At 45.4% G+C, this 134951-nt stretch overlaps 1 protein-coding gene across 2 annotated transcripts; it reads left to right on the forward strand.

Annotated features, from left to right (window-relative positions):
* Window positions 1-47375: 47375 nt before the first annotated feature.
* Window positions 47376-119074, forward strand: GABRA5 (gamma-aminobutyric acid type A receptor subunit alpha5). Of its 2 annotated transcripts, none has more exons than XM_055141725.1 (10): window positions 47376-47518; window positions 49319-49478; window positions 69411-69553; window positions 71155-71219; window positions 71295-71515; window positions 92261-92343; window positions 107878-108021; window positions 111141-111293; window positions 114754-114965; window positions 117624-119074. In XM_055141725.1, the coding sequence occupies exons 2-10, from the start codon at window positions 49393-49395 to the stop codon at window positions 117915-117917; spliced, it is 1401 nt and encodes a 466-aa protein (XP_054997700.1). In that variant the 5' UTR covers window positions 47376-47518; window positions 49319-49392; the 3' UTR covers window positions 117918-119074. The 2 variants fall into 2 exon arrangements, with proteins under 2 accessions (XP_054997700.1, XP_004617620.2); XM_004617563.2 differs by lacking the exon at window positions 47376-47518 and adding an exon at window positions 47978-48132.
* Window positions 119075-134951: the final 15877 nt, after the last annotated feature.

Below are 134951 nucleotides of genomic sequence, written 5' to 3' on the forward strand. Positions count from 1 at the left end.
AATTCTGGGCCCTGAGTCTCACTGCCTCTTTTTAAAATGAATTTATTATTTTTTTAATTATTGAATCATTATTATTCATTATTGAATTCATTATTCAATCATTATTGAATCATGAGTTTTTATTGAATCATAGTTACGAAGTTTTCATGATTGAGTTTCAGTCATACAATGATGAAATACCCACCCTTCCACCAATGCACATTTTCTGACACCAATGTTGCCAGTATCTCTCCCACCATCCCCTGCCTCTATGGCAGACAATTTCCTTCTTACTTTCTTCTTTTGGGCCTAATGGTTTGCAATACAGATACTGAGAGGTTATCATGTTTGGTTCTTTGTCTACTTTCAGCACACATCTCCCATCTCAAGTGATCTCCAACCATCATTGATTTAGTGGTCTCTTCTCCATCCTAATTGCCTTTTCCCCAGTACATAAGGCAGACAGATCCTCCTGACCCTTGTCTCTACTGTCCTTGGGTATTAGTCTGATATTATGTTATTTTATATTCCACAAATGAGTGCAGTCATTCTATGTCTGTCCCTCTATTTCTGATTCATTTTGCATGGTACTCTCCATGTCCATCCACTTATAAACAAATTTCATGACTTCATCGTTCCTAACAGCTGCATAGTATTCCATTGTGTAGCTGTATCAAAGTTTTTTAAACTGGTCATCTAGTTATCAGTCACTTTGGTTGTTAGATTCTGGCTATTGTGAACAGTGTAACCACCTCTTTCTTCATGTTGCTCAGGCTCAGACTCAAGGAGAGAGCAGAACTGAGAGTTCTCCCCACATCCATGTCAGCATTGGTTGTTCTTGCTCTTTTACTCTTTTCTTTTTTAGAGTTTACTTTTTAATCTAGAAAAGACACAACAAAAGTAGAATAATGCACTGACCAATAGCTCATCCATGTTGAATTCTTTCCATTCGAGTTTAAAATAGAGAAATAGAATAAGGAGACACAAGTTTTATAGAGGACATAATTATTGATGGGTACAAGTTCTGGTCACCAAATTCAATACTGAAAATGGGGTTTCCAGTACTAATTTTCTAACCTCACCCCTTAGTGTACAAAAGTTAGTTCAATTCTGGCACTATTGCCCTGGAGACAGAATCAGACCCCACAAACATCTCCGCCTTCATCCCCATCCCATCCTCCTTGACTTGGTTCTTCACGACTGTGCCAGAAGAGCTGCTCTTCTGGCAGTCTCCTGAATCACATTTTCCTCTTTTACAGCCAGTGGAAGCCTGTCATACACTTATTTTCTATAGTGTGCAGTTCCCTCAGTATGTCAGACTGCAATTTCGTGTAAAAAAAATACAGAAAGGAAGAAAAAAATCATCTGTATGCATAGACAAACTTTACATTTAGATTACATTTTGTCTGTGATGCTAATTGAGTTGCATGGTTAGTGATGAGAGAAGTTGTACCTGGAAGTTAGTCTGTAAGCAAATATTTAAAGCCAAACAATACTTGATCAGATGATTCGTTGCCATTAAATATGTTTCTTCTAAAGATTTTCCCTAAATTGTGCTGTTGGAACCCTTTTCTTTCCAAGAGAACAGACGTGCTCAAGACACGTGACTTACATATACAACATTGTTAAACAAATTCCCTCTGCAGGTAAAACAATCTAAATGCTGATGATTAGTAAAAACACCTAATGGGAAAGAAGTGAGCATTTTTAGTTGCTAAATTGAAGGTAGTGCGAACTCACCTTGTTTCATAAATGGTATAAAATTGTTTGTGTTTTTGGCAGCATTCCTGAAAGAAAAAAAAAGAAAAAGACTCAAATTTGTTGCTAAATTCTAAAATCCCTTTAGGCTGCATGCTCATATTTTGTGTGATACCTTTGCAAGTCATTTAGGAAATTCAAATCAATACCTACAAAAATGTGCACACACTTGAAAGTGATTCATATCAGATTAGATAAACTTGGAGTCTACTTCCTGCTCTTACAGTAACTGGTTCTTGGATCATTGCTCTGAATTTCCCAGAATTAAATAGGAAATAAATTTGTTTAAATCGCTTTATAGAACACAAAACTGTCGCTGTCACTGTCATCCCGTTGCTCATCGATTTGCTCGAGCAGGCACCAGTAACGTCTCCATCGTGAGACTTGTTGTTACTGTTTTTGGCATACCGAATATGCTATGGGTAGTTTGCCATCTCTGCCGTGTGGGCTAGATACTCTCGGTAGCTTGCCAGGCTCTCCAAGAGTGGTGGAAGAATCGAACCTGGGTCAGCATGCAAGGCAAACGCCCTACCCGCTGTGCTATTGCTCCAGCCCATAGAACATAGAACACAAAACATAAAAGGAAAATATATCCCAAAGAAATGGTGTTAAGGACTATAAAATTTTCTATAGTCTACTTGAAAAATCCAATCACATTGAAAAATTGAGAATGTATATTGTAATCCCTGGAGCAATCACTAAAAATACCAAATAAAGAGTTATTTTCAAGATTAAAATGGAAGGCCCTTGGAGGGTATGGGCTCCAGCTTCCCTCCCCACCCTGAGCAGAGCTCCTGGTGGCCGAAGACCACCGGAACCTAGCTACAGTTATGCTCAAGGCCCTTCTCCACATGTTCGAACAAGCCTCACGCATGAAGGTACCAGCAGAGGAACCCAGGTGTGTGTAATCCCATCAACGGCCAACATCCAGAGAGAGACTTAAAAGCAAGCTCTCAGAAGCGCTCTTTAGCCTACTTCTCCCTCTGGGAGAAACTGGCAATCTTCTGAGAGTTTCCTGCCCACATGGGACAGCCTTGCAAGCTTCCCATGGTGTATTCATATGCTAAATCCAGTAACAAGCTGGATCTCATTCCCCTGACCCTGAAGAGCCCCCAGTGCAACATCTTTAGGAGGGCCAAGTCGAGATAGACTTCTAAGATCTCAGGGAAAGGATGAAATGAGATGTTACTGAGCCCGCCCGAGAAATCAGTGAATAACAGGATTTCGGGATTTCGGGTGAAAATGGAAGCAAAAAAATAAGTCACCAAACTTCATAAGATAAAAATAGAATAAAAGTTGAGAGAACTAAAATAATAAAAGTGGTGGAACTATTTTCAAGCATATCAACAGTCATGTTAAGTATAAACTGTCCAAAAATGCCAATAAAAGATATCAGAATATTGACCTGATTAATAAAGCAAGAACTATAAGTAGGTTAAGAAGAAAGACATTAAAAGTGAAAGGATAGGGAAAGATATATCAAGCAAACATCCATCAATAGGAAGTTAGAATGGCTATATTAATATCAGACAAAATAGATTTCTGAATAAAGAAATTTTCAGTGGCAGAAAGGGATTTACCTTTAATGATCAAATTAATCAAGGAAAAGAAATATATACCAAGGAAAAGAGACTCAAAATACCTGAAGAAAAACTGATAAAAATTAAATGAAAAATTGTCAAATCCACAATTAGAGTTGGGGATTTCAACACTCTTCTTCCAGAATTAGAACTAATTAAAAGTCAAGAGGATATATGAGAACTCAAAGGGCACTCAGCCAACTGAACCTGACATTTATAGAACTCACCACTCAACAATGGCAGACTGCATATTCTTTTCACATCCCCAGTCACTGAAAATTTAACAAATTAAAATGTGCTTTATGAGCATAGTAGAATATAGAAATCAATAGTAGTAAAGTGAAATCAAAAGTAAAAAAAAGTAAAAAACTCAAAAGTAGTAAAAAATCGAAAGTAGTAAAAAGAAAATCTTCCAACATTTGGCCATAAAAAAACAATAGATATCTAAAAAATCTATGGATAATAAAGAAATTCTCTATGAAAATTAGAAAATAGTTTGAACTGAACTTAAAAAAACATAGACTGTATAAAATCATTCTAAAACCAATAAATAAATGTAGTGCTATCAGAGAGTTCAATCATTTTTCTTTATCTGTAGAGTACACAACTGGAAAGAAAGATCAAGAAAACTGGGACTTGCATCATGTGTCAAACACTACATCACATGCCTGGCATGTTTAAGAACCAGGGTCCTTCCCACCTGGCTCCCTGCCCCACCAACAATGTGGCCTTAGTCACGTCCAGTGATTACTATCCCAGAGCATGACAGAGTGTGAGACCCTTCCCCAAGAATAAAATTAATTTTTTTAAATAAAGAAAACCATACCATTTACAATATATATTTTAACTGTGGCATCTGGTATGTGTAAACACATATATATATATGTATATATATATACACACATACTAAAATCTGCTAAATATTGGTGAAAGAAATGGAAAATACATTAATAGAGATGTGTACCATATTTACAGAGTACAAGGTTTCATAGCATTAAGATGTTAATCAGACCAAAATTGATAATGGTATCATAAATGGTAGTTTATGAACTAAATGTATATAGGAAACCTACATATTAGCAGGAAATATTAGCAAATCACATATACAACAGATGACTTCTATAGCTAAGGTAGTAGCACTGTAGCACTGTCCTCCCGTTGTTCATTGATTTGCTTGAGCGGGCACCAGTAATGTCTCCATTGTGAGACTTGTTGCTGTTTAGTAACCTCCATAAAATAAAATAAGTCCAAATAGTTGAAAGGCAATGAGAAATGTCACTCATAAAGAAACAGTAGTACATACACTAGGAATTGACTTTGAGCCTCTGCTCCTTTAAGTCCCCCAAGCACTCCAGGGGATGGTCCTGGTGGCCCCAAACACTGAACCATATGTCTTGGTTAGTCAAATAGTAAAGGGAGTGGCCCCCTAGGGTCCCTGAGCAATGCCAATGTTCCCCCGTCCACATATACAAAATGAGCATTGGGAAAATACAGCATTTCCTTAATGAATATATATGCACTAGTAATGTAGCCTTTTAATTTAATGCATATAACCATAGTTAAACTGAAGGAGAAATGAAATAGCCATTAAACACAACCTGTGCAGATTTCATAAATGAATAAAAATGAGAAATAAACTAGGATATTTAAGTCACATAGTTAACTAGCTTAAGTTTGAAAGTATTGAAATGTTTAGTATACAGGAAATAAGGATCCTGTCCAATATGCATGTTTTTAAAAATTTATTTCACAAAAGTAGAGTTTCAACAAATTTCTCAAAAAAATAGTACCATACCTATTTTCAATATAATATATTCTTGCAATTTTTCGTCATACCACCCTTGATTTTTTAAAAAATTAAGTATTATAATACAGTTTTGAAACAATCTTCCTATTGTATAGCAGATTCCTGAGTCTGAGTGTTTTTTTTTTATAAACTTACTAGTAATATCTCTATACTAAGGGGTCCTGGCCATGGAGATGTTTACTATTTATTCAGTTGGCTATGTTTTTTGCATTTGGTCAGGAAAACTTTACATATTCAGGTAGAATACTGTTACTTTGTAATCTCTGCATAAAGGCCAGCACAGCAAAGTTCAATAATAAAGTATTGTGCTTTTGAAATTTGACAGACCCTTAAATGTTTTTTGTAATGGTATTTGATGTATTACTGCTTTCTAATAGGGTATAATATATTTTTTTGCTTTTTTGGGTCATGCCTGGCGATGCACAGGGGTTATTCCTGGCTTTGCACTCAGGAATTACCCCTGGCGTTGCTCAGGGGACCATATGGGATGCTGGGATTCGAACCTGGGTTGGCCGCGTGCAAGGCAAACGCCCTACCCGCTGTGCTCCAGCCCCGGGTATAACATTTTTGATAACTAATATTTCATGTATTTTGAAATACAGAAAAAAGTCATGTATATTTTTTGTTTTTTACCAAGTATGAATGAAATATATTCTTGAAAAATAAAAAACTTAAAAATTAATATCAAATTGTTTGCAAAGCATTATAATTATTTGATAGATGGGGTGAAGGATGGTAGAAGACTCAGGATCTAGCATTAATAGAGTATGGATGGACAAAGTGCTTCCTAAAGAACTTAAAATCTCTATTAAGAGTTAATGCAAGGTAGGAGCACTTCATAAAATAGGGCATGTCATAGTCTAAATCATTTGCTTTAAAATTTTTATATTTCATATAGGACTGAAGCGATAACACAGCAGGTAGGGTGTTTGCTTTGCATGCGGCCTACCGGGTTTTGATTCCTCTGTCCCTCTCGGAGAGCCCAGCAAGCTACCAAGAGTATCACTCCCACAAAACAGAGCTTAACAAAGTACCCATGGCATATTTAATATGCCAAAAACAATAACAACAAGTTTCACAATGGAGATGTTACTGGTGCCTGCTCGAGCAAATCGATGAACAATGGGAAGACAGTGCTACAGAGTTTTGCAAATAAATGATCCAAAGGTTAACCTTTTTTAATTATAAAGTTTTTAAAATTGGGTGACAATTAATACACTCAATGCAAGTATTTGATTTAACCAAGAACTTCAAAGAAATTTAATATTAAGAAATTTATCAGTTTAAACCACTAAATTGGTAAGCAATAAAAAATTATATCTTTATCTCAACAGACTCAAAGAAAGCTTTCTGGAAGTTCCACACATCTATTTTTGACATTAAAACAGAATTATTAGAAAACTAAACATAGAAGGAATATTTCTTATTCTAGTACCTGCTTAATTTTAAAAAGCTAAAGTATGTCCAAACATCTGCCTTCTTTTACAGAATATCATGAAAATAGCATCCTGAATTTTTTCATGTCAATTTGTCTCTGTTTTATTATTTATTTTATCTTTTCATCACGAAATCCCATTAATCATACCATATCTTTTTCTTTTTTCTTTTTTTTGCTTTTTGGGTCACACCCAGCGATGCCCAGGGGTTACTCCTGGCTCTGCACTCAGGAATTACTCCTGGCGGTGCTTGGGGGACCATATGGGATGCCGGGGATCGAACCCGGGTCGGCCACGTGCAAGGCAAACGCCCTACCCGCTGTGCTGCTATCACTCCGGCCCCCATATCTTTTTCATACCATCTTGAAGTCTGCCTGTTGTCCATCGTCTTTCTGAATAGAATAGGCAGAACACTAGACGAAAGACAGTTATGCGAGCAAGCCAGGTTCCAAAAAGGATTCAGCTCGACCATATCCACACAGTGACCAAGCTGTGTCTAACATTCAGACATTAACATTTAAAGAAGGCCTTTAATTCTGTTGAGGCTGAAGCAGTCATCGAAGCCCTAGCCAAAAAGGGCATTCAAACTCAGTACATGAAGATCCTCAGAGAGCTGTATTATGGATTCGCCAGCAGGATCTCACCATTCTACAAGGAAGTGATCATTGACATAAAGAGAGGGTTTCAGCAGGGTGATACCATTTCACTAAAACTCTTCAGGGCCACCCTCGAGAACATCATGCGACGACTGGAATGGGAAGGAATGGGAGTAAAGATAGACGGTCAGCAACTATCAACTGCGCTTTGCTGATGACATCATTCTAATAACACCAAACATTAGCCAAGTGGCACAAATGCTGGCAAACTTTGACCGCGAGTGTGGAAAAGTAGGACTGCAGCTGAATCTCAGCAAAATGATGTTCAGGAAAAATGAACTAGTCCCTGATGTTCCATTTGCTCTCAATGGAACGAACATCTTCGAATGCAACGGCTATGTGTACCTGGGTCGAGAACTCAACATGAGGAACAACTTGGTGCCAGAACTACACAGGGGGAAGAGAGCAGCGTGGGACGCCTTCAAGAGTGTCCAAGAAGTGGTTAGGAGGATGAAGAAACTGGCTCCGGACACATCTTTTTAACTCCACCATTCTTCCTGCACTAACATAAACCTCAGAGACCTGGGCCCTACGCAAACAGGATGAGAACGCTATTTGAGTATCCCAAAGAGGAATCGGAAGAGCTATGCTTAAAGTATCAGTTTCACTCAAGTCAGAGAAGGAATCCTGAGTTCCGACCTCCTTCGATGATCAAGAATTAGGGACACTGTCTCATTTGTCAAGGCATTGAAAATCAGATGGGCCGGACACGTAATGTGATTTAGAGACGACCGCTGGACTAGAGCTGTTACCAACTGGATTCCACAGGATGTCAAAAGACTGCGTGGCCACCCACCTATGAGATGGTCAGACTTCTTCGTCAAAACCCTGGACGAACAGTTTGAGGCTCTTTGTGTTCCTGGAATGAGCAGATGCCATTGGGCTACACTAGCACATGACAGGGACGAATGGAGATGTTACTGGAACCCACTCAAGCAAATTGAAGATCAATCAGACAAAAAATGACAAGTGACAAGATTTTGTTTCTGTTGTATTATTTATTTTATCTTTTTCATACCATTTAGACAATACTCTAAGGAAAGAACAAAAGTTGTGAAGTGACAGGATTGAAAGGAAAAAAGATAAAATTTTGTTATTTATTGAGCAACATCACAGGGTTTGGGGATTGTTTTGTGGGACTTGTGGTGGGCTCCTCCTGGCAGTGCTCAAGGCTGAATCTTTGCTCTATGCTCAGGAATCACTCCTGGCAGTGCTGGAGACTTTACACCATGCCAGGGACCAAACCAAGGTTGACTTCAAGCCTTAACATCTTACTTCTGTATAGTTTTCTTGAGTTTTAAACTCAGAGTCTGTTAGATAGGTTTATTACACATCATTTTAGTGGACTACATTTAATCTTCTCCCTCCCACACCTTGATATTAAGTAATTTTGGTGCCTTCCACTTCTATATGAAATTACTTTTCATTTTGTAAGAATCCCATTAATATTTCTTGCAAGACTGGGTTGATGATCATAAATTTCTTTATATTTTGCTTACCTGTAAAACTGTGCTTATTTCTACCCAAAAAAATCTGTGAGAATATTTTTCTTGGCTGAAAATATGTTTTCTCAGCAATTAAAAAAGATATGTTCACTCTATATGTCATTGAAGTGCTCTTTATAATTTTGCAGTGCTTTTTATAAACAATCACATTATTTCTAAGATTTGGAAACAATGCAAATGTCCAACAACAGATGAATGGATAAAGAAATTGTGTCTACATCCAAAAGAACAAAAGCAACCGCTGTTGGAGAGGATGTGGGGAGAAAGGGACCCTTCTACACTGCTGGTGGGAATGCCGGCTAGTTCAGCCCTTTTGGAAAACAGTATGGACGACTCTCAGAAAACTAGAGGTTGAGCTCCCATTTGACCCAGCAATACCACTGCTGGGAATATATCCCAGAGAGGCAAAAAAGTACAATCGAAACAACATCTGCACATGTATGTTCATCGCAGCACTGTTTACAATAGCCAGAATCTGGAAAAAACCCGAATGCCCCAAAACGGATGACTGGTTGAGGAAACTTTGGTACATCTATACAATGGAATACTATGCAGCTGTTAGAAAAAAGGAAGTCAAGAATTTTGTAGTTAAGTGGATGGGCATGAAAAGTTTCATGCTGAGTGAAATGAGTCAGAAAGAGAGAGACAGACATAGAAAGACTGCACTCATCTATGGTCTATAGAATATCAGAGTGGGAGACTAATACCCAAGAACCGTAGAAATAAGTACCAGGAGGTTGACCCCATGGCTTCGCGGCTGGCCTCACGTTCCGGGGAAAGGGCAACTCAGAGAAGCGATCACCAACTACATTGTAGTTGAAGGCCATGTGGGGGAAAGGAGTTGCGGGCTGAATGAGGGCTAGAGACTGAACACAGCGGCCACTCAACACCTTTATTGCAAACCACAACAGCTAATTAGAGAGAGAGAACAGAAGGGAATGCCCTGCCACAGTGGCAGGGTGCGGTGGGGGGGAGATGGGAGTGGGGAGGGTGGGAGGGACGCCGGGTTTACGGGTGGTGGAGAATGGGCACTGGTGAAGGGATGGGTTCCCGAACTTTGTATGAGGGAAGTATAAGCACAAAAGTGTATAAATCTGTAACTGTACCCTCACGGTGATTCTCTAATTAAAAATAAATAAATTATAAAAAAAAAAAATTAGATATTGAACTCCCACTTGACCCAGCAATACCACTGCTGGGAATATATCCCAGAGAGCCAAAAAAGTATAATCGAAATGGCATCTGCACATGTATGTTCATCGCAGCACTGTTTACAATAGCCAGAATCTAGAAAAAACCCGAATGTCCCAGAACGGATGACTGGTTGAGGAAACTTTGGTACATCTATACAATGGAATACTATGCAGCTGTTAGAAAAAAGGAGGTCATTAATTTTGTATTTAAGTGGATCGGCATGAAAAGTTTCATGCTGAGTGAAATGAGTCAGAAAGAGAGAGACAGACATAGAAAGATTGCACTCATCTATGGTATATAGAATAACAGAGTGGGAGACTAACACCCAAGAATTATAGAAATAAATACCAGGAGGTTGACTCCATGGCTTGGAGGCTGGCCTCATATTCTGGGGAAAGGGCAACTCAGAGAAGGGATCACCAACTATAATGTAGTCAAAGGCCATGCGGGGGAAGGGAATTGCGGGCTGAATGAGGGCTAGAGACTGAGCACAGTGGCCACTCAACACCTTTATTGCGGGCCGTAGCAGCTAAATAGAGAGAGAGAACAGAAGGGAATGCCCTGCCAAAGTGGCAGGGTGGGGTGTGGGGGAGATGGGATTGGGAAGGGTGTGAGGGACGCTGGGTTTACGGGTGGTGGAGAATGGGCACTGGTGAAGGGATGGGTTCCCAAACTTTGTATGAGGGAAGTATAAGCACAAAAGTGTAACTGTAAATCTGTAACTGTACCCTCACGGTGATTCACTAATTAAAAATAAATAAATTTAAAAAAAAATGAAAAAAAAAAAAAAAAAAAAGAAATTGTGTCTATACACACAATGGAATACTACTCAGTTATAAAAAATATGGAATCTATTGTTACAACTTGGAGGAGGTAGAGAGGGGTAATGTTAGCCAAAATAATTCATAGGGAAAAGGACAATGCTTGATGATGTCACTTATATGTGGTATATAAAGAAAGAAAGCTAATCAGGGCCAGAGAAATACTATCACTTGTCTTGCTGTGGCTCACCTGAGTTCAATCCCTAGAATTCCATATGGTCCTCTAAGCCTGCTAGAAGTGATCCTTGAGTACAAAGCCAGGATTCATCCTTGAGCACCACTGGGTATGGCCAAATAATAATAATAAAAATTATAAAGAAATGGAGTAAACAATGTACAATGTAAGCAATACCCTTCAATTCTGAAAACAGAAATGAAGTTACCAATTGGGACAGGGAGACAGTTGGGGACAGGAAAAGAAAGATTAAAAGTGATGTAAGGTCAGAGGTGCACGGTCTTCAGCACTTTATGGTGGTGGTTCAGAAGTAACTCTAAACCCCAAACCATAGACTATTGTAACACTGTTGTACCCAGGTTACCTCACAATTAATAAAATATTTTTTTACAAAAAGAATGTTTCCTCAGAACTTTGAATATCAGTTGCCACTTCCCCCCCACACACACACCTTCTGTTCTTCCATGGAAAAGTCTGTAAACAGACTAAAAGAGATTTTGTTTGTATTATTTGTTTTTTTGCCCCAGACTCTTGTTGTATGTTGTTACACATGAATTAAAACATTTCTTAGGCTGTGTCTAGTTGGATTTTTAATAAGTTTTTTAAATCTGTCATATTTGGATATTATTGTTTCTATCCCAAATTAGTGATGCTATTATTTCTTCAGAGAATGTCTGTACTGCTTTCTCTTCTGGAACTACTCACATATGCTCCTCTTAATATTGTTCCTCTTTACATCAGTTCATAGAACTTAGACTCTATTCCATCTGAAAGATCTTGATTTTTTTCTATTTTCAATTATTTAACGTGTATTTAGGTACTGTATTTTCCAACTATTGCTCATCTTATTTGTTAAGCCCCTTAACTCTAATCTTTAACTCTGACACTGACTTTTTAAAAATTTGTTAATTGAATCACAGTTACAAAGTTGCTCATGATTGGGTTTCAGTCCATATAACGTTCCAACACTCATCTCTTCACCAGTGCACATTTCCTACCACCAATGTCCCCAGTTTCTCTCCTGACCACCCCCAGAGTACGCTCACATGCATTCTCATTCTCTCTCTCTCTCTCTCTCTCACACACACACACACACACTCTCTCTCTCTCTCTCTCTCTCTCTCTCTCTCTCTCTCTCTCTCTCATTATTTCTGCTGGAAACAAGTTAGTGCTTCTGTGTCATTGTTCCACATGTTGCTTGTCCATTGTTTTTCTAGTATATCTCAACTGGAAGAACTAGTTTGAAAGTCTCTCTCTGAAGTCCTCTGCACCACTACAGTTGGATTCCCCCAGGTCCGTGCTTTGCTGAGCTATTACTCACAGATTCCTATTTCATCATTTCATTTATTTTTATTTTATTAAATTGTGGCGGCGGGGGTGGGGTGAAGGGTGGGGGGCGGCATGTTGGGGCCACAAGTGACCGGCTCAGAGGTCACTCCTGGCTCTCACTCATGAATCACCCCTGGTGGTGCTCGAGGAACCATATGGGGTGCTGGGATGGAAGCCCAATCAGGGTCAGCTGTGTGCACCCGCCTCTGTACTATGGCTCCAGCCACCTCCTCATTTTATTGAATGTGACTCCTTAGTTACTGTGTGAGGAGTTAAGTACCGAATTCCGAGTTTGGGGTGTGGATCTTCTCTCTGCTTTGTGGCCTGGAGGACGAAATCCGAGGGTATCTCCCCAGAATAGCTGGCAACTATCCTGACGTTGGTAGACTGAGCTAGAAGATTGGAGGCCTAGCACCCACGCAGGCTCGAAGCCAAGACGGAGAGTGCAGAGCACACGAGTCCCTGTCGGGGCCGAGGAGGGTGGGGTTCGCAAGCACCCCCTCTCCTCTTGGCTGGTCTTGCCTTTCCACACAGCTCAGATTTCCAACGAACTCCCCAGGGGTCTAACTCTGACCTGTAGGCGTCACTGCCCAGTTCTTGCGGGAGGATGCAAGACAACAGGAGACCTAGGACTTCGTGGATTGGACATAGAAGGTCTCCAGGCTCCAGGACATCAGGGAAGCGCAGCGAGGTGCTTCTCATCAAGGCTCTGAAAGGCGCATTTTTTCCATTACTAGCTACCATCCATCTCGTGGTCCGATGCTCTGAGGGTACAAGAAACACTTCAGGTGAACTCAGTCGCAGTGGAGTCAGCTCCGCCCTTCCCCCCCACCATGTAGTAGACACGTACTGCCCCTGACCTTGCCGATAAGAAGGCCACGGGTGGTCATGCTCATGCCATTCTTCCACTTGTCTGTTTCGGGTCACACCTGGGGGTGCTGTCCGTGGTATAAGGGACCACGTGGTGCTAGACATGGAATTTGGGCTTCTTGAACACAAAACCAGAGTTCTGGCATTGAACCTGGCTCCCTTGACCAACTCTTTCAGCTCTAAGGAGCTCTACAATTTGGCCCCAAAGTCCATTCACTCCCATCTGGGAGATGGGGTGCAGAATCAGTGGTCAGTTCCCACCCTGGATCAGAGTGATCACTTTTTTTAAATTTTTTTTTTAATTGAATCACCATGTGGAAAGTTACAAAGCTTTCAGGCTTATGTCTCAGTTACACAATGCTCAAACATCCATCCCTTCACCAGTGCACATATTCCACCACCAAGAACCACAGTAAATCTCCCCCCTCACCCCCCACCTCCCCAGCCCCCCCCCACTCTTGCAGATGCCCACCAGCGCAATCTGGGTCATCTGTGTCTGCCCCAGTAGCCTGCTCCCCGCTCTCCTGCAGGTAAGTCTCTGAGGCGGGTGGATCCCAGAGTCCCAGTGCCCCCCCCCATGATCTTAGCAGAATTTCCTGTCCTCTCCCATGTCCCGTTTCCAGTCTTCCTGGACCTCCTCTCACCTTTCTCACCCCTGCACTTAGATGTGGAGTGGCAGAGAGTATAGCATTACCCGTCTGGATGGAATCTCCTCTTGTAGACTGTTAGATTATTTGGACCCCAGCAAGCAGTGCTCAGGGCTTACTGTTGGCTCTGCCCTCAAGGATCAGTCTTGGCATACTTGGGGAACCATCTGGGGTGTTGGGGGTCAAGCCTCGGTTGACCATGTGTAAAACAAGCTGTACTACCACTCTGGCCCCTTTCTCAAGATTTTATTTTTTCCATACCTGACAGTACTCAGGGGCTACTCCTGGCTCTGCACTCAGGAATGACTCCTGGTGGTGCTTAGGGGACCATGTGGATTGCCAGGGTTCCAACCTGGGTCAGTCTCAGGGAAGGCAAACACCCTCCCTGCTTGCGGGAGATGCTGTACTAGAGATACTGTACTAAAGATACTGTACTATCTCTCCAGCCCACCCTCGAGATATTTTTGAGAAAATTATTTATCCAAACATTGATGAAAGATTATCTTTTGGTAACTAAGGGTTTTGTTTTTGTTTTTTAATGATATCAGACATTGACAACGTTATTGACAAAGCTTAATTAATCAGACATTGATAAAGTTCCTGTAGTAGGATAAGTGGTGCTGCTCACAAATGAATGGGATAGAGCTGCTATCTTCATGACAAAGGCATGCTTCCTGGGTGCATGGAGTGTGAACAATGAGAACCAGTGGTCAAAGGAGATTTTGGGAGGGGCGGGGGAACTGAGTCACTCTGTGAAGAAAAACACTCTTACATTTCTAGCAATAGTCACATAGATTTTTTTTAACCCTTCATGTGAAAGAAAGAAAACAGTTTATTTCTCGGTTAGTTGCTTTTTTCTGCATGGAAATTTACTCATCCTAGAAAAAAAATGGTTTAGCATTACAGGGTGTTTTCTACTGTTCCTTTACAATTATTTGTCTTTTTAGGCTCATATTGATATTCATTTTTTAAGTTTCTAAAATTTGTTATTTGGGTATATTCTCTCTCAGTTATTGTCAGTTTTAGTAATAATTTATAGATTTTGTTTATCTGTTTAATGAGCTCTCCTTAGGTTTCTTCAAATTTCTTTATACTTTTCCTATTATTTACTTCTGCTCTAAGCTTTATTGTTCTCTTTTATATGCTGACTTTAGTTTCATATTCTAGTTTCTTTTTTTTTTTTTGCTTTTTGGGTCACACCCGGCGATGCACAGGGGTTACTCCTGGCTCTGCACTCAGGAATTATCCCTGTCGGTGCTCAGGGGACCATATGGGGTGCTGGGAATAGTACCTGGGTAGGCCACATGCAAGGCAAATGCCCTACCCGCTGTGCTATTGCTCCAGCCCCTATTCTAGTTTCTTAAGAGCAAAGTTACAGTGGTATATTTAATATCGATCTTTTTAGTTTTATGTTTTTATTACCACTTTGTTTTTTTAGGGCCTGTACTCTGTGGTGCTCAGGAATTACTCCTGGCTCTGTGCTCAGCGATCATTCTTGGCAGTGCTCAGGAAACAGTATGCAGTGCCACAGATTAAACCAGGATCAGTAACGTGCAAAGCAAATGCCTTAACCCCTGGGCTGTGGCACTGCCCCTTCTTGATTTTAAAAAAGCATATGTAGGGGCTGGAGCGATAGCACAGCGGGTAGGGCGTTTGCCTTGCACGCGGCTGACCCGGGTTCTAATCCCAGCGTCCCATATGGTCCCCTGAGCACCGCCAGGGGTAATTCCTAAGTGAAGAGCCAGGAGTAACCCCTGTGCATCGCCGGGTGTGACCCAAAAACCAAAAAAAATAAAAATAAAAAATAAAAATAAAAAAGCATATGTAGGGGCCGGAGCGATAGCACAGCGGGTAGGGCATTTGCCTTGCACGCGGCTGACCCGGGTTCTATCCCCAGCATCCCATATGGTCCCCCAAGCACTGCCAGGAGCAATTCCTGAGTGCAAAGCCAGGAGTAACATCACTGGGTGTGACCCAAAAAGCAATAAATAAATAAATAAATAAATAAATAAATAAGCATATGTACTGAGTTCTGCATGCATGCCACCACAGTGGATGAACGTTTTTCACCACCTCCCCACCAACACAATTGTTCCCATTGTTTTTTATATGTGCCATTCTCAGTGGTGTGAGATGGTAATCTCATTGTCGCCTTGATTTGGATTTCTCTGATAAGTGATGGTGAGCATTTTTCATATGCCTGTTGCCCCTCTGTTGGTCTTTCTTGTTCATTTCCTCTCCCCATTTAGGGGTTTGGGGGCATTTGTATATTTTGTTGCTGATCTTTGTGAGTACTTTATATATCTTAGATATCAACCTTTTATCTGATTGTTGACCACGAATATTTTCTCCCATTCAGTTAACTACCTTTTAGTTTTTGCCCATGTGTCTTTCCGTGCAGACACTTTGTACCTCATGGTGTTTTAATAAAGTAAAATTTGGAGAAAAAAATTTAATAATACAAAAACAAAGGGCTGGAGCGATAGCACAGCGGTTGGGTGTTCACCTTGCACGCGGCCGACCTGTGTTCAATTCCTCCGCCCCTCTCGGAGAGCCCTGCAAGCTACCTAGAGTATGGAGTCTGCACGGCAGACCCTGGCAAGCTACCCGTTCGTATTTGATATGCCAAAAAATAGTAACAATAAGTCTCTCAATGAGAGACATTACTGGTGCCTGCTCGAGCAAATCGATGAGCAACGGGATGACAGTGACAGTGACAAAAACAAAAGCATATGTACCTCTAAATTTACCTCTAAGGACTGGGTTAGCCACATTTTCTAATTTTAACATGTGTTGTTGTTTATAGCCTTTAAAATATTTTAAGGACTGGAGCAACAGCATAAGTAGGGGCTTTTTTTTTTTTTGCATGCTGCCAACCAGGGTTTGATCCCTGACATCACATATGGTTCCCTGAGCCTACCAGGAGTGATTTCTGAGCGCTGTCAGGTATAGCCTAAACAAAAAGCAAATACATGTTTTCAACTTTTTTCTTATAATTTCAAGTGTGACCCATTGGTTATTTTAAAATGTGTTATCTAGTTGTTTCCATGAATTTCCTCTATTACTTGATTTAGATTTGTAATACTATTTTTTCAATTTTAAACGCTTCTAAATTTGTTGTCTTGATTTTTAGCTTAATAGGCTCATCATATAGAATGTTTCATGTGCAAAACTACTCAACACAGTATTGGCAAGTTGAATCCAACAGTCTACATCAGAAAATAATTCATGTGACCAAGTGAGATTCATACCAAAAAACAAAGCTGGTGTAGAATTTTTGTGGGTTTTTTGTCATACCCAGTGATACTCAAGGGTTACTCCTGGTTCTGCACTCAAAAATCACTCCTGGTGGTACTCAGGGGACCATATGGGATGCCAGGGATCAAACCCAGTCCACAGTGTGTAAGACAAGTGCCTTATCCAATTTACTATCACTCCAGCCTTTGGTATAGCATTTTTAAACCAATTTATATAGCCCATTGCATCTATAGGCTAAACCAGAAAAATCTTATCACTATATTAGTAGATGAATAAAAATCCTTTAAGAAAACCCAATGGCCAGTCATGAGTTTTAAAAACTCACAATAGGAACCTAGGAAAATATCAACTTAATAACTATCCATTGAGAAGCTACATCTAAGCTCGAACTCAATGATGAGAAATTAGTAGTTTTCTCTTAATATCGGAAGTAGGTGGGGATGTCACCTCACACTACTTCTTTACCGCATCATGCTAGATGCTTTAACTAGTGCCAAAAGACAAGAAAAGGAAACTAACGGCATAGAGATATGATGAAATAAATAAAACAATATTTGTTCACTTACAAGAATATTATCTCTTTGGAAAATCCAATAATCAACAAAATCAGCTCTGGAATTTTATACATACTACTAGCAAAGTTGAATACAGATTAATTCAGAAAATTTTGATCCCTTTTATATAAACCAGCAAAGAGCATGTGGAACTTGACATTAAACATATATTACTATTTATAGTAATGCTTTCCAAATAAGATATTTCAGTACAATATTATAAAGTATGTTAATATTCTACATGAAGAAAACTATCTTTCTAAAAAGGAAATGAAAGAACTAAGTAAATGGGGAAGAGGTTGATGTTCACAGCTAAGAAGACTGAATTTTCTCCAGCTGTCAGTACTTTTTAACATGATCGCTAGATTGAACATAATCACAATTCACATAGCAGCAAGTTATGTTTAGAAACTGATTCTAAAGTTTATATGGAGTAACAGAAAACCCAGAATAGCTAATGTGATGTTGAAGGAGAAGAATAAAGTCAGAAAACTTGCATTATTGGCTTGAAAGCTCACCCGAAAGCTACAGCAATCAAGACAGTAGACTCCCGAGGAGACGCCAGACAACTAGATCACGGAGAAAGAACAGATCCCAGAAATAGATCTCCATCGGTTTAGTTGACTTTAATAAAGGAGCAGAGACAGTGTAATGGAGAATAATTGCTATTTTTAAATGGTGCCAAACAACTATGCATCCATATGACTATATAAACCTAAACACAGGCTTTACATAATTAAAAAAATTAGCTGTAAATGAATCAGTGACCTAAATGTGGCACAGAAAACTATAATGTTCCTGGACAAGAACTGAGTGCTGAAAGGAGGTAAGGGCATATACAAGATAACCTTTTAGTACCTGTATTGCAAACTATAATTCACAAAGAGAGAGAGAGAGAGAGAGAGAGAGAGAGAGAGAGGAGTGAGAGAGCGTGCCTGCCTGCCATAAAGGCTGGGATTGAGGGGGTGGTGGTGGGAGGAAAATTGGGGACATTGGTGGTGGGAAATGTACACTGGTGAAGGGATGGGTGTTGGAACATTATATGACTGAAACCAAATCATGAACAACTTTGTAATGTGTGTATCTCACAGTGATTCAATAAATAAGTAATTTAAAATTTATTATTGTTATTATTTTTACTTGGGTAGTGGAGGTCACGTAATGTGATTTGGAGATAACTGCTGGACTAGAGCTATTACCAACTGCATTCCATTGGATGTCAAAAGACCACGTGGCCACCCACCTACAAGATGGTTGGATTTCTTTGTCAAAACCCTGAACAAACGGTTTGAGGCTCCTCGTGTTCCTGGAGCAAGCAGATACCACTGGGATACACTAGCACGCGACAGGGACAAATGGAGATGTTACTGGTGCTTGCATGAGCAAATTGAAGATCAAGGGGATGACAACTGATACAAGTGACTATTTTTACTTGAAAGACACTCTCAGAGAGTTGAAGATGAGTCCTGGAATACAAGTGGGAAGTCCAGTGGTGATCCCACTAGAGTGGCCCCTCAGCATCTTCAGGTATGATCCCTCCCCAAAATCAAAGCAAATAGCATTGTGTGTCTCTCTCCTGCTGCTTCACTCTCCCCATCCTCCTCCCCTTCTCCTCTTTCTGTCAAAAGAATTTGTGTGACCTGGTACTGGACAAAGAGTTCTTGGTACTGGTTACAGAGTAATCATCCACATCATGGAAAGCTGAACATTGAAAACTGGACTGTATCGAGAAGAAATGTTTTATGTCCCAAGCATCCTGGCAAACAATGCCTTAAAAGCCTCCCTGTGTCTGCTTGAGCCTCAAGAAATCTTGTGCATGTTGAAATATACGTTCAAATATTGGACTCTGTGCTTAGGAAATCATCTAAGCTAGTTATTATCATGAAAAAGCTCAGTTGCCAATTGATCTGTAAGTAATTATCTATAGACAATATCTATAATTATAAATAGTATCACAAGTAAACATAGAAGATCTAAGTGTGAAGATTGCTACATAAAGTATCATGACTGCCTGAAAAGTGAAGATTAAGTGGGCATTATAGCTATTCGAATAAATTTTAATGAAATAAGAATGCTTATGATATTTATAGTAAACTGTTTTCATGAAAAACCTGGCATGTCTGTGTTTTATGATTAGATCAAATTTTAACAATAAGCATCTCCAAGAGTAATAATGTGTTAATCATTAAGTTCTTTGTGATCTCCCAGTGCATCTACTATCTCCTATCAAGAAAGAGAATATAAATTAATATAAACTAAAAAAAAGTCAAATTGAACTTAGTGCAGGAAACTGGCTTCCAGAAATAAAAAAAACACCTGCATTTTGACAAAATGTGAATGCATACTAATAACGTGATGGTGAGAATAGGTCACATAACAATGGCATCCAAACAAATGAGTATAATCAAAATCAAGCATGTTAGCTGTGGTGAGGCTATTTATTTTTCTCAGATCTGGAGAATCCTTTTAGGTATCAGACAATCCATGATGATTAGGGAAGGGAAGGTCCCTCCTTAGCTGGGAGCAGATTGCTGTTCAATAATGCATTCTGGGTGCATTGTCCAGTCTCACCTTTTCTTCTTTGGCTCTGAAACTTTCTTAATCTTCGCAATGATGATAAACCTTCTTTTTCCTTTTTTTTCTTTTCTTTTGCTTTCCTCTTTTTCAAGAACATTTTAGGAGTAAATGACTAGCAAATTGAATTTCTCTGCATAACAAAGCCTTTCTAATGCAATCAGGTCCACCATAAGTGGAAGCTGCCAAAGAAAATGCTGAGGAATTCTTGCCACAGTACAAAAACTACAGATTCAATCTTAGTTTTGAAACTTTGTGGTAAAATCAAGCTAGAGCTAATTGCCATGTAAATGTCTATTTCTCTTTTTTTTTAAGCTTTTGGGTCACACCCAGCCAAAACCAGCTTGGGTTAATCCCAGCTCTACACCCAGGAGTCACTCCTGGCAGTGGTTGGGAGGCCCTATAGAATGCCAAGGATCGAACCTGGGTCTGCTGCATGCAAGGCAAATGCACTACCACTGTCTCCATTTCCATCCCGTGTTCTAGCTGATCCTGTGTGCCCCAACTACCCTTTTCCAATGGAAGTCATTGTTTTGTTCCCTGTAAAGTTAATTTGCGTGCATCACAGAATTTGTCTGTGTGAGCATCCCAGTCACAGAAAATTTTGGGATGCACCCGGAAGCTACATTATTTCATTCAAATGGATGTACTCCTCTACATCACAGCCTGCCAAGGACTGACAATGCAACCACTAATCTCCAACACAAAAGAGAAATGTTGACATCTTTGCCTTCTAGGAATGAGACAAATTTACCCATTTCCTTGATTTGTTTTAACAAAGACCTGTATGCCATAAACTTTGGGGATATTGAATATATTGAAATGTATTGAAATATTTGGAAATATTAAAAATATTAATGGGATCCTCTTACTTGAGTGAAACGTGGTACTCTAAGAATAGCTGTTTCAGTTCCTCTTTGGGAGACCCGAATGGTGTTCTTATCCTGTTTGTTTTGTTTTTTTAATTTTATTGAATCACTGTGAGATAGATTACAAGCTTTCATGTTTGGGTTGCAATCACACAATGATCAAACACCCATCCCTCCACCAGTGCACATATCCCCACCACCAATATCTCCGGTAAAACCCCCCTTTCCCACCCTCCTCCTGCCTCCATGGCAGACAATATTCCCCACACTCTCTCTCTATTTTTGGACATTAAGACTTGCCTGTTTTTGTAGGGCCCAGAGAAGGAATCCGGAGTTCTGACCTCCATCGACGATTGAGGATCAGGGACACTGCCTCATTTGTCAAGACATGGAAAATCAGATGGGCTGGACACGTAATGTAATTTGGAGACGACTGCTGGACTAGAGCCATTACCGACTGGATTCCATATCAGAAGAATGCCTGGCCTCCCATCTACGAGATGGTCAGACTTCTTTGTCAAGACCCTGAACAAACGGTTTGATGCTCTTTGTATTCCTGGAGCGAGCAGATTTCATTGGGCTACACTAGCACGCAACAGGGACAAATGGAGACATTACTGGCGCCAACTCGAGGAAATTGATGAACAATGGGATGACAAGTGATACAAGTGATTAAAGGGATCCAAAGTAGAAAAGAAATGAAATCTGTTTACTGTTAATATGGTTACACAAACACACACACAATACACACACACACACACACACTCCTAAAGATTCCACTCAAATGGTAGCACCCGTAAATGACTTCAATAAGACACAAGAATACGAAGTTAATATACAAATCATATACACTGATAGTCATCTGTCAGAGCATGAACTAAAGGAACAATTCCATTTACAATAGCAAGCACCCAAACTAAAGAAACACCTGATAGATTTGGGAATCCTATCAGGCACAGACAGTGGGACAGAGACAAATAAAGTGAAGGAAATAGGATACGTTTCTTGGAGTATGTTCCTGGGCGAGCTCCAAGAACTCCAGGGATAAGGCGGAGGTAGAGTCATGCCCTGGGAGAGACTGAGGGGGTTTTTAAGTTGTCTTGGGCAGAAAAAGGGGTGAAGGGAACAAAAAACAGTGGAACCGGTGTGCTTGGTCTGGGCTGTTATCTGTAGGGGATACATGTGAGAAAGCATGGAATGCGGCCTGGGGACTTCCTGTTGCCAGGTGGGACATAAGTCCTGTATTCTTCACTGGGGACAGGGTGACCTGATTCTGGGAATGTTGCTGACTCATCAACCAGTCACAATTTGGTCCTGGTCACCATTTTGTCAGAGCGAATCTCACAATACCTAGAAATGGAGCTAAATTGAAGATAAGGTCAAGATAGGCTAGATTGCATCAGGCAAAGATAGTCACCAGCCCCAGGTCTATCTCAGAAAATTTCCTGATGACAGAGATGGGGAAGCCTTCAGCATCTGCACACATACTTTACTTGCTCCTGTCCCTCCATTGCACACCTCCAAAAAAGCTGCTAGAAAGCAGAGTGGGACTGGAGAGATAGCATAGAGGCGAGGGTGCTTGCCTTGCATGGTCCCAACCTGGATTTGATCCCCAGCATCCCATATGGTCTCCTCAGCACTGCCAGGAGTGATTCCTGAGTGCAGAGCCAGGAGTAAGCCCTGAGCATAACTGGCTGTGCTCCCCTTAAGATAAAATAAAATAAAATGATGGAGTCTGAAATTTTTAAAGAAAGCAGATGGCATTAGAATGGTAGAGGTTCTTGATTGGGAAACACACAGACTCATTTTGTCAGCGCTACACCCAGAGTCCATGAGAGGACACTTTACATCATAATTCAATAATATTTCCATCTTCCCAAATGTACTCCATTTGGAAGAACACCATGTGATTTGTACAGAACGAAGAACAACTAATTTTTTAACTAGCTTGTTCACAAATAACAAGTCCTTTGACTTCTAGGGGATTTTTCTAGTGGGATCCACATCCAGCAGTTCTCAGGGTGAGGGTGGCAGGGTCTTCAGTGTGGGGGATCAAACTCAGGACCTCTGACACATTATCAATGTACTCCACCACCTGACCTCTCCCCTGCTTCCATTTTGCTTTTTTTCTAACATGCGTAGAAGAAAGGCAAGTCATTCTTTACCCCTTTACCATTAGGCAAGACAAATATTAGAACTTGGTTTGTTTATGTGATAAATTTATGCCTTCTAAAGTGAAATTATTTATTTGGTATTTTCTTTTTTCTATAAAAGTGATGCCTATGCCTTCTTGCTCTTAATCACAGGGGGAAAATATATGTTTATATACAGAGTTCTAGTATCAGATCTGCAAGTGATGAAAATTCCTACAGTTTCATAAAAAATAAAAATAAAAAAGCTATTTCACAGCAAACATTTCCATTTAAACTATAATCCTTTATTAGATTCAAATCTGGACACATCTAAAATCAGGGACTGATGGCTGAAAACTTATAAACTCTGAGAACCAGAACAGTCCGTGAAGTTTGAACTCTCTAGGAGAAGCACAGCATAGCAAAGACGGGGGGACAGATCAGTCAGGGAATTAGCAGTGTCCACTGATCTGCCCAATCAGAAAGCTGAGTGAGAGGAAATATTCCAAGCAGAGTGCATATATTCTTTGGATCGTGTCAACACAAACTGCCATTGTTCTGTTTTTCAGGGTGTGTGACATTTAGAGTCATACATGGGGTACTCAGAGCTTCCTCCTGGCTCTGTGCTCAAGAATCATTCCTGGTGGGACTTGGGGATCTAACCCCATTAGCCCTGAGCACAGCAAATGCCATGCTCTCCCTGGCCCCTGCCACATTTAACACAACTGGATTTGGACCCAGAAGGTGCAAACTGTCCCCTCTAGTGGTGGATGTAATGCAGAATAAATTGGTTAGAGGGTTCAGGGGTTAGATGACCAGAAGGGTTAAGTGAAATGCATGGACGCTCTGATTGCAAGGAGTCTCGAGATTGTGGGCACTTACGCGACTGGGAGAATCAGAGCTGATGACAGGGAACAGGCATAGAAATGGGGGTGGGGAGAGTAACCCTTGGAAATGTTGGAGGTAGCTTGCAGTCCTCCAAATTGTATTATCTTTATTTGTCCATTATAACTCTTTATTCCCCAAGAGAGTGACTCTGAAAGTCATTTAATATCCCCTTAATGCAGGTATTTCTGTCGGTGAATTCCTTGTACAAGCCTCTTTTTTGGTCCAAAGACATCACTGTTCTCGGAAATGGAAGTGTGTACATCAAACTCCCCCTGGAGGAAATGAATTAGTCCCTGGAAGCTTAATCAAGTACTAAGAGAAAAGTGAAATTGCGATGGTGGATTCCTGCAGGCCTCACTTTCGGCCCCTTAGTTCTCAGCCCACCCAGGACTCAGCTCCCTTCCAGACTGCAGAAATGTACTGCCTTGATCATGTGGGGGCTCTATGTATCCTTCAGATTATCTGGCCACTGACCAGTCAGAGGATGCTCAAATCATTTGCTGCTGGAATTGATATCTTTGCAATGTTCTGGAAATGAAGATTCTTGTAGCTGAGAATTGCCTGTATCCCATAATGGTTGCTATGAATCTTACTTCCAACATTAAGGAAGCATTGTTTGGGGGAAAAACATCCAGAAACAAAGACTTGCATCCACTTTTTATCACAAGAATTCTGTCCTCTCTCATGCCTGCTTGGTAAGTCTCAGCTCACTAATAGGCTGTGATTGAAAACTTGGAGATTTACGACTCTTCAAAATACTGATGTGGTTTTTACACACAGCCTCCTAGAAATGACTGATGAGGAATCTGGAGGAGGAATGGCAGACTATTGGAAATCCGTGCTAAGAGCTGAGGCCAGTTTACTTCTGGGAGGAGACATAGGATCTAGCTAGTCTTTGGTTGATGAAAAGTTTGCTTTTTATTTTTTTAATGTGGGAGTTTTTTAATTCAATAATAAAATAGTCATTTAATAATAAATGACTATTTATTCAGTCATTGATTAAGCTGATTGAAGTAGGCATGAACTCCACATTACTTTAAAACATTTTTTAAATGGAAAACCCATGACATAGACCACTACAAAGCTCTTCATGGTTTGGTTTAAGCCATACAGTGATCCAGCACCCATGCCTCCACCAGTGACATTTCCCACCACCAATGTCCTCTGTTTCCCTCCCACCATCCCCCAACACCCCACCCCCCCACCCCAGCCTCCCTTTATGGGAGGCACTTACCTTTTTGTTCTCTCGCTCCTTTTTCTTTTGTGCATTATGGTTTTTAATACAGGTGTTAAGAGGTCATGGTGTTTGTTCAGGGCATCCAGTATTTTTATCAGACAGTAAGGCTAGAGTAGCTTTTCAATTGGGTGGCCATTTTCGGGTGTGGATGTGACTGCTAAGGCTTCTGGAAGTACAGGGAGATAAGGGGAGATAGCCCATCCTGGACCCCTTAATGAGAAGTTTTCCATATAACCCCTGACCACTCTGATAAGTTGTACACATGACCAGTCAGAAGTCCTGTGAAGTTCTCTATGGTTTTATCTCATTGGTTTTATGCCTCTGGTGCACGCAATTGTTCATTTACACTTATACTTTCTCTGTCCCTTCATTGATCTCGAGAGTCCATATTCTTATACAAGCTCTTGTTGATATCTATACTTCAGGAGGAAGATTTTTACCTCAGGCATCACCTTGACCACTGTGACCACCAGGCTTAATGACTATGTTCTCTGGTGGTTTTCAATTCCAACCAATGTGTATTTGAAAGCCACAAATGAGGCTTTTATGCCTTAAAAGAGATAACATACATTGATCAATATAGGTCTGTATTACTCATGTTTTAAGAGTCATACTTCTTTTTTAAATTTTTTTATTTATTATTTTTTATTAGTGAATCACTGTGAGATACAGTTACAAACTTATGAACTTTTGTATATGCATTTTAGTCACAGTGATTGTTTACCCATCTCTCCACCAGTGCCCATTCTCCTCCAACAATGATCCCAATATCCCTCACAACCCCCACCCCATCCCCCACCACCCCACCCTGCCTCTGCGGCAGGGCATTCTCTTTTGTTCTCGCTCCTTTTGGGTGTTGTAGTTTGCAATAGAGGTACTGAGTGGCCTTCATGTTCAGTCCATAGTCTACTTTCAGCTCGCATCTCTCAACCCAAATGGGTCCTCCCAACATCCTCTACTCGGTGTTTCCTTCTCTATCTGAGCTGCCTTTTCCCCCAGCATGTGAGGCCAGTTTCCAAGCTGTGGGGCAGACCTCCTGGTCCTTATCTCTACTACTCTTCGGTGTTAGTCTCCCACTGTGTTATATTATATTCCACAGATGAGTGCAATCTTTCTATGTCTGTCTCTCTCATTCTGACTCATTTCACTTAACATGATACTTTCCATGTTGATTCACTTATATGCAAATTTCATGACTTCATCTTTTCTGACAGCTGCATAGTATTCCATTGTGTAGATGTACCAAAGTTTTTTTAACTTTGTTTTTGTTTTTGGGCACTCCGGTTTTTTCCAGATTTTAACTATTGTAAACAGTGTTGCAATGAACATACAAATGCAGATGTCATTTCTACTATACCTTTTTGCCTCTCCAGGATATGTTCCCAGGAGTGGTATTGCTGGGTCAAATGGGAGCTCAATTTCTAATTTTTTGAGAATCGTCCATACTGTTTTCCAAAAAGGCTGAACCAGTTGGCATTCCCACCAGCAGTGGAGAATCCCTTTGTCCCCACATCTGAGTCAACAATGGTTGCTTTTGTTCTTTTGGAAGTGGGCCAGTCTCTGTGGTGTGAAATGATATTTTGATGTTGTTTTAATCTGCATCTCCCTAATGATTTCTGCATCTCCCTGATGATTAGTGATGTAGAACATTTTCTCTTGTGTCTTTTAGCCATTTATATTTCTTCTTTGGGAAAATTTCTGTTCATTTCCACCCCCGATTTTCTGATGGGGTTGGATGTTTTCTTGTTGTAGAGTTCAACCATTTCCTTGTATATCCTTGATATCAACCTCTTATCAGATGGGTATTGGGTGAATATCCTGTTCCATTCTGTAGACTGTCTTTGTATTTTGGTCACTGTTTCTTTTAAGGTGCAGAAGCTTCTCAGTTTAAGATAGTCCCATTTGTTTATTTAAGAGGCATAGATATTGAGTAAATATTCTTTTTTTTTTTTTTTTTTTGCTTTTTGGGTCACACCCAGCGATGCTCAGGGGTTACTGAGGTTACTGGCTCTGCACTCAGGAATTACTCCTGGCAGTTCTCAGGGGACCATATGGGATGCTGGGAATTGAACCCGGATCAGCCACATGTAAGGCAAATGCCCTACCCACTGTGCTATTGCTCCAGCTCCAGTATTGGGTAAATATTTTTTCCCATTCTGTGGGCTTTATTCATGAGCAGAGGGTAGAAGGCAGACGGAATAGAGAAGGGATCACTAAGAAAATGATGTCTGGAGAAACTAGTTTGGATGGAAGATGCATGCCAAAAGTAGATAATGGACCAAACATGATAACCTCTCAGTGTATGCATTGCAAGCCATAATGCCTAACAGTAGAGAGAGAGTATGGGGAACATTGTGTGCCATAGAGGCAGGGGGAGGGTAGGAAAGGGGAGTATATCCCTTTGGTGGTATTAGTGGTGGGGAATGTGCACTGGTGGAGGGATGGGTATTTGGTCATTGTGTGATTGTAACCCAAACATGAAAGCTTGTAACTATCTCATGGTGATTCAATAAAATTCAAAAATTTAAAAATAAATAAATAAATAAAAAGAGGCATACTTCTGGGGAACAGAATCAGGTGGACACTTGTTCTGATCAAAATTCTCCTGAGTCTTGGGGGCTGGAGCGATAGCACTGCGGGTAGAGCGTTTGCCTTGTACGCAGACGACCCGGGTTCGATTCCCAGCATCCCATATGGTCCCCTGAGCAACACCAGGGGTAATTCCTGAGTGCAGAGCCAGGAGTAACCCCCGTGCATTGCTGGGTGTGACCCAAAAATCAAAAAAAAATATTCTCCTGAGTCTTTTAGTTTTGCCTGGAGCAATAGCACAGCGGTTGGGCTTTCGCCTTTCACGTAGCCGACCCGTGTTCGATTCCTCCGCCCCTCTTGGAGAGCCCGGCAAGCTACTGAGAGTATGGAGCCCGCACGGCAGAGCCTGGCAAGCTACCCATGCGTATTGGATATGCCAAAACCAGTAACAATAAGTCTCTCAGTGAGAGACATTGCTGGTGCCCGCTCGAACAAATAGATGAGCAACAGGATGGCAGTGACTATTATCAGTATTGATGGATAAGTTGGTTATGGAGCAATAGCATAGCAGGTAGGGCATTTGCCTTGCACACGGCCTACCCGGTTTCAATTCCTCCATTCCTCTCGGAGACCCTGGCATGCTACTGAGAGTATCTCCCTCGTAATATGCAAGCTACCCATGGCATATTCGATATGCCAAAAACAGTAACAACAAATCTCACAATGGAGACATTACTGGTGCCCGCTCAAGCAAATTGATGATCAACGAGATGACAGTGACAGTGATGGATAAGTTAGGGGTTTGGAAATTTACAAATTTTCCTACTAACCTTATTTGGCAGATTTGATTATTTAAATATTTATTGCCCAAGAGAAAGTAGTACAAACTATTCAGGAGCTATGAGACACCTTCCCTCCCCCCCGTCACAATTTTGCTAGAAAGCATTTAGAGTTATAGCTACCCTCTATTAACTGAGAGCATGACCTCCAATTGAGACACAAAGTTTTAGCTCCTGGGTAATTTGTCAATAGACTTGGCATCCCCATCTGTGAATAAGCTCAAATAAACCATTCACTTCTGTACAAAATAGAAACATCATTTTTTCTTCTTCCTTTATCTTACTTAAATGAGCATGTGCTTAGGCCAGCAATCTGAAAATTGAATCTGTGTGTCATGGTAGTGTGTGTTTGATCTCAGGATGAATTATACACTAAACATGTCTAGGGAGCCCCATGAGAAGAACTCAGTGACCCACAAAGCTCACAGAGGGTTTAACTAAAGGCAATTCTTGGCCTGTTGAATGTAGAATACTGACTTTGGGGGATCAGACAACCCTGGCCCACAACAGAATAATGAAATATCAAAATGGCCAGGAGTTGAAATTCAGAAATACGATTCATGCACCAGAGAGATAGCATAGGATGCCAGGTATCTCCTGCATACTGCCCACTGTCATTCCTGAGCACAGGGTCAAGAATAGCCCCTGTAATTGGTGATGAAATTTTGAATGCCCGTAACAAATCATCATGAACAACTTTGTAAACCAGTGTTTATATAAAATGCAAGGGGAAAAGTTATGTATGTACGCCTTACCTATTTCATACTCCAAAATATATTTACACAGAATTGCTTTAAGTATTATTAATGACAGGTGGGACATGATTATTACCAGAACAAGATCCAAGTACAAAATAAAATTTAGGGTAATATACTTTAGATGGGCTGGAGCTATCGATAGCACAGTGGGTAGTGCGTTTGCCTTGCACAACCAGGGTTCAATTCCTCCACCCCTCTAGGAAATCCCGGCAAGCTATTGAGAGTATCTCACCCGCAGGGCAGAGCCTGGCAAGCTACCCATGGTGTATTCAATATGCAAAAATAGTAACAAGTCTCACAATTGATACATTACTGGTGCCCGCTCGAGCAAATAGATGAGCAATAGGATGACAGTGATACTCTAGATTACAGAGTTGAAAACATAAATTAGAATAGACATTTTCAAATATTGTATTAAATGATTTTAACTTCTTATTTACATAGGTCAAAAACAACTAGTAAAAGGGGACTGGAGCGATAGCACAGCAGACAGGGCATTTGCCTTGCACGCGGCCGACCCGGGTTCTAATCCCAGCGTCCCATATGGTCCCCTGAGCACCGCCAGGGGTAATTCCTGAGTGAAGAGCCAGGAGTAACCCCTATGCATCACCGGGTGTGACCCAAAAACCAAAAAAAAAACAACAACTAGTAATCACTAGTTGGTTTTTACTGATTTATTTTTCTGATCATTCTACTTGCCAGTTCTTAAAGTTTTGTTGGACTAAGCAATGTAAAATAAATGTGTTATATACAAAATGGGACAAGTTAGGATTGAGAAGAAATCTAGAGATATTGGTGGAGGGAAGGTCACACTGGTGGGTGAGAATACTAAATCCTTGAGGCAACTGTATAATAAACAACTTTGTAAATTACAATGTTTCTGATAAAAAATTTAAAAAATTAAATCATAGATAATGGCATTTAAAAAAGAGAAAAGAATAGCCCTTAAACACTGATGGGTGTGGCCCCAAACCTATCCCCCATTCAAAATAAATATGATTCACCAATTTGAACAGGAAGACAAAGTTTTTAGTGATGCGAATGACCCCTCAGTAATCCAGACTCCCTGGTCTGTGACTGTGAATGGCACCCGAGCATATAGGCTTTGCTCTTTGCCAATGCCTTTGATGGTTCAGCCATCAGTGTGGGAACAAATGTCCTGCCTTCCATTCATACAGAGGAGCGAGTGGAAATACAGAGAAATCACCTAAAGTGTCAGTGTCTCTGAGGTTCGTGACGGCACAAACTTGCACTAAAATCTAGGCTTGTTTTTGCAAATCAAGTGCTATCTCTGTGGTCTCATTTTATTTTATTTTGGTGGATTGGGGGGCCATGCCTGGTGGTCATTAGGGACTCCTTCCAGCTTGGTAGTGGACAACTTGATCCTGGCAGTGCTTATTAAAGTCATTCAGCCATCTCTCTGCACCCTTAAAGACTAATTTAGGCAAATAACATTTCACGGTGGTTATACTGTCTTAGTAAATTATGAGATATCTGTCTTCACTGTAATACCTTTTGCTTTAAACGTTATTAATATCAAAGTAAATATCCTGACTTTATTGGCTTTGTTTTGAGGTCACACCCAGCACTTCCTAGGGATTATTCCTGGCTCTGCACTCAGGAATCACTCCTGGTGGTGCTCTGGTGACCAGGGGATGCTGGGGATTGAACCCGGGTTGGCCGCATGCATGACAAATGCCTGACCTGCTGTACTATCTCTCTGGCTTTTCCTGGCTTTCTTCTGATTAGTGTTTATGTGATCTATCTTTTTATATCCTTATTTCCAAACATTCTATAGATCCTTGAATTTAATGTATATTTCTTGTCAAAGCTTGTGGCTGCTAAAACTGTTTAAGCTCTTTGAGTTTTACCCTCACGTACCAAATCCTAAAATAAATTAGCCCCTTTGCTGCTTCCCACACACATATTGATAAATTGTGACTTGAGTTTCATGTTTCCCAAAACAGTGAACTAAAATATAATCCTCATCCACAGCTCTTGCTTCCAGTTTGTTGTAGGGTAGCTATTTGATACAAAAGGTCATCAGATTTGCATTTAGAATGTGGTAATAACTCCATGTGTACTAGGATTTCTACACATTGGTACAAGTGTATGTTTCTAATTCAGAACTAAAAGATGCCTATCCACCAGCTTTATACAGTCTTGATAACTGAGAGAAAGTTTTGCCAAGGCAAATATTGGCACAGGGTTTTATTTTTTAATTATTATTTGTTTTTCTTGGCTTACTCCTGGCTCAACTTTTAGGGATCACCCTAGGTGTGTGCAGGGATCATATGGGGTGCCAGGGATCTAACCTGGGTAGGCAGCATGTAAGGTGAATGCCCTTCACACTGTACCATCGCTCTAGCCCCCTCAATGCAGGTTTTAAAATGTCAATCCTTTGTGAGTTTTTCATCCACATAAGTATATCAGTAAAAATATTTCTGGGAGAAAATGACAACAGGAAGATGGAAAAGAATTGCTTTTTATTCCCAGGATGATGGCTATATTCTTGGCATGGCATCAGAGTAAATCAAGAACCTATTCTAATATGCTAGTGTGCTAATTAGATGGAAAGACAAGTTACTAGGGACAAGTGTTAGAGGAAACAGTGAAAGCCAGACGTGAAAGACTTGAAGCATGACCTCAAGAAAGACAGGATTTTAACCTGCAATTTCTCCAGTCAAATTTCTACAAACTTAGTAGAGCACCAGAAAAAGCATAGATTTTCAGCAGAAAAGAGGCCTCAGGAAAATTCTATTTGCTGAGACTTCTGGAGAAAAGTAATAGTAACTTATCATGAAATATAGGGTCCTAGATCCATATTAGGGCTTGGAAAGCAACTTTAAACTACCCATTTTGGCTGGCTAAAGTGCTTGCCTTGCTCATGACCAACCCGGGTTTGAAATCTGCCATCACAAATGATCCCTTGAGCTTTGCAGGAGTGATTTCTGAGAGAAGAGCCAGGATAAGTGCTGAGCACAACCAGATGTGGCCTCCAGACCTAAGAACAACAAAAACTTTATATCTGGTCAGATAAAGACAACAAAATTAGATTAACATAAGATCCAGTAAGCACGGAAAGTCACTGGAGAAAATAAATCTCATTACAGCCAGTGGGAATTATATAGATTAACAATTACCCAATGAAATGGAAATAATATAAAATGAAAGTGTATATATGATTTGGAAAACTTAGTCTCCTAAGGACTTTAAATATTTAAGTGATAATATATCTCTCTATAAAAATACCATAGAAGCATTACCATGCTTTCTAAAAAGGTAGGAAAATATATACATGTACATCTATGAGATGATAAAATAAAAAGTAGTCAGCAAGGAACAAGAGATGATTAAATGATAAAACAGTTTCAACAAATACAATTATTAGAAAATGCAACTTGTAGAAAAGTTGTAAAAATACAACTTTTAGAAAATAAATATCTTCATTAATATTTAATTATTGCATGGCTTAAATATATGAGACAGCCAGATAGAAAGTTATCAAAGTAACAAATAAAAATGAAAGTAGTAGAGAAAAGCAAGTGCTTGGAGACATGAAAGATGAAAAGCATTGGATAGCAGAGTGAGATATCTTAAGAACAATCCATTAAAATTCCAGAATGAAAACATAAGGACAACAAAGAGAGTGCTTTCTTTCGTGACCTTTGAAAGATTAAAAGAATCTTATGGAAGATACAAAAGATAAAAAACAAAAAATACATTCCAAATTGATTGAGAAAATAAATATACACCTAGACACATCGAATAGACTTGAACAGAGAGAGGGGGAGAGGGAGAGAGAGAAAGAGAGAGAGAGAGAAACTGAAGCAGACAGAAGGATGAAGAGTGAAAGGGCACAATACACAGAGAAGAGGTCTAAAAATAAGTGGAACCTGTATTTCTTTAAAAGAGAAAGTAAAGTTCTCAAATTGCAGCCATGCAAGATGTAAGTGCATAAAAAAATATCTTCAATGAGCGGATAGAGTATGAGTGCAAATATAAAATAATGTCCCTAGAAAAGGTAGCTTTCAACAATGAGAAACAGAAACTGTTAAAAGTATAACAAACCTTCCCTTGCTTCCACAAAACAAAACCAAAAAAGCCCAACAAAACAAAGCAAATGAAAAGTACCTCCAAGGAGTCATCAGATGCAGGCTAGTTGAAATTAAAGGGGGAGAATTTTAAAAAATAGCAAAGAGGAAAAAGGATGCCAGATTAAAGAAAAACATGTGAGGCAAAAAAAAAATGAAAAAGAAATGTATAGTTCAAATAAACCTAAATAAATACCTTCTATTAAAAAACATATTGGGGCTGGAGCGATGGCACAGCGGGTAGGGCGTTTGACTTGCACGCCGCCGACCCGGGTTCGATTCCGAGCATCCCATATGGTCCCCTGAGCACCGCCAAGAGTAATTCCAGAGTGCAAAGCTAGGTGTAACCCCTGTGCATCGCCAGGTGTGACCCAAAAAGAAAAAAAAACATATTTAGGGGCTGGAGGGTGTTTGCCTTGCACGCAGCCGACCCGGGTTCAATTCCCAGCATTCCATATGGACCCTCGAGCACCACTAGGAGTAATTCCTGAGTGCATGAGCCAGGAGTAACCCTTGTGCATTGCCGGGTGTTACCAAAAACAAACAAACAAAATTATATTGATTGTAGCATCCAACCCATGCTTTTGTTTAAGATAAAGAATAGGAATGGCATGTAAAACTGTTAAATATGCCGTTTCATATGTTAAAAAAAACACTTAAGTTAGCATAACTAGAAACTGTCCCTTAACTTTACACTTAAAAAATGAATAGCAAATCAGACAGTTGAGGAAATTCTTCAAATCGTTAAAGGGGAAAGAAATAATGATTAGAAAAAAAGATTGGAAAAAGATGAACAAAGCATCACAGCACAGACCAAATAAAACATAAAATGAAGGAAGGAGAAAATCCTTAATTATGCATCATTGCTATAAATAGTTGGAAGCAAAATCAGTGAACTTGAAGGGCCAGAGAGTAAATACTTTAATCTTTGTTGGACATGTTACTCACATCACTGTCATATTAATACAGTTTTGCAGTCGTAGTGAGAATGTATTCATGACTGTTCTCTGTGAAATCTTTGTTTATACAGTAGTAGGATTATACTTGGCCCATGAACAACGCTCTTCTGACTCACTAAACTTACAATTAAAAGGACATATATTAAGATAAAAAATGGCACAGTTCTCTTTTACCACATCTCAACACCCTAGCTCATATAATAAAAGAAAAAAATATAGATACAGATTCGGAAAAAAATAAAATGGTTTTTCTCTACAGATGACTAAATGGTGAGGAAAGAAAAATACTGATGCCAAAATAATAATAAATTAAAAAGAACTTTCTGGAACTTATAAGTATGAAGGGTGTAAGGATATTTTCTTATATTCAAGAAGTGAACAATTGAAATTTTCAATAAATAATTGCAATGTTAAAACACTACATTTGGGGGCTGAAGTGATAGCACAGCGGGTAGGGCATTTGCCTTGCACGCGGCCAACCCAGGTTCAAATCCCAGCATCCCATATGGTCCCCTGAGCACCATAAGGACTAATTCCTGAGTGCAGAGCCAGGAGTAACCCCTGTGCATTGCCGGGTGTGACCCAAGAAAGAAAAAAAAAAAACAACCACTACATTTAGTCTTCTGGCAACCAATGTGTATGCCTTGGATTAGGAGGGTCAGTCCAAAATGAGATGGAGACTTGATTTTACTTACTGCAGGTCTAGTTGATTTTATTTGGATATCTAAATATATGTTTAGATGTGTGGTACAGGTTACTATACAAACATTAACACTCTCATCCCGTTGTTCATTGATTTTCTCGAGTGGGCATCAGTAACGTCTCCATTGTGAGACTTGTTGTTACTGGTTTTGGCGTATTGAATACACCACGGGTAGCTTACCAGGCTCTGCCGTGTGCTGGTGAGATACTCTCAGTAGCTTTCTGAGCTCTATGAGAGGGATGGAGGAATTAAACCTGACTCGGCCGCATGCAAGGCAAACACCCTACCCGCTGTGCTATTGCTCCAGTCCATACAAACATTATAATACAGATATTGTCTTGACCTATCAGATAAGAAGTTCTAGAAACAAAGCAATGAACACAGCCAAGGTTCATATTTGGATTTCAAATAACAATCTCCTGTGAAGTGAAGTAGAACTATCGTTTAACAATGGGAGAGGAAAAAATGAGCCCACAATATCTCCAGATCATAAAGATGTGATATGCTGAACAGAAACACACACACACACACACACACACACACACACACACACCCTGATTGTCTAATCTGTCAGAGTATACAGAACTCCCAATGCTCAAAAGTGTAACAATTTTGAGAAAATAATGTAGCATTTGGATTGTAATCCAAAGTAGAAAATAAATATCCTGAGTACAGAGTGATTTTTTTAATATTGAATAAAAAATCTTCTCTGCAGAAGAATTTCAAGTAATATAGCTACTTTGTCTTCAAAGACATGAAACTTGTATGTGAGTTTCATGTAATGACTTCTTTCCAATGAGTACAATTGGTGTGGGGAGTGGGGGGGTAGTAACTACAGTCTATAAAACAATAAAGAATGTGATTTTCAAAGAGCAGAAACGAATGAAATAGTAAATAAAATACACAAAATAAAAATTTGAAAAAATTAATTAATTTTGTACCAAAGTAATTTTTGTTAAGGGTAAAAGGGTGGGTAGTTTGAACAGTAACAGATGCCTCTGTTGTATAAAGGAGATAAGGGTCTTACTACAAAGAAGGAAGTACTATAAAATTCTATGTCAAATAAATTTGAAAAATTAAATGAAATGAAGGCAGTATAATGATTTATGTAAGTTGATTGATAAAATAGAGAACTTGGTAAATACTATATATAAATCATGAAGTTGGATAACCCATCACTTCCCAGTGTCACAGGGAAAAAGAAAAATAAGATAGAATACAAATAAAACCTACACAGACCCTGACAATGCTACTTACAAATGCCACCAAACTTAACAGAAACTTTACCAAGGAAGAGATACGAATGGCCAAAAGACACATGAAAAAGTGCTCTGCATCACTAATCATCAGAGAGATGCAGATCAAAACAACTTTGAGATACCACCTCACACCACAGAGGCTAGCACACATCCAAAAGAACAAAAGCAACCGCTGTTGGAGAGGATGTGGGGAGAAAGGGACCCTTCTACACTGCTGGTGGGAATGCCGGCTAGTTCAGCCCTTTTGGAAAACAGTATGGACAATTCTCAAAAAACTTGAGGTTGAGCTCCCATTTGACCCAGCAATACCGCTGCTGGGAATATATCCCAGAAAAGCCAAAAAGTATAGTCGAAGTGACATCTGCACTTATATGTTCATCGCAGCACTGTTTACAATAGCCAGAATCTGGAAAAAACCCGAGTGCCCTAGAACAGATGACTGGTTGAAGAAACTCTGGTACATATATACAATGGAATACTATGCAGCTGTTAGAAAAAATGAGGTCATGACGTTTGCATATAAGTGGATCTACATGGAAAGTATCATGCTAAGTGAAATGAGTCAGAAAGAGAGAGACAGACATAGAAAGATTGCACTCATCTGTGGAATATAGAATAATAGACTATAAGACGAACACCCAAGAATAGTAGAAATAAGTACCAGGAGGTTGTCACCATGGCTTGGAGGCTGTTCTCTCATCCTGGGCAACTCAGAGAAGGGAACAGCAAGTAAAATGTGGTTGTTGGTCATGTGGGGGAAAGATGATGCGGGCCAAATATAGACTAGAGACTGAACGCAATGGCCACTCAACACCTTTATTGCAAACCACAACACCTAATCAGAGAGAAAGAACAAAAGGGAATACCCTGCCATAGTGGCAGTGTGGGGTGGGGGGAGACGGGACTGGGAAGGGGGGGTGGGATGTTGGGTTTACTGGTGGTGGAGAATGGGCACTGGTGAAGGGATGGGTTATCAAACTTTGTAAGGGAGAAACATGAGCACAAAAATGTATAAATCTGTAACTGTACCCTCACGTTGACTCACTAATTAAAAATAAACTATAATAAAAAAAAAAAAAAAAAAAAAAAAAAAAAAACAAATGCCACCAAACTTTGAAAAAATAGAAGTTTTGAATCATGTCCAATTCTTACAGGAACACACACACACACACACACACACACACACACACACACACACGGGAAGTATTTGAAACCATTTCATGAGCTAGGAATATTTTGACACCAAAATCAGGTGCAAATTATGTCTTATGTGTATTTTATCACAAATAAAATTTTTTAATTAAATTAAAAAAACAGGCAGCAAGTGAAGAAAAATCGCAGATTACATTTACCCATAAGCACAGATGATTAAATCCTAGTCAAGATTTAGGTAGTGAATCCACCAGCATACAAAGAATGCAATCATCATAATTGAATTGACTATATGTAAAACTGTGATAAATTAAAAATGAACTACAATTAAAAGGGGAGAATAACTAGAATCAGCTCAATAGTTGCTGAAGAAAAAAATAATCGCATCTTAGAACTTAATTTTTGAGGTTGAGGGAATAAATAAAAGCAACCTGACGTACAAGCTATATGAACAGATGCCCCACACCTAACGAACTAGGAGTAGAAAGGAGCTGGGTCCAAAGGCCCAATCCAACTGGCAATTTAAGAAACACAAAATAAGACATAAGACAATACCATTTGGTGCTCCTGGTTTGGGCAAGATTCAATTCTCTGACCAAATCAAGTACAAGGAAGAATATTGCAATAATAATTTTAACATTGTTGGTAGCAATAGAAATGTTTGCAATTCGTCTAGAAAACAATTGTGCATTTGAGCATGTAAACAAAGCACAATTCAAGCCACCTACTTCTATTACATGAGCTAAATCAATAGTCTCAAAGCATAGTCCATAGGCCCTGTAGTCCAGATACTTTTAAGGGGTCTAAAACTTGAAAATGACTTTCACGGCTATTCTAAAGCTTTGCCTGCTCTTTCCACTGTTGTCTTTTGTGTTACTAGAATTAGTTTGGTGCCTGAGCACAAATCTACCTGCGATACCCAAGAGTGATTATTGTCTTTAGGGGGTCCGTCACCTTCCTCCTAGCATTAAATATTTTTAAAGCCTATTTCAGGGGCCAGAGCAATAGTACAGTGGGGAGGGCATTTGCTTGCATGCGGTAAACTGGGTTCAATACTCAACTTTCCATATGGTACCCCAAACATTACCAGGAGTAATTACTGACTGCAGAGCCAGGAGTAACCCCTGAGCATCACCAGGTGTGACCCGCTCCCCACCAAAAGAAAAAAAGTAAAGGCTATTTCATTCATGCTTGCCCTTGATAAGGCATGAATATTCATTTAAAACACTAACTCCCCATATATGACTTTTGATATTCAATACTAAAAGTATGTGTCACGTATATTTGGTGCTCTGCTGGCTGGGAATAGCAGACCATTGCATCACAAAAACAGGGTTCCTTTAAGAGGCCAAGAATGGCTTAAGTGGTAGAGTGTAAGCCTTGCTAGTGTGGGGACTGTGATTCAGTGCAGTCACTGCAGAAAATAGCGCTGGGGCTCCCTGAGCACCTCCTGTAGTGATCGTCTATTTCTGCTGGCCCCAAGCACTGCTGGCTGTACCCTCCCAACAAAAACCAACAGCAAAATTTCCATCGGGTGCTGCTGCGATTATTGGATTTACAAACAAAACCAGTAGCTCATTTGACAGAATACCAACCTAATTGAGAAAACCAAGTGGCCAACAATGTGTTTATTGAGAATTGCATATTAGGAGACATTTTCTTGAAAATGGGGACCTGTATCTGTAAGGAAAACAAATGGGAGTGTTTGTCCTGGGTAAAATTCAAGCTTGAAGCCAAAACTTGGAAATTTTGGGAGCTACATCTGTGAAGCCAGCAGTCTCTCTAATGAGATATGGATACAAATAGAGGAATAATTATGGGATTGTTGGTTTTTGCTTTTGCTTTTGTCTATAGCATAAGAAACTGTAGTAATAAGAAAGATATGTAGGGAGAAGTAATTTTTCAAATAAATGGTGTTATATAATCATGCAAGGTTAAAAATCTGTTCAAAACTGCAAGACAGAGAAAGAGAGATAGTATAGCCAGTAGGGTGTTTGCCTTGCATGCAGCCAACCCAGTTCAATCCTCAGCACCCCACATGGCTCCTAAAGTCCCTCCAGGAGTGATCCATGAGCACTGTTGGGTGTGACCCAAAGAAACAAAGCAAAAATTTTTATAAAACACGTGAAGAGAAAAGCTCTCTGGGAAGGTGAATACACAGACAATTACAAAACTTGATTGCAGAAATTTTGGTTTGTGACAACACCTTTTTGTTTTATGTGTTATTTAAAAGACAAATGCATAGTAAAAGTCTAATAAAATATTATTTGTGATGATAACTGAGAAGTGAGAAGTAAACTGGATTGAAACACAGCATTTGTATGCTCTTAAAACCAAACTAGTATAAATTTAAATTAACGTTACAAATTTAGGATGCCAAGTGTAATCACCATGGTAACTACAAAGAAAAATAGCTACTAAATACACACAAAAAGAAATGGAAAGAGAATTAAAATATCATAATAAAAAACTAATCAAATGTAAAAGATGGTCATGCAGCCCTATATGGACAGAAAATTTTAACTTGGGATTAACTATGAAAAAAATGTGTCTGTTTTTAAATTATTTTAATGGAAATAGATTAAACTCTCCAATCAAAAGACAGAACTGGTAAAAAGGGGTGAAGATCTCAATATACTTAATCTATATAAGTATATATAATCTCAATATACTTAATCTACCTAAGACTCTGTTTCAACTTAAAGATGTAATAGGGGTTGAAAGCAGAAAGATGAATAAAAACATTTTATTTAAGTGGTTTCACAAAAGAAGGTGGCTAGAATGTATGAAGAAATATCAACTTTAAAATTTAAAAAGTGCATACAAGGGACAAAGAAGGACATTCTAGTAATAAAAAGTTAGATTCAACAGGATGACAGAGCAATCATAAACATTTGTGGGCCAAAATTCAGATCCTAAAATAACAAACAGCACCCTAGAAAGAAATGGATTCACAAAAAATAACCAGAGATTTCAAAACCCCCATTTTCCTCCAGAATCATATTAAAGCACCATGAACTACAAAGTTATTAATAGTCGGGGTTTTGACATACAATGTTCCATCACCAATCCTGCTACCAGTGTCTACTTTCCTCCACTAGAGTTCCCAGGTTCCCTCTACTATCCACCAGCCCCATTCCAGCCCCAGTCTGCCCTCTAGACAGTCACCTTCTGAATCTGGTGATTAAAGTCAGGGTTCAGTGATTTAGTGTTGTTGACTCCATGGTTTGGCTGCTTAAGTCTATCTTTCCTTAACACCATGGATGTGTCTGAGTCCCCTTAGTCCCTGCCCCGTTGCTTCTCGTCTGTCTCTTCTCCCCTCCCCTTCATTCTGTTTTTTTCCTTTTCCTCCCTACACTCTGGGGCCAAGGGGTGATCTGGGCACCCCCTTTAAACCATTGAATTTCGTCATCCGGCTACTCCAAATATCACAGATAAGAGATATCCTCCTGTTTTTATCCTTATGGCTTACTTCATTCAACATGATATCTTCTAGTTCCGTCCATAATTCCTTACAGCCGCATAGTATTCCATTGTGTACATGTACCACATCTTCATGATCTATTGATCTGTTGTTGGATATCTAGGTTGATTCCAAATCTTAGCTATTGTGCTGAGAGCTGCAATGAATAGTGGTATGCATTGTCCTTTTTAATGAATGTTCAGAACCCCATTTTAAATAACACAGAAAGCAATTAGGCATCAGGGATATTCTCCATGATAGACTATATGTTAGGCTATATAGATGATAGAAAGATATATATGTATATATACATGTATACACACACACACTTAACAAGTCTCTCCTAGCTACCACTGTATGAAATTAGAAATCAACAACAGAAGCACAATTACTAATGGGAAGGGTCCAATTTGCGAAAATTAAACATCACACTTTTACATAATTGAGGCTCTAAAAAATAAATCACAAAAGGTACTAGAAAATATTTAGAGATGAATGAAAATGAAAATAAAATACCCCCATAGTTGTATATCAGTGCAGGCAATTTTTAAAGAAAGCATGGGAGGGAGCTTCCTTTTAAAAATAGAATCTCAATTCAACAACTTAGCTTTAGGGCTTACTGAACTAGGAAAAGAAGAAAAATGTTAACCCAAAGGGAACAGAGGGAAATATATAACAAAGATTAAAGCAGAGGTAAGCGTAGAATAATAAAGTAGGAGAGAAAAATCAATCAATACAACTAAAAGTTGGTTCTTTGAAAAGATCAACAAAACTGAAAAAACTTCTGCTAGAAGGATTAAATGAAAGCTGAGATGACTCAAATTACTAAAATCAGTGGGGAAAAGAGCATATCACCAACAGTTCTAGAGAAATTTCCATTTCTCTGGGATTATGAAAGAGTATTATGAACTATTTCATACCAATATATTGAATAACTTAAATGAAGGGCACAGGTTCCTAAAGATATAAAAGATTGCATCAAAAGAGAGAAAATCTGAGAGGAGATAAAATCAGTAGTCAAAAAGTAAAACTAAAAGCTCAGGATCAAATGGTAACTACAATGCAATGGAACAAACACAAAAATCAATACCAGTCCTTTTCAAAATCTTCTCCAAAATTGGGGATATGTAACACTTCCTAACTTGTTCAGTGAGGCTAGCTTCATCCTCATAAGAAAGCCAAATAAAGTCCCTAGAAGAAAATAAACTACAAACCAATATACCTTATCAATAACGATGAAAACATTCTAAATAAGTAGTAGCAAACCAAATCTGAATGCATATTAAAATAATTATACACCTGGACCAAATGGTACCTTTCCTAGAATACCAGAATGGTTGAACAAAAGAAATCAATGTAGTAATCAAATTGCCAGAGTGAGGACAAACAAAATTCACATTATTACTTCAATTGATATAGAAAAGCATTTGACAAAATTAAACCACTTTCCATGGTTAAAAGCACCAAGGAAACCAGGAATAGAAATATGCTATTTCAACATAACAATGGTCCCATATGAAAGCCAAGTTATTTTCATACCCAGAGAGCGAAAGACTAAAATATTTTCTCCTCTGCAATTAGAATCAAGATGGCAGTGCTCAATTTTTCACTTCTATACAACAAGTATTGGAGATACCTTGTAATATTATACCTACAAATATTAGAGAAAAAATAAAGCATCAGAATAAAAGGAAGAAGTAATTATATCTGTTCAACACAACTTGCTCTGATATTAAAAAATGTTACAAAAATCCGATAAAAATATAATATAAAAAAATTCAACAAAGTTAAAGAAGACCCAAATGGGGAAATAGGGGTTATAGAGACAGCTCAGCAGGTAAGGCACTTGTTTTACATGTGGTTCAATCCCTGGCACCCCAGATGGTTTCTTGAGACACCAGGACTAATCCCCTAGTGCAGAGCCAGGAATTAGCCCTGAGCACAATCAGGTGTGCCCTTCCTTCCCACCAAAAAACAAGACACAAGTAGGGATATCATTTAATGATTGAAGGACATTATTGTTAATATGTTAATTCTACCCAAAGGGATTTGCCGATGAAATTTAATCTTTGTTAAAAATCCAAATGATGTCATATTACTAAAATAGAAAATCCTTTTCTCTAAGTCATGAATCTCAAGGAATGCTAATTAGTTCAAATTATCCTGAAAAGGATAACAAAATTGGAGATTTCCTGCTTTCTAAATTGTAAATGTATCACAAAGTTACAATAGTCAAAACAGTAGGGATCTACTAGAAATGCAGAAATAAACCTTTGTATACATGGTCAAAATGACTTATGAAATTGCTCAAAACAAATCAGTGAGGAAAAGAATGGCCTTTTCAGCAAGTGGTGCTGAGAATTATAGACATATATACGCAAAAGAATAAGATTAAACTTTACCTAAAACCATATACAAAAGTGCATTCCATTTGAACAAAATCAAACTTGAAAGAACTAGCCCTCAAAAATTATCAGAGGAAAAAACTGGTGAAATCTTCCTAACTTTGAATCAGGCAATATCCTAAGGATATATATCTTAGGATATCACAAGGGTGTCTTGTGATATCCTAAGATATAACAACAAAAAAGCAGAACACTAAAGAAAACTTAGACAAACCTGACTTCATATTTAAAATGTTGAGCATCAAAGGAAGCACTCAACAGAATAGGAAAACAACAGTTAGAAGAGAAAAATTTTCAAGTCAGATGTCTGAGCAGTGTATCTCTAGAATATTTAGAAAATTCCTATAACTATAACCCAACACGTAGATTCAAACAGTCCATTTCAAAAATGGGCAATGCTACAGCTGTGGAGGGTTAAGAAAATGAGACAGAAATAAGAGAAGAGTATGGGGAGGGGGGAGGAGAGGGAGGAGTGAGAGAGGGTGGTAGGTGGTTGGGGGTGAGGCCTCTTGGACTGATAACCCCACTGTCCTTCACATTCTATATTTATTGCTTTAAGCCAACAATCATTAGAAGAACAAGGGCAGAATTCCATGGTCTAACAGGACTAGGCTTTTGCATATCAAAGGGTCTCTTTGTATCTCAAGAAACAACGTCTCTAAAGTAGGTTCATCTCAAGGGATGTTTCTTAAGGCTGAGAACACAGGACTCTTGGCAGGCTTCCACATCCCTGTCTGTTTCCCAGATATTAGATTCCTGTTATCTACTTGTTCTGTTTTCTTCCTGTTCTCTCTTTTACTTTTTCTTCCTCCAACATCCCTGCATGCTGCTGGTCCCCATTCAAATCCCCACCATCCCATATAGTTCCCCAAGCACTGCCAGGGCTCTCCAGAACAGTCACAAATAGCCCCACACCACAACCAGGTGTGAACCATACTGCCACCCCCAAATACTGCATAAATAAAATGTAAAGATACTGAAGTATGGTGCTTTCCCTCCAAGTTCAACAACATTACCCTAGCATCAGAGATTCTACGCCTCAGTAGTTATTGAAAGAATCAAATGTCTAGAGACTTGCACAGATATGTGTACCCCAAGGATCATCGGGGCATTCTCCAAAGTGAAGCCCTCTGAATACCGATGGATGCATAAATGTATAAGAAAATTGTGCATTTACATAGTAGGATGTGATACTTTCTTTAAAAGGATAAATTAAAGCACTACAAACATGCACGGACCTTGAAAGTTTTATTCTAAATAAAGGAAAATGAGCCCGATTCAAAGGAGAATGATATGATTCCATTTCTAGGGAATGAAATTCCTCGCGATAGAAGTTGGAGCCTCGCTGGAGGCCAGGGTGATGTACAGAGGGTAGGGCATTTGCCCTGCTTGCTGTAGACCCAGGCTCGGTCCTAGCTTTCCATATGGTTCCCTGAGCACCGCCATGAGTAGAAGAGCATGAGTGGTGCTCTTCATGCTGCCTTTTCTCATACTTCAGTTCTTTGTTCACATCCCAAATCAACTGGCATCATCTCCAAGAAACTTCCATCCACTCCTCCACTTCCACTCTTGGATTCAGCCTGTCCTGTTTCTCTCTCATCTGAGTCTCTTCCATTTCTGTTTGGGTCAAGCACTCAGAAGGAGGGTTCAGATACCAATCAGTCAGTGAATTTACATTCCCTGCATGGAATAGATGAAGCAGTTCCTTCATTCCCTCCAGGGGCTGGTACTGTAATATGTCAATGCATTCTCAGTCTATTTGCCTCTTACCCATTCTTCTTTTCCATTTAAAACTACCAGGCTAAACTATCTGGAATCACAGTCTTCTTTCTCCTGACCAACAGAACTGAATACAGGAGTTGGTTCAGCCTCAGGCTGACACTAACTCCTCATCTCCCATGTCCTGTCCCAGGCCTGCCCTCTGCAGGGATGTTCATGTTGCCTGTTACAGAAGTGCCAGTTGTTCACAGATGTGAGCCACTACTCAGCTGCCAGAGTGCCTAGAGGTTTCTGTTTGGCACGTACTGCGTTCAGCATCTTAACAAGCTCAGTTTTCTCCCAGTAATGCTGCCTTTGATGTTTTTGAGGGCTTACCCCACCCACCTCCTCCAAACACAACCTCTTTTCTCTTCCTCTGTTGCGAGTGAGCTAGAAAGGAGGGTGTTTACAATGAACCCCTCCCAGCTGGCCGGCTTCCCTAAACCCAGCTATTTTAGACTTCCAGGCTAGTAATGAGATTCTGATCCCAAGGGGAACAGCACGGTGTTCTGTAGGACTCGGGCGCCCTCCACCGCTTCCCAGAAATACAACCACAGCCTGTCATTCAAAACTACTCCAAGGAATGGGAATTCAGCTAATCGTGATTTTCATATTAAAACAAACACTATTAAACTGGCAATGATTTTCGTCTAAAGTGTGAATTCCTGTAAGGTTCCTATACTTCCTATTATTATTCTGATGACTCTGCTCTATGTTCATAAAAACTAGGAGAATTTTCATGCAGGTGGAGGGAGGAAGTCAAATCCTAAATTTAAGTGCAATTTTAAAGAATGGAGTTTTTAAAGATAATTTTCATTCATTCAATAATCAAGTGCAGAAACTAAACTATGGAAATATTAAAATTTTTAAAAGTAGTTTATCCAGAAGAGCTTGAATTCTGGTGGTTATTTCATTCATGATTTGTCAATAATACCTTGAAAAGGTCTGTTGAGAATTAATGTCCATAATTCTCACTAATCCAAAAGTCATCCCTGCTTAAGCTATTCTTTTTTCTAGCAAAATGGACTGTCTGTCTTCGTGGGATTATCTGCAAAGCTTTAAATTCACTGGTTGTTTGAACTGTTGATCTATACCTTGCTCTCTCTAATCCTGAGAAAACAGTTGCTCTCCCAGGAAAACTAAAACTGAGAATCTTAGCATCCACTGTGTGAAAAATGCATTGTTTCTCCTGTCATGATTTTGACCGGTAACGCATGTTATCAGAAGGATGCATCATTTCAGAAATTGGGGAGTGAAGAGATGACTGTCTCTCAGAAAGTCCTGTCTGAACTAGAAAGGAGGGTGTGTTTTGTTAGAATCAAAATTATTGACTGGTTTATCCTGATGACTGTCGCCAAGCATGATTATGTTGTGCGCTTTGAGTCTCCTTTCTGAAGTCTGTTTACAGTTCAGCATGCTCAGAAAATGCTGGCATTTGGGGGTTGTATTTGTAGGGAGTGGAGATGGAAATACTCCAATCAGACATAGAGAAGGAACAGAACTTACGAGTCGGACAAACCGGTCCTTGGGAAGATGCCTAGCTCCCATTTCACAATTTTCTTTTCCTATTGAAATTGGCTGCACCGAGCCTGACTTCCTAGGGTTGGAAGGACTTGTGGGTCCCACACCATTGTCAAGGAAGTTAAATGACAAACCCTGGATCTTTCCCATGCTTAAACTCCAAGTCAAGAGGCTGAAGGGGCTACGAGGGTCTTAAAATGCCCTTAAAGATCAGGCAGGCCTTGGCACTTGTGCTGTGTGTCAGCTCCTGCACCCGCGTTTCTCTATCTCATTGTCTACAGAGGCCGGTTCTGGGTCAGCACTAAGGGCGCCCCATAATGGGGACTTCAGAGGGTGGGACACAATGGCCTGGCTCCGGGTGCTGTTTGGGGGGATATCCCAGACCTGAAATGATGCCCTGTCTTCCAAACACGGCTGCATCGATGTGCCCCGGGTACGCTGTGGCTGAGCCTTGCGACCTGCAGCAGTGCATATTCAGGGGACACTTGCCCTTGGTGGGGGTTGTTCTTTCCAAGGGGGACAGGAAACCCCAGACTGAAAAAGGGCCAGGCCAGGTATCGAGGGCGCTCGGAGGACTCCGAGACAGCCACTCACTCTCCTAGCCCTGGCCTCCCGCGACGGTCTGGACCCTGAGACCCCAACCCCGACCCCGGACCATCCCCGCAGGCCACGCACGGCCAACTTGAGCCCTGCGCCCTCCCCCTGTGCGGCCGGCGAGGGCGCATTTGCTCAGAGCGAGGCGGCCTCTACCCGGGCGTCCGCACCGCCGCGTCCCCGCCGCTGGAGACGACATGTGGCAGTCGGGCGAGGTGAGCGGGCGCACGGAGCTGGGGGGCGCGGGGAACCCGCAGCGGGGCGCGCGCGGGGCGAGCCGCATCCCTGGGAGCGGGGCGAGCTGCATCCTGTTTTCGCCCCGAGTCTTCAACCCAGGGCGCGGCGCGGCTGCATCTTCGGACACTGGGCAACCCGGAGCACTGGGCAAGCTGCTTCCCCGGCACACCGGGCGCTCAGCATCCCCGGATACTGGGCGAACTGCAATCCGGGACGCCACGGGGCTGCATCCCCAAGCACCGGGCATCCCCGGGCACTAGGCGGGCTGCATCCCGGGCACTGGGCATCCCCGGGCACTGGGCGAGCTGCCTCCCGGGGGCGCGGCGCGGCTGCGTGCCCAGGCGCGGGACGAGCTGCCTGCCGGGCGCTGACGCGGCGCCGGCCTCCGCGCTGCGCGCCCGCCTGTTCGCCCGCCCGCGGCTGAGGATGCAGCCGCGCCGACGGCTCGCGCTCAGGGCCCGGCGCGCCGGGTGAGCCGCGCGGCCGGAGGGGCCCCGCCTTCTCGGCACGGGCGTGGGGGTCAGCTGGGCAGCCGGCGGGGCGTGCAAACTTTGCCCCCCGCGTCTGCGGGAGCACAGGAGCCGGCGTGCGGGTAGGAATCGGGGCGCCGCGAGCCTGAAGAGCGAGACGGGGGGCGAGAGCCACGCGGGCTGCTCGGGGAGGGATGCCAGGGGCCGCCGCGGCAACCCGGGAGCCAGGCGCGGCGTGGGGCGGCGTTCGGACCCGCACCCGGCCCTGAAGGACCCCCGACCGAAGGCTGAGCACGCCGCTGCGGACCCGGAGTGAGGCCGAGCCAGTCGCTCTGCGGCTCCGCAGCGCTGTCCCGCGCCCACCCGCAGCGGCGCCACCTGGGGGGTCGCGGCCTCTCTGGGGAGCTGGAGGTAGCAGGGCGTGGGGGATCCCGGCTTGGGGAGGACGTAGTCACCCGGGTTTGCAGCATGCAGCGCCGCGCGCGCTGCCAGGACGCGGGCCCGCGCCAGGCGCCCAGCCCAGGACGCAGCCAGGCGACCCCCCCTGAATCCTAGGGGGAGTGGGGGCGTCTAGAAGCAGCGGCTGTATTTACGGGTCTCCGGAGGAGGTGCTCCTTAAACCCGGGGGGTTCAGGGTGGGGGGTGGGGGGTGCGCACCCCTTTGGTGATGCATATTTGGGAGGAACGTGAGCGCTCGCCCGAGGTCAGAGGCAGAACCCGGAGATTCTGCGTGCCCAGCTGCAATCGAATTCATTCGGGGCCCCGCTGAAGCAGAGAACTCCCGCAGTTTGATGAAGTCTGGGGGCACAGAACGCCCAGGAAGCGGTCCCCGCTCCTCAACCGCCGCCCCTAAATGCTCCGGACCCGGTGGAAGATTATCTCCTGAACATACCCACCCCTCTTCCATCTACTTTTTCCCAGCACAAAGCTTGCCCGCTTTGAACGCGAGGCCAATTTTTTCAGTAAGGTACACTCATTCCACTTGTGGCTTTGAGAGACGCCAAGTATTCAGGCCTTGAAGGAACTGCCGGACACACCAGCTGAAGTGGGTGAAGGGTAGGAATAATCCGTGGTGGGAACCAGCCTGTGCTGGGGCTGAGCGCAGATGCAGCTGGATCCTCGCTCTGCCGTCAGAGAAACTGCTCCTGGCTGGCAAGTTTGGTGCCAGCAGCTGCCAGAATCCTTGTTTGTAAACTGTGTCCGTGTTAGCTTAGGGTTGGAGCCCACAAGCTATAACATGAAAACATTCTTTATCCAAACAAAACAAACAAACAGAAATAAGCCCCACTGCTTTTCTCTTTGTTTCAGCTTCAAGATCGAGTAGGAGACAGACAGAGTGATTCTCCCAAATCCATCTGCTCCAGCCGACATTCTCATTGGGAATGGACCATGGAATGTTCTCTAGCTTTATCATGACCAAGAACCTCCTTCTCTTCTGTGTTTCCATGAACTTAGCCAGTCATTTTGGGTAAGTTCTTGCCTTCGTTTGCATTTGGTGATCCTCAAGGCTGCAGGTGCCTTTGCAAAGCCTTTATTTGCACTATTGTGATGTTCAGGGCACTGAGGGAAAAGAACAGTTTCTGGGGCTTTGGGGAAGCCCTTGCATACACTGTTAAGATGTTCCAAACCCGTTCATTTGTGGTCACCAACTCTGCACCCTTGCCCTGCCCCGGGCTCCACATGTGTGGTGTCGGCCATTCATCAAGGGGCAGAAGCAGACCAGGTTTTCACAAACAGGACCTGATGCTGCTTTCTGAGCTGAGTTTGCTCTTGGTGTGTCAAGGGCCCACCTCAGTTCCAGGTGGCAAAGGGATTTGCTGGTCATGGAAATCACACTCCCTCCAGGGGACATTAGCGAGGTCTCAGCAGCCCTGCCCTGAACCAAAGTGTTGGGTTGTGACCTCTGAGTGCAGGTGCAGAGACCCAAACCTCGGCGGCCTACAGGTCCCACCCCCATCTCTGCATCTGGCGTGGGCATCTGTGTTTTCATCTGAGCTGTTCATATCGGCGTGCTGATTCGAAGCTTTCCCCAGCAAACTAGCGCTAGTGCAGAGCAGTGCTCTTTCCAGAGGCCACTGACCCGCCTTTGTCCTTCCCCTCCCTCAAACTAGCTTGTCAAGGGACTTCTGACTTGAGTGGATGGGGGCTCGGGGAGGGGCGCAATTCTAAAATAAAGCTCCAGGAACAAAGTCACAAGCCCTGAAGTGTCCAAGTCTCATTCTAAGTGCCTTGGGCCAGGGACTTGCCACGTGAGCATGAGGGAAATCCTGGGGGTCTTGAGGAAACAGTGACTGAAGCACCCCTTCTTGCTGGAGGGGGTCATCAGGAGGGCCCTGTCCTGTTGGGGCCTGCTGTTTGTCCTCTGGACCTTCTTTGCTCCCCTGGTCTTTTTCCCTTCTACAGAGAAGGAAGCTGAGGCTAGAGCAAAGAGGACCCAGGATTTGGGTTGGCAGATAGCATGGGACCCTGCCTTATGCTTCCTGCAGCTGGGTCAGGTGGAGATTTTGTTGATACCTTCCTTCCCTGTTCATCTTGAGTGCACCCTTCCCCCTTTCATATCCTCCATGTTCAACCAGAGGTTTCCTCTCTGTGGCCTGGTGCAACATGAAATCCCAACAGCCACGGGGCTATAGTTCCTCTGAGTACTTTAAGCATGCCTAGAAGTGATGCCACATACCACAGTCAAATGGCTGAGGTGTTAGATGAGGAAGTTGGTTTGTTTACTGATTTGCTGTCTGTATTGAGTAGTGTTTCAGAGGTGAGTACTGTGCTAAAATTTGGAGTCCGTTTCCTTTGGAAGACTCTGGTCAAATAACGATTGAATTTGCTTTCTGGGGCCTGAAAGCAGTCTACACCTCGGGAGGTACAAATTTCAAATATGTTGTCATGGTTATAAGAAATTGAGCCCTGTGAAACAGGACTGTAGTCATCCAGTGGCTTTCAAAATAGACAATGATTAGTTTGTAGCAACAGCCACCGGGCACTTCTGTCCGCAAAATATACTCCGTCTCCCTGGAAAATTAGCTGATGGAGAAAGTTTGACTTTTGATATGTAAGGTCATTTGTCCATCCTAAAAGAATACTCAAGAACTACAGGAAATGTCTGAGCCAGAATGAGTGTGTATGTGTGTGTGTGTGTGTGTGTGTGTGTGTGTGTAAGTGTGTGTAACAAAGGGCAACATCAGAGGTCTCCACTCATTCTCTTATTCTTATTCTTGGATGTATTTTCCTCCCTGACTTTTCTGTGTATTTTTGTGTAGTGAGACCAGAGTGTCTCTTCAGTGCCTTTTTGTTGTGCGTTTTTTTAAAGCCTGACATTTTGTTATTACAAGTTCACTACAATGTGTGATTTAAGAACAGCTGAGTGTGATTATTGTAGTGGATGATGAATTTCATCCATTCTTTCCCTAATTAGGGAGGCTGACATGATTTTTGATGTTGCTGGCATTAGTTTTTCCTGTGGTGACTATTTTTTCAGTATTTTAGATCATTCCTTCTAGAAGATATTCCTATTAATGGAATATCTATTTCTCTTAATGCCTTCCTGGAGCGCTCTTGGCTCTTGACCCAACGCTTCCTGTTGTTTTCTGGGAAGCAGGGGTCTCCGGTGAGAAATGGAGCTTCTCACACCTGCACCATCTTTCCAGAGACACAAAAGACAGCTTGACCGCGAACAGTACAAACTCATATTTCTTTCTCTTCCTACACTAGACTCCTGCTGGCAGCCTCTCATTCAAAATGTACTTTAGAAATAATTTTGTCAAATCACAAAGAACATTTACAGAACAAGGACTGAAAACCTTGATAAAATACGAGCCATATAATCTGGAGTACCAATTTCGGGGTAAATCCTCAAAGCTTCTGGGTGAAGCACACCCCCGCCACCCCCACCCCTACCACCACCACCCTGTCTTAGGCTGGGGAGGGTGAGAGTGAGGAGTTGTGAGTGGAAATTCCCACTGCTCAGAGCCTCACTCGGCAGTTAGGCTTCTCACACTTTCTTCGCCTTGGGAATCCCTCACTCAGCTTGCCTGTGATTTTTCTGCAAAGGCCCAGGTCAGCCCAATCAGCAGAAGAGCAGAAGAAAGGAAGGGACTTAATTCAGAAAAAGATTTTCTATGTTGGAATAGAGTTTCCGTGTGTGTGTGTGTGTGTGTGTGTGTGTGTGTGTGTGTGTGTGTGTGTGTAGGTGGGAGGGGGAGAATTGGATTTTTCTGCTTTGTTCTCCCAAAGGAAAAATTTATTTGATGGGATGCCAAGGTAGGAGGAAGGACAAAAAGTCCTCACTAGAACATCCCTGTTGTCCCAAGCTTCTGAGACAACAGCAACGCCTGTTAGCACAGAAACCAGAAAACTGGTATAGGTGATGGAAAAATAAAACAGAAGCAGAAAAACAGAAGCAAGCATTAGCACATGCGCACGTGTGTGTGTGTGTGTGTGTGTGTGTGTGATGAGAAGGTGTGAAAGGGACAGAGAGTGAGTCTTGTGAAAGGGGCACACGTTGGTCATCCACATTTATAGGGAATAGGGGAGATCTGTTTGCTGATCATATAAGGTGATGAATGTCAAATTGCTTTGAAAATATGAATATTGCTTCTTCTTCCTCTGCTCCTATTCTAAATCTGGCCAGTCCCCAGGGACTCTGTTTTAATAGCTTTTATCATTCTATTGGTTTTCAATTACGTAACATTGCATGAGTCAAGTAGATGCTAGAACAGAGGCCTGATCTGACAGTCCGCCTTATGTCACGTCACGTTTGGAGACACAGTGTTATTTGAGCGTTGGAATAATTTCAGTAAGGCCGGCAATTCAGTTCAGAAAAAAGTAGCCCAGAAGAGTATTTGAATTTAAGCAGTGTGAAAACCCATCACCTTAACTTTAGGAGGAATGTTTTATCCTCTGGGAAATAAAATCATACTTCTCCTGCTTTGGTTTACCAGTGGGGGGAAAAATAGAGGGCTATTAACTCAAAAATTAAGTCAAGTTTGATTTCATTCATTTAATTGCAGGGTGCCTGTTTTAGAGGCTTACCTATTGGAATAGAAAAGAATGGTTCCAATTGTATTACATGGTGATTTACAATTATTTGGCCAGTACAATTTTGCCATTGACCAATGCAAGCAAACGGTTGCAGAAGCAAGTTACACTGATGAATACTCTTTTGCTGTGCTGATCAATATAGAGGCTAATTTTTGTTCTTCTTTCTCTTTCTGCCCCCTGTATACTAGCCTGGACCTTTGATTCTGTGAGCAAGGCTTCCTCCTCATGCTCGTAGGACACTTGTCTCTTTTAGTTATCATTTTTTTTGTTTGGGGGCCACACCTGGCAGTGTTGAGGGGTTACTCCTGGCTTTGCTCTCAGGGATCACTCATGGCAGTCTGGAGGGACCCTGTGGGGTGCCAGGGTCAGCTGCATGCAAAGCCAGCGCCCTCCCTGCTGTGCTATGGCTCCAGCCCCCGCTTTCTCTTAAACAGAGCAGAAAGCCCAGTCTCTCTGCACCATTCAAGCACTCGCAGCAATGCCTTTGGAAGCGGCGAGTTCTCTCCTGTGGATCCCCAGACTGTGACTGTCCTGTAGTTTTTCCTGCACTGTCACTGCAGTGTGTGAGGTCCAGAACAGTCGGTCATTGTGACCATTGTGAAAGCGCAGGGCTGCGCTGCGGGAGTGTGGGGGTGCGAGCTGGCCGAGAGTTTCCAGGCTGCCGGAAGAGCCGGAGACCAGAGAGCCATAGCTCGTGCCAAGAGCAAACGTTTGAAGTGCCTGCCTGGCCAGCATCGTGGCTGATGCTTTTTCTTATTGAAGGACTAAATGAAAGTCCTTCCAGTGACTCTGAAGGAACCTGGATGAGCTCATCATACCCTCCAATGGGGGAATACAAAAAGCTGAGGAGAACAGTCAGGGCCTGGGGGGCTAAGACAGAGTGCCAGGAGCTGGTCTTGCACATGGATGACCCTTTTGTGAATGGCCCAATCCCTGGAACCCTCTGGGGTCCCCTGAGCCCTGCCAGGTGTGACCCATGCCCTGCTGACGGAGGACCCAGTCCCCAGCTCCCGACCCTACTCACTGTCCATCCAACCAAGACGAAGTCCCAGCTGGGTTCAGATGAGGCTGTGGGATTTTGGATTTACACAGAGGTGGAGTTGCATGACATGCCTATTGAAATGAAGGGGACATTTCTGAAAATCAAGATCAAAAGAAATCTGATTGCAAAGCACTGGTCAGAGCCACCACCAGGATGAATATTTTGGCAGGCATTGCCTGCGTGTCTAAACATGGGCTCATCTAATTGTCATGCACTCTCCTCTCATGGGGGCTAGAGGTCCAGGCTTTCTGGTGTGGGCAGTGCCCCCAGACTTCATTCCTTGGGGGGCAACACGAAGCAGGAGAGAGAGCACACCCAGCCACTTGCAGGGGGTTTTCTAGAATGTCCTGATAGATTTAAGGTTAGGGAGGGGTGAATCTCAGGGCTTGGAAACACCCCCACTGACTTTCTCTGGAACCCAAATAACAACTTTGCATGCTGCGGGCCAACTGCAGCTGGGAGATATTCAGACATGCATCTAGCCTACAAAGTGCCAGATTTTTCCTTTATTAAAAGGACACCTCAGTGTGTTTTTCTTGAAAAAAAGAAGTTTACTATTGTCTGTTTCCATTAAGGTAGGATTTTCTGTAAAGGTTTAAAGAAACTCATTAAGAGAAACTGGTGGTTGTGCTGTTGACATTTCACTTAAAAAAAATTTATTTTTTTGATCGAGGAATCGTAGTTTGGATATGACTGTTTTAATTTTGTGTCGTTGCTACCAAGCTGTGTACTATTACCACAGGGTCCTTCGCCCCAATGCAGCACCCTCAAATCCCGGGCCTGTTGGCCATATCTCACTTGTTTGTCAGGGAATGGCTGAGCTGGCTTTTGTTTATTTCTCTGCAGTGACTGAGAGCTGTGGGTCTTTGGCTTTCTGACTCATGCCTCTTAGCATGGCGCTTTAGCTCCTTCCAAGTGTTGTCTCTTCAGAGCCAGCTGTGTTCCTTTGTGTTTCCATCCCACAGCTTCTTTCCCCTCTCACCTGTGCTCGGGCCCTGGGCTTGTCCCTGGGTCCTGGCTGGTGGAAATAGCGCTGCGGTGGACGTGGGCGCACAGAGGCCCTTTTGGACACATGGATGTGTTTGTGGTGTGGGTACCCAGGAATGGAAATCACTGGGTCTTGTGGAAGTTGTATTTTTGTTTAAATTTTGGAGCTCTCCTCTGGTGGAGAGGTGATGAAGTGGAAGTCCAGACTTGCTCAGCACTGAAAGGTGTACGGGCACTTTTCTTTCCTCACTTATTTCAAAAGTAAATGGCAAATCTAAAATCATAGTTAACCCCTGGGCAGGTTTTGTTCTGTTTCAACCATTGTCAAGCCTTCTCTGACCCCAGCCCCTTCCTGCCTATTGGCCATCTAGTCATGCCCCCCCTCCATTGACACGATTTTCACTTTGGCCCCCTACCCTGGGAACCCCATTGAGAAAAATGCTAGTGTAGACAAGCCATGAGCCACCATTCCCTCATCAATCCAATCTCTATTTGGGGGACTCAGCAAGTTTGAGGGGCAGCGCCTGAGCAGGGATGCACTGTGGCCTCTGAGTGGCTGACACTGTGGGCAACCGGGTCTTCTGAGCACAAGGAGGGCTTTCTAGTGGACCCTGAGGCCCAGGGCACGCAGGAGGGACAAACAGCTTTGAGCTGCTGAATCCAGGTCAGGTCAGGGGTTGGGGGTGAAGAGGGCTGATGCCTGTGCATGTTATGACCAGGAAACGCTGAACTCACTGATATGCGGGCTCCACATCTCTTGAAGTAAAACCCAAGGACACCGGGTGAGCACAGGCAGCTGAGAGGAGTCACAGATAGCAGCAGAGTTAGGGTGTGGTATTTTCGAGGCGGGGGAGAGGGCAGCATTCCAGGACACACAGGCAGAGTTAAGACATGGGATTCTTGGGACTCAGCAGAATTCAAGTGACTTTCTGAATGTGAACCCTCATTCCCAGGTTCACAGCAGAATTAGGGGACAGGATTATTGGGGGCACAGGCAGACTTAGGGCACAGTATTCCCAGACATGATGCTGCTGCCACCCCTACTCAGGATGAAAACTCTTGGTGAGAGAGAGTAATCTGCAGGGAGGGCATGTCCACAAGATGTAGTGTCAAGTTCCCACACCTGTGATGAGGAGGAAGTCAGAGGGGTGCAGAGATGCTGGAGAGGGGACTGGGAGGAAGTGAGGGCCCCGCCATGTGTCTGTGCAGAAGGCGAACAGCCAGTCCAGGGGAGCCTGTGGGAGCATGTGCACAGTGGTGGGGGCGGGGGCAGTGGGTGGGATAATCAGTCCTGGGGGAAGGGGAGCTCTGTGCCAACGCAGAGAACCAAGGCACAGAAGGCAGAGCTAGGAATGGAGTGTTTCCACTGAAATGCTGCAGGCGGTGGGCAGCGGCCACAAGGAAAGGAAGCGCTTCATTCACAAGACAAGAAATACAGAGAGGAAAGGGCCGATGACTCCCACCACTGAACACTTGACTATAATGTCGTGGGTCATGGACGTGAAAGGGGAGGCAGGTGAGATATAAAATGCTGTGGGTGAAACGTGAATCTCGGGGGCATCGCTGTGCCCACGGGGAGGGCTGTTTTTGCCAGCTGGACTTGCCGATGGGCTGAGAGGGGTGTGGAAGAGACAGATAACGGCGAACCCCTCAGATATTCACCCTGAGCCCCCCATGGGGCAGAGGCTGCAAAGATGAGTGGGCATGCAGAGCCTGGACACCAGGACACATCTCTGCAGAGGTCAGGGCTCAGGGGACAGAGGCTGGAGACTGGCTGATGGGTGCGGCACCTGGGCCCCCAGAGACTACAGCAGAAAGGGAAGCCCTGGGCACTTCCAGCACACTACCCTGCGGGCGGAAGAGGAAGTTGGTCATCAAGGCTGAGTAACAGCTGCTGAGGAGAAAAGCAGAGGCCGAGCAGCCTGGTGATGGCTGAGATTCAAGAACAGGAATCTGGATTCATCTTTCCTCCCTCCCTCCCTCCCTCCCTCCCTCCCTCCCTCCCTCCCTCCCTCCCTCCCTCCCTCCCTTCCCTCCCTCCTTTCTGTCTTTTGGGGTCACACCCAGCAATACTCAGGGCTTACTCCTGGCTCTGCACTTAGGAATCTCTCCTGGCAGAGCTCTGGGGACCACATGGGGTGCTGGGGGATCGAACCCAGGTTGGGCATGAGCCAGGCGAATATCCTCCCCATTGTGCTTACAACCTGGCCCCAGCAAGTCTAGGATTTGGAAATCTGAAAGGCACTGCCAGGCCTGGGCTTCCCTCAGGCAGAGGAAGTTCGGCCCAGCACGAAGAGGAAGTAGACAAATCTCTCTGGCTCTTCAGCCAGTTCTGGCAAGAAGAGAAGCCAGGTTGGGCCAAGGGACGGAAGTGTCAAAGAAGACAGCGAGATTACACCCGTGGGCCGCTGGGGTGTTGGTGGGGGAGAGGGGGGTAAGTCTGGAAAGGTGGGTGGCCAAGAGACAGGGTGTGGTCTCTTCTCTAGGGAGACTGAGCTCTGCCTGTGGAGTCCAGGGCTCTGAGCTGGGGTGTGGGCGTGAGAACAGGAGAGGAGAGTTTCCATGGGGGACCCCCACAGGCAGGCCTGGGGATCCTTTCATCGGAGTGAGCAATCTAAGACTCCTGGAGGAAGGTGACACATCCATGACATCAGTCATCTTCAAGTGTTCATTTCCTGTGTCCACAAAAATAAGTCCTCAGTGGAAATGTGATGTGGGCCTTCATGGGCCAATCGCTGTCTGCCATCTTGCTTCTTCCTTCTGTCTTTCCCATATAAATTTAGTTTTGTTCCTTTGATTTTGATTTGGGGTCATACCCAGCTGTGCTCACAGCTTACTCCTGACTCCTGGAGGGGCTCAGGGAACTCTGTGTAATTTGGGGGACTGAGCAGAGCTTGGCTGTGTGCAAGGTAGGTGCCTTAACCACTGGGCTCTCCATCTCCAGTCCATCACAGCTGTTGTCGTTGGCTAAAGTGCTGTGTAGTGGAAGTCGAAGGAGACCTCAAGAGACTGTCATTCCGAAGTGCTTTTGTAGTATGTTTAAAGTCACAAGCAAATAAACAGAAGGTTGGTGTCTCGGAGATAATTAAGTACCAGGAGTGAAAAGAAGCAAGAGGTGTCATTAAGGAGACACAGGCTGCCAGGGAAGGCCAAGTTAGCTCAGTTTCCCATGTGATTTCTGACAGAAACCAGCATCTGGGGACTATGGTTCATTCAGCTTCTGCCCATCAAAGGTGGCTGTCCACCCCAAGCAAGGATCATATCACAAGGTTATGCATTCTGCTCTGGGTCGGAGATTACTCCAAACTTTGTCTTCCCCAGAAGCAAAACCCCAGCTCTGGAACCCTTTGCGGTCATCAGGCGTGACTTCATAGAAGAAAGTGCCTGTATAAGATGACGTTTGGGTCATCTATTAGATTATTAGAGGCGAGAAAACTGGTAGGGCCAGAAAGATATCACAGTGTGCAGCGCTCTTGCCTTGCATGCGGCCCTCTTGGGTTCTATCCCCAAGGAAGGAAGGAAGGAAGGAAGGAAGGAAAACTAGTATATTTAAATAGATGAAGTGATGTGTGGGAAACTTGTTGTCACTCCTTAAAAAGAAAGATGGTCTCTGAATAGGTGAATAAGAATGTGGCTCCCTTCTGCCTGCCTCTTAGAAAGATGCCCTGAGCTCGTGACCAGCTGTGCCCAGAGACAGTTTCCTTGGGATTCCATCAGACTGGATTGCTTCCTCCTCTTAGCTCCTCCCCCACCAATGGCCCCACACATTCCATCTGTGCATTTGGGCTCAACCCTGCCACATCTGTGATCCACGCAGTACATGGTGGGGCGTCACGGGTGGGAGGCTCCAGGGGAAGACGGAGCTTGAGTCAGTCAGTGTCCAGGCCGGCAGCGCTGTCGGCCTTGGTGCCTTGATGAGTCCCTCTGCCCCCCTCCCCACAGGTTCCTCCCTTTGGTACCTACCCACTCTCAGAAACAGCCCTGGGCTCTGAGGGGGGACTCCTGCACAGTCTCAGCTGCTTCTTTGGCTCATACTCCATCTTTACTGCGTGGGGTCCCACGGTGACTTTCCTGACCTCTAGTCCCACCCTCAGCACTGCTGGCCCTGGGGATCCTGGTCACCCTGGGCTGCTGTCCTTGTTGCAACCCTCTGCTGGCTCCGGTGGCCCGGAGAGCAGGGCTATGGCTTCAGGGTAGAGTGTGCATGCATTTGTGTTCCTTCTATCCCCAGTATGTGGGAGACATCCCAAAAGTTTTCCTTGAGCTAAGCTGCAGGACTGAACCCTGAGCTGATCCTCCAGGCTCTGTGAGGGAACCATGCAGAGAACAGAAGCTCCCCAGGGGCCTTCTCGCCATCCCCCGAAGCCCCTGCCCAGAAAACATGGGGGAGCTGTGAGCAAAGCCAGCACCTGCCTCTCCCCACTCCTCTTTTCCCTTCTCTTCCCCCTACTTTCTCTCTATCTCTCTCTTCCCCCCAGCTTCATTTTTGGCTTTTGCACCTTACCTTGAGATGCTGAGAGGCCATATCTGACTCTGCTTAAAGGACTCTCCTTGAAGTGCTCAAGGGACCACCTGGGGTGCCAAGATTAGAACCAGGATTCTGGCCGCAGCTTCCCAGGGCCCATTCCCCATAAACTGCTTCGCTGAAAGGGACCTGGCTTGGGCTGTCCAGGCCCCTCCCTGCCTCAGCAGTCTCTAGCCCCCGAGGTAGACCGGATACTTTCTAGGGACCCTCCAGGTCCGGGCAGCCTCCTCTGGGACTCACCCACCTCCCTGGCCCTCCCTTTGCCCAGGCTGCATCTGGGGCTCTCGACCTTCATTCCTTATGTCTCACCCAAGGGCCCTCAGGGAGAGAGTTGGGAGCGGGGGCCCGGGAACTTGCCAGAGCGTTTTGGAGGCAAGAGCCTGTGAAAGATTTAATTAGGGTGCTTGGCTCCGCGTCTCCCGCATCGTGCCTTTTCTGGGACATCAATAATCTGGCAATGTTGGGAGGGTGCATGTGGCCCCGGTGTGATGTAATTTTGAAGGAGTAAAAAAAAAAAAAAAAAAAGGAAAAAGAAGAATGGTTCCTATTTTAAGAGCTCGGAGTTAATGAACCCTGACCGATCCTGAAGGGGGATGTCAGTGCTAATGGAGCCGCGGCGGCACCCAGCAGCTCGCCCCACCACGGGCGCACTGCACTGCCCAGTCAGCCTGGCACACCCAGAAAGCCTCAGTCTGTGGCGCCGAGCTGAAGGCCGCCTTTGGAACCCAGCTGGAGCCAGTGCTCAGAGGGACTGAGGTGTCTCTTGCTGCCAGCACGAGTCATCCTGCAGCCTTGTCTTGTCTTGCAGTCTGTCTGCCTGGGTTTTGCAAAGGGTTTCAACAGAGCCAATGGCATGACTCAAGCTCAGGTGACTCGACCTCGGAACCAAGACTTGCACAAACTGGTAGAGGCACCAGCTAGTTCCCCAAACGGCTGTGAGAGGCCCTGTGGGCAGGGGACTGAGGGTGCCCAGCTCTTGCTCTGTGCAGTGAGAAGACCCCCCCTCCCCATGGCCTTGCCCCCTCGCCACAGCTGAATCCTGTTGAAGGAAGTTCTGGGCACCGAGGAAGGCTCCAAAATCTCTACTTTTGCCTTCACAGCACTTTTGGGAGATTGTTTTAAGAATCTGTCTCCCACCCCCCAGGTGGTATCTTCCATAAGTACGGAGGGGAAGCCGCTGCGGGTTTGCTGCCTTGGTCTCTGTCTAGATGGTCCAGAGATTAATGCAACGTTACCGCAGAGCCAGGAAAACACAAAATCCCCCCAAGAAAAGTGTAAAAGGTTGTGGATATATTGAAACTTTTATTTTAATTCTGAACAACAGGGGAAGGCCAGGGCTAAGGGTACAGCTCAGTGGTGAACACTCTCTTTGCACAGGTGATGCGTGGGCTCCATCTCTTTGAGCAACTTGGATGCATCAACCTCAGCACACAGCCATCCCAGGTTCAATCCCTGGCACCCCATATGGTTCCCCAAGCACCGCTGGGAGTGATTCCTGAGCACAGAGCCAGAAATAACCCCTGAGTATTGCTGGAAATGGCACAAAAATTTTTTTAAAGTAAAGTATCCAAGACTCTATGTAAATGTGGCCCAGAGGCTGGACTACTCCCAGCAGAAATATCAGAAAACTACAGAACCCACAATGTCTTTCACTCTCCCCATTCCTCTCCTGGTACATCACTTCACAAAGGCCTCAACTACAGATCCTCTGGCAGTTGGCCATGACATGGGTTGGGGTTGGTGGTATTTTTTTCTTTTTTTTTAAGAATTGCTGTGGCAGGTACACCCAGAGGCCAAGGGGCTCGGGTCAGGGGACAAAAATATTGCCAACATGGTGCTGGGGACATGTAAGATGGCCAGCAATGGTGTCGAGACATGTCAAATGGTCAGTGACAGCGTTAGGACATGCCAGATGGCCGGTTATGGTGTCAGGACATGCAGATGGCCAGTTATGGTGTAGAGACATGTCAGGTGCCCAGCGATGGTGCCAGCACATGTCAGGAGGCTGGTGATACAGCCAAGCCCTGGTCTCCTGCTGTTAGGGCTGTTCAGATTGAGTATAGTTTACAGTCTTTTATACAATGGATAACACAATGGTTTCGAGCAATAATCTGAAACATCCTCTTCTATTTTCCCTTTGCCCCTGCTCCTAGTGATGCTTTAAGTTTTTTTATTTTATTGGGACATAATTGATGCAGAGTGCTGTGTGTGTCTGAGGCAGGGGTGTGTCATATCAATATATGTATATATATATATATATTTGTAGGATAACATAGCCTCAGGTAGTTTAGGTTTATTGGGTTACTCCCATTACAGTGCTCCTATTCCTCTTTGTTTATTTGTAGCTTCTTTCTTAGTGTTCTGTTGACTTGTAAATAATGTTTTTCTCTTCTTCTTGAGTCCTTTGCATAGTTTATTCAGAGAAAGTCCTTTTTGTATGGACACAGGAAGACTTAGCAAATGTTATGCTTCTGTAACCTGGGAGTCATTTGACTCTACATGATATTTTCCTTCAGGGCTTCTGTTCTCTTGACCTAAGCCTCAGCTGCCCTTACTTCCTAGCATCCCCAAAGCAGGGTCCTGACGACGTGGAACGAGAAGGACCCAGGGCAAATGGTGAGTTGTGTGCTACCCTGGCATCGAGATGGGCCTGGCCAAAGTGCCTAATGCTTAACTATAAGTTAAGAGCTTGGTCATGGACAAATGTTGTCATGATCCAAACAGTGATAACTAGATTCGGACCCTGCTAGGGTGAGGAATGATTAATCTGGCCTGAGTGCCGTGGTCTGAGCCTGTGGCAAGATGTTGCCAGGAGAGCTGCCTTGCAAGCCTCAATGTATCTCTTGCTATGTCCATACAAAAATAACTAGTATTAAGATGTTAATAAGTTCCTGGACTAAGGAAAAGAAAAAAACCTTAAGAGTGAGGAAGGGCTTTGGAGTGCCCTGCCCTCAGGAAGGGCTTTCTTATGTTGATTTTGCTACCTGGCTGGGTGGAGCCTAGAGGGCAAGGGGGGAGAGAGAAGAGGAGGAGAGACTAGAGAAAGGTGCAGGAGTAGATCCAGAGAGAGACCAGAGCTGGGAGTGCGGGAGATGAGAAAGATGGAAGATTGAATAAACGGTAACTAATCAGCAACTAGCTTGGCCCTCGTTCTTCCTTCGCCAGTCCTTGGCCACCGGCCGTCCTGATCCAGTCCACACACTGCGGTTCCAGAGCACCGAATGCGGGTGGTGAGACAGAGCCTCCCCGGAGAGCCCAAGAGTGCACTCGCCCCTCGGCGAGCCTTAGTTTTTCACATATATTGCTATGACATATCAATATATATATATATATATATATATATATATATATATATATATATATATACTGCAATGTGGTTACTTCATGGTGACAGTTAAGACTTCAGCTACATTCTGTAGTTTCAGGCCTTGTCCACAATGGGGCCATTGAAGGGCTCACCTTGGCGGGCCCTAGAAGAATATCACACTGTTCTGCAGACCACAGTCCCTGTGTAATAAGCTTCTGGGACCATTTCCCTTTTCTTGTTGCAAGTTTCTGCTCTCCTTTCCCACCCCCTGGGATCCTCTTCTCTCTCTCTATTTCTACAAATTCATATTTATAGGTTCATGTATAAGTAGAGGTTTTGTTTGTGAGTGGACATGGTCCACCTCAGAGATTCAGTAGGGACCTCCCAAGTGTTGAACATTGGATGTGTCTGTATCAGAAAATTAAGTGACCCAGTGAGTCAGGATTATGAAAAGCCTGCAAAGTGCTCAGAGAGACAGAATTAGGTTGATCAGTTGTTGCCCACCTGGGCAGTGCTGAACTGTCCCTCTTCCAGAGCCTGGGTGCTTCATCTTCCTAAGGAGTGACACTACAATGTTGGGCAAAGAAAAAGGAATCAGATCTGCACACATATTTATTAACTCTTCTCTTCAAGTTTAAAACATTCACTACCAGTTTCTGAGGCTGGAGAGATAGTGCAGTGGGCAGGCTCTTGTCTTGTATATAGCTGACCTGGTTAGATCTCCAGTAACTCATGCTCCACCGATCCCCACCAGAGAGCACAGGACCAGAGTAAGCCTGAACACCACTGGGTGTGGCCCCCCAAACAACCCCTCCAACGTGAGTTTGTAACAATATAAGGCTTTGTGTGTACCCACATATTCTTCAGTGCCCACATATAGTGCTCTGTGATCACCACCGAAAAGTCTGTTTTCCATCCTCCATTATCCAGTTGACCCCCTTTGACCCAGGTCACTGACTTCCCACCCCCTTTGTAACCATCAATCTCTTTGTTTTCAAGAATTTGCGTTTGATTCTGTTCACTCATTTGCTACTTTTAAAATATACATATTCTAAGAGCCTGGATCAGTGGTGGAATTCTAAAACATATATAGTGAAAGGGATGGGGAGAGAGCTCAAAGGTCTAGAACATGCTCTGCACACGAGAGGCATTGTTTGATCATGCATGGCTCCCTGAGCCCCCCCAGGAGTGAAGCTGAATACTGAGATGGGAAATGGCCCCAGGGCCCCTCTCCAAATTAATATTTAAAATATATGTTGCATGTAGATGACATCACAGAGAATTTACCATTCTCCATATTATGTATTACAATACTTTTTTGGGCTGGAGCGATAGCACAGCAGTTAGGCTTTCGCCTTTCACGTGGCCAACCCATGTTCGACTCCTCCATCCTTCTCGGAGAGCCCGGCAAGCTACTGAGAGTATGGAGCCCGCACGGCAGAGCCTGGAAAGCTACCCGTGCATATTGGATATGCCAAAAACAGTAACAAAAAGTCTCTCAATGAGAGACATTACTGGTGCCCGCTCAAAAAGTACTCGTTTGGGGGGCTGGGAGTGTCACACCAAGCAATGCTAAAAAGACACACCTGGAGATGCTGAGGGTCTATGGCCATACCTGGATATAGGGGGGGTCTATGGCCACACCTGGAGATGGGGGGGTCTATGGCCACATCCGGAGATGGGGGTGTATGGCTATACCTGGAGATGGAGGCTCTATGACCACTACTGGAGATGGGGGTCTATGGCAATACCTGGAGATGGGGAAGTCTATGGCCACACCTGGAGATGAGGGGGTGGTCTATGACCACACCTGGAGATGGGGGGGTGGAGGGTCTATGGCAACTCCTGGAGATGCTTACTGCATATAGAAGAGCCGTGGAGGCTTGACCCACTGCTGGCCTGCAGCTTTCAGCAAGGTCTTTAGACGATCTCTGGCCCATTCAATATTTCCCGGTGTATCCACACTGTTGCAAATTGTGGACTAATTGTGTCAACAGACCACATTATTATCTTTTCATCTGTTCCTGGACACTCAGGTTGTGCTGCCTTGGCAATTATAAATAATGCCCCAAGGGGTTCCGGGAATAGTCCAGGGCTTAGGGGGCAGACTTTGCACCAGCCTGGCTGCATTCCCACACCCTAGCACTGTGGCCCTGCCTCAGGCAGCTCAGGGCCAGTTCTCAGGCTCTTCACGGAATTGCAGCGGAGTGGGCCTGAATAGCCCCCAGAGCAGAGCTTGGAAGACACCTCCAAACCCTGAATCTAGGAGTGCAGATGCAGTCTTGACTAGGCGTTTTTGTGGGATTTTTTGTGTTGTCCTTTTGATTTGGGTGGCCACACCAGTGCTCAGAGCTGACTCCTGGTTCTACACTCACATCACTGCTGGTAGGCTCAGGGACCACCTGGGGTGCCAGGGATGGAAGCTGGGTCTGCTGCATGCCAGGCAAAGGCCCTCCCGCCTGTGCTCGAGCCCCGGCCCCCAAGTGTTTTTTTTATTCTTTCAATAAATTCTCTGCCATGGGGCTCTGAATTATGGGATAGTTACATTCGTGATCCGTTGAGGGCTGCTCAGTTTTACATGTTACACTTCCACTAACCGTCCCTGGGGCACCCTTTCTCCGCACCTCACTTCACTTGTCTCTCCTTATTGTCTGAATCACGTTTTCTGTGTGAGCTGCTTACTTCTGAAGCTCACACCTCCCAATCATAGGAAGCCACAAACTACTTTCCCAGTGTCTCTGCACCCCTATCTTCTTCTGGGGGCCTCTACCCATGTTTCAGTGGAGCTGTGTGTTTTTGTGGGGTTGTGTGAGGTCTCTGTTTGGGGAGGAGGGTTCCCAAGCAATGCTCAGGGATCAATGGATTCTGGCAGTAGCACTCAATCTGAGCACAAGAAGCTGCCTGGGGACCACCCAGACAGTACGTGGGGGGTCTCCAGGGCCATAGTCATGTGGTGCTTGGGCTCATGCCCAGGGCCCGACACTTGCACCGCTTGCATGCAACCACCTCCGTGACCTGGAGGCTCTTTATATATGGCGGATCAGTCGCCTGTGTTTGATGGATAGTTTGCGATGTCTCCTCTCACGGAGTTAGTCACCTTTTCATTCTGATGATGGTTTCTTTGGTAGTCTAGAAGTCTTCTAGCTTGATGTAGTCCCACTTCTTCGTTTTGTTCTTTCTGGAGTGGTGGACAAGGAGCAAACCCACGGTTCATGTGTGCAAGGCGTGACCTCACCACAGAGATGCCTCCCAGGCCTTGGTTCTATTTTAGGGGTAGGGTGCTGGGCCACACTTGGGGATGCCCAGGACTGACTCCTGGCTTTGTGCTCAAGGATGACTGCTGGTGGTTTTCAGGAGACCATACGGGGTGCCTGGGATCAAATCTGTGTCAGCTGCATGCAGGATGAGCACCCTACTTCTGTACTGCAGCACCAGGCCAAGGGTTTTGTTTTTTATTTCAATTTCCCTTTGGTTCCTTGAGTGATAGGACCCTATTGCCCATGTCCCCTGGGGAGAGCTTGTGATCAGCTTGTTCTTCAAGCCTGTGTGCCCTTGAGCACAGATCTCGTTTGCTTGGACTCTGTGTCTAAGCTCGCCTGGTTCCACTTTGAAGAAGCCCGAGTTCTCTCTGTCTCTCTCCTCACCTCTTTCTCGATAAGTTCCCATAAAAACTATCTTCCTTCACAAGAAAAAGGCTACAATAACCTATTCATGTTTTCTTCTATGTATTTTATGGTTTTAGAGCCAGATTCAAGTTTCCATCCATCTTGAAATTTATTTGTGTGCACTATAAGGAAGTGATCTGGTTCACATATTGTGCTTGTGGGGTTCATCTTCCCCAACACTATTAAAGAGATAATCTCGTGTCCTTTCTCTGCTCTTTCTTCCTTTGTTGTAAATTAGTTGTCTCTAAAGATGTGAGGCTGGGTGGGGCAGGAGCGATGGGACAGTGGGGAGGGCGCTGGCCTTGCATGCTGCTGATTCAGGTTTGATCCCAGCATCCCTGACCCCCACCAGGAATGATTCCTGAATGCAGAGCCATGAGTAACCCCTGAGTCTGGTGTGGGTTACACCCCAGACGTGACCCCCAAACCAAAAAACTAAAATGAAGATGTGATCTTATTTGGGGACTCTTGGTTCATTCCATCCACTTGTGTGTCTTTTAACCTGACACCAGGCTGTTCTGGTTACTGTAGCTTTGTGATGTCGTTTAGGGAAGGCAGGGGCCACACCTTTTGTTCACTTGTTTGTTTCAAAACTGCTTTGAGTATTCTTGGTCTTTTGTAGTACAGATATTAGGGTTTGGGGTTTCTATTTCTGTGGACAATGATTTGGTTGGGTAAGAAAGCCATTTTAACAATGCTCTCATTCTTCCTGCCCATTCGCAGACATATCTGGAAATACTAAGTTGGCATAAAAGAGTTTGTGTCTGTGCCCCGCCCCCAAGAAGTCTGAATTGTTAGCTGCTGAGCGTGTCTATTGTGTGCATTTTAATGGTGATGTGAAAATTAGATGAAGAACTCGGTAGTGTCTCATTCAGAAGCTCTGGGCCAGTAAGGTATCGATCTGCTCAGAGGCAACGATGCCAAGGCCTGATTTTCAAGAACTGGGTCTGCAGCCTCGCACACGCAGGCTTGCAGCTCCGGAGGCAGAGCTGGCTGGGAGCCAGGCGCCACAGGGGAAGTTCTGCACATTCCCTGCCCTAACACTGCCCCCGGGGCTCACCCCTGCCCCGGAGTGAACAAATTGTCCTTGAAGCCTTAAGTGGATGCTGTAGTCCATGCACTGATGGGTTTGAACTCGTTTTTTTTTTTTTTTTTTTTTTTTTTTTATGCCTGGGTGTGTTGGTGCCCTGCTTTCTGGAAACTTCTCCACTAGCCCAACCTGCTCTGGGCAGTTTCCTTCTGCCCTTGACCTGGGACGACTGGAGGGTGACCTGCAGGGAGGAAACCACAACTTTTCTCCTGTTTCCTGGAAGGAACCTCGCCTGCTTCTTCCTTCTGCTCTTCTTGGGGGCTCTGTTGTGGTGTAATCTGTGGGGTTCACCTTCCTCTGACCCCCCACCCGGGCTGATCTGAGCAGTAAAGCAGTCCAGACCATGCGGGGCGCGCCTCAGGTCAGATGCAGCACCTGCACACCGGCAGGGCTGCCCGGAGCCAGAGAGTCTCAGGGTCTGGCGCGTGTCTGTCCCGGAATATTGCGATCTTGGCACCAGGCTCAGAGCACAGCCTGCCAGCTGCGGCTGGGCTGAGTCCTGGCATCTCGGCCCTTTGGGATCTGGTTTGGGGGCCACATAGTGCTCAGGGCTCCCTCCTGGCAGTTCTCAGGGCTCTCTCCTGGTGGTGCTCAGGGCTTCCTCCTGGTGGTGCTCAGGACTCCCTCCTGGCGGTGCTCAGGGCTTCCTCCTGGTGGTGCTCAGGACTCCCTCCTGGCGGTGCTCAGGGCTTACCCCTGGCGGTGCTCATTCTGCAGTGCTGGGGTTTGTGCCTGGGACCTCCCATACACAGAGCCTGTGCTTCAGCTCACCGAGGGGTCTCTGCAGGCCAGGCTTGCTGCTCTCTTTCGGGTCAATGTTTAAAGTGCCCAGTCCACCCCCGTTGGCCACTCAGGCGAGTCTCATAGCAGGAATGTCATTTTTCTGCGTTGGAACCACACGTCTTCCAGCCCCTGTGAGAGATTGTTACACCACTTTGTCTATGTTAGTGGATCCCAAACGCATTGAATCTCTGGCCGGAGAGGCAGCACCGCGGGTGGGGTGCTTGCCTTGAACGCCCCATACCGGGTTCCATTCCTGCCACTGCATATTATTTCCTGAGCAGCATGGGGAGTGATCCCTGAGCACAGAGCCAGAAATAACCTCCCACCCATCCCCCTTTCAGAAAAAAAAGTTCCTCATTACCCCCACCCCAAGATCTGCCTTCTTTAAGCAAAAGAAAAAAGTACCCACTTGATCTGGAGCAATAGTATTATAGGTTGGGCACTTGGCTTGGATGCAACTGACCCGGGTTCAGCTCCCGGCATCCCATAGGGTCCCTTGGACTCCACCCGGAGTGATCCCCATGCAGAGAGTCAGGAGTAAGTCCTGAGCACATATAGATGTGGAAAACAAAACCAGAAAGCAAAAGTACGTGCAATGGAACCTAAGGCTACTTCTGCACCCCTCGCCCCAGTCCATTGACCCACTGTCCACTCTGGCTGGGGGTAGTATCCACAATCTGAGAAACAGGGTCTGTTCTCTGCACTAGGGCAGCTAAGCTTTGTAAGGACCTGCAGCAATCACCTAGCTGTCCCCCAGCCTCCAGAATCATGCTCAGGTAGATGCTCTGAACCCGCCTCGTATCCAGAGAGGCACAGGGTGGGGCGGAGCTGTCCAGGTCACCTGCCGACACCCCCTTGGCCAGTCCTGTGGAGGCCCCTGCGTGGACTGTGAGGGGCAGGAAGCTCTGCACGAGGCACGCACTCACGAGCAAACGCTTTCTGTCTTTTTTCGCGTGAAAAGCTCCTCGCAAGTGCCAGCTGGCTCGGTGAGTGATGAGACTAATGACAACATCACCGTCTTCACACGGATCCTGGACGGTCTCCTGGATGGCTACGACAGCAGACTGCGCCCGGGGCTCCGAGGAGAGGCGCCAGGGCTCCAAGGTGAGGCTCCAGGGTGCTTGGGGGGGTCCCTTTGGGTGTCTCCTGTGTATGCTCCAGCCCCCCTGCCGCCCCTCCAAGCCCACATGCCCCTGGAGCTCTGAGTGGGGCCCTGCAAACTCTTTGCCCTGATAATCCCCTTCTCAGCTCCAATGCGCTCCAGGAGCGGCTGGCCATGAGCCTCCGGGAAGCGGGGACAGGCTGAGTGAGGGAAGGATTTTCCCTCCTGTTCCCTCTCTCTGTGCAAGTCCTTGTCAGAAGCCCCAGTTTCGCTCAACCCTTCCTTGCAGCCTCCTCTATGGTTCCATTTTCCACCAGGGCACAGGTCACAGTGGCCACTTTGGAGATGATAGAAATTCATAGGCAGTTTGGGCTGGAGGGATAGTCAGTGGGGAGGTCACTTGCCTTGTACACAGCCAACCTGGGCTTCGATCCCTGGAGCCCAGATGGTCCCCAGAGCCCCGCCAGGAGAGATCCCCATGCAGAGCCAGGAACAAACCCTGAGCACTGCTGGATTTGCCCCCGGTGCAGAAAAAAAAATCATGAAAGGCAAATGGGCTCTTAGGGAAGGCAGGGGCAGCTTCATTTGTGACCTTTGTAGGCAGGGGACACCCCAGACTCTGGACAGTGTCTACGGGGGTCCTTGAACTTGCTCTCGCAGGAGAGAGGTGCCATCTTCAGCCAAGCCACTCTTTAAGGGGCAAGGGAGCTCCACGCTGCCACTTGTGTTTGCAGTGGGGTGACTCACTCGAGTGAATCCTGTCTCACTCAGGACTGTGTGACCCGTGTATCTGGCCAGCAGCTCCTGTCCCTTTGAGCAGACCACCAAGGGGCAGAGCATTGAGAAATCCCAGGAGTGGGGCAGAGAGATAGCACAACCGGGAGAGTGCTGGCCTTGCACGTGGCCGACTCGGGTTCGATCCCTGGCATCCCATATGGCCCCTGAGCCCCCCAGGAGTAATTCCTGAGTGCAGAGCAAGGGATAACCCCTGAACATTGCCGGTGTGACCCAACACTCCCCAGCCCCCGCCTAAATAAATCTGGGAACTGCCCTAGGCTGTTCCTGGGGAGTGGGTAGAGGAAGGGTCTCTGCCCAGCCCCCAGCGCTCGTGTGCTTGCCCACAAGTACCTGAGGCAGGTGAGTGCTAGTCCGCTGCTACACCTGGGCTGTGTGCGCTGTTGAGGGTCTCCATGCAGGAGCCATGGAGGAGGATGGAGGGCCTGCCCACGGGTGTCACTACCACTCTGACTGCCTAGGGGAAGCAGCAGCGCCAGGGCAGACAGGTGGAGGCCTTGCCCGGCCCAGCAGGACCCTTGCTCACAGTCCCTGTAGCGCACTGTGGGGAGAAGTCCTGGGTGGGGTGGCCCACCTGGAATCCATCTGTTTTTGAGTTTCACCTATGGGGGAGCAAGAACAGGGTGGGGAGGGGCTGCTGGATGCTCTGGCACATCCCAGGACCCCCTGAGATCCACGACTCTGTCTGTGACTGTCCCCAGGGGCAGGAGGATGGAGGGAGGCACGTGGCTGGGGGCAGAGCAGGGGGCATCCCGGGGCACGTGGTGGGTTGTCCCCACTGCCCAGGAGCCCATGTTTGTTTCTGAAGAAATCACCCAGGTGAGGACGGACATCTACGTCACCAGCTTCGGGCCCGTGTCGGATACAGAGATGGTAGGTGCCCCGCTGCCCCTCCCTCCCTGCCTGCCCCCAGCCTCCCGGGCCCCCACTCACGGCCCTCTGCTCTAGGAATACACCATCGACGTGTTCTTCCGGCAAAGCTGGAAGGACGAGCGGCTGCGCTTCAAGGGCCCCATGCAGCGGCTGCCGCTCAACAACCTGCTGGCCAGCAAGATCTGGACCCCCGACACCTTCTTCCACAACGGCAAGAAGTCCATCGCACATAACATGACAACGCCCAACAAGCTGCTGCGGCTGGAGGATGACGGCACGCTGCTCTACACCATGCGGTCAGCAGGGGCACTGGGCACGGGGATGGACACACTGCTCTATACTGTGTGGTCAGCAGGGGACACTGGACACGGGGATGAGCACGCTGCTCTACACCATGCGGTCAGCAGGGGACACTGGACACAGGGATGGGCACGCTGCTCTATACAGTGTGGTCAGCAGGGGGCGCTTGTGACATAGGATGAGCACACTGCTCTACAGCATGTGGTCAGCAGGGGGCGCTCGCGACATGGGATGGGCACGCTGCTCCACACCATGGGGGTGGGGACACTGGCCATGGGACACACAGTGAGGGCGATGGTGAGGTATAAGAAGCACAGGGGGACACTGTGTTCAGGACCCGTGGGGTGTGCTGGGAACACGCGACCTGGGTCTGATGGCACAAGGGACGTGGGGCACGCAGCGGGCACATGGGCGCACAGGGCCCCAGAGGGGTAGGGACACAGGGCACAGGGGTCAGGGGTCTCTGGGGATGGGCGGAGGGCTCGTGGGGAGCTGGAGGCTGGCAGGGGTCTCGGGTTCAGCAGTGACCGGGGCAGGAGGGGCAGGCTCGGCCCGGGAGGGGGAGAAGGCCGCTGCCCCGCTGGCCACAGCGCTGCTGCCGGGTGCAGGGTCCGGGGGAGCTGGCGGCGCTGCCTGCGGGCTACGACAGAAGTCACGGGGAAGGGGTGACGGGTCCCTGTCATCCACACAGCTGCTCTGAGTCCAGCAGCGGGAACTCTGTGTGTGCGGGGCCTGATGTCCCTGGGCCCCCGCACCTTGTCCTGCGCCTCGCTGCAGACATGGGAGGGCCGGGTCGCCCCTGGATTCCCTCCGAATCAAAGGCTCCTCTGGACCAGAAGGCTCGAGGCCACGAGACAAGGGGCCTCTGTTTGATTTAAAAAATAGGATTTCAAAGGAAACATCTAAGGAGACCCTGGGTGGAGCGCAGGCCCCACCCTCGGAAGGCTTTCTCAGCCAAGGCCTCCTGGGGTGGGGGTGGGGGGGGTCGCAAGCTGCTGCCGGGTTGGCTCCGAGCGCATCTCATTTAAAATGACCATCACTCGCTTTCTCTGCTCTGAATTATTTAGTGCATCTGAGTAGATCAATAGATTGACCGCTGAGGAAGGCGCCTTCATAGCTTTTCTGTCTGGTGGTAGGTCTAGGACCTCAGAACAATGCTGTGTGAGAGAGAGCAGGGAGAGGAGGGGAGCAGAGGGGGAGAGGAGTGGAAAAGGGGCGAAGAGAGAAGCAGAGGGGAGGGGAGGGGAGGGGAGGGGAGGGGAGGGGAGGGGAGGGGAGGGGAGGGGAGGGGAGGGGACTTGTCCCCTTAGTCACGAGCTGTGCTTCTCAGCCTGTCTCCAGTCCTGGGAAACAGAAGTGCAGAGTGGGGACCTCGACTGGACGTGGATGTCCTTCATAGCACGTGTGTGTTCTGATGGAGCCAGCAGTGAGAAGGGCCGAGGGTCGAGTGGACCGGTCACGTAGCACAGTGTCCTGCTCCCGCCCCCCACCCCCCGACACACACACATCCTGGGCTGGGGCGTGGTGCTGGGGACTGAAGCAGCGACTATGGTGAAGTCTCCCAGGCCCCTGGGCTCATCCACGTCCGAGTCTGTCCCACCTAACGTCGAACATGTGGAGGAATGTAAAAATTCCCACGCTTTCCAAGGAAGACGGCTTTTTAATCTGTGACTTTTAAAATGGGGTTTTAATGTTTGAACATAATCCTGGCTGGTCTTGATTGTTTTTAAAATTTACTTATTTTTATTAAGACCCCGTGATTTACAAAGTGATTCGTGGTTGGGTTTCGGCATGCAGTGTTCTAGCACCCCCCGATTAGGGAACACGGGCACAGGTGTGACCGGTATGACGTTGGTGTGCAAAGTCACTGCACCACTCCCGCCGCCCCAGCTCTTAGGTGTGCATAGCCCTTCAGCACATCTCCTGAGCTGTATCCTTCATTTCTTTGTGCAGTGGGGAGGCACCCGCGGGACTGACTGAGGTACCGCCATAGTGCTGGGGGCTGACTCTGAGTCTCCGCCTGTGAACCTGTGCTCTACCCTTTGAACCATCTCCCCGGCTGCATCTTTAACTTCTTGTTCAGATGTTGGACCCAGTTAAGATGACAACCTACATATAGTGAACAAACTAGCCAACGTCCCCTGATGTCTGCCACTTTGGAGGCAGATGTCTGTAAATCTTTCTGAGAGAATAATCCCGAGTCCCCCGAGTGGCTCTGGAGAGAATTGTCCACAGGATGCTGGAGGGACGGAAACTTCCCGCTGGTTTATGGAGTGATTTCAAGCAGGTGCCCAGGGTCAGCACAGTGGAATTCCGACGGATGAGGAGATTCCCCAAATGTTTGGGGCTAAGTGGCAGATGCCTCTATTTCTTCCAGGCCCCGAGGGGTTGCTTGGAGGAAACCCACCATCGATGGGTTGTCTGCTGACAAGAGACAAGAGCCATTTATGAGGCAGGGAGATGGCTCAGAGGGAGGAGCAAACGCTTTGTGTGCAGCCGGCTCCTCCCTGCACCCCGTGGATTCCCCAAAGTACCACTTCTAGTGGGACCCAAAAAACAAAAATTAAACAAGCAAATAATCACTCCCTTGCTCAGTCAGAACCTTAGAACTGCAGAGAAGAGGTGACTCCTGGCTCTGCACTCAAGGATCTCTCCTGGTGGTGCTGGGGGACCGGATGGATGCTGAGGTCCAACCCCAGGACAACACCCTGCCCTATGTCCCTGTCCTATGACTCCAGTCCCTACTTTGGGGGAATTTCCACTTTAATTCTTTGTCCATTTTTAAAGTTTGTGTTTGTTAAAGAGCTTTGGGGCCACACCCAGCTGTGCTCAGGGTTTACTCCTGACTCTGCGCTCGGGCATCATTAATAGACAGACAGGGAGGGATCAGATGGGGTGCCCTGGGGTGGGGTCACTGCTTTACCTCTTTGGAAACTGGAAGGTGCCATTCCCAGCATGGCCACCGGAGGGCAGCCGACTCCCAATCTCGCCTGGATGTGAATGCAGGTCTGCAGCAGACACTGCAGTGACTGCTCATACGTGCCGTGCCTTTCAGGTGCACGAGTCTGTCTGTGCACGAACAGCTCGACGGACTTCTCGGGGGTCACAGGGATGCCTGCTGGGCTGAGCACAGGCTTTGCACGAGGGAGGCCAAGTTCCAGACCCGAGAGCACCCGGACCCCGAAGGCCGAGCTGGGAGGCGCCCCGACACCACCAGTAGTGGCCCCGGGACCAGGCAGTGTCTGTCATGATGTGTGGACTCTGGCTCTGCTGGCCGGCTTGAAGGTCACCCAGACCCTCCTGCAGGGATCCGAAGCTGATTGGAAATATGCTCAGAGGGCCACTGGGCCACAGCTCTGAGAGGCAGGGCGGCCGGACAACAGCTCGAAGGGACTTGCTGAGTTCGGTCCTAGGGGCTGTTTTGAATTGGACAAGGGTCCAGGCAAGCATGAGAACCGAGCCTTAGCCCTCTCTCTCCCCCACCTCTCCCTCTCCCTCTCTCCCTCTCCTTCACTCTCTCCTCTCTTTCTCCCTCTCCCTCTCTCTCTATCTTTCCCTCTCTCTCTTCCTCTCTCTACCTTCCTTCTTTGCTTTCCTTCATTTGGTTTTTCGTTTGTTTGTGGAGGGCCACACCCAACAGTGCTCAGGGCTTACTCCTGGCTCTGTGCTCAGGGATCACTTCTGAAGGGCTCAGGGACCATCTGGAGTAGCAGGGACTGAGCCCGGGCCGGCTGTCTGCAAGGCAAACATCCCTCGGCCCTGAGTGAGAAGTCTCTTGGCATCACTTCCCCAGTATCGAGGATGTGATTCAGTTTCTCCACTCTCCTCAGGAGTGGGAGTGAAAGGCTTCGAGGAGCTGAGAGTTTCCTTTTCATGCAGAGATTCGATCTTGGGTGGCGTCGGAAGTGAGAGAAGTGCCACCACCACCTCACAGTCCCCTGCTTGGGCTGTACACATTCTTGTTTGTTTGCTTTGGGGCCACACCGAGGTGCTCTTGCCTCTGTGCTCAGGGATCACTCCTGGGAGACTGTAAGGGAAGCTGGGAATTGAACCTGGGTGGTTGGCGGCTATGTGCAAGGAGAGCGCCCTCCCTCTGGGTTCCCGACCGGCCGCTGTTCTCTCTCCAGCACATGTCTCTCGCCACCTCTCTCCCTCCCTCCTTATTTCCCCAATAGACTTGTTCTACTTCAAAAACAAACTGTTAAGCCATGGGAAATAGCCAAGAATGATGATGAGAAACTCAGGAGAACTCTTGAGAATCTGCTGTGTATCCTGACTTGCATGTCTGGCACATGTGTGTTCACGTGTGTCCATCCGTGAGTACCCACACAGACTTTCCCAGCCCCCAGCACCACAACTTCCCAGAAAACTATTCTTCAAGAATATTTTTCGCTAAATGTTTTAGGGAGAACCACACCTGGCAATGCTTAGAACTTACATTTGTTATTTTAATTTTTTTAATTCATTATTTTTTTCATTGAATTACTGTGAGATACATTTACAAATTTGTTCATGGTTGGGTTTTGATCATACATTGTTCCCTTTGTCAGTGTACATTTCCTGCCACCAATGTCCCCAGTTTCTTTCCAGCTCTCCAGCAGTACTCTCTCTCTCTCTCTCTCTCTCACACTCGCTTTCCTGCTCTCTCTTTCATTTTGGTAATTATGATTTGTAGTATAGGTACTGGCAGGTCATCATATGCCTTTACCTCCTTTCAGCACTCAGTTCTTGTCCAGAGTGGTCATTTCTGACTATCGTTGTCATAGTGGCCAGTCCTAACTGCCTGGGGCAGTCTTCCAGCCATGGGCTGGTCCTCCCGACTTTGTTTCTACGGTCCCTGGGTATCAGTCTCATACTGTGTATTTTACACAGTTGAGGGCCATCAGTCTGTATCAGGACTTGCTCTGACGCTGAGCTCAGGGCTTACTCCTGGTGCTAGGGGACCCAATGGGGTGTAGGGCATTACACCCAGGTCCCCAGCATGCAGAGCCAGTACCTTACCTCATCTCTCGGGCCCCTGCAAGTATCTTTATAACTTAAAAACCAAAACCCGGAAAGCCTTTTCCCATCACCCAGCATTGCTCTGTCTGTCGCCCCTGTAGTTCCGCCAGGAGACGCTGCAATGAATCAGCTTCACCCGCACTCACGCCTGCTCCTCTGCCTGCCCCGCCATGGGCACGCACACAGCTATCAGACCCTTCAATAAAATCTCACAAATTGGCCGAGAGACATTTCCAAGTTATTCTCCAGGATAAACTGCACCTCGCCCCAGCTACCTTGTGGGAACAGAGATCACTCCCTTCCGTCCTCCCCAAACTTACGGGATAGATTCAGAGAAGGTCCAGCATGCCCCGGCCCCAGGGCTCCTGGCGGCATCTCACCTTCACCCTTCCCAACGGGGCTGAGTCTCCGAGTGCATCCAGGCTCCCAATCCCCACCACCTCCACCAGAGACACCATATCTCCCTGTGCTTTCCCAGCCCCCAATGCCGCAGCTTCTCAGTCCCCCACCCCCTGCTGTCACAGGACTCAGCTCTACACCCCTAAGCAGCTGAGTGCTTCCTGCTGGCTCCGGGCTCAGGGCTCACTATGCCAGTGCTCTGGGGACCCTGTGCAGTGCCAGGGTTTGGACCTGGGTTGGCCACCTGCAAGGCAAGTCTTATCCCCGCTGCACTGTCTTCCCAGACCTCAATGGGGGCTTCCTTCTCTGCTGGGGACTTTGGACACGCCTCCTTCCTTCCCTAAGCCCCGCAGAGCCCTGAAAAGTGGCTATTCAAACTCAGGAAGTGAATATACAGATGCCTGCATTCTACTCAGTCAACACTAGGTGGCGCCATGTGCCTAGCATTTGGAGGACAGGAGGCTGGAATTCTTGGATTCTCCCCCCTAACCCCCCCTCCCTCCCAGGAAAAGCAGTGGTTTTGTTGAGACTGTATGAAAAGAAGGTTGCCTCGCTCTGAAATGGTTCCCATGGGGAGCTGGCTCTCTGTGGAGGGGATGGGGGTTGGGGAAATCAACAGCAAGGTGGCTCCATGCAGTTACACCTGTGTGGTTCAGGAGGACATGCAGTTACATCTGTGTAGTTCACACCTATGTAGTTCAGGGGGGTGGGGAGGCAGGAAAAGTTCTGCAGTAAGTGCAGTGGCCATGGAGCTGCTCAGGTAGCCCCCGTTAGGCTGGCCAGGAAGTCCTCCCCTGTCTCCTAGGGAGAGAGCAAGGGCATCCTACCCACTTTCCCACTGTTCCACCAACAGTGCTCTGATGCCCAACCCTGGCCATGCCCTTGGTCTACACCATAGTCACCAGACTACATGGGCACCACATGGGCTTAAGGACTTTTGGGAGGGGGTAGTTGGAAGGGCTGGAGCACAGGCTTTGCATGCGGGAACCCTGGGTGCGACCCAGCACTACCTGGTCCCCGAGCACTGTCCTAAGGACTTCCCTGAGCCACACCGGGTTCAACAACAAAAGCAAAAGCCAATTAATTTCTTTTTACTTGACCGAACTTTATTATTATTGTTGTTGTTGTTGTTGTTATTTGTCTGGAGCGATAGCACAGCGGGTAGGGCATTTGCCTTGCATGTGGCCAACCCAGGTTTGATTTCTCCGCTCCTCTCCGAGAGCCCGGCAACCTACTGAGAGTACCCTACCCGCACGGCAGAGCCTGGCAAGCTACCCGTGGCGTATTCAATATGCCAAAAACAGTAACAAGTCTCACAATGGAGACGTTACTGGTGCCCGCTCGAGCAAATCGATGAGCAACGAGATGACAGTGATACAGTGATAATTATTATTTACTCTTATTGATTTTCTGTGATGTACCATGCTGCTAACAGTGGTTTCCCATACACATAACACTAACACTGCGCCCTCAGCAGTGTACCACTGCCCCTCCTTTTTGCCCGCCCCCCCTGCTCAGTTGTGGGGCTCAGTTCTTCGTGGTGTCACCTTTGGTCCTGGGCTCCCTCGTGCCGGACCTTAAATTCCTGGTATGAGAGAGATCATTCTGCTCTTTCTTACTCGCTGACAGCACTCGGCATGACGCCCTCGGGAAATTGCCACAGACTTCATGGTTTTGTTCTTTCTTAGAGCTGCATCACACACACAGACACACACACAAAGACACACACAAAGACACACACAGACACACAGACATGCACAGACACGCACACAGACATACACAGACACAGACAAGCACAGACACGCACAGACACACAGATACACAGACACACACACTGACATCACAGACACACACAGACACACACAGACAGACATGCACAGTCACACACAGACACCACCACCACCCCTTCTTGATCCACTCATTCCTGATTGGATTTGGGGTTGTTTCTGTGTCTCAGCCCTTGTCCTACTGTTTCTGGGTGGGCACCACTGGGTCACAGGGAGTTCGGTTCCTCCTAGGAACCCGGTGAGGGACGTGCTTCCATGCCAAGATGGCGGGGTTCTCAGTGGGTGTGCCAACACGTGGCGTCAGGAACCATAAATGCCCAGGTGCTTGCAAAGCCATTGAAAGAAGAGCTTTGTGCAAGGATGTCCTTATGGTGTGACTGCCTCGTCTTAGGACCGTGAGACTCGGACAGTCCCCCTAACCCCCACTCCTCAGGCGCGGCCCTTGCCCCCTTTCAGGGACCAACTGGAGAGGGTCAGTGAGCAAAGGGAGCCTCAGAGTGACAAGTTCCTCAGGCAGGCAAAGCAGGAGACTGGGTGTGTCCCTGCAGCTGGCAGCTCCTCTCAGAGCTGGGCCTCACGGCTCTGGGAGCCCTGGGTGCCCTAGCAGATCCAGACAAGCTGTGAGTCCCACATGTCTGTCTGTCCTTTCTCAACCAGACAGAAGGACTCTGCAGGTGTCCAAATGGTTTTCATGGGGCTTATTTGAGCAAGGGGCAAGGGGGCTCCCCAAGGCTGCTGAAGGGTCCCAGGAATCCCCCAGCCCTGGTCATTATCCCCCAACCGGGCTGACAGTGTGTGGCTTCCCTCTAGATTCTCTACTTAGTTTTGTTTTAGGGGCCACACTGGCAGTGCTCAGGGCTGATGCCTGGGTCTGCACTCAGGGATCACTGCAGGAGGCGATTGAACCCGGGTCGGCCTCGTGCAAGGCGAGACCCCTTCCCACTGTACTATCACTCCAGCCCCTCTACTGGGTTTTTTAAAAAAATACTTTCTATCTCTTTACTGATTTTCACTTTTAAAATCCTTGTGTTTAAATTTCCTTGTTTGGCTCATAGTTTTCCTTCACTCTTTGATATTTAAAGTTGACTTGCAGTGGTTTCAAGAGGCACCAAATATGTGCTTCTTCAAGGACAAATTTGTTTTTTCTTTTATGAATTTGTGAACTATTGTTTCTTATTTCTATGTAAGTTCCTTTTTATGTTTTGCTGGATCTAATGGTTATTGTGGCAAATCTGGAGGCTCCCTCTGTTGTTGCTTAACTTTATAAGTTGTGTGATTTCTTTGTTGAGCTTTCTGAACTAATTTTTAAAAGTTTATAGTATTTGTTCTGTGTCGCCATTCTCTTTACTTCAGTAGCCAGCTAGTGACTTGATAGAGAAGTTCCTTAACGATCTGAAACAAAATCCAAATATCAAGGAAATTTAGTCCACAGATAAGCTTTCTATGTTGGGATTTTTTTTTCTTTTTGCAGAACATGGAGGTTAGCTGGCGATAATAAATTAAGTTCTTCTGGAGCTGGAGCAATAATACAGAGGGGAAGGTGTTTCCCATGCACCATGCACCCGGGTTTGATCTCTGGCACCCCATATGATCCCTTGAGCCAGGAGTGACCCCTGAGTGCAGAGCCGGGAGTGAACCCTGAGCACAGGATGTGGTGTAATCCCTCCCTATTCCCCACCCCCCTAAATTAAGCAAGATCCACTCTTTGGCATGCACAACCTTCTGGAATCTTCAGAATATACAGGGCCTCTTGTCCCTTATTGATCTATGTGTCTCTTCTTCAGCTTCTCTTGTGAGATTTTCCCCGTGATTCATAGCTCACTTCTACCATCTTCATTTACATGGTTCCAACTACCTAGGAAAGACCTCCGCTCTGGAAGGCTTTGAAATAGACATCGAAAGCCTGTGAATTCTCCAGGGACCAAGACAGGTCAAACCGAATCACTTCCTTCTCACTTCCTTCGCATACAAGCTTTATTTTGCTCCCATCCCTAGGCTCTTGTACAGGACCATGGCCTGACATGTTTCAAGACTCAGCTGGGACTTGGACTAGAGTAAATGAACATACTATAGAAGGAGCTTGTGGAAATTTAGGGCCATTTTTTTTTTCATTAAGCATTTCCTGCATGTTGTACTTTATTTTAATTATATGAGAGTCTAGTTTTTTTCCCCCTTTCTTCTGGAGTCTGGAGGAATGGGCTTGCTCTTGCTCCTGGCTCTGTGCTCAGGGACCACCCCTGTGTGTGCTAACTGGGGTTGGCTGCATGCTGGACAAGCTTTGTCATTCCTGTTCTCTCTCCAGCTCCAATTTTAGAGACAATTTTCTTTAGATGCTGCCAACTTCTGCCAACTTATCTTTGCTCTTATGCATGAAGAGACCTTTTCAATTCCCCAATTCACCCTCTATGCTGGTCCCATCCTCTTTCTGAGCATTTCCAAGGCATCTGCTATTTTTCAGGCCTTTGATTTGTCTAAATGAGTTCAGAAAACTCACGAAGCAGATAACATTACCACCTAAAACAAGACAGCACTGGAGGAAGGAGGAGGAGATTTCCAGATCTACCAAATCTTGATATTGGCATGTCAGGAGTTAACATTGTAAAATAAGTTTCGGGGCTGGAGCGATAGCACAGTGGGTGGGGCATTTGCCTTACACGCGGCTGACCCAGGTTCGATTCCCAGCATCCCATATGGTCCCCTGAGCACCGCCAGGAGTAATTCCTGAGTGCAGAGCCAGGAGTAACCCCTGTACATCGCCGGGTGTGACCCAAAAAGCAAAATAAATAAATAAATAAATAAAATAAAATAAGTTTCATGATCCTTTATATGGTGATATTTGGGCTGAGGAATTTGGATTACTTATTTAGTTTTATTTATTTGGGTCCACACCTAGCAGTGCTCAGGGATTACTCCTGGCTCTGCACTCTTTTTTTTTCTTTTTAGCTTTTTGAGTCACACCCAGTGATGCACAAGAGTCATTCCTGGCTCTGCACTCAGGAATTATGCCTGACGGTGCTCAGGTGACCATATGGGATGCTGGGAATCGAACCTGGGTCAGCCATGTGCAAGGCAAATGCCCTACCCGCTGTGCTATCACTCCAGTTCGGCTCTGTGCTCTTGAATTAGTCCCAGTGGTGCTCAGGGAAGCATATGGGGTCCTGGGGATCAAATCCAGCTTGGCTGTGTGCAAGGCAGCACCCTCCCCTCTGTACTATCTCTCCAGCCCCCTAGTCTAAGGAATTTTGAATGACACAATGAGCATATCAAAATTTAACTGAGAATTGAATCTTAGTCCAGTTCATTATACTGTATTTCCTATCTGCTTTCTTTTGCAGGCAGAAATTCTTTTCCACGGATTGCCTTATGCTTTCTCATTAAAGAAATATTTTCATTTCTAGATGTGTCTTTGCATATCTGTGCTATTCCCTTTTTGCAGGTGTTTTTTATTTGGGGGGGCTATGTTTACTTTGCTACGTTTGATCTATTTAAAAGGTTCCTGCTTGGCATATGGATGCACATAAAAATTTAAACAAAATATTTCCATTCTCATATTACTCATGATGATGCCTTCTGAGAAACACAAGTATTGAGAAAAGAAATGGCCATATTGGTCAAAATAGATCAATAAAGTTTATGTCCCTTTCATATAGGGATTGTGTAAAGTGATCACACGTATGCATGGTCCGAGCATAAATAAGATTTCTGACATCTTCCTTCCAAGAGCTGAAGGGAAATGAGAATCCTAATAAATAAGCAGCAGCAAGCTTGGAGAGAATGCTTATCCCGGAATAACTCAGGCCATGGCGCTCACCTCCCTATTATACTGAAATATAAACAAGTGAACTAATTAGCCATGAAATGAATTATGAAATCCAGAGTTCAAATTTGAAGTTGTTGAATTTGGCTCCATTGCTAAAATGAAGGCTATGCATTATGTTAGCACAAAACAGATTTGTTTTGCTTTTGTTTTTGTTTGTTTGGGGGCCACACCTGGCCGTGTTCAGGGATTTCTCCTGGCTCAGTGCTTGGGGATCATTCCCGAGTGAGCTGGAGAACCATATGGGGTGCTGCCTGCAAGGCAGACTCCCTACCTGCTGTACTATCTCTCCAAACCCTCCGTACACCTTGCTTTTAAATGCTATTTATTTATTTTTATTGAATCACTGTGAGATACTCAATCACAAAGCTGTTCATGGTCAGGTTTCAGTCACACAGTATTCCAACACCCATCCCTCCACCAGTGTACATTTCCCACCACCAATGTCTCCAGTTTACCTCCCGGGTCCCCCTCCAGCCTTTATGACAGTCACTTTCCTTCTCTCTCTCTCTCTCTCTCTCTCTCTCTCTCTCTCTCTCTCTCAGCATTATGGTTTGCAATAGATACTGAAAGACTATCCTGTTTGTTCCTTTACCTATTTCAGCTTACGGTTCTTATCCAGAATGATTATTTCCAACTACCTTCATAGTTTTTAAAGCACAAAACCCTACATAGCATAACTCAAGTCTACACTAATAGTCTACACTAATAATCCTTTGAGTACAGACTCACTTGAACTTGTAGATCATATTCTGTGTTCTGCTCTGTCAAGCCTGCCCTTCGCTATATTCAGATCTGGTACTTCCCAGAAGCTCATTTCACTTGACTATCCTGGTGACTTGACTGTCTGTGCTCCCCGTGCTCCACTCCCATTTCTGCACTTCTCTGGGCTCCTGCTGAACTGGGTGTTTTGTATTTTCCTTGTCACAGGCAAACAGCCCCTCTGGGTATGGGTAGCACCATCAAGACACCCTCTGAATGTGGGTAGGACCATTGGTACAGTCTCTGAGTGTGTGTAGGACAATCAGTAGAGTGGTCTTTCTCCCTTCGGCTATAAGTGACCCAGGGCAATCACAGTGACCAGCTTCCAGCCCAGCAAATCTTCCTAACTCAGCAATGCTTACCGTCACAAAGGACAGTTTTCATATAAGTGTTCCAGCTCATATTGGGCTGGAAGGTGGGGTTTGGGCCAGCCCTGGTGGTTCTCAGAGGTTATTTCTGGCTCTGGACTCTGCAGTGGACCCTAGTGGTACTCAGGGAACAGGTCAGGATTCTGGAGGCCAAACCAGAGGTGGCTGAAGTGGCTCTGAGCAAGACGGGTGCCGCTCTCTCTCTCCTGACCTACAAGGTTCTTTCCTGCAAACATGATTTTCGAGGGTGCACAGGGCTGGGAAATGTCACAAACAAATGAGCCTTCTTTGCTCTGACAGTCGTCAGAGGCACTGCTTGTGCCTCACTTGTTTGTTCGGTTTCAGGGTCATACCTGGCAGTGCCCAGAGCTGACTCCTGGTTCTGTGCTCAGGGATCACTCTTGGTGGTGCTCAGACTATCCTGTGGGATGCCAGGGATCAAACCCGGGTCTGTTCTGTGCAAGAGAAGCGCCTGACCCGTGTATAGTCTCCAGCCTCTCACACTGCATAATCTCTGCTTTTACCCAGTCAGTGTTGCTTAGTCCAGCTGCGCAGCAGCTGACCCAGCCAGCTGACCTGGCCAGAAATGTCTCTTTCTGCTTTTCATTGCCGTGAATGAACGGTTATATGAGCTCTTTACAAATTACCTCATATTGATATGAAATTTCTTTGTCATCTTTGTGAAAATGATTTCAAAATACACACAGGGGCTAGAGTGATAGTACAGTGGGCCGGGCACTTGCCTTGCATGTGGCCAACCCATGTTCAATCCCTGGCACCCCACACGGTCGCCCAAGTACTGCTAGGAGTGATCCCTGAGTGCAGAGCCAGAAGTAAGCCCTGACCACCATCAGGTGTGCCCCTTTCCCCCAAATAAAACCCAGACAATGCACACTGACAGATGTTCCATATGCAGCAGTTGGCCATCCTATGATTCTCTTGGGGGTAGGGAGCACATCAGGCCAGTGCTCAGGGGTTACTGCTGGCGAGTGGCCAATAGCTCCTGGCAGTGTCCAGGAATCCACAGAGTTCCGAAGATGAAACCTGGGCTCCTGCATGAACTAGCCTTGAAGCCATCTCCCTGGTCATCTGCAAGTGGCTGGCATTCTCACTGTGTTTAACTCCTATGGCAGATTCACAAAAGTAGTAGCTTAAAGCAATGTGGGTTGCTCTTGTGGGGGTCCCAAGTGTTAAGGCACTGTCTTGGGGTACAGACAAGGTGCTGGCAGTGCCACACACCCTCTGGCGACACTAAGGAAGGACCTTCTTCATCTAGCAGTTCCTAGCTGCTCAGGTCTTGCTTCCTTGGCTCATAGCTCCCTCCTTGCCTCTCTCGGGCAGCAGGACCTTCAACTGTCTCCTAGCTCCCATCATTCCACTTCTGTCTATATTGTCCTTATTTGTCATTTCTGTTTGTTTGAGGGTTGCACCCGGTGGTGCTCAGGGGCTACTCATTACTTGGTGTCCAGGGCTCAGTCCTGGTGGTACATGGGAGACCACACACACAACAGATCACACCTGGTCCCTATTTGTAAAAACAAGTGCTTATCCCATCAGACCACCTCTCTGGCTCTGTACCCTCCTCCGGACACAGTTAGAAGAAATTTTGGGGCTTGAATAGGGTATTTGCCGTGTACATGGTCACCTGGGTTCAATCCCTGGCACCATTATATTGTTTCCCAATCCCCACCAAGGGTGATCCTGAGCACAGAGCCAGGAGTCAGCCCTGTGAAAAGCTGGCTGGAGCCAAACAAACAAAATGTTATGTCTCTATTTAATGGCCACCTAGATAATCTGCCCATCTAATGATCTTTGCAAACCACTTCTGCCAAGACTTTTCCAGATAAGGTTCTGCTCAGAGGTACCAAAGATTAGCACCTGATATCTTTGGGGTCAATATTCAGTCGACTAGAATTATTTACAAAGGGACCATCCCTGAAACTGTAGAGCTGCTTCAGCCTAGCCTTCTGTTGCTGTGGAACCAGGATCTCATCGCCTCCAGCTTCTCACCACATGCGCCTCACTTCCTCTGAGCCCATCAGCAAGTCCATACCGGCCATACCTATGTGGTGGCATGATCACAGACCCAGCATTCCTCATTGCATTCCTTCCTCCTTGCTACAGAACCACCGCATCAGATTTGGAGTCATTCTGTTCCAAGGGAGCTTAGGAGCCTTTATTATGCATTTTCAAATCCTTCTAGCCTCTTACTTTTCTTTGTGTGTGTGGCAGGGCTTACTCCCGGCTCTGAGTTCAGGGATCATTTCCAGTGGTACCAGGGATCAAACTCGAACCTGGGTCAGACCCATGCAAGACAAATACCCCACCTGCTGTACCACTTCCCTAGCCCCTAGATGCCTACTTCTGAAACCAATTGCAAAATCTCTAGTGCAACTGACTCCTAAAAGCTGATCAATTTTCTTTCTTTGGGATATTACAAATAATCAGATTCTTTAAAAATTTATTTTAAACTGAACCACAGAGAAATACACAGTTACAAAGTCGTTCATGATTGGGGGCTGGAGCAATAGCACAATGGGTAGGGTGTTTGCCTTGCATGAGGCCAACCCAGGTTCGAGTCCCAGCATCCCATATGGTCCCCTGAGCACTACCAGGGGTGATTTCTGAGTGCAGAGCCAGGAGTAACCCCTGTGCATTGCTGGGTATGACCCTAAAAGCCAAAAAAAAAGTTGTTCATAATTATTTGGTTTCAGTCATATAATGTTCCAACACCTGTCCCTTTATCAGTGTATGTTTCCCACCACCAATGTCCCCAGTTCCCCTCCCGCCCTCAGCTCCCCCTCTATGGTAGGCACTTTTCTCCTCTCCCTCCCCCAACCCTCTCTGTCTATCTATCTCTGTTTCTCTCTCTCCTCCCTTTGGGGCATTATGGTCTGCAATACAGATGCTGAAAGGTCTTCATGCATATCCCTTTACCACTCTCAACACTCAGTTCTAGTCCAGAGTGATCATTTCCAACTATCATTGTCTTACTGATCCCTTCTCTATCCTAACTGCCCTCTGTCCTCCACACACACTTCTGGGAAGAATATAAAATGCTCATATTCTTATAGGTAAACTATGTCACCAAGTTACAGTCCTGGAGAGAAGAAATCAAAAAAAGGATCTAATAATGAATGGATAACTATGACACAAATACACAGTGGAATACTACAGTGGTTAGGGAAAATGAGGTCATGAAAGAGAAAGAGAGAAAAAATGCCTGCCATAGAGGCAGGCAGGCTGAGGATGGGGTGTGATGGGACGGAAACTGGGTCCATGGTGCTGGGAATGCACACTGGAGGGGTGGGAGTTGGAACACTATGTGACTGAAAACTAATTATGAACAGTTTTGTAAAGATATATCTCACAGTGATTCAATAATAAAATCTTAAAAAACAAGGATCTAATTAGCAAAACTCAAGTGTCGGGCAGGACTTGGTCCCTCTGTGCTCTGTGGAGGAGAGTTGCTTCTTCTTCCATCTTCTCGAGGCTGCTGTGTCCAGGCGCTCTGCCTGCTGCGCTTCCTGTTTTCCTTAACAAAGGGATGCCCCTGGGTAATCCAGTGTATTTCTTCCATGTCGAGAACCTTAATTTAGCCATATGTGGGACATCCATTCACTATACAAGGAAACATAATCCTGGGGCCGGGGACCCAGCAGAGGACTGTAGCACTGTAGCACTGTCATCCCATTGTTTATCGGTTTGCTTGAACGAACACTAGTAATGTCTCCGTTGTGAGACTTGTTACTGTTTTTGGCATATCAAATATGCCACGGGTAGCTTGCCAGGCTCTGCCATGCGGGTGGGATACTCTTGGTAGCTTGCCGGGCTCTCAGGGAGGGTCGAAGGAATCGAACCCAGGTCAGCCACGTGCAAGGCAAACTCCCTACCCGCTGTGCTATCGCTCCAGTCCAGGGCAGAGAACATCTTTATATAAACTTAATAACTAAACCTAAATTCACTAACAAACAGATAATTATGTTCTTTTGTGTTAGCTGAAGGCCCTTTTCATAGCTGTGTACTTAAAGTCGTGATTTTCTTAGAAAATCCCTCCATTTACCTTACCCATACATAGATCCTGGTAATGTTCTCCTACCACAATGCTCCTTCTGCTCGGAGCCTTCCGTGGGGCGACTCTCAAGAAGACATTGCCATCCCATCTTTCACAGCATTTTTGTTTTTGAATAAAAGCAATTGTTACTGTCTGTCTTTTCCAAATGGGAAGCACACACCCCAGAGGTCACATCATTTATGAAGGCCACCCAGTTAGTTGGTGGCTCAGCTGCTGTAGATTTGGTTGATGGATTTTTCTGAAGGCGCTGTCAGTGGTGAGCTGGCCCCCGTGCAAGCTGCTCTCGGGCGAGTTTCGGATTCTGAGCCCTTGATGAGCATGATGGACATTCAAGTCAAGCAATTAGCTGAATTCCTAAGATGCCCTTTTCCTGACATTAAAATACTGATGTTGTTTTTGAAATGGGATATTATGTTCCGATGAACCAGTGCTTGATGTGTTCACTGAATTTGTAACGAAAACAGAAATTGGGCCATGGGAGAAAGAATTGGCCCTATCAGTTGCCACAGAAACTTCCCTTTACTTCTGAGCTTTATTCTCTTTATCTGAAGAGGGAGGGCTTTAAGCTGTTTTCTTTGTGATGTGGCAACCCTCATTCTGCAGAGTGCTTTGATCTCAATTCTTTGTGAAGGAGGTTAGGTAGACGTCAGACATGCTGAATTTCAAGGACCCCATGTGGAAGGGACCCTTTTCTCTAGTGGGTTTTAATTTTTAGGATTATAAAAACATAGGGCATTTTTGAAATGTGTAAAGGGATCCAAAGTTTAATTATGTTCTCTTAGGCTGAGACATTGGTTGTTGGGGGAGTTAGCTAAGTGATGCATTCATTCATTAGACAAATGATCGACCACTGTTACAGAAGCAGAGTCTATCCCCCAAAGTTTGGGATTCTATATCTAAGGAGCCCTATGAGGGTGGGGAATCACCCAAGAGGCTCTAATGATACAATTTATTGAAGTGCTTCATTGTAAAATTGCTCTTTTTTTTTTCTTTTTGGGTCACACCCAGTGAATGCTCAGGGGTTACTCCTGGCTCTGCATTCAGGAATTACTCCTGGTGGTGCTCCGGGAACCATATGGGATGTTGGGAATCGAACCCGGGTTGGCTGCGTGCAAGGCAAATGCCCTACCCACTGTGCTATTGCTCCAGCCCCAATTGCTCTCTTTTTAAAAAATGTTTCAAGGCCATTATTTTTCTTTAAAGGAATCTTCTTATAGATAACCAAATCCTGTCTGCTAGTCTCTGCTGAAACTCTCTACCAATCCCACTCACCCACCCAATTTCACAACATACTAAATGCAGACCCATATCCTTTGTATTGTAAAAGTTCGTTCATGCCGTGGACTTCAGGCGATGGCCACAATGAGGGCCAGGCAGCCTGAGTAAAGCAGGACTGCCTTTAGTAAGAGCTGAACAAGACATGACTCTGCTCTCTCTTTGAAACACCTGGTGTTGGCAAAGGAGAAGGGCTGGAGGAGGAGGAGAGCAAGTGGGCGGAGCCCCATGGCTGATGCTCAGAGCAGAGTGGCTGGTGCTCAGAGCAGAGTGGCTGGTGCTCAGAGCAGAGTGGCTGGTGCTCAGAGCAGAGTGGCTGGTGCTCAGAGCGAGTGACTGGTGCCCTGAGAACCGATTCGTGCCAAGGAGGTACAAACACAGTGGGCAGGTGGTGGGACATGCCGGAAGCACCTGGGGGAGTAAACCACGCTGCACTCTAGGTGGGCAGCAGCCTGGGGGACAGGACTGTGGTATCCGGGGCAGGTGCCCTGGGTCCAGCTAGCCCAGAGGGCAGTGTCAGCGAGAAGACGATGTCAGGCAGAGACCACAGCATCCCGAGGGGGAGATGGGGCGCGGGACGCAGCATCTTCCCCACGGCGGCAGAGCTGAGTGATGACTGCTCTGATCCTTTCTATGCAGCCCAGCCCTCCCTGGAACATTGCCTGATCCTAGAACCTCCCAAATCCTCAAGGCCATGTGTGAGAACAGAGACCTAGGTCAAGGCTCCTAATAGTGCCCCCAGGTGCTGACGGAGCCGTTTTCCCCCACTGCTTTCCCGAGCCCTGCAGGTGCCTCTCTGGTATACAGAATCCCTATTTCCCTACTCCAGTCTGAAGTGATAGCACAGCAGGTAGGGCGTTTGCCTTGCACGTGGCCTACCCGGGTTTGATACCTCCGTCCCTTTCGAAGAGCCCAGTGAGCTACCGAGAGTATCCCGCCCACATGGCAGAGCCTGGCAAGCTACCCATAACGTATTTGATGTGACAAAAACAATAGCAACAAGTTTCACAATGGAGACGTTACTGGTGCCCGCTCGAGCAAATCGATGAACAATGGGACGACAGTGGACAGTGCTACTTTTCCCTGCTAACACAATTCTTCTCCGGGAAATTCTAGACTTTCTGATATTCTTGTGCTTTGGCCCTCAGAACATGCTTCATCTGTTTAAGTTCTCCCTCCCATTACTACTTCTGCTTTCAACAATAATAAACTTAAGTTCACTAACAAACAGATAATTATGTTCTTTTGGTTAGCTGAATGCGCTTCTCATAGCTGTGTACTTAAAATCGTAATCTTCTTAATTCTAATCTTTAAAAAAATCCCTCCATTTACTTTATCCATATGTAGACCCTGATAATGTCCCTTTTCTCTTATTTTGGGGCCACAGTTAGCAGTGCTCAGGGCTCATTCCTGATCCCTGGGACTCAGGGGCCATATGGGGTTTTGGCAGAAGGGCAGACTGGGTCAGCCCTGTGCAAGGCAAGTGTCCCACCTGCTGTACTATCACTTCAGCCCCTAATAATACTCCTTTTATATCATTTGTATTTTAAGATATCCTCTGCAGATTATTTCTTATATAAAAGTCTAGCAGAAACAAATTGGTTTTTCTTATATGCAAATATAGAGACAAATGTAGTACACACTATGTGCTAAAATTATTCATTTCACCTTTCAAAGGTATGATCACATAGAGGCTTTAATAATTTGGTAAAGATTACTGTTTAAATTTGTTATTCAAAAGATGGAATTTTGTACACCAAGAGCAAACATGGAAAGATCTGCATGTAGAGAAAATGAATTAACTAGACCTCCTTTCCAACAGGAACACGTTTTAGTTTCTTTCAGAGAATAAATACATTGATTTCCCCTACAGTTATCAAATGTGAATTATGTGTCCAATTTAACATCCAAAATGTTAATTTGGCTGAGGAGAAGGAAGTAATGAAACCCAAAATGAATTCTCACCCAGCACATGGGCAAGACCCAGACTTCATATAAAAGGGTAGAAATGATTGTGCTGCCATCACATTGAATAATTTGCCTAAAAATAAAATCAGAGTGTGTTTCAAATTGAACATTTTGCATTTGGGGGCTGCCTTTTTTTGTCCTGTCAAACCAAACAATGAAAAACTAAGAAGCACAAGGAGAACTCATGAATGAATTTCGATGCATTTCCCTGAGCCCTGCAAGGAGTGACCCCTCAGCTCAGAGCCATGAGTCAGGCACTGCCAGGTGTGGCCTCACGTCCCGCCTTCCCTCACCCCCCTTAAATAAATCCCATGCAATCTAACTAGACACCTGAGAATCTGGTGTACAACAATAAGGATGAACAGGCTGACTTTGGGGATTTGGAATGGAATGGTACTATTGTTAATATTAATACTAGTGGTATTAGTGGTACTATTGATACTAATGGTACTATTCATACTCTTGGTACTAATGGTGCTATTGGTGCTAATGGTACTATTGGTAATAGTCATATCAATACTATTCGTGGTTTCTAATACTGATACTGTGGGTATTGATACTGGTACTAAAGATACTAATATTTGAAAGACCTGACCCAGGTGTGGACTCAGCGTTAACTAACCAGAAGTACTAGTTGCTATTGTGGCACAGTTTGAACTGCTCTAGCGTTTCAAAGAAATGATACAAAACGGTGATACCCTGGCTTGGTTCCAAATGTGAACTTTGCCTTTACTTCTCATTCCTGTTCTTTTTTGGAAAGTGGGGGGCTGCACCCTGCCATGCTCAGTGGCGGCCTGACTCTGTTCAGGGGACCCTGCATGGTACTAGGGACAGGAGCGGGTTAACCTTGTTGCAAGGTAAGCGCCTTCACCCCTGTACTGTCTTTCTAACCGCTTGCTTCTGCCTTTTGAGCTTATAAACTATTTTCACAAATGCTTCTATTTACACCCTTGTCAGAGGAAATGTTTTTAGATTGTTCTCAGTAAGAGACAGAAAACAAAGAATAAATTACTTCCCCAGGCATCCCAAATTGCTTCTCAAGAGGTAATATATGCAGAGGCACAGTCAGCCACAGAAGTCCCAAGCAGATTTGATTTAAGCTTCATTTCAAAATGATATTGATCATCAAGCCATAGCTAGGCTATTTAGTAGGGAACATTCAAACAACTTCCTAAAAAGTATTAATTTGAATGGAGAGTAGATTTCTTGCCCTGGTTCTCTGGAACCCAGAACTTTCTGGACAAATCATGGCAGTGGGCATTCAAAGGCCCCTGTGTCCTGTTTTCCAGCCTGACCATCTCTGCGGAGTGCCCGATGCAGCTGGAAGATTTTCCCATGGATGCCCACGCCTGCCCCCTGAAATTCGGCAGCTGTAAGTATTCTTCCCACATAAGAAACGTGGATACACATTGGGAGATATTTTCACCTCATTCAGAAGGATTATGCGTAATTTTTGGCGGGGGGAATAGTGTTCTCTAAAATGCCACACCCATGGCAATTGGCCAGCGGGGCCCTTCCTTCAATGTGTGGGCCTGGGGCTGTGGACCCAGGTGTGGACTCAGCGTCCAGAACTGAGCCCTCAGGATCTAAACTGAAGCTCAGCCTTGCATTTGCTCAGGGCCATCCAGCGTACTGTACCTGGCAGGGCTCAGGGGTCCATGTGGTGTTGGGGTTCAAACTATTCTGGCCTGATGCGTACACCAGGGCCTCATGCATGGAGGCTCTGCGAGGTGTCACAGAGGTCTGAGTTCAGTCAGCTCTGGAAGACTAGAAAACTCTGCCTGCAGTCACACCCCCATGCTCACGGCCCAGCCTGGCTTCCTGGTCCCTAAGCAAGGGGCACTGGCCATCCAAAATCTGCCCGCTGAGAACCATGTCCCCAGGCCATCACCTGGACGCTATTGCTATGTTCGCATCCAAGGTGCATTTCTGGCACCTATGAAGTCGGGGGCTTCTGCTGGGACCCAAGAAGGTGATGTTGCTTCTGCCCCGCAGTGCCGGGGTACCACCACTCAGAAAAATCATGTGGTGCCAGGTTCAAACTCCGATTCAGGTCTGCCCACTGAGCTATCATCATCTAGTCAGTTTTCTATGCGTTCCTTTGGGCTCCCTCTAAAGAAGTTTCCGGAGAGCAGCCACACTGTCCATGTGGTCTAAATCCCTGGCATACACTTTACCCCAAGGCTGTTAGTGAGTGTGTTTCCTGAATCAGCTGGGCGTTTTCATACAAATCGATGATTTGTCTCAGCAACACATCCTGGTGGGAACTCTTGGATTCCAGTCACTTCAGACAGAAAGTCAACACAGGCCCTCAGGGAATGCCTGCAGCCTTGGAGAATGGTATTGGAATGGGGGCACAATTCTTTTCTTTTTTGTGTTTTCCATCTGTGCTCACGTTTTGTGTGGTTTTCAGCAGATTTTGGGGTGGGGAACTGGTTTCCTGCCTCTCTGCAGAGTAATTTGTGGGTACGTGATTAGCCTGCCTCAGCTTTCCTCCCATTCAGAAAATGCTGGTGGTTATTTCTTTCATAGGTCATGTCTCTGATATTGCATCTGAAAAAAAAGGCACCACCACATCCATGACTTTCTCCCATGTTATAGTCTAGTTTTGTAGTTTTGCATTTTACAATGAAGTCTGTGATCCCTGTTGAGTAGCTACTGGGAAGGGTGTAAAATCCCTGTGTGGGTTCTTTTCCCTGTGTTCCAGTTGTTCTAGAACCATATTTTGAAAAGATTCTTTTTGATCTACTTTTTTTGGGGGGGCCAAGTTCTTTTTCAAAGATCAGTTGATTTTCATGAATCTATATTTAGGGGCTCTCAATTCTGTTCCATTTGGATATTTATTCTTCCACACTAACTTGGGTGCTGGAGCTTTATAATAGCTTTGTGTTTTGTTTTTTGCTTTTCTTTTTTGTGCTAATAATTTTTTTAATCAAGATGGGTTGCCTTCTACTTTACATCCCATCCAATGTGGTGTGCTACTCCTGGTACATCAGTGATATAGAGTATGAGATGTCGCTCCAGGAATTCTAAAATTTTAAATAAGGTAATACAGCTGGAGTTAAATTTTTAACTGGTTGGTGACTTTGGGATCTGGAGGTATTTCTGCAGCTTGTTGATCTCTTCCAAGATTTATTTGTGAGTCTCTGGATTGTGGCCAATTAATGAGCTTACATGGTGCCAGAGGCAGTTCATGGGCATGACTGCCAGGCTCCTGGGAGAACAGGAGGATGGGGGATGTCACCAATTCCTGACTCTGAGAGTCTGGAGATTTTCGTCACAAACTCGAGTACTTGAGTTTTTCAACAAATTCATTCTTGGATGAGACTCATCCGAGCCTGTGAAAATCGGCTGTGAGCATGGCAGTGATAGGGTTCTGAGGATTTTTACTGCCAGCGCTCTTTTTTTGGGGGGTGGAAGACTCAGCCACCCCAATTCTGGGTGCCCTGAATCTTTATAATAGCTTTGGAGTGTCATATGGGCTAGGTCAGTTTCTCTGCCTTCATTTTTCTTGATGCTGGCTTGATTTCTTGATTTCTTCAACATTCTGTTGGCTATTCTGGGTCTTTTGCCTCTCTATAAGCTTTTGAATAATTGTTTCAATATCCATCAAACACCTTCCTGAGACTGGGAATGCATTATTGATTCTGCACATTAGGCTGGGAAGAACTGATGTCCTGAAGGCCCTGATTCTTACTGTTTCTTGAACGTGAAATAGCTCACTTTTTTGTTTAGATTTTATTTTTTTCATTAGAGTTTTTAATTTTCCCCATAAAGATTTATACTTTTCTTGCCACATTTACACCTAAGGATTCCACTTGGAAAGGTGCTATAGTTAATGATATTGGTTTTTTTTTTCTCCAAAATGTAACCTGCTCATTGCTGGTATACAAGGATGTGACTGACTTTATTTATTCACTTTGTAGTCTGAGTCTTGACATAGCTGCTTATTATTTCTAGGAGAGTTTCTGTTGAGTTTGTTTAAATTTTTTTTTACATAGAAAATCTTATTATCTCTGAGGAGAGACAGATTTATCTCTCCCTTTCATCTTTCATTCCCTTTTCTTTTCATATTGCAGTAGCTAAAGCTTCTGATATACTGTGGGATAGAAGTGTGGGAAGGAAATTCTTGTCTGACATCTTATTGAAAAAAATCCAGCTGAAGTTTCTTTTGGGGGAGATGTTGTACATTGAATGCATTTTGTTTTGGGGCTACATATAGTGATGCTCATGGGTTACTCCTGGTTATGAGCTCAGTAATTACTTCTGGAGGTGCTTAGGGGACCATAGGGATGCTAGGGACCCAACCTGGGTTGGCTGCTTGCAAGACAAGCACCTTACCTGCTGTACTATCACTCCAGCCCCTTCTCTAGCATTTTCAAATAATGGGTTACATGGCCTTGGAATAAGCTTTACTCAATCATGTGTATCATTTATGTTATGTATTGTTGAACCCAATGCACTGGGGCTTTGTTAGTAATGTTTTAGGTTGGGGCTGGGGATAATAGAGCGTGTGCCTTGCCCCCATATGAGGCTCTGAATTCAGTCGGCAGCACTGCGTGATTGCTACCAGGACTGGCCCTATTTCAATAAAAAGCGTGAAACTTATTTTTGTGCCTATATTCATGACAAATGTTGGTTTGAAGTTTTGTTTTATGCAATATGTGTAGTTTTGACATAAAGGTGATTATAAGGTATAAGATAAATTGAGAAATTTTTTTTTCTATTTGTTGGAAAATACTACATTTGAATATTATTTTATTGTTGTTTGCTTTTGGCTCAGCTGTGCTGAGGGCTGATTCCTAGCTTTGTGCTCAGGGATTACACCTGGTGGTGCCTGGGAACCATATGCAGTGCCAGGGATTGAACCTGTGTTGACTGTGTGTGAAGCAAGCACCACTGTACTAGCTCTCCAGCCCCTAATTCTGTTAAATAATGGTTTAAAATCTCCACTCAAGCCACTTTTGTCTATCAATATCTAAAAGATGTTTAGTTCATAGCAATAAGCCTATCCAAATCATTATTTCATCATGGATACATTTGGTTTACCTTGTGTTTTATAAAATAGACCACTAGAATTGTCTGATGTCTTTAAACTAAAGTTGTCCTCAGTATTGATAGTAGCCTTTATTTTCCCTTTGATGTCTTCAGCGCCTGTGTTGATATCCTGCTTTATTGGTGACGTTAGTAATAAGTGTCTTTTTCTTTTAATCTGTGTCTGGCTTGCTAGAAGTCTTGCAATTCCGTTCATCTTTTTGTTAACCACCTCTTTGTTTCACTCATTCTCACTGTTGTTTTTCTGTTTTGTGTTCTCTGATTTTATCCTTTTATCTATTTCATTTCCTTCTATATAGATTGCCTTGGGTTTCATTTGCTTCTTTTGTCTCAATTCTTTCATTTGTCTTGTGTTGGCCCACACCTGGTGGTGCTCAGAGGTCACTCCAGGCTCAGCACTCAGGAATTACTCCTTGTGGTGCCCAGGGGACTATATGGGATGCTGGGGATCAAACGTGGGTCAGCCACATATAAGACAAATACCCTATAGCTGTACTATCATTCCAGCCCACTTTGTCTCAATTCTTGGGAAAGAAACTGTCTGAGATATTCCTCCTCTTTTATTATGTGTTTACAATTTCTGTTTAGCACTGCTCAAGCTTGTTTAAATGTTTATGTGCTTTATTTTCATTTTTATTCTTCTATATGTGGCAAACATTTTCTTAAGACTTCCTGTTTCTCTGCTGGGCTGCTTAGACATATGTTAACTTAGTTTTTAAAAGTTTGGGACTTCTCTTGCTATCTCTCTGTCACTGTTAAACTCCAGTGTGCTTAAAGGGTGCCCTGTCTATGACTTCAATATTTCATTTCTTTGAATTTTGTTGCATGACAAGAATATGACCCATTTTGCTCTGTGTTCTGAACACCTGAAAGTTAGGTGTGTGTTGTTGGCCTCCTTGGTGGGATTTATCAATTACAGATTAGATTCTGTCGGTCATGCTATGTCTGGGGCCTTCTATATCCTTGCTGTGTCCTTTAACATTAATGGTGGAGAATGAAGGGAGTTCCTCTACTTCTACTTTCAATTCAGTCCCTTGATAAGATCCATTGCAGAGGTCCTGGGGTTCTGGGGATCTCTCCTGATGATACTGAGATTTCAGGGCTCAGCCTGGCAGAGCAGTGCTGGGTGCTGGTGCCTCGCCGTGCTGGGACCCTGAGGTACGGGGGGTGGGGGTGGGAATGAAATCTTTCCCAGGCTTTTCAATCCAGCCCTTTGAGCTATCACCCACACTCTTAAGGTTTTTGGTGACTTTCCCTTTAAAATGATAGAACAGTTCTCTCTGTCTCTGATCACTTTCTTTGCTTTGGGTCTCCTTTATCTATGAATAACATGACTCCTATTGTTTTTTTTAATTCATGTTTGAATGATATGTATTTTCCCTCTCAACACCTGTCGATAATTATGTTAAAATGTTTCTTGTAGACAGCATCGGCTGGCCATACTCAACAATTTTTTTTAATTGTAGTTTGGTAAGATGCTTGTACTTGTGTAAACTTTGATGGTTTCAATGTGAAAAGTTACTGTACCTTCACCACCCCTGAGTGACCGCTGTCCTTCTGTCACTCCGAGTCCACCTTTCCCCCCACCCCCATTGTCCCCACTGCTTGGTCACTGAGTGCTGTAACCAAAGGCCAGCATTGGTAACTGCTCAGTACTGTCTGAGCCATGTTTACTTCCTGCATACCACAGATGAGTGAGATTAGCAGGTGTCTGTTCCTCCTCAGACTTATTTTGCTTCCCAGGATGCCCTCCAGCTCCTTTCAAGTGGCAGCTACCTCACTGCAGGCTCTCACCTTCCTTACAGTGCAAATAGTATCCCATTGTGTAGATGTAACTTGGCAACATTTTAAAATTCAGTTTGCCAGTCTTGCCTTTTAATCAGTTTATTATCATTTATACTTAATATGACTCATGGATATCAGCCCTTAAGTCTTCCATTTCTTTCTTTTATAAATTTAATTTAGGGTAATTATTTAATTATTTTTATTTATTTTAATTACTTTTAATTTAATTTAGAATAATTTCTAAATTATTTTTTAATTAATTTCTTTTTAAATTAGTGAATCACCGTGAGGATACAGTTACAGATTTATACATTTTCGTGCTCATGTTTCCCTCATACAATGTTCGAGAACCCATCCCTTCACCAGTGCCCATTCTCCACCACCAATAAACCCAGCATCCCTCCCACCCCCCAGTTGCATCTCCCTCCACCCCACCCTGCCTCTGTGGCAGGGTATTCCCTTTTGTTCTCTCCAATTGGGTGTTGTAGTTTGCAGTAGGGGTGTTGAGTGGCCATTGTGTTCAGTCTCTAGTCTACTTTCAGCACGCATCACCCTTCCTCCACGTGGCCTCCAACCACATTTTACTTGGCGTTCCCTTCTCTATCTGAGCTGCCCTTTCCCCAGAATGTGAGGCCAGCTTCCAAGCCATGGAGTCAACCTCCTGGTACTTATTTCTACCATTCTTGGGTGTTAGTCTCCAACTCTATTGTTTTATATTCCACAGATGAGTGCAATCTTTCTATGTCTGTCTCTCTCTTTCTGACTCATTTCACTTAGCATGATACTTTCCATGTTGATCCACTTATATGTAAAGTTCATGACTTCATTTTTTCTAACAGCTGCATAGTATTCCATTGTATAGATGTACCAAAGTTTCTTTAACCAGTCATCTGTACTAGGGCACTCAGGTTTTTTCCAGATTCTGGCTATTGTAAACAGTGCTGCGATGAACATATAAGTGCAGATGTCATTTCGACTATACTTTTTTGCTTCTCTGGGATATATTCCCAGCAGTGGTATTGCTGGGTCAAATGGGAGCTCAATTTCTAATTTTTTGAGAAGCGTCCATATTGTTTTCCAAAAGGGCTGAACCAGTCGGCATTCCCACCAGCAGTGTAGAAGGGTCCCTTTCTCCCCACATCCTCTCCAACAGCGGTTGCTTTTGTTCTTTTGGATGTGGGCCAGTCTCTGTGGTGTGAGGTGGTATCTCATGCTTTTTTTGGTCTGCATCTCCCTGATGATTAGTGATGTAGAGCACTTTTTAATGTGCCTCTAAATTATTTTTTTTAATTTCTACTTTCTTTTTTCTCATTTTCAGTGTCTACCTTTACTATGATCCTATTTTATTTGTTTATAGTGTTTGATTTATAACTTTTTATAGTTTTCAGTGTCACTGTACTATGAATATAGGTGGATGTTGATACAGGTATGAAATAGTTCTATAGATATACAAATTTATAGACGTAGTGGGGAGATAGGAGATGGCACACGATAGTATGAAGAACCACATCAGTTAGCAGTTTTCTGTTCTCATTTTGCCAGTTTAAATAAAGAATAAAAACTTACTACCCTTCATGTGCCCTTTCTGTTTTAAAATTACAATACAACTACCTTAAATATTTTCTCTATAGAAATCTAAAATCATATAAGGGAGTATAATTTTTATAAGAAACATCAAGCTCATGTCTGGAGCTATAGGGCAGTGGATAGGATGTTTGCCCTGCATGTGGCTGACCCAGGTTTGATCCCCAGAAAACCCAGGTTGGTCCTCTGAACTATCCAGAGATTCCTGTGTGCAGAGCCAGGCGTGACCTCTGAGCAATGCCAGGTGTGGCCCAAACACAAAAACAGGAAAACAGACAAGAACCATCAAGTTCAGTTTTGAAGACTTGCTAGCAAATGGAAATCCTGTTGATTTACCCCTATTTTGTTCCTTGTGTTTTGATTTTTAGTACACCAATAGTTTTTAAGCTGTAATTTTATCATAAAATAATATCTTATAATAAAAGTTACTTTGTAGTATGACCTTAGGCACACTTCCTTTAACCATTTTTTAAGATAGATTGCCTTCAATAAATTCTTCTAGTTTTTCTTCACCTGAAAATATATTGATTTCTCTTTTCTTACCCGAAGGATATTTTTTCTGGATATAATTCTGTTCCGGCTGGTTTTTTGGCCTTTGACAAATGTGTTGGTTTAGTCTCGCCTCTATGGTTTCTGAATGAAATTTGCTGTTCTTCAAACCATTTCCCCCTTCTAAGTAATATGTCATTTCTCTCTCTTATTGCTTATTTTTTTTTCGAATTTTGGGGTATTTAGTTTACAGAAATTAAACTATGAGGAATATTGGTATAAATTTTGCTAAATTTCTGGAATCTATAGATTTTCCCCAAATTTAAGAAGCTCAGTCAGGTTTTTTTTTTTTTTTTTTTTTTTTTTGTCTTTAGGCCACAGCCAACAATGCTCAGGGGTTACTCCTGGCTCAGCACTCAGGAATTATTCCTGGCAGTATTTGGGGGGGCCTATAGGGTGCTGAGGATCTAACCCAGGTCAGTCACTTGCAAGGCCACATTCTCTACCCCCTGTGATATTGCTCCAGCCTCCTGGTCAGTGATTTTTTAAGCTTATTTTCTCCCACGCATTCTTTGTCTTGATTCTTCATTCCAGGACAGGAACATTGGTTGTCTGTTATATTTTCACAAATATGGAGGCTTTTTCATTTTCTTCTATTTTCTATTTTTTATTGGAATATTTCATTTCTATAGCTTTTGCCGCAAGATTACTAAACATTTTCCCCCATTAATCTTGCTCATGAATGAGTTTATTCAGTGGATTTCTTTTGTGTGTTTGTATGTGTAGTCATTATATTTTTCAGTTCTTTGATGAGTAATGTTCTATTTTAACTTGACTGGGCTAACTTGCCGTAATACTTGGTCAAACATTATTATGGGGACATTATGAGGGTGTGATTGAGTGGATTCATATTTAAGTTGGTATCTGATGGAGCCAGAAAGATAATACAGCAGGGAGGGCACTTGCCTTGCATGTGGCTGACCTGGATTCAATCCCTGACACTCCATTTGGTCCCCCAGCTCTTCTAGGACTGATCCCTGAGCCCAGAGCCAGGATTAAGCCTTAAGCACAACTGAGTGTGGCCCTCCCCCAAAAATGTTGGGATCTGAGAGAAGTTGTCTCTGATGTGGTTGAGCCTCATTTAATCAGCCCACGCTGATTTGACCTTGGCCTCTCATTTAGGAAACAAAATTACTCAAGCTCTCTCCTTGAAATCTCCCATGTTGAAGTGAATGAATCAGAATGCTTCCCCCAATGACATCTCAGGCAGCTACACCCCCTCCCCACCCATGGCTGTGGGGGTGGGACAGCAGAATTAGTCACTTAGGGAAGGAGCAAATAAGAACAACCTTCCCCTGAGTTTGAGAAGAGATTCCAGCTGTCTTTCTGCCTTGCTCGTGAACTTTTCCTGTGTTTTGACTCAATCAAAGCATCAGTTTGGGGTGTCTCTAGCCTGGTGATTCTCAGACTGAAGACACATCAGTTTTCTTTCTTGGGTCTCCAGTTTATTAATCACAGACTCCCCAGCCATCCTCCTGGGGAGGCCTTCTAGCCCCCAATATTGCACGAGCCAGTTTTTCTTATAATGAATCTATACATATTGTATTGTTCCTGGGTTTTTTTTCGGGGCACAGGGGCCACACACAGGGCTCTGAGCTCTGCGCCCAGGAATCATTCCTGGTGAGGCCTAAAGAACTGTAATGGTGTGCTGGGAATTAAATCCAGTTGATCCCATGTAAGACAGATGCTCTCCCTGTTGTACATCACTCCAGCCCACCTATTGTTCTGTTTATCTGAAGAAACTAATACAAATTTTAGCTTAGGGAACTAGGGTGTTAGCATAAATAAAAATATACTCTACAAACACAGTCAGATCTTTGACCTGGGTGTTGAGTAAAGACTATGGAGTTTTATGGCTGGGACTAGAAAAAGCCAAGAGCTATGAAGAGAGGATTAGGAAAAAGTAGAGATGGGAAAGGGCTCATGGTGAGTTCCCACATGTCAATGAATCGAGAGGGAAGAGATGGCCTCTGTGATAGACCAACAGAACCCCTGCCTAAATTGTGATCTAGGGTTTTCTAGAAGGCAACATTATAAGCAATGAAGTTATATGTTCAGTAGAAGAGATTTCTGGTTTTGGGGGGTGGGAATGGGGGTTAGGAGGGGTCACATCAGATGGTACTTCGGGCTCTTGCCTCTGCACTTGGGGATCACTCCTGGAAGTGCTCAGGGGCCCCTATGGGATGCTAGGAATCAAACCCAGGTTGATTGCATGCAAGGCAAAGAACCCCCTGCTCACTATTCTGTCACTCTTGCCCCAGGTAGAAGAGATTTCTAAAGTGATAATGGAGATTTTGGCATCTCCTGCTTATTGTCAAATAAGAGTGTCAAAAGATAAATGAAAAAACAGGCATTAGGATGACTGGTCAATGGTTGGAACTAACTACAAGTATGTGTGTGGGGCTGAGGGTAGGTAAGATAGAGGAGAGACAAATAGGACAATAATAGCTGGGGATGATCACAATGGGCAAGATCTAAGGGTTTAAAATATTCCTTTACCAAGGAATATTCTTGATCATTATCAATATTGCAAACAAGGACCAAAATAGGAGGCAGAGAGAGAGAGAGAAGAAAAGCACCTGCCATAGAGGCAGGAAGGGGGTGCAGGGTGGGAGGTGATGGGAGGGAACCTGGGGACACTGGTGCTGAGAAATATATACTGGTGGAAGGATGGGTGTTGGAACACCATATGACTGAAATCCAATCATGAACAGCTTTGTAATGGTCTATCTCACAGCGATTCAATTTATCACTGTATCACTGTCATTCCATTGTTCATCGATTTGCTTGAGTGGGCACCAGTGACATCTCCATTGTGAGACTTGTTGATTCAATTTAAAAGTTTGGGGAAAAAAAGAGATATGAATGAAAGAGAGGATTAAGTAAGGAACCCAAACAGGTCTTAAAGATGGGGAAGTGGTTTCAACCTGTCTAAACTGGAAGCCATGAGGGAACTCACTGGAAAGAGCCAACCAAGTTTCATAGTGTATGACCATTCCATTCAAAAGATGCCCGGCATGCTGTCCAGACATTCTATCAGAGACATGGAAGATTGTGTCCAAAGGTGACTCAGAGCTCAGTAGAGCTGTTCATCCCTCAGGCCCACCCAGGGAGCCAGCTTGCCTCCAGCCCACTGTGACTTCAAAGGCTGCAGTTGAGGGGGCCAGAGAGATAGTCCAGTGGGCAGGATGCTAGCCTAACATGCAGCCCGTTCAGATTTGACCCCCTGCTTGGTGTGGCTGAGCCAGCTTGATTTGCTCTAACTTCAAACTCTGATTTTCCTGTGCTAGTCAGGAGCTACAATATTGGGCTATTGCTCTTTGGCATGAGTTGGGCTGATGGAAAGGTACTTTGCACATCCAACTGAACCTCCTTCTGGCAGCTGTGCATGGACCACTACACAGTTCCTGTGATTCTACCCCTCTGTGTCTAGCCATGCTGCTCTCTTAACCCCACTCTCTCTTATGGATCTTCAAGTCCATAAGACAAGAGTCTGTCTCCCTTCAACACTGACTCATGGAGACAGCAGTAGCTGGTCTTTTGACCTTCAAAGCAGCATTCTGGAGGCCCAGGAACCAACAGCCAACAGTACAGTGCCAGTCAAGGTTGTAGCCCTACTCAGGCCCCGTGGTGCTGGAGATAGTCAGGGGGCCATGGGGGTCTAAAGCCTATAAGACATACTCCTGGCCCTCACTCAGCAATATTCAAAGTGTTCCCTGTGCTCAGGGCGCCCCTTTCCCCCTGCTGCCATCTCTTTCTATATGTGTTCATTTCTAGTGTCTCCAGAGTTATTTTGGTTTTGTATTTTCTGCTTCTTGTACCACTGCAGGACTACACCCTCAATACTTGGCCGACCAAGCTGGAAGGGGCCAACCAAGGGAACAAGTTTGGTGCTGCTGGTGCCCTACGGTGCCAGGGTCCTCCGGAGCCCTACCCAGTGGTGTTTGGGGACCCTCAGGTCTGCCCCCAGTGATTCTGGGGCATGTAGTGCTGATGACTAGTCAGTGTCCTGCACATGCAAACTACACACCAATGACTTCTGTGCCCTGACCTCCTTAGCCCACTCGAAGAATTTTTTTTTGTATACAGAGTTAATTGTTGCCCCATTGCAATTATTTACTTGGAATGGAGACTTCTTTCAATCCCACAGGTTTCAGCTGAAAGGTTTTTGTTGTTGTTTTGTTTTTAATTGGAATTAGTAAAGTTAAATATGTGTGATGAGCCTGATAGTAGGTTAGATGGAAATAAGGCATCTTCTTTTCAATGACTTTAAATGTCACAGAGGAAAAAAAGATACTATGATTTGGGGAAGTAGGAAAAAGGAGAGGGACTCATCAGGATTTGTCACTGGCTGCCAAGGGATGCTGACCACATTTGGCCATGAGACAGAACCTTCCAGAGATCCCCAAGGCTTTCACCAAGGGGAAAAAGTGATTCATGTGTCTGAGGCAAATGAATTGTTCATATTCCCACGAGGAAAACATGCTGAATGTTGCCACTTTGTGTGTGAAAATTATGTTCTTGATTTCAGCAGAGGCAAAACGCTGCGTGTCAAAGATGATTTTTTTTCATGAGTTAACGAGGTACGAATCAGTGTGATATTCAGATTTAATGGTAGTGCTGTGGAAGGCAAGCATTGCTTAAGGGGAAGAGGCTTTTGTGGAAGGAAAAGAGGTGATCTTCTGGTCCTTCACTAAATTATCTCAGATTCTACAACTAACCAACTGAAGTGTTGGCCATATTCAGAACTCAGGTGGGATCGGAGAGATGCTGTTCCTGTCTTCCCCAGCTGAGATCTTTGTATGTGTATACAGTAGAAGGTCCAAAATCAATATTGGACTTGGTAGAAACTGAATCTAGTGACAAATTTCTTTTATCTGCCCGAGATATTTTGAGGATTAGTTTTTTGGGTTTTTCTTTTGGCTTTTTGGGTCACACCCGGCAATGCACAGGGTTACTCCTGGCTCTGCACTCAGGAATTACCCGGCAGTGCTCAGGGGACCATATGGAATGCTGGGAATCGAACCCGGGTCAGCAGCTTGCAAGGCAAATGCCCTACCCGCTGTGCTCTTGCTCCAGCCTCTGAAGATTAGTTTTTGGTTCAGATGTTGATTGGATTGCTTCTTTGTATTTTTCTCTTCATATCATTATGATATCCAAAGCAATTAAAAGGATTTTATTCCTTATTATGTTAGTATGTAGTTGTCCCAGAACTAAAAAAAAAAGAAAAAAAAAGAACAAGAAAGAAAAACTGTATAAACATCACCTTTTCTCCATTTGCTTGGTTTCAATACAGGGTGCAATACATATAAGCGAAAAAATATTATTAAATTAGAGCTTTTTTCTTGTTTTTTATTTTTTGGATGTACTAAAAATAAATGTTTGGCCAATAGTTCACTTCCACCAGAGGCATCTGAGGGTGCAGAGGCTAAATGTGATCTTCTAATGAGTTTTAAATTACCCAATCCAATGGTGGTTCTCTGTTATTAGGAGACAAAGGAATGCAAATAGGTGTCATTATTCTAATGAGCCACATGCTCAAGCTTCTCTAACACGAAACCGAATTAACAGACCTTTCTGTTATTATTATCTGTACTTTCAAGAATTCAAATGAAGGTTGAAATGAGTCTTCACTAAGAGAGGGATATTTCCAAGTCTGAGGAGATCCTCTACAGATAATGATATGGTTTACAGTGGGAAGCAACTTCTTCAGCAACCCAAGGCTGTTAAGGAAAGGGCAGTGCAGCAAAGGTGTGTTTCTCTCATTTGTGGGGTGATACATAAAATGTTAGATTAAGTCAGGAAGCGACATTTGGATTTAGAAAAATATATAGACATCATGGACTGGAGTGATAGCATAGGGGGTAGGGCAATTGCCTTGAATGCAGCCGACCAAGGTTTGATTCCTTTGTCCCTCTCAGAGAGCCCGGCAAGCTACCGAGAGTACCCCGCCCGCACGGCAGAGCCTGGCAAGCTACCTGTGGCATATTGGATATGCCAAAAGCAGTAACAACAAGTCTCACAATGGAGACATTACTGGTGCCTGCTTGAGCAAATCAATGAGCAACGGGATGACAGTGATACAGTGATAGACAGACAACACAGGACTGGGCCCTCAACATATTCAGCTCAGATGGCTGACTTAGCTGTTTGCTCATGGCCAGTGTCCAGTGACTCAGCATGCAGGGGGTGATGTGGAAGGAAGTATGTGGAATGAGTGCCTGATGTGCACATTACAGGTTGGGAGGTTGTAAAAATACAAATGTTGTGTCTACGTTTAGATGCATCACCTTGATTACTAGGTGACAAATCCTTAGGTGTATTTAGTTTGCTGAGTGTGACACACGATTGTCTTATGCTCCCAGAAAGCTGATGATGGACACAGAAACAGTCCAGTAAGTGCCAGGGAGCTGATGACAGACACAGAGACGGTCCAATTAAATACCAGGGAGCTGATGAGGGCCATTTGGAATTCACAATCGTCTTCAATGCTTTAACTGACACCCGGTGTTGAGCTATTTAACTCTTCAGCTATGAAGACATAGTAGCCCTTCAGAAGTGCTTGTGCTCAGGGTTCAATTCAGTCACCTGCGAGGATCTTTCTACCTAAATTCACTGTCTCATGATCTGTTCCAAGTAAACCAGCAGGCCAACCTTCTGGCGCCACAGGAAATGCTAATAACCGAACAGAAAGCCAGTTTCCCTCTGTGCCCTCACAACTTGTGATGGTTCAGAACCTGCATTAGGGCCCAGAGAGATAGCACGGTGGGGAAGGCACCTGCCTTGCATGCAGACAGCCCTGGTTCAACGCCCCTGTGTGTCTCCTGAGCACTGCCAGGAGTGATTTCTCCTGAGCACAGCCAGGTGTAGCTCCAAAACCAAAACACTCTGAAAGAAACAGACCATCTCCATGGGTTGCCAGGCCCTCTGAGGGTGTCCAGTCATGTGGTGCTGTAGGAACCCACCTCTGCTCGGCGCCGGCCCACACCCCATCAGGCACATCCCTAGCTCTGACCCCAGGGTTGAGCCTTACTTGCCCAGACAGAGGCTAGTGGCACAGCGGAACCCATGTGTCAGAGGTAACCAGGGTTGCTGTGAGCACTGAAGCTGTCAGGGCCCCCGGGTTCCCAGGTGCTGTAGAGAGGCCCCAAGGTGGGAGGCCTGACCCACTGCAGATGGGGAAGCAAAGCCAAGCCAGTGAGCTGGGGGGCCCAGAAAGGAGAGTGACCCCAGGATGCTGAGCTCTCAGGCCCTGACGTGGGAAGGGCAGAGGGGCCTGGGGGTCTGTCCTGCTCTGCCCCCTCATGTGCTCCTCAGCACCGGGCTTTATTTTGCCTTTTTCCTTCTTTTTATTCTAGTTCTGTACACAGGGTTTCAGTTGTGGTGACATTCCTGGCTTTGAATGGCCAAGTTCCTCACCGTCTCCATCAGCAACTGCCCCGGAGCCTCCAGCGCAGCCTGGTGTCACTCTTCAGCTTTCCTGTTCTCTGCTCCCTGCGCTGCCTGCAAGGCTCAGCTCTGCATGCCGCGGCCAAGGGCTGGTCACAGTTCGAGCCTGTCCAACCCCGCCTCCCTTCCCCCCAACCACAGCGGAGAGACACTGTGGGTCTTCCTCCTTCTCCCTCTGCACCGTCCCCTTCCACATGCTGCGGCCCTGAGCTCGGCCAGCTCCCCACCTGTCCCGGCTGCATTATTTTATTGATGTTTTGGTTTGGGGTCACACCTGGCAGTGCTCAGGACATCCTCCTGGCTTTGCACTCAGGGATCACCTCTGGTGACCTCAGAGGACCCTCAGAGAGGTCAGGGATCAAACCTGGGTCAGCTGTGTGCAAGGCGAGTCCTTATACACCGCGCCATCGCTCCAGCCCGTCTCTTGCATTAGCATCCATGAGTGTGTCCATGTTAACATCCCTGTCTCTCTGCCCCCCGACAGATGCGTACCCTAACTCTGAGGTCGTCTATGTGTGGACCAATGGCACCACCAAGTCGGTGGTGGTGGCGGAAGACGGCTCCAGGCTGAACCAGTACCACCTGATGGGGCACACGGTGGGCACGGAGAATATCAGCACCAGCACAGGTGAGACCCCCCGGGGGGTACACACAGGGTCCTGGTGCTTCCACTGCTCTGTGGGGCCCTGCTGCCAGACATTGGCCCCTCCCTGACACTGCCCACGGTGGCACCAGCCTTATCCACTTCCTCTGGGTCATTCAGCTATGAGCACTTCCCCCTGAGCACCTCTGGCTCCTCTGTCTGCTGCTCCCCTGGCCCTGTGCACTCAGTCCTCATCACCCCCCCCCTACTCCCCCACTGCCCTTCTCCGCCCTGCTCAGAACTCTCTAGAGGGAATTTCCCCAAGGCCTAACTTTGCAAAGCACCACCAGGCTGTCCAGAAGTAGCAGAAGGAAGCAAGTTTCCACGGCCAAGGGCATGAGGCTGGGTGTCCAAAAACACAGGGACAGTCCCCATCTGTGGTGTGCTCGATGGCAGCAAGCTTGTAGCTCTGGGTAAAGCCCAGGTCTTGTACGCAGGAGACGTGGGTTCGATCTCTGGCTTTGCAAAAATGTTAGTCTGAGTATTCAGGTGTGTCTGGGGCATCTTCTGGCCATTGAGGCTCTGTCCTAAGGGTCAAGGTCAGTTAGAGGTTGTGGAAGGGGAGACGCCCCAAAGCTCCACAATCTCCGCTGGAGAGAGGGGTCCTGGGCTGGCCCCCGTCACATCTGTCCCACCCCAGCAACACCTGCAGAGACACTTGAGCTCACGGAGCCCCAGAGGATAGGGCCACGCCTGAGGGCTGCCAGGCAGCAGTTCCTGTCCCCCATGGCCATGGACATGGGCAGGCAGGGGCTTCTCTGGGGTCTTTCTTAAAGGACAGGAAGAGGAAGTAGATTCAGTGAGACTGAGCAGTGTCTGGGCAAGGCTCAGCGATGCTGGTGAAGGCTGCGGGCTTGGGCATCTTTAGTTCAGGGGTGACTTAGGAGGTTGTGTGTGTGTTTGGGGAGTGATACCATCAGGGTCCTTCCCCAGCAGGCCAGGGCCACTGAGCACCAGTCTGGGCCCCAAGGACCCCAAGGACCACCCCCAAGGACCACAAGGTGTGGTAACAAAGCTTGTCTTAGGGGTGGGCGTGGGAGTGTGCCCTAATGGCACCCTAAATAAAGTAGCTTTGGTTTTGCATAGTGGGGACACACCTGGCGGTGTTTGGGGCTACTCCAGGCTACTCCAGGTTCGGTGTTTAGGTGCTGGGAACCATGCATACCAGGGAGTGCCCTGAGTGCTCTTAGCACATGGAGCCACCCCCCACCCCATTGTCTTGCTTCTTTGTGTGGGGATGATGGGTGTTGTTGGCTAGACCCCACGCTGCTCCCAGCAGTGCACTCAGGGGACCTTGTGATGCTGTGAGACCAGCCTCATGCAAGGTGAGCACTCGAACCCCCGCCTCTCCTCTTCCTCTCTCTGTCTCTTTTCCTCTTCGCTCTGCCCTCTCTCTCTCCCCCTCTCTCTCCCTTTCTCTCTCGCTCCCTCTGACCCTTTATCTGTCTCTCACTCTTTCTCTCTCCTTCTCTTTGTCTATCTCTTTGTCCCTGCCTCTCACTCTCTCTTTCTCTGTGTCTCTCTCATCCTTATTCATAAAATATATCGGCTATTGCATTTACCTGGTTTTACCTAATAAAAAAAAAATCAAACAATGAGAAGAACAACAGAAAGGAATTCCAAATAGGCAAGCAGTTCCAGACTCAGCCGCAGAGGCTGGTGGAATTTCGCTCTTCTCAAATGGACCATCCAGTCAGGTCCTGTAGGACTCAGTTGTGGCCACTGAAATGCCTCTTCCTCCATCGCTCTGTCTCTCCCATACTGGGGCCCCCTCGCCCCCTCCCCATGCCAGTGATACCCAAGGCACTGTCAAAAAACTGGGGTCTCGGGACAGAGTGATCAGAGGGCAGGGAAGCCATTTGCCTTGCATGGAGCTGACTTAGGTTCAATCCCTGGCATCCCATATGGTCCTCCGAGTACCTCCAGGTATAATTTCTGGATGAGGAATCAGGAGATACCCCTGAGCATCACCACATGTGACCAAAACAAAAACACCCTGAGAATGAAATTTAAAAAAAAAAAGAACTGGGGTCTCCTTTTTGGCAAGAGGGCAGATTTTGTTTCTTGCAGGGGCCCACGGGACTTACCTTGAACCCTGATGAGGTTTGGGGACCATATTTGGTGCTTGGGGCGGTGGGATTGAGCACCATCCCCTGTACTATCTCCCCAGCCCCAAGAAGGGCAGATTTGACCACCGGCGTCTCCAATATAGGCACGTCGAGGGGTGTTTAGGGACCCACCACAGCTCCAGGCTTGGACCCTCCCCACCCACCGCAGGCATCAGAGCTGCACCGTGAGCCTCTCTGCCCATGCAGCTGGCACCCCTGCAGTCTACACAGTCCCACCAGGGGCCATCTGGGTGCACCCAAGCTTGTCTCTCCACATTCCATGACACGGACATTCCCGAGGCAGCCACAGAACCGAGTCCACAGCTCAGTGATGCCCTGACCTCTCCTCTGTTCTTCCAGGAGGAGAGGGGCGAGGGCCAAGGAGAACAAGGAAAACAGTCCTCCGTGCCCGCCACCTGCCACCCGCCACACCAGCTCCCCACAGCTCCTCACCTGTCCACCTCAAGGTGGCCTCCTTCTCAGCCATGAATGGGTGGGCCCCCTGGTGCCTCCCACGTGGCCAGGCAGATCCGCAGCTGACCCTGGGGAGTGTTCCCGATCAGGGAAGCAGAGGCCAGGCTGACCACTCCTCCAACTGCCTCTGCAGTCCGCCGGGCAAGCCCCTGCCCGTGCTCCAGGCTGGTCGAAGCAGGGGGCAAACTCCATTTCCAGCCGGCCATGCAGCTCTGGGGTGGTCCTACTCTTGCTAAACAAAGTCCTGAAATGCTGACGATTGACTGCGGCGGCCAGGCTGGGGGACTGGGTGGAGTGGCCCAGATGGGGCTCAGCGATTAGGGAAAGAGACAGACGCCACTCTCCCCAGGAAAGCGTCCGGGCATTCAAAGGGCAGGGGTTCAGAGACTGGCGTCTGCGATGGCCAGAGCCTCTGCCCTGTCTCCTGCACCCCTGCCTCAGCCCATGGGGGTCTGTCCTAAGCAGCAGCAGGGGCCGCAGCCAGGCTTCCCGTGGCTGAGCCAGCTCTGTGCTTCTCTGCAGGCGAGTACACCATCATGACGGCACACTTCCACCTGAAGAGGAAGATCGGGTACTTTGTCATCCAGACCTACCTGCCCTGTATCATGACTGTCATCCTGTCCCAGGTGTCCTTTTGGTTGAACCGAGAGTCCGTTCCAGCCAGGACCGTGTTTGGTGAGTGGCCACTAGCCACACTTGGTCATCAGCGCTTGCGGCTGCTTCTAATCCCCACCATCCCCCCAACCCCCACAACCAGGCTCTCTCAACTCCCCCCCCCTCCCCGTCACTCCCTTCTCAGCTGTCTGTCTGTCTGTCTGTGCTCTGGAAAGCCCATGGGCTGATCTGATAAGGAGTGCCCATGTGAATGAGGGCCAAGGGGTGACAGGCCGGGCAGGAGTGTGGCGGGGGGGGGGGGGGCGGGAGTGGGGAGGTGTCACTTGCACTCTGTCCCAATCTAAGACCGGCTTTTCTGAGGGATTTTGGAGCTTTTGTTGGTTGGGATTTTTGTTGTTGTTGTTTTTGTTGTTTTGTCTTTTTAAAAAATATTTGATAGGTTCTGGAGTGATTGGACAGTGGCTAGGGTGTTTGCCTTGCATGTGGTCAACCTGAATTTGATCCCCAGCATCCCATATGGTTCCCCCAAGCACCACCAGAAGTAATTCCTGAGTGCAGAGGCAGGAGTGACCTCTGAGCATTGCCAGGAATGACCCAAAAAAAGCCCAAAAACCAAAATTTGACAGTGTTAGCTGTTAGTCTTCTGTGTGATTGTGTTGTTGCATGCTGACTGGTTTCATGTAAGATAGTTTTGGGGAGCTGCAGGGATAGTACAGCAGGGAGGGCACTTGCTTTGCATGTGGCCAAGCCAGGTTCAATCCCTGGCACCATGTAGGGTCCCTTGTGTCTAGCCTGAAGTGCTCCCTGAGCACAGAGTCAAAAGTAAGCCCAGAGACTGCCTCATGTGGCCCCTCAAATAAACATCAACAAAGGTCAGTTCCTGGATAAAGGAACAATCCTCCTGGCAGTGCCTCGAGGCAGTCTTGGCTGATGATTCTTTGGGAACTACAAGAGACCTGGCCCGTTCCTGGTGATCTCCAAGGAGGGAGCACTGCAGGATCCTGGCATGCTGGGGACATGCTGGGTGGTAAGGGGCCTCCTGGCAGGGTTGGGTATTGAACTTGGGCCCTCGTGCTAACTTCTCAGGGGCTGATCATTGATCCACCTCCCTGGCCCCTGATATTCGTTTATTTTGTAAAGAAAACCATTTCCTCCTAAGCCTATGAGGCGTTCACTGACAATACTTCCACATCCCAAGGTGACATAGGTTGGGAAGGTCAACTGGGCGTGTTTAGGGGGCTGTGCAGGGGGACATACCTAGCCCATCTATATAACTGAGGGAGAATATAGAGAATCAAGGGCATCTCTGAGAGAGAATAAAGCTCAGCAGGGTCAACCTTGGCTTCTTGGCTCAGCAGACGCTGTGAGTGTGATGGGTATCTACTTCCTCCCCTCATGGCAATGATGCTGACATGGGTTTGCAGATTCCTGTCACATACTTGTGTCCTTCAAAAATGTCGGGTTGGCTTCATGCCTCGTCTCTGCCTCTCTGAGTTCACCTCTGAAGAAGGAAGCCTTCCCTGCATGAATCAGAGTTCCGGGAGTGGAGGCAGTGGGGGGAATAGGGGGTTTCTGATTAGACCACATGCCCATTTCACTAGCCTTGTTTGATGGCCTGTCCAGGAGCTTTGGGTTGTGTAGGGAGATTAGCTACTGCCCAGAAGCCCTCCCACAAATTCATGTGACCACTCAAGGGTGATTCAGTAATTGGACGGAGACTGGTTTGGAAAAGGCAGCACAGGTGCACTGTTTTGTTGTTAGCAAGGTTTTGTTTTTTCTTTTTCTTTTTTGAGTTTGTTTAGATTCTGCTCGAGTGAAAGGATATGGTAGGATCATGTTTTTCTACATCTCACATATCTCACCCAGTGTGGTCTCCACCAGTTCCATGCAGTCTGCTATGTTGATAGTGCTTCACCTTTTTCATGACTGAGTAATATTCTGTGGCGGCCAGTCAGCCATGAATAGTCATTCACTGAGGCAAACAGCAGGGATCCATTGTCTCCTAATTCTAAAGGATCCAGAATCAAAACAAGTCCAGAATCAAGATGGCAGCCAAGCTGCTTTTTTCCGAGGTCGAGGAAAAGGTTCTGTCTCTGGGTTTTCTCCTGGATCTAATTCTAAGAATTCCTTGTTTGAGGGGCAGCATAATTCCAAACCTCCCAGGGTATTTCCTTGGTGTGTCTCTGGGATCCCTCACCTTATAGATGAGGGCTCTACTTTCAACTCAATGATTTTGGTAACAAACATGTGTCTAAGAAACAGACTCAGAAGCTCTGGAAGGGGCAACTTCCAGAGATGAATGTGAGGTGAACAAAAGTGCAGGAAGAGGGATAGTCCAGGCAGTGAGGAAGCCATGTGTTTACTGGACCCTGCAGACCTGGGTCCCAGTATGGGGTCTTGTTTGTGGGATCTCGTTTGCCCCCTGGTGAATTATCCCAAAATACTTTCAGTCTTCAAGTGTTTCACCTGAAAAATCTGGGTCACAACACTCTTGGGTGACAACGTCCATGCTTACATGGGCGTCTTATGCTGGTAGATAGTGTTGAATCTGCCACTTATGGAAGAATGTTCCCAGGGGCTCAGCCTGGCTGCAGTTTTCTCCATAAACTGCAGCAGACAGGGGCTACCTGGCACTGCAGCTGGAGGGGACGCCGGGCCTCAGCCGGAGAGATGCCCAGAGGCTGGGTCAGACAAGGTGCTTCTGTGGCATAGAGGCTTGTAAATCAGCCTAGATAAGGTAAAGGTGTTGCTAGGGCATGGGCAGGAGGAAGAGTTTGGAGTTCTTGGTGTCCACCTTCCCGTCCTATCACAGCCTTTGCTCTTGCTGGGGTTTCTCTCTGGAGGGGGCCCGGGGCCCTCTTCGGCCCTGCAGTGGGCCAATTAGTCTTCTCAGGCCTCAGTGCCCATGTCTACAAAGTGGGCATGGCCAGAATGCTTCCAGCGGCTTCAGGGCTAGTGGCAGAGCAACTTCATCAAATCTCATCTTGTTTTTATTACATCCCAGAAAGTCGTTGCCAGTCTTCGGGCTGACTTTACCCAGAAACGGGCTGCTCAGCTGCCTGCCTCCAGCCCACTCTGCATACAGCACAAGTTTGGTGAAACACTTCGCTCGAACCATGTCCAGATCATTGCCTGTTTATGGCAGGGGGTAGGGAGAAGGCTGGGGGATGGGGGAAGAGCTTGCCCCACCCCAGGAAGCAATCCTTCTCCTTCTCCTCTGTGGGGGACACAACTGTCTTCTGGACTTGGTTCAGGCCTTTGGGAACAGGACAAGGCCCGGTGGAGAAGTCAGACCCAAATCCTGGCTTCCAAGTCTGTATTCTAGCGATGGAGCAGCCACAAGACAAGAAAACAGAGTAATAAGCAAAAAGTCAGTGCTGGTGTGTGTGTCCTGAAGACCGCAGGGAGAGAAGCCATTGGCCAGTTTCCTCAGGTCAGGGAAAAAAGCGGCCCAGACGCAGGACTGATCCGTTTTCTTCTCTTCCTCCGCCTCCCCACCCCGTGCCCTCTACAACCGCAGGGGTTACCACAGTGCTGACCATGACCACCCTCAGCATCAGTGCCCGCAACTCCCTGCCCAAGGTGGCATATGCCACCGCTATGGACTGGTTCATCGCCGTGTGCTATGCCTTCGTCTTCTCTGCGCTGATTGAATTTGCCACCGTCAACTACTTCACCAAAAGAGGCTGGGCCTGGGACGGCAAGAAAGCCCAGGAAGCAGCCAAGAATAAGGTAGGGCAGCTTCTCCTCTGCCCCCCCCACCCCCCGGCTTGGTGTGTGCAGAGCCTTGCTCCATCTGCTCTGCTCTGAAGGCCCCACGTCATTCCAAAGAGGCGCCAGATGCTGTTGGAATGGCCCAGACAAGCTCAGTGAAAGGGTTGCGTGTCTATTTTTGAGTCCCACAGTCCATTCTTCTCTGCAGCATATCTTCTGTGAGGTGATCTGTGGGCCAGGATGGGACCCTGGCCATCTCCACAGATACTGAGCACATTCAACATCACTGCCCCCTGAAAGGAAAGTGTCCCTCTCTGCTCTAAAGCAATGCATTGTCAAGTAGTTAGATGCTGATTGGTGCCTCAATCTAAGGACCGGTTGAGGGAGAAAAAAATGCGGCCCAGAATTCCAAGCTGAACCGTGTCTTGGGGAGAGGAGATTTGAAAGTAAAGCAGTTCCGGATAAGCTGCTCATCACATCAGACTTTAAGCAAATAAGGAAATCCTTCGCTCTAAAGCCTGCTTGAGTTCTTGGCGTAGATGTGAAACTAAAAATGTAATCTGTCCTTTCGAATCTCAGCTTGGGGCTGGAGAGAGAGCCCGGGGATGAGGGTGTCTGTGTTGGATCCCCTGTACCACTTAGGGCTCCCGAGCACTATCAGGAGTGACTCCTGGGCAGAGTGAGGAGTCAGCTCTGCTCACAATGGGGTGTGGCCCAAGCAAATAAAAATAAAACCTCAGCAACAGGAGTCTTAGCAGTGATTAGGACACTCCGGTTTATGTCCTTGGGTATACGTTGAGAGAGCGGACTCAGAAGAAATCTTATTGGGGGAAAAGAAGGGAAGAGGAAGTAAAAGCAAGGGTGGGTCAGGACAGGCAAAAACGGCTGGGAAGGGCTGGGACTAGCAGGGATGGGCAGGGACAGGCTAGAACAGTCAAAGATAGAGACTGGGATGGACTGGGACAGGCTGGAATGGCAGCTTAGCCTGAGTATCCCAAATGCCAAGAAGCCTGGGAAAGGTGTAAAACTTTTTTTGAATATTCTTTGACTGGAGGGATGGCTGAACTTGCCACATGCAAGGTGGTAAGACAGAGGGGCAGGGAAGGCACCGGGAGGGTTTATCTCCCAGGCACCCTGCAGGCATTCTCGGGGACCTATTTCTGTCAGGTCCCTGAGGCTGGCGTGGGAACAGCCACTCTGTGTGGTCTACAGTTCCTAGGTTCGTCAACATTTTCAAGAATGAAAATATCGAGTAATAAAGATGCTCGGGTTTTATAGAGTTTGAAATAGAAATGGGTTTTTTTTTTTTTTGGAAAGGAAAAGGAAAAGGAAGGGAAATCCCCACGCAGGGAGGAACCTAGTATAGGACCAGGTTAACTAGGGCTTGTTGTTGTTGCTGTTGTTGTTGTTCTAGGAAAATTGGGTTTTGGTGCTACTGAGTGACAGAATGTTGCAGAGATACAGGAGAGTTAAAGAAAAAGGGTTATGTGTAGCCCTATTAAGTGTTTTTTTTCTCTCCCAATGGATGGTGGGGCAGAAAACACAAGGGTCCTGCAGAGTAGTTTGGCCATTTGCCTTGGGTGTTACTCATGGGAGCCTAAACTCCGGGAAGAACTTTCTGGTCTTGGGAAATGACAGGAAGGTTTAAAATGTAAGACAGGACCATGGGGATGAAGATTGTGTCAGGTCCATGGGACAGTGGACCTGCTGGCAAAAGGAAACCAAGATGCCTCTTTCACTCCTCTACTGCTATCAAAAGGACGAAAAAAACATCTCCTGAGTCTCAGCAGGGGACCCAGTCCGGGACACCTGTGTCTGTGGGGCACACTCTACTCAGTGTCATCATGAGTGGTCTGTGCTTTGTGTTGTTTTGTTTCCTTGAATGCTGCTTATCAAAGAAATGTTAATTTGCCTGTGAAATGTAAGACACCCTCAGTGGCCTGACCCTTCTGATTCTCCATTCTCTGCGTGCCCCGTGTCCTCTGCTACGACCTCAGCCGAGTCTCAGTCATGGGAGAGCTGCCCCGATGCATCAGCCTCATGGAGGAAAGGCCCAGAGAGCTCCCAGTGGGCTTCTGAGGGGAGACGGGAAGGAGAAGGGGGCCTTGCCAAGTGGGAACTTTGGGGCTATGTGCAATTTGGGGAGCCAGGGGCCCATGAGTGACTGGATGTAGAGGATGCTAAATGGAGCTGCAATGGGGCTGGCAAAATATTCATAGAAGTGGGTGTCCTCAGAGCCTGGAGAATCTCATCTGAAATATCTAGACTGAATGGAGTAAATGGAGAGAAATGTGGATGCTGCCTAGATCAGTCTTGACCCCAGACAACAGGGTGAAGAACAGAGAAGGAAAGAAAGTGGTGGGGGAAGGAGAAGGAGAGAAAGTGAAATACTAGCAGGCAGGGCCCTGAAATCACGAGATCTAAATCATAGCCACCAAACTCTCAAGGTGGCTGGTGGAGGTCAGGGAAGAAACTAAGGGACACGGTGGAGGGAAGTGGACACAGGTGGTGGGATCAGTGCTAGAATATTCTATCCCTAAGTCTCAACTGTTATTAGCTTTGTAAATCATCACCCTCTCATTAAATAATTTTTAAGAGAAACCCAACAGAAGAGTGAATGGATGGATTTCCTACACAGAGCAGCCCCCTTCCTTACTTTCTCACTCTGTTTTCCAGAAAAAGGAGCGGGAACGTCTACTGAATACAACCACCAACGCTTATAACACTGCGAGGTTGCCCCTCCCGCCCAACATTCCCAGGGATCAGGTCTCTGCCGACGCATCCTTGGCCCCAGGGAAAGCCCCAGAAGAGAAGGCTGCAGAAAACAAAAAGACTTACAATAGCATCAGCAAGATCGATAAGATGTCCCGTATTGTGTTTCCAGTTTTGTTCGGCACTTTCAACTTGGTCTACTGGGCCACCTATCTGAATAGGGAGCCCGTGATCAAGGGAGCTGGTTCACCAAAATAACTCAGAGAGTCACCCTCCAGTCAGAAGGTGCCCAGGCCACAGGGACCCCGGGACCTTCTCTACATGGGCACTCTCTTTCAGGAATTTTTTGCATGTTCCATAATGTGTACCAATAATATTGCCTTGATGTTTCTATATATATAAGTGTCAGAAGTTTCAAAGAGGTTGTCTTGATTCAAAAGGGTGGGGGTGGAGAGCAGAAATCTTTCTAGAACATGGCGAGAAATAGCAGCTCCCAGCCTTGGATGCCCAAGATCTATCTCACAGCGATCGTTTACAAACCCTATAAGTCTATTTTTAACAGTTCCAAGGGTTATTTAACAACGTTTTTTATACTTCCAATGTCATTTCATACAAATTTTCCCAGTGAAGAAATATTTTACAAAATGCTCTGTGATGACGTGTCGGTCAGCCCTCGGCAGTGACCAAGAACACATGTCTCAGTCACCAAAGGCAAATCGTCAGCAGTGAACAACAAAATGAATTTCTTGGAGAATCCTTCCTGTTCTACAGTCAGAAGACAATTGCATGATCTCACATTAAGAAATAGCATAGCGGGGCTGGAGCGATAGTACAGCGGGTTGGGCAGCGTCTGCCTTGCACGTGGCCGACCCGGGTTCAATCCCCGGTATCCCATAGGGTCCCCCAAGCACCACCAGAAGTAATTCCTGAGTGCGGAGCCAGGAGTAATCCCTGAGTGTTGCTGGGTGTGACCAAAAGAAGCAAACTAATAATAATAATAATATAGCAAATATTTAAGCAGACAAATTCAATGACAGAAATAATAGGGTATGCTAGATTCACACTTAAAATCTTTCCCCCGTGGAAAAATTTAACTGCATAAAAATTCTTTTTGATTTTTTTGTAAGAGGAAATCATTTCTTCCCAACCCCATTCCCCTTCACTAAGCAAATAATGACCAAAATAGACAAGAAGCAGCTAAACCAAGACCCGTGAGGCACCTGTGGTGGTCGGCCCTTGTTACCTGTGGAGTACCACAGCTCCCCCCGTGCCGGGGCAACTGCGCTTCAGTGGTAAGAAGTGATGGTCAATTGTTCTTCATTTGATTTCATGTACGCTTTTATGGTTGAACTATTGCTCTGTTCGCTTTTGTATATGAATCTTAAATGTTCATTAAAAAGTGAAAAACAAGCTGATCTTGTGGGTACATATCTTTTTAAAAAAAAACAATTCCTATTTGGAAAATAATCATCTTGGTTTTTTTGATAGAAACAGAAACTCATCAGGAAATGGCCAAACTGATGCCTTTGGGTAGAGTGAAGAGAGAAAAGCTACTCCATGAGCAGATAGATACTCCTGTCCATACCTCTGTCTCCAGGGCTAGTGGCCTGTGGGGTCTTGTCTACTAGAGCCTCACTTGAGGGTGTCCGAAGGATGATGCAAAGTGCCCACCCAGCCTTCTGCTGCTCTATGAGCAGAGAGGAGAAGCAGCACATTCTGTCATGGTGGTCATGGGGATGGGTACAGAAGTGATGTGGAAGAAACCTTTGCCCTCCTCAACTCACGTGGAGTACTGTCAAGAAAGCACTACTGTGAGTGAACAGTACCAAAGTTCTACCTGTCCAGGGGCTGGAGGTAGGGCACTGGCCTTGCTCACACCCTGCCTGAGTTTGATTCCTGGCACCTATACGGTGCCCTCAAAACCAGAAGGAGTGATCCCGGAGCACAAAGCCAAGCATAAGTCCTGAACACAACCAGATGTGGCCCCTAAACAAAACAACAAAAATCAGACCTGCCTAAGTGGGCTGCTGTGGTATCTAATTTATTTGATTTCGGGGGCGTGGAATGAGAAGTTCCTGGTTGGCCAGACAATTTTCTAGCCAAAAGTCATACCATCAGTTCAATACCAGGCCTGAGGACAGGGGTAGTGCTCAGGACCTGCAGTGTCGGGAATGACCTACATCACATTGTTGGTATGTGTGGGGGCCACCAGGATTGCACTTTGATATACTTGAGGGACCATGTGGTACCAGTGATCTTACCTGAGCCTCACATGTTGCTTAAGCCCTACACTATCCCTCTGCCCAATTACCTTATTCTTTTTTTGTCTGAATTTTGGCCTTAGGACCACACCTGATGTTGCTCAGGGCTTACTCTTTGCTCTGTGCTTAGGTATCACTCCTGGCTGCGCTCAGGGGTTCATATGCAAACCAGAGATCAAGCTCAGGTTGGCTGTGTACATGACTAATGTCTTACCTACTGTCCTATCTCTCCAGCCTCCGAATTCTTTACAATTCATCGCCACTCTGGTGTGGTTGGTGCAGGTACACACGAGCATGGGCATATAGGCATCTCACGAGTAGTTTGTCTTTCATCTTGTGAAGGGTCCTAGCATTCCTTTGCTGAAAGTTTGGAGTATTTTTCCCAAAAGTCCTTTCCATAGGATAAAATATTAGTCATCATAGTACAGGGTGTATCCAATGACATGGGTCTCAGGTGTCATTGGATATACCCTGTAATATGGCAGGTGTCCATTTGTTGGCATCTGTTTCTTTGCATTAGCAGAGGATCCCACAGTCTTTTGGGGGCCTGGTTTTGGGAACTGACAAGTTGAAAACTTAACACAAAGGATGCTTTTCATCTTCAAATGAGGAGTTTTACTCCATTACCAAGGGCAATACATTTTTAGTCTGAAGTGTAGGTTTTCCATTAGCCAGCCATACCATTTTATGTCACCCAAATAGACAATAAACCAAACATTTGGCCAATGCCAACTTCTATCTGCATGGGTTATTTCATTGCATTTCCCTTTTGTAGTCTTTGGAGCGACAGATGTGATGTTATGTCTAAAAGACTAAGTATGCATATTTAAAACACCTTTATACTTTAAACATCTTAGCCCTAATGGGAAATGATGTCTTCTCACTCAGATTGTATTCATTTTCCTGACAAATTCTAGCCTTGGTTACAGAAAACCCCAGGAGTTCCACTGGATTGATTCCAGTTTGAAAATATGCCCAACACATTTAAATATATGCTGCTGAGCCTTTAAGTCTGATGAATATTTAGTGGAGAGCATTAGTTTTCCACCCTCGGATTTGGGATTGTAGATATTTCAGTGTTACTTTTAATGAGGACATAATAAAGAATCACCTTGAGAAAAAAAAGATAACAAGGAGAAAAATAAAATTTTTGAAGGTAAGTATAAATTGCTGTGCCCTACTTTTAGAACGAGATACTTAAATGTATCTCTCTTGACATCATCACAAATGGAAAAACCTCAAATAAGTCCAGTGATCAGTCCTACTTCTAAACTTTCTCGTGGATGAGTGGAATGAGAAAGATGGGTGGAATTTGTACATTCATCTAGGGCAGACTTTAGACAAGCCTGGCCTAAACACTTAGGTATAATAATGGGGTTCGGGGACTGGAGAGATAATATAATGAGTAAGGCACTAGCCTTGTATTTGGCTTATGGTTCAATTCTCAGCATTCCATATGGTCTCCTGACCCTTGCCAGGAATGATTCCTGAGTACAGAGCCAGGAAGAAGTATTGAGCACCCCTGGGTGTGGCCCAAAACCCAAAATAAAGGAGAGGGGCTTTCAACTGATATTAGAACAATGATCATAGTTAGAATGGGATGACACTGCTACCCTTGAAAGATTCCAAAGTCCAACTTTCTACCCGTTATGTAATGTTGATGCCCGGGGATGGGTTCTTTTGCCTCTCCTGGGGCAAATTATGGGACACAGGTACAGCAAACCTCTATTCTACAATCAGGGGTATTGAAATCCAAAGAGGTTCATTCATTGGCTCAAATCCCAGCAGAGAATACAGGGAAATGACAAGTCAAATTCCAGCACCTACTCTGATTTATTTATTGATTGATTTCTTGGTTTGGGGGGCCATCCCTGGGGTGCTCAGTGCTCAAGGATCACTTGTGGCTGGGCTCAGGGGGAAATATGGGACACTGGGGATCAAACCTAGGTCAGCTATCTGCAAGGTGAGCACCCTAAATGCTGTCCTAGCACTCTGGCCCTGGTCCTTGATTTTGAACAAAATGTAGCCTAGGAAGAAAAAGTTTGCTTCCAGCCCTGCTTGAATGATTCTCCATTAAGAATGCCCAAGAGACTTTTTTGTTGTTGCTCTTCACTAGAAGCATGACCTTTAAGTCTGTTCCTTCCAATATAAAAATCAGAGTTTCTGTGATCTTGGAAACATCTTTGGGGAGATTGAAATGAATCTGTCAGGGTAGGCCTTTCTAGGCCTTCTCTCCTCCCTCCTCAAAGAGAGGAGTGGAGGGTGGGAAGGGGGAGGATAAAGTGAGGGGTGGAAGCAGGGGAGACAGACAGACCTGACTCTGATGGACTTGAAGTATGCTGAGACAAACTCCTCTCAGGGCTCTGATGTTAAGGACTGATGTGAAGCTCTGATGTAGTCACAGGCCAGGGGGACAGGCTTGTGAATGGATAGCTTGGCTGCCTGGCCAGGGAGTTTTCAATCAACATTAGCCCCCATTGTAAGAGCTAGTGTTAAACCCCAAAGAACATTTATTTTCTCGGAAATTGAATTCGCTCCGTGAAAACAGTGTTTTAAATATTTAAAAATTAGTCTTCATACCTTTTGACAATGCAGGCGCATCTGGGAGGCTGGCGCCAGGAAGCAAGGATGGCGGGCATTTGAATATGAATTGCACTGATCATAGCAATTACTTGCTGGGTTTGCAGTGCTGGAAGGTAATGCTTTTGAATGCTAAAAAAAAAAAGGTTCACCTCATCAGAGATTTACATGATTCTATGTCACCATCATTTTTAGTCTAGTCGCTCCAGTTCTGAGCCTGTTTTGAAAGGAGCACGACTTTCTTAAGGCTTCAGAAATATTTACTGCTCCGAACTCCCTTAATAGGAAGTCTGAAGAAAGGGGATTTCTTAGCCTTTTTCAATTCAAATTAAGAGATAGATCCAAAGATCAGATACTATTTTTTTGTAACATGGGGCTTTCGAGAGAAATTCGAAAGGCATTCTACTTGACTTGATTGTACGAATTGAACCTGACTTATTCTATGATCTGTGTATAGCTTCCAGGAATGACCATCAGCTCTACTGCAGGCCAGGGGAGGGTCTCTGTGAAGGTAAACTGACAGAGGGAAGGAAGTCTGGAATGTGGGGCGGTGGGGGAACCTGGTTCAGTCCCTCTCAGTAGGGGAGCTTGTATTTTTTTTTGGGGTCACACCTGGCGATGCACAGGGGTTAGTCCTGGCTCTGCACTCAAGAATTACCCCTGGCCATGCTCAGGGGACCATGTGGGATGCTGGGATTTGAACCCAGGTCGGCCGCGTGCAAGGCAAACGCCCTACCCGCTGTGCTATCTCTCCAGCCCCGGGAGCTTGTATCTTGAGAGTTTATAAAATCAAAACCTAGTGACTTTCCACATTTGCTCTAACAGCACATCCTAGGTTGTGACCATGGGTTCATTCTGAGTCAAAGGTTTGAACTTGCATGCGTGAATCCTCTGATTTCTTTATTCAGCTGGAATGCTTCTAGAATGGCTTTAGCAGCAAGAACGCTCTCTCTCACCCAATGCCATCAAACTGGCAGGCTGAGCCAAAGTCACGATTTCAGTGCTCTGGAAATGGGATGGAATTAAAAGTGGTAGTGGAAGAAAAAGCTCTTGCTCCTCAGAACAGGGTGGTCCATGGCAAGCCCACCTCTGAATCCGACTATCTCCTTCCTTCCTCTTGGAACAGGACTATGAAGATCAGCAGCCAGAGGCCCACCCGAGGGGACACACTTGATTCCAAAAAATATTTCCGTGTACCCAGACTTTGCCATGGTTTGCCTGATTTGGAGCTCCAAGACAAAACCTTTATCTCCAGGATATGAGTAATAACCAAAGGTTAGCCATTGGGGGATGTGGGGAATTGTCCCAATTGTCCACCTAATATAAACCCCAAGGTCAGGATTTCTCCCTGGGTAAAACAAATTTCATTTAGTTTAGACAAGAGGGCAGCAAAGTGCACCTAGACAAGAACAAAATAGGAAATTATCAAGACTTTAGACTCTACTTCAAAGATAGCTGCTAAATTCCCCAGACTCTGCTTCTGACATCCTGGTGTCTGCTGACTATATTTAGGGTATTTGCTCAATGAAACAAGGAGCCAGAGAGGGGCATGCCAGAGCAGAGAGTGTCTTCGAGAACAGGCCAGACCACCCCCTTGTTCAAGTCTGTGGAGGATAACCAAGTCCTGGGCGGGTCTGCTGGTAGAGGTTGGAGATGCCAATCTGATGAGCTTCATTGTGATCAATCACCATAGGGGAAGGTAGAATTATAGCTTCTCAAGGAGGAGGCTAGCAGTGAGGTCGGGGTAGGGAGAGGAGAGAGGTTGGGGAGAGGAAAGGGAGGGAGAGAGAGGAAGACAGAGGGAGAGGGACAATGAGAAAGATAGGGAGAGAGGGTGAGGGAGAGCAAGAGAGGAAGAGGGAATGAGAGAGCAAGAGTGGAAGAGTGAAGAAGAGAGAGGGAGGAAGCGGAGAGGGAGGGAGAAAGAGAGGAAGAGGGAGAGAGAGAGCAAGCAAGAGAGAGAAAGAGAGAGGGCAAGAGAACCAGAGGGAGAGAGAAGGGGAGAGAGAGCGTGAAGGAGAGAATGAGAGAGAGCAAGAGAGCAAAAGAGGGAAAGAGGGAGAGAGGGAGAGAGAAAATGACAGAGTGAGAGAGCAAAAGAGAGAGAGGAAGTGAGAGGAAGAGAGGGAAGGAGAAAGAAGGGTGAGAGAGGGAGACAGAGGAGGAGAGATAGAGGGAGAGAGGGAGAGAGAAAGGGAAAGAGAAAGCACAAACATGCCAAAGCAAGGCAATCACGTCCACGAGGGCTGCCCAGAGGTCTCTGGTGTTGTTCCTTGGCTCTGGAAAGCTCTGTGCTTGTTCCAGGCAGCATCAGCACTGAAGAGTGAGCTGAGAGAACACCCAGGAGGGACAGCAGGTGTGAGAGACATCACCCCACAGGGGACACCACAGCACCACCACCTGGGAAAACTCACCAGACAGAAAAAGCAGCTAACAACCACCACAAAAAATAAACACACAGCAATGAACAGTGAGAAAGGGGGAGTGATGATCTATTTCCAAACACACACCGAGGGGTGCAGAGGGGGGTGGGAAGGAAGGCCTCGCCTTGCAGGCAACGGCACAGGGCTCAAATCTCCAGCACTAAGACATAGTCCCTTGAGCACTCCCTGGTGGGGTCCCCAAACAAAATCAACAGGATGAAGAAGAATGAAATTTTCTTCTTCATTAAAAAAAAAAGAATCAGTGAAATCCCTACTCCAAAAATGAGAATAACATAGCCTGAATGAAATACAAGGTAAGTGAAATCAAGGTAAAAGTAGAACTGACTTATGTGGCACACATAAAACTCCATTAATGAATCAGGACAGATGATTAATAAGATGAAATATAAAAAGGGAAGAAGGAAGCCCATGTAAAATCAGAATTGTTAGAGGAAAACAAAAGGGCGTCAGAAACTAGTTGACGCAGCTCTATTCAAATAATGTGAAATTCAGATGAGAGAGATATTTTCTTGGGGTATGATTGAATGAAATTGGCCCCCATAGAGACAGAAAAGAAGGCCTTTTCACAGAAGAAAATGAGGGTGTTATCAGTCAACTATGCTGGGGGAAAACAACACATACATACATACACACACACACACACACACACACACACACACGCTTAATGGAGGAATGCTACTAAATTCTGCTCCCATGTGCTCCCAATGCAAAGAAAATGTTTTAAAAATATAGGAAACAAACTAAGATATCCAAGACTATTTTTAGGCCTTGTTTCTTATCCATGGACTCCATAGTACAATACACCACATTAATCATCTCAAAATCCATTTAATTCTATCCAGTGAGGGCATGAGATTCTGGAAACTGCAGCACCCATTCTCAAATTTTACCAGAGTCCTCCGCCCATCACCACACTTGGCTCAGTGCTGATCAGGCAGGCACGTGCCACTGGGTTGAGATCCTGGGGTAAGGCCCACATTACAAAAAGATCTGAAAATAAAAGGAGTGCATTGATTTTTTCATTACTATTAAACGTTCCTTTGCCGGGGCTGGAGTGATAGTATAACAGGTAGGGTGTTTGCCTTGTATGTGGCTGACCCGAGTTTGATTCCCAGCATCCCATATGGTTCCCTGAGCCCCATCAGAAGTAATTTCTGAGTGCAGAGCCAGGAGTAACCCCTGTGTCGATGGGTGTGATGCAAATAAACAAACAAAAAGCGTTCCTTAGCTAAGTGGAAAAAGTGTCCATTTTAGTGACATAAGGTATCATTACTTTTGTAAACAATAGTAAAACATTGCCAATTTATAAACACTTACTATTTGTTTTATCAAGTAAAAGTTTTTTAAAAAATTTAGGTGCCATGATTAACAGAAGTGTCCATTATAGAGTTTCCGGCATACAATATTCTATCCCCAATCCCACCACCAGCATCCTCTTCCCTCCACAGATGTCCCTTCTAACACGCAGTTTGACTCCTTAACAGGCACATTTTAAAATATACTGTGCTTTGGGTCACACTGTGGTTTAGATATATGCATACAACACTTGTCTACACCATCAATGTGTCCAGTGCTCTTGCCCCAGGTCCCTGTTAACCCCATCTGCTTTTTCTTCCCCAGCCATCCCCACTCCTCCATCCTCATGTCTGTAATTTAGGATAAGAGAGTTGACCACCTTTGTTACGTTACATCCCTTGTCATGTTATCTGTGTCATATGGAAAAAGGAGTTAATTGTTGAGCAAATGAAAGAAATAGATAATGCCTCAAATATTTACATATGGGCACCTTCATTTCTCCAGTTCCCCATTAAGAGAAACGGGTGTTTCCACTATGACTTGAAGTTTGGAGAAGGCATTCGCCATTCCCTCTGTTCTTTCTCATCCAACACAAGGATTGGATGCTGCAGTTAGATGAATAAAAGCCTTCAGAGGCATAGAAATTGGGGACAACGAAGCTAATCTATCTCTCTTTGCAGGCAATCAGAATGAAAATGGAAAATGCTAGTGAATCAATGATAAAATTAACTCAAACAGCAAGACAATTCAAAAAGAAAGGAAGATATAAAAATAATATAAAATAATAAAACTGCTTATGTGCATGAATAATTGGCATTTAGAGAACATGACGAAAGCCAAAAAAACACCCTTTACAATAGAAATAAAAAAGGTTGAATTGTTTGGGGCATGTGGGTTGGCTGGCCCATGCCTGGTGGTGCTCAGGGCTTTCTCCTGGCTCTGTGCTCAGGGGACCTTATGCAGTGCCCTGGATTGAACTGGGGCTGGTCACTTGCAAGTAAGTCATGTTAATGTCTGTCCTATCTCTTTGACACCAAAAGATTGAATTATTAGAGAGAAAGACATGAAAATTCTATGTGAACTAGAACAAAACCTTTCCTTAACAGTACCGAAGTCAGCTTGCCATCATGAAGACATCAATTTCCTTGAGATACATTATCCATTCATTCTATACAAGTTGGGAATAAGGTCAACCTGGAAAGAGAAATATGAGAATCATGAATCACGAAATCCCATTGATCATCTAATTGCTTGAGCAGTCTCAGTAACCTCTCCATCCTATCCCTGAGATTTTAGAAGCCTCTCTCTACTCGGCCTTCCCAATGTTGCTGCATTGGAGGCTCTTTCAGGGTCAGGGGAATGAGATCCAGCTGGTTACTGGCTTTGGCATATGAATACACCATGGGAAGCTTGCGAGGCTGTCCCATTTGGGCAGGAAACTCTCAGTAGCTTGCTAATTTCTCCCAGAGGGAGAAGTAGGTTATAAGATATCTGGGAGCTTGCTTTTAAGTCTCTGGATGTTGGCCGTTGATGGATTACACACACCTGGGTTCCTCTGCTGATACCTTCATGCGGTACCGCATGTGGTTCAAACACAGTACCTTGTTTGAACGTGTGGAGAGGGGCCTTGAGCATGGCTGTGGCTAGGTTCCGGTGGTCTTCGGCTGCCGGGAGCTCTGCTCGGGGCAGGGAGGGAAGCTGGAGCCCATCCCCTCCAAGGGGCCCTGGGAAAGACAGCCAGGCGTGCGGGCAAGAGACTCTCTGAACAAGAAGATACAAACGGACTCAGACATAAAACAACAACAACAACAACAACAAAAAACACTCAGTTCAAAATCTCTAGGACTAAAACAGTGGTTTGAGCAAATTCATAGTAGTCATTGGAACAGAATAAAAACTCAAAAACAGGGCTGGAGAAATAGTATAGGTACGTATGTGGCCACCCGAGTTCAATCCCTAACATGACATGTGGTCCCCCGAGCACTGTCAGGGGGACTTTTCAGCATTGCCAGATGTGGTGTCAAAGACAATCAAAAAAGTTCAGAACCTCAATCAGTGGCTTAATAAATAATAGTACTCCTAAACTTAAAATACAAAAACAAAAAACAAAGTTTCAGAACCAGATCCAGGTATGTATAGAAATTTATTAGATAGTAAGCATGGGGAATCTAATCCCTATAGCAAAGTTGAACTTTCACTATGTAGTACGGAAGATGTGGAGAACCATTTAGGAAATATTGAAATGACAATCATACTTCATATACTATATAAGGACATATCTCAAAGGATCAGATGTGGAAAATGCAATCACATGGATGGCAGGACCACTTAGAAGTAAATTATTTGGCCGCTCATGAACGGCCTCTCTGGCTCCTAATGGAGTTGCTGAGCGGCCATGATCCCAGAGACTCAGAAACAAATCTCAGAACCCAGCGGCTTTTGGCAGAAATTCCTCCAGATTTAATTATTAAAATTCCAGAATTCCAATAAATGTAGCAGCTGCGCAGCATCCTATGCTAATCATAATTAGCAATAGAAAACAAAGTGTCTAATGTTGCCTTTTCGGCAGATCTAAGTATTGGGGGAAAATCTCAAATAACAATGGTGGGGCCGGTGTCAAAATATTGAATGTAATCAAAGCAGAGAGAGAGAGTAATGTGGCCATCTTCTGCCACACAGGTAGGGGGAGGGTGTGGGATGGGGGGTATACTGGGGCTGGTGGTGGGAAATGTGCACTGGTGAAGGGACAGGTGTTTCATTATTGTATGATCGAATCTTAAACCCGAAAGCTTTGTAACTGCTTTCATGGTGATTCAATAAATAATTAAAAAAATTTTTTTTTATTGAATCACCATGTGGAAAGTTACAAAGTTCTCAGGCTTATGTCTCAGTTATACAATGCTCAAACACCCGTCCCTTCACCAGTGCCCATATTCCACCACCAATAAAAACAAAAACAAAACAAACAAACAACAAAAAAAAACCCAGCATACATCCCACCCCTCATCCCCCAACCCCCCCGCGACTGATAATTTCACTTCCTTTTCTCTTTACCTTGATTACATTCCAGATTTCAACACAAAACTCACTATTGTTGTTGGAGTTTCAACACAGACTCACTATTTTTGTTGGAATTTATCCCCCAAGAATACAGCTCTATTGACAAGGAAATATTTGATAATAAGTTTTCCACTGATGAGAATGAAGAGATAAAAAGTCATGCGGCCGCAGTAGTGGCCGCGCGGTTTACAATTTCTGTATTTTAGTAATTAAATCCAGGGAGATTTAAGTTGGAAACTGAATCATTTCCCTTCCTGGAACATCATGGAGCAAAAGCTTAGTTCACAGTCTGCATACATGGTTGCAAGCACTCGCTGGAACCCCAAGTCATAAAGCTGGCTCTGGTTCCTGCTCGTTCCACATCCACGCGGCTGTGCAAAGGCATGGCCACCCGGGTCGAATCTCGGCCGGAGCCGGAGCCCAAGCTCCGGCCCCGGCCCGAGACTGCCCAGGTGTCCCGTGGCTGTTTCAAGTTCAAAGCACATTTTTTTTTCCGCGCCACAAAGTTATACCTGCTCAATCAATAAATAATTTTTTAGAAAAAGAAGTAAATTATTTTATAACTTGAAATTTAAACATTTAATTGCAAAAATATTATCTAAAAATTTATTAGTTTTTGTTTGTTTGGGGATCATACCTGGTGGTGCTCATAACTTACTCTTGGCTCTGCACTCAGGGATCACTCCTGGCAGGTGTGGGGTACCATATACAGTGCTGGAGATTGAACCCAGGTAAACTGTGTGCAAGGCAAACTCCCTATCCACTGTACTGTTGCTCCACCCTAATAATAAAAATTTAAACTCCAGGAATATTAAATCTGATTATCAAATCATGTAGAAATGACAGGTAAAACAAAATTATTTGCCACCTCTATCACAGGTACATGAATATAATATATAAAAATACAAACCCTTATATTTGAGGACAAAATATAAATAAATGTATGAAAATACATTTAAAAAGAAAAATATGTACAAAGAGCATGGAATTTTAATCTGCTAAAATATAAAATTACTATAAACATCTTAGATGCTCAATTTTATCCACAATAAGAATGCAAAGTAGACCTATTTTGAGATGTCGTTTCTCACCTCTTAGTTAACACATTTGAAAATATACTCTATTGATAAAGCTAAGGAGAAATGTAATTTTGAAAGCTGGGATGAAAAATGAAGAAATTTTCCTATGGGAAGGGAATTTGATAATATCTCATTAAAATACACATTACATATTTTGACCTAGAAATCCACCTCTAGGAATTTACTCTGAATATGTATCATCTGGTCCAACATTTATCTGCAATTGAGAAGTACTGAAACTATTAAAATATCCCAACACAGTATAAATCTTTTTAAAAATTAAATGTAGAAGCAGGAGAGATAGCACACAGTTTAAGGCACATGCCTTGCATGCTGCCAACTCTGGTTCAATCTCAGTACCACGTATGGTCCCCTGAGCCCCACCCAAGCCCTAGAGGGTCTGAGCACCAAACCCTGGAGGGTCTGAGCACCAAGAGAGTGTCTCCAGGAGTCTTCCCTCACTGCAGGGCTCTCATGGCACCACATCCTCACAGTGAACTGGGAGGGGCTTCTGGGTTTCCCGAGCATCTCTTGGGAGGCCAAAAACAGAAAAAAGGAAAAAGTATAAGTTGGAGTATTTGCATACAGGGTAGAGAGTAAAAAGTAAGTACTGCACACATGATCCTTGGGCTATGAGTGACTCTCATGAAGAATTATTTAAGAAGTTACAGGAAAAATGCTGAAAGTTCTATATAATGTGCAAAAAAGTCAAGAGGGGAACTGGAGAGAGAGCAGAAGGAGAAGGGCACTTGACTTGCACACAGCCAGCCTGTGTTTGATTCTCAACACCCTTGTGATCTCTCGAGTCTTGCTAGGAGTGAGGAGTGACCCTTGAGTGCAGAGCTAGGAGTGAACCCTGAGCACCACCAGGTGTGGCCACAAACCAACAATACAGAACAAAAAACCAAAGAGGGGTCAGAAAGATAGCACAAGAATTCAGACACTTGATCTGGGCACATGACTAATCTCTGTCCAATCCCTAGCACCACAAAACATCCCCTAAGCACTGCCAGGCTTGATCCCTAATCCAGGAGTAAACGCTGAGCACTGTCAGGTGGGGCCTCAACATTTGCCAAAAAAAAAATTTAAGAGAAAATAACAAGTAATTTGAGGGCAGAGAATTCTTTTTTTTTTTTTTAATTTTTAAATTTATTTATTTTTAATTAGAGAATCACCGTGAGGGTACAGTTACAGATTTATACACTTTTGTGCTTATACTTCCCTCATACAAAGTTCGGGAACCCATCCCTTCACCAGTGCCCATTCTCCACCACCCATAAACCCAGCGTCCCTCCCACCCTCCCCAATCCCATCTCCCCCCCACCCCACCCTGCCACTGTGGCAAGGCATTCCCTTCTGTTCTCTCTCTCTAATTAGCTGTTGTGGTTTGCAATAAAGGTGTTGAGTGGCCGCTGTGCTCAGTCTCTAGCCCTCATTCAGCCCGCAACTCCCTTCCCCCACATGGCCTTCGACTACAATGTAGTTGGTGATCGCTTCTCTGAGTTGACCTTTCCCCGGAACGTGAGGCCAGCCTCGAAGCCATGGAGTCAACCTCCTGGTACTTATTTCTACAGTTCTTGGGTGTTAGTCTCCCACTCTGTTATTCTATATACCATAGATGAGTGCAATCTTTCTATGTCTGTCTCTCTCTTTCTGACTCATTTCACTCAGCATGAAACTTTTCATGCCCATCCACTTAACTACAAAATTCTTGACCTCCTTTTTTCTCACAGCTGCATAGTATTCCATTGTATAGATGTACCAAAGTTTCCTCAACCAGTCATCCGTTCTGGGGCATTCGGGTTTTTTCCAGATTCTGGCTATTGTAAACAGTGCTGCGATGAACATACATGTGCAGATGTTGTTTCGATTGTACTTTTTTGCCTCTCTGGGATATATTCCCAGCAGTGGTATTGCTGGGTCAAATGGGAATTCAATATCTAATTTTTTGAGAGTCGTCCAAATTGTTTTCCAGAAGGGCTGAACCAGTCGGCATTCCCACCAGCAGTGAAGAAGGGTCCCTTTCTCCCCACATCCTCTCCAACAGCGGTTGCTTTTGTTCTTTTGGATGTGTGCTAGTCTCTGTGGTGTGAGGTGGTATCTCATGGTTGTTTTGATCTGCATCTTTCTGATGATTAGTGATGCAGAGCACTTTTTCATGTGCCTTTTGGCCATTCGTATTTCTTCCTTGGTAAAGTTTCTGTTCATTTCTTCGCCCCATTTTTTGATGGGGTTGGATGTTTTCTTCTTGTAGAGTTCAACCAGTGCTTTATATACCATTGATATCAACCCCTTATCGAGGGCAGAGAATTCTACCCAATAGCAACTCAACCAAATGCTCCAATAGCAACTCGGTCAAACTCTATCAAACCAGCATTGTGCACCTGATGCCAGATTTAAAAAAAAAAAATACCTAATCTAAGCCTGATCCTGAGAAAAAGACTCAGACCAAGACACAGTCTGCAGAATCACTCATGTACTGGAATTCTCAGTGTTACAAAAGGCCACGCAAGAACTGTTTCAGCTGTACAACAGGCTGAAGAGTAACTGATGTTTCATGTCACTCTGAATGAGGCCCTACACTATCAGGGGCTAGAAGGGCTACTGCTATTGAAGAGGCAATTGAAGTGATGAACAAATAACACTTAATCTATGCATCATATTCCATGGAAATATTTGAATGTAGTTTTTAAATTTCTTTTTAGCTTCTGAATATTTTAGAGGAAATTGTAACAAATATGGGAAACTTTTGCAAGTAATTTTTATATGGAAATGCAAATAAACTAGAACAGCCAAAGGAATGATTTCAGAGCACTAACAGTAATAGATATTAAGAATGATTTTAAAGTTATTAAAAAAGTATGATAATGGTGCTTATATAAAATAGATCAAAAGGACAAAGTCCAGAAAAGGGTGTATTGAGATATGGTTGCCTGCTTTATGCAAATTCAGAAGTAAAAAGATGAGGTTTTTAAATACATCACGTTAGGACAATTAGTGCTCTGAAAATAAATAAACATTGACTCACAGATTAAACTGGATACTAAAATCAATTAGATATAAATCCTAGTCATGAATAGGGTGCTTTTTACTAAAGCTTTCAGAGGAAAATATAAAAATAGTGGATTTTTATAATCTCTGGCTGGGAAAGAATATGATAAAAAACAAACACTGAATAATAATGTTCACAAAACACTTCTGAGGATGAGAAGGTAAATTATGGAGAGAAGATCTGATCTCTCTCTCCTCACACACACACAGACACACACACACACACACACACACACACACACGGACTCGTCAAAACTACATGTCAAGTGTTTCCACAGAAAGTGATAAACAGGCTGGTTTAAAAATGGCAAAGGGCTTGAATGACATTTCATGAAAGTAAATATTCCAGTGGCTGGTAGGAATTCTAACAGGGCTTGGGGCCCTTAAATCAGAAAGAAATCTCAAGGTGCAAGTTGAGGCTGCTGCATTTTATGGAGGCTATCTGGGCCAAGGCTGCCTAGCCCACAACTCCCCTGATGAAATCATGGCTATGACCTCCCCTAGACATATGCATGTCCGATGACCTAGAACTTCATTTCTCATTGGAGAACTAAGAGAACGGAGCACCTTGGAGCAATCACAGACACGTCATGGCCAAGGCGCATAGAGCTGCGGCAGGCTCCAGACTGGAGAAACCTGTGGGGCTTCCCGGGTGGGGGGGCCAGGCTCAGCCCCTCCTTCTCCAGCAGGTGTTTCCTTGCTCTCAAATGCAGTGCTCAGGGGAGCTTCTTCTGGGCCCAGTTGGGGTGTGGCCAAGGAGTGGACAGTGGGCTTTTCTGTGGCCTCTCTCTCTGTCCCTCTCTTCCTTTTCATCCTTTCCCCTCTGTTTCCCTCCTTCTCTACCCCTTCCCAGTCTCCACTCTCCCTTCTCTCTCCTCTCCCCCGCCCTGTTAGACATTGGGTCAGAACAGCTGGCTATCAGAGCGGACAGCGTGATGCCAGTGATCCAGTCCAGGGCCTTGTACATGAAAAGCAAATGTCCACTACTGGCCATTCTCTGTCCCCGTCTCCATCTGTCTCTCTATTTCTCCCCCACCCCAACATGCCCCCGCAAGTCTCCCCACTCCCTATCCAGATCAACCAAGGCAAGGGAGAAAAATCAAAGCCTGAGAGTTGCCCTTCAGAGATGGGCAAAATTTGGTTATCACACTTGATATTTTCACACAAAAAAAACAATCTTCTTCTCAGCACCCTCCCTGGGAAAGGGCCTTTCTGGGGGAACAGGCTCCCATCTACACTGCAGTCCAGCTAAGTGGGATGATCGTGGGCCCCGAGGAGGGGCGAGCATTCCCGTGGGGGTGATAGCCGGCCACGGGCCATGGAAGCAGACTGAACAATATCGCGCTGGGTGTAAAAATAACTACATCTTCTTCTTCACTGATTGAATTGTAAAAACGTCACAACACACTTTTCATTATGCCGATCATTTCCATAAACATTCTGCTGTGGGACTGTTTTTATTATTGGGAACCTGTAGGAGCATTTCTACACTTGCCCAAGTAATAAAGACCAGAGCAAGGC

This window comes from Sorex araneus, chromosome 6 (assembly GCF_027595985.1).
Source record: "Sorex araneus isolate mSorAra2 chromosome 6, mSorAra2.pri, whole genome shotgun sequence".
NCBI classification, from domain to species: Eukaryota; Metazoa; Chordata; class Mammalia; order Eulipotyphla; family Soricidae; genus Sorex; species Sorex araneus.

Coding starts and splice junctions, on each gene's coding strand:
- GABRA5 (XM_055141725.1), top strand. CDS start 49,393: ATGGACCATGGAATGTTCTCTAGCTTTATCATGACCAAGAACCTCCTT. Junction 71,516..92,260: donor ACGCTGCTCTACACCATGCG/GTCAGCAGGGGC, acceptor CCTGTTTTCCAG/CCTGACCATCTCTGCGGAGT. Junction 108,022..111,140: donor GAATATCAGCACCAGCACAG/GTGAGACCCCCC, acceptor GCTTCTCTGCAG/GCGAGTACACCATCATGACG.